Source organism: Astyanax mexicanus, chromosome 12 (genome assembly GCF_023375975.1).
Source record: "Astyanax mexicanus isolate ESR-SI-001 chromosome 12, AstMex3_surface, whole genome shotgun sequence".
Taxonomy (NCBI): Eukaryota; Metazoa; Chordata; class Actinopteri; order Characiformes; family Acestrorhamphidae; genus Astyanax; species Astyanax mexicanus.
Genome location: NC_064419.1, coordinates 40345245 through 40464279, shown reverse-complemented (window position 1 = coordinate 40464279; position 119035 = coordinate 40345245). Strand labels below are relative to the sequence as shown.

At 36.5% G+C, this 119035-nt stretch overlaps 8 protein-coding genes and 4 non-coding genes across 16 annotated transcripts; 2 read left to right on the top strand and 10 right to left on the bottom strand.

Moving 5' to 3' along the window:
• Nucleotides 1-3231: 3231 nt before the first annotated feature.
• rpl10a (ribosomal protein L10a) lies at nucleotides 3232-7675 on the bottom strand. The gene is made up of 6 exons (XM_007231915.4): nucleotides 7575-7675; nucleotides 7030-7101; nucleotides 5152-5232; nucleotides 4588-4736; nucleotides 3724-3896; nucleotides 3232-3448 (listed from the first exon to the last, which is right to left on the bottom strand). Exons 1-6 carry the CDS (start codon nucleotides 7577-7579, stop codon nucleotides 3278-3280), a joined length of 651 nt encoding a protein of 216 aa, XP_007231977.1. The 5' UTR covers nucleotides 7580-7675; the 3' UTR covers nucleotides 3232-3277.
• A 1094-nt stretch (nucleotides 7676-8769) lies between these two features.
• Nucleotides 8770-14621, bottom strand: fance (FA complementation group E). 2 transcript variants are annotated; one of them, XM_015600943.3, is made up of 10 exons: nucleotides 14226-14621; nucleotides 12457-13060; nucleotides 12025-12069; nucleotides 11889-11945; nucleotides 11281-11424; nucleotides 10022-10145; nucleotides 9624-9699; nucleotides 9433-9499; nucleotides 9188-9313; nucleotides 8770-8969 (listed from the first exon to the last, which is right to left on the bottom strand). In XM_015600943.3, the coding sequence occupies exons 1-10, from the start codon at nucleotides 14423-14425 to the stop codon at nucleotides 8868-8870; spliced, it is 1545 nt and encodes a 514-aa protein (XP_015456429.3). In that variant the 5' UTR covers nucleotides 14426-14621; the 3' UTR covers nucleotides 8770-8867. The 2 variants fall into 2 exon arrangements, with proteins under 2 accessions (XP_015456429.3, XP_022526783.2); XM_022671062.2 differs by lacking the exon at nucleotides 11889-11945.
• Nucleotides 14622-16583: 1962 nt separating this feature from the next.
• Nucleotides 16584-21714, bottom strand: mkrn4 (makorin, ring finger protein, 4). 2 transcript variants are annotated; one of them, XM_007231911.4, is made up of 8 exons: nucleotides 21610-21714; nucleotides 19229-19357; nucleotides 18846-19138; nucleotides 18406-18509; nucleotides 18061-18299; nucleotides 17878-17988; nucleotides 17580-17697; nucleotides 16584-17454 (listed from the first exon to the last, which is right to left on the bottom strand). In XM_007231911.4, exons 1-8 carry the CDS (start codon nucleotides 21657-21659, stop codon nucleotides 17338-17340), a joined length of 1161 nt encoding a protein of 386 aa, XP_007231973.3. In that variant the 5' UTR covers nucleotides 21660-21714; the 3' UTR covers nucleotides 16584-17337. The 2 variants fall into 2 exon arrangements, with proteins under 2 accessions (XP_007231973.3, XP_007231972.3); XM_007231910.4 differs by lacking the exon at nucleotides 21610-21714 and adding an exon at nucleotides 20653-20808.
• Nucleotides 21715-23923: 2209 nt separating this feature from the next.
• Nucleotides 23924-37000, bottom strand: ppardb (peroxisome proliferator-activated receptor delta b). The gene is made up of 8 exons (XM_022671063.2): nucleotides 36491-37000; nucleotides 32303-32788; nucleotides 31170-31321; nucleotides 29653-29791; nucleotides 29129-29331; nucleotides 27652-27855; nucleotides 27270-27513; nucleotides 23924-26039 (listed from the first exon to the last, which is right to left on the bottom strand). The coding sequence occupies exons 2-8, from the start codon at nucleotides 32727-32729 to the stop codon at nucleotides 25792-25794; spliced, it is 1617 nt and encodes a 538-aa protein (XP_022526784.2). The 5' UTR covers nucleotides 32730-32788; nucleotides 36491-37000; the 3' UTR covers nucleotides 23924-25791.
• A 5436-nt stretch (nucleotides 37001-42436) lies between these two features.
• Nucleotides 42437-54385, top strand: si:ch73-237c6.1 (uncharacterized protein LOC100149189 homolog). Its single transcript, XM_007231907.4, has 9 exons — nucleotides 42437-42628; nucleotides 42913-43054; nucleotides 44328-44494; nucleotides 45523-45693; nucleotides 46615-46809; nucleotides 48488-48661; nucleotides 49424-49615; nucleotides 52855-52966; nucleotides 53684-54385. The coding sequence occupies exons 1-9, from the start codon at nucleotides 42571-42573 to the stop codon at nucleotides 53784-53786; spliced, it is 1314 nt and encodes a 437-aa protein (XP_007231969.3). The 5' UTR covers nucleotides 42437-42570; the 3' UTR covers nucleotides 53787-54385.
• Nucleotides 54386-55341: 956 nt separating this feature from the next.
• Nucleotides 55342-55414, bottom strand: trnav-cac (transfer RNA valine (anticodon CAC)). Its single transcript has one exon. It is a non-coding gene; the product is annotated as a tRNA-Val (tRNA).
• A 1795-nt stretch (nucleotides 55415-57209) lies between these two features.
• On the bottom strand, nucleotides 57210-57282 carry trnaf-gaa (transfer RNA phenylalanine (anticodon GAA)). The gene has a single exon. It is a non-coding gene; the product is annotated as a tRNA-Phe (tRNA).
• Nucleotides 57283-58129: 847 nt separating this feature from the next.
• trnav-cac (transfer RNA valine (anticodon CAC)) lies at nucleotides 58130-58202 on the top strand. Its single transcript has one exon. It is a non-coding gene; the product is annotated as a tRNA-Val (tRNA).
• A 484-nt stretch (nucleotides 58203-58686) lies between these two features.
• Nucleotides 58687-70002, bottom strand: tbc1d25 (TBC1 domain family, member 25). Of its 2 annotated transcripts, none has more exons than XM_007231905.4 (7): nucleotides 69804-70002; nucleotides 67339-67448; nucleotides 66086-66240; nucleotides 65296-65489; nucleotides 64908-65096; nucleotides 63070-63345; nucleotides 58687-62469 (listed from the first exon to the last, which is right to left on the bottom strand). In XM_007231905.4, exons 1-7 carry the CDS (start codon nucleotides 69846-69848, stop codon nucleotides 60772-60774), a joined length of 2667 nt encoding a protein of 888 aa, XP_007231967.3. In that variant the 5' UTR covers nucleotides 69849-70002; the 3' UTR covers nucleotides 58687-60771. The 2 variants fall into 2 exon arrangements, with proteins under 2 accessions (XP_007231967.3, XP_007231968.3); XM_007231906.4 differs by having other exon boundaries at nucleotides 65365-65489; nucleotides 69804-70001.
• Nucleotides 70003-71531: 1529 nt separating this feature from the next.
• Nucleotides 71532-71603, bottom strand: trnah-gug (transfer RNA histidin (anticodon GUG)). The gene has a single exon. It is a non-coding gene; the product is annotated as a tRNA-His (tRNA).
• A 2973-nt stretch (nucleotides 71604-74576) lies between these two features.
• Nucleotides 74577-90402, bottom strand: nt5dc2 (5'-nucleotidase domain containing 2). The gene is made up of 14 exons (XM_022671065.2): nucleotides 89943-90402; nucleotides 88349-88533; nucleotides 87801-87875; nucleotides 87578-87633; nucleotides 86864-86957; nucleotides 86156-86284; nucleotides 84407-84467; nucleotides 82573-82675; nucleotides 81304-81405; nucleotides 81115-81196; nucleotides 79389-79475; nucleotides 78397-78537; nucleotides 76522-76586; nucleotides 74577-75624 (listed from the first exon to the last, which is right to left on the bottom strand). The coding sequence occupies exons 1-14, from the start codon at nucleotides 90292-90294 to the stop codon at nucleotides 75363-75365; spliced, it is 1794 nt and encodes a 597-aa protein (XP_022526786.1). The 5' UTR covers nucleotides 90295-90402; the 3' UTR covers nucleotides 74577-75362.
• Nucleotides 90403-95398: 4996 nt separating this feature from the next.
• Nucleotides 95399-116874, bottom strand: ccdc22 (coiled-coil domain containing 22). Of its 2 annotated transcripts, none has more exons than XM_007231904.4 (16): nucleotides 116450-116874; nucleotides 115048-115225; nucleotides 113160-113292; nucleotides 112453-112559; nucleotides 111409-111493; nucleotides 111135-111304; nucleotides 106220-106432; nucleotides 105129-105320; nucleotides 103565-103684; nucleotides 103356-103472; nucleotides 102823-102924; nucleotides 102537-102644; nucleotides 101225-101320; nucleotides 101057-101116; nucleotides 100721-100795; nucleotides 95399-96614 (listed from the first exon to the last, which is right to left on the bottom strand). In XM_007231904.4, the coding sequence occupies exons 1-16, from the start codon at nucleotides 116497-116499 to the stop codon at nucleotides 96501-96503; spliced, it is 1920 nt and encodes a 639-aa protein (XP_007231966.3). In that variant the 5' UTR covers nucleotides 116500-116874; the 3' UTR covers nucleotides 95399-96500. The 2 variants fall into 2 exon arrangements, with proteins under 2 accessions (XP_007231966.3, XP_049341806.1); XM_049485849.1 differs by having other exon boundaries at nucleotides 103577-103684.
• Nucleotides 116875-119035: the final 2161 nt, after the last annotated feature.

The following is a 119035-nucleotide window of genomic DNA, read 5'->3' as shown; positions in this document are numbered from 1 at the left end:
AAGTCTCACTAGAATATATCCATGGCCATTTTTTTCACAAGTGGAATGAATAACAATTATTATAGCCCGCATTGTTCATGTGATGCTGATTAACAAGAATATAATGCAATTATAAACAGCTCAGAATAACAAGCTGACTTTTTACAGAATAAACTATGGTTTTCATCTCATTGACCAGCCACCTTGATCACTGGCAGACTGGTTGAAAAAGCATAAATTAAAAGCAAAGTCTGCTATTATCTCCCCTTTAAAAAAACTGATTAAATGCCCACTTGAGTGTGCCTTCTTGCAGTAAATTATGATGTGCCTCTAGGTCAAGAACCTTTGCTAATATGTATAAATAAGTGCCTCTTTATGGGATTAAATACAAAAAAGACAAAGAAAATTGTTGTTAATGTTGGGAGATTAAAAAAAAACATACTCCTATTGTTAAATTAGCTATTCCATCCATATATGCTTTCGGTTTTAGCCAAGTTTTCAGTTTCACCCCTGACCTTAATCATCAAAGACCAGTTTACAGCATCTGAAAACCAGTTACCAGCACCTGACAACTTTTATGGAGATGCAGATTTTACTTTCCAGCAGGACTTGGCACACTGCCCACACTGCCAAAAGTACCTATTGGTCTTACATAATCTTCTAATTGTCTTTTGGGTTTTCATTAGCTGTAAGCAATATATAATATGTGGGTTTCACATTTTGAACTGAATTACTGAAATAAAGTAACTTTTCAATGATATTCAAAATTTTTGACATGTACTAGTAGGTATCTAGTAAGCAATATAGGAAATTGAATACACTTGAACTTGATCAGTTCAGACAGTGTACTTACCTGTAAACTCATTTTCTGGTAAGCAAAAAGAGAAAAAGGAGAACATTCTTAAGACTGTGTTATGCAACATGAATATACAAACTCTCCCTCCACCAGGAAAACTGTCTATTCTTTCTGAAACCATAAATCTGTGGGAAACCCACACACTGCTCTATTAAAAGAGCTTTTTGCTTGTTTTTTCCAAACACAAATGAAGCCTTCACTCAGAGCCAGGAGGCTTTGATTTAGAGCATACCGGGTTAAAAAAATAAAGGGCTGTCATTGCCGGTGAGATTCTTCTGACATTCCTCTGCCAAACCCAGTGAGCAGTTACTATAGGAAACCCACAGAGACCACAACTGAGACTGACTGAACGGCACCAGATTCCACTGACCAAACTCTTAGTTTAGATGCTCATTAAAAAACAATTGAGGTCAGAATGCAAGTATGCATGAAGAGTGTGGGAAATGAAGTATTCTCTTACCGTGTGTGGAGCTCTGAGCTTTCAGCTGCCTCCTCTCGCTCCACACTAACGTTACCAAGTTTATAATCCTGTTATAGGAGATAAAGAAGAGCTGCAGACTGTCCGCTAACACCACTCAGATCCCTGTGATGACTTTCACCTGCAGGGCTATGTATAGATCAGCTATCTTTAGCAGAACAGCAAAAACAATAATCTGAATTATTGGTTGTTGTATTTATTTAGGTAATCTTAGGTAATTTAGGTTATTAGGACACAGTTTGGCATTACAGAGAACAATTTATACAGACACGCCAAAAGTCATGGGATAGCAGTATGTAAAATGCAGGTGAATTGCAGACATTTCAAATTGCTAAAATTAATATATATATATATATATATATATATATATATATATTAATGTTATGTTTTTGATATGTAGTAGACTCCTTCCACTTCCAGGAGACTTGGGAAGTCTGGAATTGATAACATTACATCAGGGGACAGATTAGGAATGCTCACACGTTTAAGTTGAGGTGTTATCTTGTGAAGTTGAGCCAAAGTTGAGTAGGCATGTCATCAGTTTTGAAAGGATAATAAAAAATCCATATCTCAATAATAGTAGCATTTTGTTTTGAGAGATGTATTTTGTAATTATTTAGCTATTTGCTGTGAATCTTTAGGGCAAATACTTGAATAATTATTTATAAAAAACACTCAGCTCTTTAATTTTGTGGTACAATATTTATGATACATTATTTTGCATTGCATTATATTCATATTTTGTCATACTGGCAATATATTTAACACAAAAATACCCTAAAACTGCACATTCAGTGCAGGAGGCACCACATGCACGCATCCTGCAGGATACACATACACTGCACCCAGGGAGCAGTGAGTGTTTTGTCCTTGACCCAATGCTCTAACCACTGAGCCACCACTGCCCCGGAAATTCCTCCCAAAGTTCAGACACTGACTCACACTGAAAAAAAAAACAAGAAATAGTTAAAGAGCACCTATGAAAGCAAGATACCCCAGGAAACCCCACGTAAATGTAATCTCGCCTGAATGGAGTATATATTGTGCTGGAACTCATGGAGTGCTGTCTAATTGCCAAAAATACTGCCATAATACCTTACATCTCCATCACTCCTTAATAATAAGGAGGTTGTGACATCAGCACCACCTTTCGACAGTAATGATAATTGTGTGTTTGCTGAGACCCCCTAGGAACATCATCCTAGTAACAGCACACTTTAATAATGTATTTATACTGGAGATTTTAAACTTTTTAAAGGTTTTAAAATGTTAAACGCAATCCTCCTGAAACAAAAACCATCTGTGTCAAACTTAATCATTCTTAATATCTGTATTTAATTTAATGTAAGTCGCAACTCAAAGTAATTACTTTAGAAAGACAACAGTACTTATTCATATAACCATTAAAACCAGCATTCTTTTTTTTATCTAGTCTTTATTTGTAATGCAAAAGGCTTAGATGGGCTATACTGCTCCTTACAATAGTACATTTAATTTTTTACTATTTACTGATCACCTTAAAGGGTATTTTTGCACAAATGTTTGCAGGTTATAAGCATGTACTTGCTATTCTGCACCATGTTAAACACATTACATTATTTGTTACAGTATTGCTACCTTACAAAAAATGGAATTAAAAAGCAATTGCTTTAAAAAAAAATATTTTTTCTATTTAAAGTTGAAATTGGAATATTTATTGTACTAAATTTATTTTGTTGCAGCTGTACATTCCTGACGTTCATCAAAAATATTAAAACACTTGTCAGACAAGAGTATCACAAAAACAGTGTTCATATTTTAGGGCCTTACTCTCCATCCCTACTATTTAGTGATGATTTCTAAGCTGTTTTAATATGAATGTTTACTTCAAAATGCTAAGAGAAGCAAGGAGGGAAAAAAAAATCTACGACAAGCAAGATTTGGATTAATCCACATTTATTATAGAAAAGCAAAGTACAGAGTCTCTAATAGAGACGCTGAGGCTTTCCCATGGTGCTCTTGATGTACAGAGCTCTAACGTTCTGCCAGTTCTTCTTCAACAGAGACACCAAGAAGTTCACAGCGAGATGGATGTTGTACACCAGCTCATCCTCAGACATCCTCACATGGCCCACAGCCACAGCCAGACACAGCACCTGAGGACATCAAACACCAAAAGATATTAATACATTAATTTCAGCAATCACACATCTTGGCAGTCATAACAAAATTCTCAAACTTTACAAGAGAAGCAGAACATTACGGTTTTAATGGAAGTCAATAAAAAGTTCATCCTGAAACTGTTCCATGAGGCACATATTAAATTGAAGCACTGACATTTATTGAGTCTACATTTAAAACTGACCAAAGCTCAAATCACTATTACAGAAAAAGCAAATCTTTACACCACATTACACAAATAACCTCATACCTTCTTCATCTGGAATTTGATGGTAGACTTGACCTCATCCACCTTGGTGTTCAGGTTCTCGTTGTGGGTGAGCAGAGAGGGGAACTTTCCAGCCTTGTTGAGACCAGGACCCAGGATACGAGGAATCTGCTTAATCAGGGACTCAGAAGCCAGGAAGGCATCGTATTTTTTAGCTGTAAAGAACAGAAGAGACATTTTCAGTTATTTGATTCATTAAAACCCAACAGGGATATATATATATAATATAAAAACATTATGGCTGAAACTACTACTAGATCCAACCTTCAAATTTTGGGAAAAATCACAGGGTTCTTGCTCCATTTTAAAATGTCAAATTTAATGCTTTTTAAGAACTTAAGACCTCAATAATATAATTGAATGGACAAAAATGTAGTCATAACTTCTGAAGTAGAAATCAAAATGTATTGTATTGAAAATTAAAACTTAACGTTTTCCATTTATCAAATTATCTTTTAAAAATTGTTCTGTGATGCAAAACTCTTTAGCATGTTAGCTAGCTCACGCTAATGTTAGCAAGCTCTATGCTAACCTTAGTCATCTCCCCAGTAGTGTTAGCTAGCTCTCCGCTAACCTTAGTTCTCTCATCAGTAACTCGCCGCTAATGTTAGTATATGCTTTCCCACTGGTATTAAACAAATCATCTAAAAATGTAATACCTACAGCAAATTTACAGTAAACTTAAGACAATTTAAGACCTTATCAAGATTTTAATTTAAGACATTAAGACTTAAGGACCCGCAGGAACCCTGAATCAGTTATTCATTATTTGAGTTTATCAATTAATTCATTAATGCACTTAAAATAAATTAAATTAATTTTCTTCAGCCATTAAGCAAAACTCACCCAGTTTCTTGACCAGCTTCTTGTTCTTGTTCAGCTTTTTGAGAGCCTCAATGTCCATGTGGGGGATTTCAGCTGCCTTGGCTTCATCACAATGCTGCTGGTCACCAAGAACACACACTGAGAACTTGGGACGAGGGGTGGTCTTCAGCCTGCAAAGAGCAAAGCAAGAAAAAAAAAAAAAAACATTAATAATAACTAAAGACGACTGGTGCTCTCATACCAGGTGATGCAGAACGGAGGAGTCTTACCCATACCGCGTTGGCTGGCATCAGGAGCCGACAGCACAGTCATACAGTAAAATGGTCGGCTAAGGGACGAGAGCACGTATGCCCCCACCCTTAGCCTCCCCTCATGTTTTAAGACCCAGGGTAGGGGTCCGTCTGCTGTACCAACCTAGACTAGGAGGCAGCAGACTACCCAGAGCTGTTCTCCACTGCCTGTCTCTAGTCAGCCTAAATAGCTCAAGTTCAAGCTCAGACTGGTTTCTTATTTAAATAAAGTTATTATTAGGCAGGGTAGGATACAGGCAGAGAGAAGGTTGGGTGAAACAGTAAAGGTCCGAACCTGACAGTGCCTGAGAAACGCTTGTCCTTCTGGGGATCATAGTTCTTCAAGCTGATCTGCAGCTCAACCGTCTCCAAGAACCTGTGAAGTAACAAGTCAGGTTGGTCAGTATTTAACACACAAGAGGACTCAGACAATTTAATATAACAAAGAGAAGTGTCAGTGTTTGTCATTGATAATACTTTATGAAAAAGGACCTGACCAGAGATGGGTAATATAATATAATATAATAATATAATATATATTGTGTGATGGATTTGGCCATTCCCAGACTGCTAGGCCAGGTCAAAGTTTTTGACACATCTGATTTTTGATCATGTAGACAGCCAGGAATCACAAAAAAATGCCATATTTTGCAAAACCAAACCAAACCACATACTGTGTTGGGTTTAAAAATGTAGTTACAATTACTTTTGTTCAAGTGTCTCTCAGTCTGGACCCTCAAACAGCTAAAATAAGATTTATCACTCACACAACCATCAAATCCAGAGTTATAAAAGTTCTAATTTTAATTGTTACAGAAACAACCTCATTAACACAAAAAACATGAACATGTTTGATGTCCAGAAACAAATCTAATCTAATTACTTGCAAATAACAGTCCAGAGAGCCACATCAACAAGTGGTATGTATGCAGCAACACAAAGGTCAATATTTACAATATACATTTTTGTGTAATGCTTTGGTTGTGTGATGTTCTTTTATTCACCTACAAATATTTGTAATTGAACACTGTGTTCAATCTTAAGTCGATACTGAGATTGAGAATCGCTACAGTATCGCAAGACACTCCACCAAGTGCATCAATATTTTTTTATTTTTACACAGCCTCTTCCACAATACAATACGCTTTCGCAAAATGCAAAAAGGTTTGTTATAAAGTAAGCAAAAAAAATAAATAAAAAAGGCAAAGCACCAAACTAACTAAAAATCTGTCTTTTTTTTTTAGATAGTACTGGTTCCTTTCTCTCTGTTCACACTGAACAGCTAGGTTAGCAGTCAGTTTTAACACATACTGCAGCATACGTAAACAGAGCTGGACAGAATACTGATATTTTACTGCATCTTGATACATTTTCATACTGTTTTAACAAGCATATCAAGTATATCAAAACTTATACAATCAACCCTTCTGTACATTCGATTACAGAAAGAGCATTTGAACAGCAGAAACTACCTCTGCTGATACATTTTATCTGAGTTTATATATGATACTGTGTATTAAATATTAATACTTTCCATACCACCCAGCAGCTCTAGGATTGTTGCTCTTATACTGTTCATATTGAGATCAGAATTATATGGTATTGACCCCAAAAAATAAATGAATAAACAAATACTAGTGCACCTCAAACAAAAAATTAAATCCAATTTTGGACTTGATATAACACACAGTGGACCAACATGAACCGACGTCCAAAGTCAGTGCAGTGTTTTCCCAGAAAATCTTACAGCACTTCATGCTTCCCTCTGCTGACAAATTTTGTAGAGATGCAGATTTAATTTTCCAGCAGGACTTGGCACACTGCCCACACTGCCAAAAGTACTTATAAAATATTCAAAAGTGATAATGAACAGAAAAGAAAATAAAAAAAACATTTAAAATAGACCACTAAGTGGGCAAGACATCTATATAATAAACCACTTACAAATTTTGAACTGAATTACTTAAAAAAAAAAGAACTTTTTTATGATAATACATTTTTTGAGATGCACTAGTTTATGGTGATAGATTTTTGCCATATGGTCCAGACTTGTGAACATGACACACACCACAATGTTATATTTTCGCAATATTGCCCACCTCCACACCGGACACATTACAGATGAACATAAAGTGAAATAAAACGTAGTGAAATAAAAGTACGGAGTTCTTACTTTTTCCTTTTAGCAATGGAGCCAGACTGGACCTCCCGAACCGCCTCGTACAACGTGTCTCTTGAGACCTTGCTGTATTTATAAAAACAGAAAAACACAAAAGTAAATCACAGGTTTATCTATAACGTTACATGCTGCTGGACTGTAGCTGTACTCCCTTCTGACTGACTGTGTGACACCCCACCAGCGTATCTGATCAAGTTAATACCTAAACAACGATCATCCAGTGTAAAATAATGCTCTAGTTCTAATTTACAATAAGTATCGCTCAGTAATAAGCAGTTATATCAGTGTATGAAGTTGAAATGTGAGCGGATTTCTATGGATTATAGCTGGAAGCGCTCCGGCGGCGGCGGTTAGCTGTGCTAGCCGCCGGTGGGTCACTGAGAGCGGGAGATAAGAAGACTAATTTAGGGTCATTATCTCAACATTTCCACCTTCACAAACAGCCAGAACACTGCGTGCGACTTTATTCTTTGTACAAAAGCAAAATTAGTGAAGTAAAACACTTTAATAACGGAGTTATAACGCATTTTTAACCGCACCTCATTTTGGCTTGCCGTCTCCTTCCACACGGAGCTTGAAAAAGGAAGGAGGAAAGGAAGTTACGCTAAATATAAGCGCCTGTCACCTCAGCGCGGGCTTCCGGGGCTTTGTTGTGGCATATTATCCAATAAGAGCCCAAACCCCATTTCTGAATATTAATAACAAGTTAAAATCTGAATCAAATAAATTCAGTGAGCACATAATTGATGCTTTTATCTTATTGTGGGTTAAAACCATGATGTATGAATGGAAAAATACAATTATTCCATGGTAAGTATGGGATCATTTTTTCTAAATATTTTACTTCTGACTATCAAGCCACCCAAAATATTAAATTATTACATTATTATTCTCTATTGAGTTATAACTGGAAAAAGTTTTATTTGGTTTGTGACTTTATTGGATATACAATGCAATACATTTAATTTTAATTTATTTACTTACTTATTATTATTATTATTGTTATTATTATTATTATTATTGTTATTATTGTTATTATTTTTATTATTATTATTATTATTATTATTATTATTATTAATTTATCTATTATTTTTTTCCCAATATATTTTAGCTTATTTGTAATCTGTATGTTCAGGACAGGGTTTTCAATTTGCTGTGTGACTTCTTGTTTTTTTTACACATTATATAACAATTATTCTACATTTTAGATCAATATTAAGGTGATTTAAACTATAAAGAAACATTAAATTATTTAATAAACAAAAAAAGTGTTAAACAAAGCAGACTATGTTTTATATTTTAGATTCTTCAAAGTAGCACCTCTTGCTTTGATTACAGCTTGGCTGTATTTTCTCAGTCAGCTTTATGATTTAGAGTCACCTGGAATTCAGGCTTTCAGTTAACAGCTGTGCTGAACTCATCAAGAGTTAATTACTTGAATTTCTTGCCTCTTAATGTGTTTGAGAGTATCAGTTGTAAAGTTGCGAAGAGGTAGATTTGTAATACAGTCCAATTTGCATGCAATACACAAATGGCACTGCTATGGTTGTTTGCTAAATATAATTATTAAATAAAATATACAAAAATAACAATATATATACCTCTTCAGTTTTTTCGCACATAATCAAATCAAATCATATCTTTATAATATAGTTTGAAGACCTCAAAAGCTAATTCATCATGAAATTAATTAATGATGAAGTGAATCTTCTGTTTCAGAAAATCAGACATGTATACAAGTATTAATTTATTAACACTTACAGCAACAATACATTTGAGCAGATATAGAAAATATCTTTATTTATAACAAATCTATACATCAATAATTAACATTACTGAGTAATACGTTTTAAAGCACCCTGGAGGGACTTCTTTAGGAAGGTCTCGTTGTAAGAGATACAGCAAGACAGTGTGTTATGGCATGCTGCATTCACCTGAAAATACATCAGAGAAACAGAACATCACTTTAATAAGTCAAAATAGTTATTATCATACTAGGCAACAGCAATCATTTACACATTTATTAGTACGTAATAAGAAGAATTATTTATTTTTGGCCAAAGTAAGAACACCTGTAATCTGTGATTCTAGGAGAAGGCCTGAATACACTAGTCTGGATACACTAGTCTGTTATTGTGCTTATTTAACTCACATGACACTGGAACTTTGTCAGCACAGTCAGCATCATCTTAGAGAACTTCATGGATTTGGAAAAGTGTGGTGACTGGCTGCTCAGCTGTTTAGTAAAGAGGGAGAAAAGCCCCTCATTCAGCTCAATCTATAAAAAGAAAATAAAAGCACATAAAAACTCACACTACAACAAAGAAAACTATATACTCCACAAACAACTGATGAATGAATAAAATAATGAAAGAAATGTAATAAAAAAAGACCTACCTTCAATTCCAGTAAGGCATGGATGACTGACAACAAACTCTCATTCCAGGATACCTCGAGGGTCATCCTGAAAAATAAAAATCAATAATGGTTTAATTTAAACCAGTGTTTTTTTTTATTAGCTTAAAATGCATATAGAGATCTATTTATATATCACACACACAAATCTCTATATATAGACTTTGACTCACTCAAATACAAGAAGTCTGTGATGTGGCTCAAGGCAGTCCTTTACCAGCTGACAGAGTAATTCAGCCTGAGCGCTACCTGGAGGGCAAATCAGCAACAATCATTGGGTTTTATAGTCTTTCTAGTTTTTTTCTTTATGTTTTACCACAGTGTGATGGTGCATTTTGTTTCTTTCTTTGGAAAACTCAATATAAAAAAATATAAATAATATAAAAATAGTATAAATATATAAAAATATATACATCAATGCATATGAATATAATGCATATGTTTTACCACTTATAACAAATTGTAAAAATATACAGGTATACACCGACATAGATTGAGGTGGACCATAGATACACAGTAACTTCATAAAGCTTAGAATCATCCTTTATAAGATGACAAATATCCTACACACCTGTCCGTCCCTCCTTTATAACTGGCTCAATAAGAGCTTGGCAGGTTGGTCTTGGGTATTGACTGCAGAGTGACGTTACAGCAGTGACCAGAGAGCGGGATGCTGGTTCAGTGAGGGACAGAACCTGAGATAGTGATAGAAATACAGAGTGATAAAGAAAGCATTCTAAAGATGAATGTCACACCTTATTACAACCTTCAATCTGTGTATAAAATGCAGTGTCATGTTTCCAGCTTTGTAAAGACCAGAGTCCACAGCCACAGTTTATGCATTTGTAACATTGTCTATATTTGGTCTGATTAGCTTTGGTTTCACATTGTAGTTTAGTGAGCAGACTAAGGAACTTTACTATATCCTGTCATCATCAGCTACGTGTGCTGCATTTTTCTATAGTTCATATTAATATGTCTTTATTATGACTTCGCCGAGCTGCTTTGCTAGGTGTTGGAACAAATTCCAGTTCTGTGTAAAAAAACTCCCCGTTGCGTATATGGGCATATATGTGTGAATGTAAAAGATTCTCCTCAGATTCCTTTTATTTCTATTTATAAATAAGGGTTAATCTACTGTTACAATAAATAAATGAATTCCCAGTATAGCGTTTTTGTGCATACAGCTCAGTTGCAAGGGGAGTCAAATTTTTGGCACAACACCAGTTCCTTTTTCCACTGGATTGTTTAAAGACTGAAACAACTTCCTGGTCTGGACCGTAGTTAAGGGCCCATTTTACACCTGCTTCTTTGATTCAGATCAAACTAAAAGGTCTGAAAGTACAAACCAAACAAAGTAGGTGAACGCACCCTTAATCCATGTTCAAACTGCTCAAAATCATATCCATGTTGAAATCATATTTGTTTCTCAAATCAGATCTGTTGAAGATGACTGCCCGTACTGTTACTTACAAATAATCAGCTCAAGATTTGTGTCCAGTCATCACAAATATTTCAGCATGTGTGGCTGTGGTACTGAGGTTGGCATCAGTAACTAACCTTTGGTGCTCTTCCTTGACCCTCACACTTTTGTTTTTTCACTCTGGATTTGATAAGGACATTGTTTGTCATGTGACCCAAAAGACACGCTGTAATCTAATTTAAGTGTCTAGATTGAGACAATTCTTTACAAACCACTAAAGATCTAGCTAAAGATAAAGTTTGGTAGTTTAGCTAAGAAATTAGCTTGAATTAGTAAATTGTTTAAATCAGACTTTTCATAAAAAACTGTTTTTGAATATGAAATTTGTAAACTATGCAAGTGCTCACCTTGCCCAGTAGCAGGTTTTTGATAATGATAGAAGCAGCCCTGTGGCTAAGATCTGGAGTCAGAGCCAGCAGAAATCTACAGAAGTGAGGTAACATCTGCTCAGGCGTTTCAGCTAAACACAGAATTCCACACAGTGTCTCCATCTGAAGAAAGAGATTAAAAATAAATGATCAGCATTATACACAAATACATGGAAACACTCTGAAACACCAATATTCGTTAGTGCGTTTGTTTGCTCTCAAATCAGACTTAAGTTTTATTGGATTCCAAAAGATATTGGTGGAGGCGAAGGAGGTGTAATGGTGTGGGAAGGTTTTTTGGCACACTTTAAGACGGTTAATGACAAGCAATCATCACTGTAATGATACAGTTTAATTTTTTGAGTATTGTTCCTAACCATGTGTATCCCTTTTTGGTCAAACAGCTATTTCCAGCAGGTTAAACAAACCATGTCACAAGACAAAAGTTGTCTCAAACTGGTTAGCACCCTCCTGGATGCACAAGAATCTTTGTGGAATCCAGTCAGGAATAATTAAGGGTTTTTTGAGAGCAAAAGAAGGTCCTACACAGTCTTAGTAAAGTGCACAGTGTGGGTTTAAGTTCCAACCTCTTTGGGATCACATTCATTCAGTATTTTCAGTGTAGCCATACAGCTCTCATTCCACTATAAAACAAGAAAAAAAAGTAAGGAAGTGAATTAAAATTATTTATTTTAGGGAAAAAAAATCAGTAGCTCCTCTTACCTCTGTTTCAGACTCTAATAATTCTTTCAGCAAAGGAACAGCAGCCTGAAACAAACAAACAATTACTGATTTTTATTTATTTATTTATTTATTTATTTATTAATTATTATTATTATTATTATTACTACTACTACTATTATTATATGGGACTTAGTAAGTTACTGTTTACCGTTTAAATGTTTTCTTTGTTTCTACTCAATGTATAAAACTGTAGTATATATACTAAAGAAAAAAGTAAATAATTATGTTTAAGTAGTGTAGTCTCAAAATCAATTAAAAAAATTAAATATTACCAGGAATAGTTATCGCAAACACACCCTGAAATATTGTGATATTATTTTAGGCCACACATCATACTGCTTAAGCCATGCAAATGTGAATCTGCACAAATATAATAAGCCAAATGCTGTAGGTTGTACACTTCCACTTCACCTTTATATTGTCTGGCAAGGCACTTAAAGGACCTTCCTGTGGCTCTTTCTGTTGAGAAGCTCTTTCTGGACCACTGTAAAGCTGCAGTGCTTCCTCATCAACTGCCTCCTCATCCACAGCCACCTTTTCACCCTCAGCCACCTTTTCACCCTCAGCTTTCTCAATGTCTGGCAAATCTGTCTTTAACCTTTTGGTGTGGGGCTCATTCAAATCAGTCTCCATATCCTGATCCAAGACCTCACTTTTTCTCTTCTTCTGCACAGAATCTGCCTCACTATCTGCATGCAGTTCCCTCCTGTGTTCATTCAGGTAGTCTTTCCAGCCTCCTCCTGTTGCTTGAGGGTCTTTAAATCGGTCACACAGGCCTTTCAGACGCTCCACACACTCTGAGCTCAGAAGGCTTTTTTCCTCATGTTCCACATGACCAATGTCTCTGTGAAGCTGATAAATTAGGGTCTGAATCCATGGTTTTCGCTTCTTATCCTGATCCAGACAGTGGAGAAGGGAGAGAACACTATACCGTGGAGCCCAAGAATGGACAAGGTGCAAAAAGCAGAGCAGATCAGTCTTGAAAGCGTCAGAAAACAAGCACACCAGTGGCTTTCTGCAATGTAAGACAAACAAAAAAAGCAAGATCATAATCAGTACAATGATCTGCATGTGTATCTCATATGGAAAGAGATTTCAGCAGTGAAAACATAATTTATTTCTATCAAAATTTAATACAGTTTAGTTCAAATGTTTCCTCCCTTCATTAAGCCTCTCTTACTACATGTTGTTTGTAGAAATGTCTTACTACAAATATCAGAATTCTGTCATGTTACAATAAAAGCCTATTTTTTACAATAAAGCTAACAATAAAAAAGTGGGGATAAAATGAGATAAAATTACCCATACAACACTCATGGATGTCCAAATAAAAAAAAACAAATAGCAGTTTTTGTATTAAAAATATATTTAAGAGACTCAAATATGACAATATTTTATTGTGTACATTGTCACTTCGATGAATGTGATAAATGATCAGTGGATTTGCCAGTTGATTACGGAGTGTGCATTAATCCCAGTTGAAACCGAAACTAAACTACTAAATATGGGGTAGTATTTAGATCCAATTGTATATAAACTGCTACTGGCGCATTTTGTATTCTGATATCTTCTAAACATGCAATAAATATTGTGATCAAATATTTTACCAAACTGCCCAGCCCTACTGAACATAAAATAGTAAAAAATAAAAGCTTTATTTAGGCAGTTCAATTATTAATACATTTACTTTCAGGATTTTTTTTTAAATATTAAGAGGTTTTGTTGGAAGTCTAGCCTTTGTAAATATGGATTCACTTTACCAGCATACATATAACTTAGATGTATATGGATATATATTCTAATAATTTGCTAGCTGCACATTCTATTTGAGTGCACATACTAACTGAAAAAAATAATAAATGTAGGAATGAAATGTCTCTGATGTAGGAAATGGATTAAGAAAACTTTTCTCAGAGCAAGTTATACATTTGCCCTGCTTTTACTGGAAATATTTATGGAAATGCACTATATCGCTAAAAACAAAAAAAAATGTGTGTTTGCTTGTTCAAATTAATGTCTCATCCTCTAAGAAAAAAATTGGGATACATCTTTATTGGTGCAGAATGCCATACATTATGCAAAGAAAAAAAAGCTAATTTCTAGTACAATAATTACTTCACTGGACTGTGTTGGTGCTGATGGTGGGGATGCTCAGTCCTAAAGTTAGTTGGTCTACTCACGTGGTGAGTTCTTGAGTGTCTTCATCCAGCGTCGCTTCGTCTTCACATAAACTCTGTAGAAAAGCTGAGAGGGAGAAGAGCGGATTAACCGCCCGCAGTCTGACCACCACCTTCTGAGCTCCACTCGCTCCTGCGCTCAGTAAAGCCTGAGCGAGCAGCCGGCAGGGAGCGGGGAGCCGCCGCAGCAGCACAGCCGACATATCGCCGCCCTGCAGCTCTCCAGGGTTACACCTGCTTTAACCGGCGTTACACAGCGCTACAGTGCTGCTGCTGTGTTTATTCACAGGCTGAAAAAAAGTTCTGTCAGCACAGCAGAAAGAAGAGAAGAGAAGAAGAGAGACAGACCGCGCTGTTTGTTTGTATTTCCTCTTCTTCAGAGATCAGGCTCTCTGCATATACTATCCCAACAGCTCCATCTAGTGTTTGGTAGACCTGTATACACATAGTGTTTTCAGGAGGATTCACTCATTAACTCATTCACTATTCTTCCAAACTAAACTTTTATTTTATTAAAACTTTTTTTAAATCTTTTTTTAAACTCTTTATTAGAAAACTATAACACACATATTTAACTGATCAAAACATGTACCGGTCAATCTCAGACAGCTTTACTTATTTTTTTACAAGATGGTTACATTTTTCTCAGACCTTTTACCAAAACTCATGTGACATTTAAAAAGTATGTTTAAAAGCAGGTCCACTAATTTCTTTGATTTTCTCTCAATAAAGTTTTTTTTTTAAAGAAATGGTTGAATGCATTTTCAAAAAAAAAAAAAAAAAATCACTGTATATGCATGCACATTATACTTATCTAAAATATTCAAAGCTATTTTAATCTTTTCAAGAAGACCCAAATCTGAAAATGATAAAAGTTTGTATCATGCAATTTATTACACAAATGGATAAATTACAAAAATTAATAATTATTAATAAATCAATAAGCCAGGGGACTCTACTCAGTCTTGAGGACAGTTTAGCATAGAATTGGCAAAAACTTGAAAAATGTGGCTATGGGGACAATAAGCACTTTCTAGTCACAAAGGCCATCATCCTAAAATGATCTCATCAGCTGAGGGTGTAGGTGAATTTACCACATGCAGCCAGGCATAATCATAAAAATTTATGATTTAAAAAAATAAAATAAAATAAAATGTGGTGAAAACAGCCCAACTCATTACAGACACCCGGTTACCCACCATTCAAGATATTTGTAAATTTCTTACCAATTACACCAACTGCCACGGTTACTATTGCACTTTATTTACGATATACAGTATGTTGCACTTCTTGTTAGATGATAATTGCATTTTTAACAGCTTCTGAAAATATTCACTCACCCATCCAAACCATTCAATTTATTTGTTCCAATCACTTCTGAGTGGACTGCTTCTACTAGTTCAGCCATCAGTGGTATAACAAAGTGGGACATGTAAAAAGACAGAGCAGGGTCAGTAGATGCTGAAGAGTCTCAACTTCACATTGCCTTCAGATTAGATTTCATGGCAGAGCACTGCAAAGCATCAGATGTAGTGGGGTAAAGCACACTCTAGAGCAGGGGTCACCAACATGGTGCCCGCGGGCACCAGGTAGCCCGCAAGGACCTTATGAGTAGCCCGCAGACCTGGTCTAAAAATAGCATTTTTGTTGCTATTCTTTTTTTTTTTAAATCACAGTTGCATTGGTGTAATTTTAGATTATATTAGATTAATATTAGCTTAGAGATCCTATAGTTTATATATTATACAATATAATGTAATATATGTAATATTATATTAAAATATAATATAATATAAAATGTAAACAATTGCAGAGATTTATAAAAATAGTGTTGCATATTGATTTGTGTCTTCACATAGATGAATGTCATTAATTATTAATAACATATAATTAAAGGTAAATTGAGAAAAGTTGTAATTTCATGAGTGTGTATCAAACTGGTAGCCCTTCGCATTAATTGGTACCCAAGAAGTAGCTCTCAGGTTCAAAAAGGTTGGTGACCCCTGCTCTAGAGCATTGGGAATGTATTCTCTGGAGTGAGGATCATGCTTCTCTCTGGCAATCTGATGGAAGAGTTTGGGAGAATTGTGCTTGTCTAAGTGGGGTTGTTTCAGAAGTTGGAATAAGACCCTTGGTTTCAATGAAAGGAACACTTAATGCTTCAGCATAAGAATTTGATTGCCTGATTTGAGTTCTGATCAACCTGATTGCGCACCAAAGGAATTTGCCTGTGGTATAGTTACTGAAGTTTCATACAAACACCAATACATTTAAGATTCACTCTGAACTACCATTAACAGAACACTAGTGTTCTGTAAAACACAAATTACTGAATGTAAAATAAATTGCAAGTACAGCAAATTATTGGCAAATAACATTTTATTTTTCACTTTTCTTTAACCAAATACAAAACAAGCAATAAAAAAAAGCTATAGTGATCAAGTCTTTGTTGTACCAGTCAACTGTGCAATATACACAAAATCAAAAGCCTGCCAACAGTTTAAACATTGTAGACTAGATTTACTCAGCCAGACTAAGACTCTTTTGAACTACTACCATCCAGCCAAGTATGAGGCTAAATCTATTTTCTGGCCAGAAGTGTTTAGTTTAACAAGAAAAGAACAGAAGTGGCTTTAGTGGCAGAGTCTAAACACATAAAACTTCACTGAAGACATTGCATTAAAATCTCATTTCAAATGGATACAAAATGGTGCAAAAAGTATGAGGTATACATGGAGTTAGGAAAGATTACACAGACAAATTTACAAAGTTATTAAAGCAGTATCAAGTATTATACAGTGAAATTATGGTCACCTTTTTTCAAGTTAGGGCAAATGCTTTAACCGTGCTTCCTCTGGTCAGATCTGAGGACAGGCATAACCGCATGCATTTAAACGTTAACAGTCCTTTGTAGTATATCTGACATGGCTAAACAAACACTGATAACCAGCCCAAAATAGCACCAGAAACAGCCAACGCAGAAGGAACAAAACCTGCAGCTCAAAAGATTTTGCCCTCCTACACTACCCTTAATGAGTGCAACTAATTGCTTTAGATTATTTTCCCCCAGAACCCAAAATCCAAGACTGCATGAGCCCCTGAACGGCAAGGATGATCATGGCTCATTTTCAGCATCATCAAGGAAGAAGAAGAAGTCAAAGTCTTCGTCATCCAAAAGCGTCAGGGCAATGAAGTAGCTCAAAATCCGAGGGTCCAGCGACTCTGCAACATTCTGCTGGGGCAAAAGAAGACATTGCTAGCGTTACTGAAACTAGGCTTTTGAATTAAGCAACAAGTAACAGTAGTTAAAGGGGATTGGGAAGCGGTGATCAAGGTCACTGAAAAAAATTACATTACCTTGGGTCTTGAGGGTCTACGCTGGGGTCTGTGCCCAGGTGGCAGCTCATGGCTGAAGATGCATTCTGTTGCAAAAGGGCAGCACCCATGGCGCATGAAGAAATTGCACTTTACTTTGCTGGATAAAGAGAAGGGGAAGAAGTTTTAGACAGTACAACAACTTTTTGCAACAAAACCAACCACAGATATTGTGGAAGCCTAAGCAATACTTAAACAGTGCAAGCCCAGACATTTACATCAAGGTAGTTACTGAAAATTATCCTGCGTGACTCATTAGTGTTAAAGATAAACACTTTACCTGCTCTTTTCTTTGAAGGAGGCAATCAGTGCTGCCTTTGGCTCACCCTCACAGACCCAGTACTTGCTGGGAATGTAAAAGGACGACTTCACTCTGCACTGTGGACAGGCCCTGTTTGAAAGCATGTTAACATTAGTCCATATACACTAATCACATAAACTGAACATGTTTTGGCAGGCTTACTTGATCACGTCCTCCTGGAATTCTTTGGTCTTCCGCCACTTCATGATGCAACCGAGGCAGAAGGAATGGCTGCAGTTCGGCAGGATGCCAAAGCGCCTTTCTCCCTCTGTGGCCTTCTCATAAACTTTGTCCATGCAGATGCCGCAGACCACTTCTTTACTTCGATGGTAGGCTTCTGTACGCTCCTGCCCAGCAGAAGCTGTAGCGCCGATCTCCAGTCTATCCTGCAGACTGGTTTCCTGTACACAGAAAACCTCCATAGTGAGTATAGGACAGGAATAATCCATTGCAGTCAGAATGAGAATCACTGCAGACCTGTTTAATAGATTTGGGCACCATACTTACCTGACTTTCAACAGAAGCAGCGTTGGACATGGCTCCTAAGGAGTTACTGCTGTGTGAATGACTGGGACCAGCGCCATCACTTCCTGCAGGCTGCCGCCCCTCATCTGAAGAAGCAGTTCTGTTAGTTTCCCCCAATAAGTCTTTATCAAGTTTATAAGGGACTTGTTGACATAGTTTGATGGAAACAGTCATCCCTGTACAGTATAGAATAATCTGCCTTGTGGTTTACAGTTCAGTTCATAGCTTTAGCAGTTAGTAGCCAACAGGACAAGTTGTGAAGCAACATTTGGGCCAAATACAGTAACCTACAAGTGAACCCGTATAAGTTCCATCTAATAAAACACCCAATTAATATAAGAAACTAATGATTAAGCATTTGTACCAAATAAATTAGCAGTTGCACACAGGCTGCTACACTAAACAGCAGTTTGTTGTAATACCCTGTAGGGGACGCGCAGGTCCCGCTTCAGCAGACGCTGCAGCTTCTTCCTCCTCCTCTGCAATATGTGCAGCTGGGTGTTGAAGATTCTGTTGGTGGCCTAGAAAACTTGTAATCAGTGGCTCTGACCCTCTGCGGAATGAGCTGCGTTCACCATGCGCAGCCAAGACAAAGGGCTCAGACCCCCTACGAGCAGCTGAAGTGTGACCAGAGAACGTAGAGGAATGGAGCGCTGGTGCTGAACCTCGTCTACCACCTGATGCCTCACTTGCTGTATGAGGAATATGAAGATACCTAGAATTGGAAACAAGAAACAGACAAACTTAAGAACACCTGCAACAGAAAGTGAAAGGCATAAAGCACACAAAAACTGATGATACTCACCTGCAGTTATCACCAAACCAGCAACCTCCTTTCTGGAAGTATCTACACACTTGAGCGGAGGGCACTGCTGGCCATTCATGCAGATAGTAACAATGCTGACCGTACCTGCATGACCCGTTCATGAACTGCCTGAGGAATAAAAGCATGCATTGCATAAACATGTTGACAAGTCAAGTCATGTCTTGAATGCCATTTGAACAGGGCAAACAATGACGGCCAACTTTTTAGTCTTGGCACATTCAAACAGTCACACAAACTCTCCAGCATCAGAGAGGAAGCAGATTGCCATCAGCATGCAGTCCTTCTGGTGTCTGTTCCCCAAACTTCAGCACATATGACTGCTACGGCCAAATGCTGCTTTTGTATCTGGCCAACTGCTCAGTAAATATCAATCATGAGCATGATGGGGGGAAAAAAAAAAAAGGATCTCAAAAAATCTGCTACTGCAGATTGGCTCTACTGACATTGGTAGGCACTACAGGTTCCTACCAACAAAATTACTCAGACTCAGTTTTCCCTACTGCTGTACGGTCACTAAACCAGGTCATTAATTGAAATTTCTGTTTTTTAGTTGTCTATTCATTGTGTATATCATTGTTTTGACACAGAAGTGTGAACACGTTACACTGTACCAGAAGTAAATAACACCAACTTGCTGTGCCATTAATAAATTATCTGAAATGAAGAATCAAATTCTTGGAAGGGGGGGTTGGGGGATGGAGGACACAAGTGAAAAATATGGAGAGAGACTGAGACGAGAAGAAGAAACAAGACAGGAGAAAAAGACGAAGGGCGAGAAAAGAGGAGAGGAAAATGACAGGAAGGAGAGAGAAGCAAGGAGAGTGGAGAAAGGAGGAAGGAAGGAGAGAAGAGGAAAAGGAAGCAAAAAAGGAATGAGGGGAGAGAAGAGAAGGATGAGAAAAAAAATAAATAAATAAAAACATACATACCATTACAAATGCCTTCAACAATCAACCTAGACACGTACTAAAATGAAATGTTCTCTAATAAACTGTCCCCTATATTAATCACTGTTTTCTTTGGTCAAGTAACATTGAGTTAAATGTATTAAATATGTAAGGATGTTACCTTATTTAAGAAAATGCAACTTTTTACTAAATAGGAGATTTTAGGGGTTCAGTTGGGGGGGGGGGCAGCTGCAGGAGATCAGTAACCGTTATAAACTCCAGTAACTGCAGGCAGCAGCGCTTTCAAATAAAGTTAATCAGTTAATAATCCAACTACTAATATTAAACACCACCACCGCAGAGCTCCGCTCCCACCAGCAGAAGCTGTGGGGCAGAGCCGGATGTAAACAAGTCTCTGTGCTGGGTTAGGTTAGGGGGGTTAGCTGGAGCTCCAGCGCAGCTTCAGTTTAAACACAAATAAAACCTCCGTCTCTAAACTCTCCACACAAACCATACCTGCAGATCTGCCCGTCTGCATTACATCCGCGCCTGCCCGAAAACGTGCTCGGTAACCGGCAGTCAGCCATCCTGCATTAACTGTCTATTAGATCAGTAACTAAAGTTAAGTTTCAGTTGCTTGGATCCAGCGGAGTTAAGGGCGGAGCATAAAGCAGCCAGAGGGGCTTCCCAACGTCACGCAGGAAGCGCGGATCAGCCAATCAGACGTGAGAGGGCTTTAATAATAATAATAATAATAATAATAATAATAATAATAATAATAATAATAATAATAATAAATCATTTTTCTGAGTACAGTTTGTGTTTGACCTATTAAGTTACAGAATCAGTTGTATGGAATATACATTTATATATGTTTAACTGAAAAAGTTCTGTTTTCTGGTGAACCTTGTGTCTTAAATACATAAAAAAAAGAATACATTATTTTTAATAAACTGAAAAAACCCATAAGTTTGAGTAAAATAATTCTCCAGTTATGTGATTTATTTTATATAAAATAAAATAAAAGTAAAAGAAAAAGGATATGGCTAGAACTGGACAATATGAGCAAAAAGATTAGCAGTTTCTTAAACACCTATTTAAAAAAAATATTTTAGAGTAGTGACATTTTGCTGCACATCATTCAATTCAACAGATTTTTTTTTATCTACACACAAATAAACAGATGGATAACACATTGTTAAAATGTGTTAGATTCATTAAATTATTTTTATAGTTCTGCATGACTTTTATTTCACTTTCTACTAGCAAAGACCTCCAAACTAATAACTGAATTGATGTTCTTCTACTAAAAACTGCTTTACGAAAATCTTCTTAAGGGGAAAAAAACAGTCAAAACGTCTACATGCAAATGTTGCCAGTAAACTGGGCACATATAGCTAAGCTACAAGAACAATAGCAGAACCACTCAAATGAATCTATTCAAAACACGTGCTCCACTTTTCACCTTCTTACCTACAAACATTACGTTCGCTACAGCCTTCAGTCAAACGCCTGTCCTCCATCTGATAGCTTACTCCTTAACCTCTGACCCTGCACCAAATCAAATGCACATATATAGCTGATAGGCCTGACCCTGGCCAATCACAACAGAGCTTAGGCTATTGGCTCGTTTCAATTGGATAGACCCACCCCGGTACACCCACCCCAGGTATGTTAATCAATTGATTAATTGGGTCAGGTGTGTTAAAACATCTTCAACACAAAATTGCTCAGGATAGCAGGGGGGTTAACCCCAACAAAAGTGACTTATGAAAGAAATCCTTATGTGCATGTTCGTCTTTATTGCTCTATTCATTATATTAATTTAAAAAAAATTAAGGAAAAATTATTATTCCAAAATCTTCCTAAAAATGATCTTTATTCTTTACTTTTATCCCAAGTTCTTACTTTTTTATTACGATCACCTCACACTGAATAGGATCTATAAGACTACGGGAGTTAATCCAGCATTTCAAAAGGTTAGCTTTTAAAATAATGAGTTTGAATGGGTGATTTACTAGAGTTTATGTCTAATTTAGTATGATTACAAATTGGGCCTTTTATTGAAAAAACTTTTTTGAGAAGAAATGTCTTGTTGAAGCCCAATTATTAAAAGAAGATAGCTGTGAATAAGTCAAAACTTATAGGTCAAATATTAAGATTATGTGCATGTTTGTCTTTATTGCTTTATTTTATAATACTGAAAATAGTTATTATTCCAAATTCTTCCTGAGAAGTATCTTTATTCTTTATTTTTATCCCAAGCTCCTAATTTGTTTTATATTATGATCACCTTACACTAATTAGGATCTGTATAACTGTACAGGAATTAATCCCCTAAGAGTTCAGAAGGTTGACATTTAAAATAATACATTTAAATGGCTGATTTACTAGAGTTTATGTCTAATTTAATATGATTAAAAATTAGGCCTTATTATTGAAAAAAAAAATGTTGAGACGAAATGTCTTGTTGAAGTCCAATTATTAAAAGATAGCTGTGAATAAATCAAAACTTCTAGGTTAAATATTAAGATTAGATGCATGTTTGTCTTTAGTGTTTTATTTTATAATATTGAAGAAAAATGAAGACAAAATAGGTATTATTCCAAATTCTTCCTGAGAAGTATCTTTACACTGATTAGGGTCTGTATAACTGTACAGAAATTAATCCCCTAGGAGTTCAGAAGGTTAACTTCTAAAATAATAAATGTAAATGGCTAATTTACTAGATTTAATGTTTAATTTAATATGATTACAGATTGGGCCTTATTGAAAAATGTTTCTTAAGAAGACATTTCTTGTTGAAGCCCAATCATTAAAAGAAGATAGCTGCGAAAAACTCAAAATTCTTAAGACAAATCTTTAGAGTATGCACACATTTTTTTATAGGATTGTTATGGCCAATTGTGCTCTCTCAGGCTCCAGCTTTTGATAGTAAAGCAACATGACCCAGGATTCAAGCTTGTGATCCTCAGTCTGCAGTGTTATTGTCTTGGTCCACTTGAAGAACCACTAAAAGCCCACCAATTTGAATGGATATTTTCACTACTAATAGTAATAGCACAAAGGGGTGCTTAGCTTAAACTGAGCGAAAAGAAAATGTGTATGAATTTATGTTTATGAAAATTATCCTGTTCACATCTGGTCACTTCGTGGGACTTGTATCTGTTCCTGATAAGGTTTTAGCCACATGCTTTTACACTTGGTGAAAAAAAAATTGTCTCCAGGGTACTCAGACTGAAATTCGATTGCTGTGTGGGACAGAACATGCAAATTTGATTGTGGTGTGGCAATTGTTACTAGTGTTTTGAAAAGTGCCCTGAAAAGATGTGTACGCTGCTATAACGTGACTGAAAAGCGCATCAGACCAGCTATCGTGCTCATGTGGGGCTCACACAGGTAGAACGTGGGCTAGGAACATTCAGGCTGGCACATGTTGCTTCTAGAACCTAGTTGGGCTTCCAATATGGTGCCCAATCATTATAGACCAGCTTAATTTCATATGAGCTGGCCATGATATAGTATTTGTGTTTTCAATACGAGAGCTTGAGACAGCAGCTCTACACAGATAAGCATTGTTCTGCATTGTTTACATGGGCATGTTACCTAGGAGACCGCATCCTGAAGTGGTTTGAGATCAGATTCTGTCTTGGGTATGCTTACACTTGCATTTTAATGCGGTTTGGCCTTATCCAGATATAATTTTAAAACTCAGGATACATGAAGTGACTAGTGTAAACAGACAAGAACAAGACAAGATACCACTTTAAACAAAATGCACATGCCGTTGATTATACAGATCATTTGTATTGTGCTCTTCAGCTTTACAGCAGCAAAAGTCTAAATTATAGGAATATACTGAAACATCTTAGATGCCTTCATACATACAAAAAAAAAAAAAACGTCAATCGAAACATTTATTAGGTGAAATGATCAACAGATATGAATTTGGTTGTGTCATACAGCCAATCTCATATCTGCAGAGTTAATGTCTAAATAATCTAAACAATCTTTGGGGCAGTACTTGAGACAAACACATGGTTAACGTGGTTAGGGAGAATTCACATACTAGTATTATAGGCCGACTAAAAAAAGAAAAGGCTTTGTTTCAAACAAAGACGTTCTTTTGTAACAATTGCGATCAAAAATAAATGTTTCAAAACCAGAGAGTTTTAAAGCATGTTTGCATTCATAACATCATTAGCATTGGAATAAAAACATCCTGCATAAAAATATAGTGCACTTTCAACCCAAATAATATAATATATGTATTTTCAGAATTTTGACATGCTGCTGCTATTCACTGAGACGCTTAGCTTAATGACTTGGTCTGAAATGGATACTGAGTGCCTTCTAAATATATATATTTATATATATTTTGTAATGATAACACTTCAGGAAAAGCACTATAAAGTGAAAGCTTTTGTGCATACAATCAAAACCCCTTTAAACAGTATCACTTTTTGAGCTTTTGAGTAATTCTTTGTCGCAAGTGAAAAAATATATTTCAAATACACTACATGGACAAACGTATTGGGACACCTGCTATTTCATGTTTTTTTTTTTTTTTTAAATCAAGGGTCAAAATGTTCATTTTTATCTGCTCCAGAGTCATACTCTAAAGACTATACTTGTGTAAATGAAACAGTAGCTGAACGTATTCATTTGAATGGGTGTCCACAAACATTTGGACATATAGTGTAGATAATAGTTTCTTTAATCCACCAAACTCATTAAAATACATTAACTAAAATCTTCAAAATGAAATAAAAAAATGTTTACATCAAAATGGACAGTACTTAGACTTGGAGGCATATATTAGCTCAATAATGTTCTGTGATGTATAGTTTGCATATAGGTTCTACTCGAACCTCAAAATCATGTTACACAGCAAATGAAAAGCAGGTCACTCGATGAGATGATAAATGAAGATGATGGTCTGAAGCTGAATACGGACAATATTCCTGATTTCACACAGGGTAGTAGTACTTTCACTAACCTTAAGTTCACACTACATTACACAATTTTAAGCTCAATTTTCAAGTCGTTTGGAGAGACTCACCGTGGGTTCCTCTATGTGAAAGATCATAAAAATCATGATCTGTGTCGCTGATCAGTGGGAAACCACGCCCACTAAAACATTCCTGGTTACAAGAGTCTATAGTGTGAGAATGAAAACATCCTGACAATTCTAAAAGTCATGTAGACTGATCCTATTATAACTGAACAACAGACAAGTGCCTAGCCATCAACTGAGGAAGTTTAATTCTAGCAATGTTCCCAGCTGTCTAAGAATCCATAACACTCTGGTATTGAATTAAATACTTGTGGCTCATGAGCAGGCCATTACACAAAACTATTTAGGAAAAAAGTGTGTCTACACAACAATTCTCAGACTGAATACTGTCATATTCAGGTGGAAAATTAAATGAAAATGACCTTCCACACAATTAAAGATTTAAGGAACAAAACAAAACAAAAAAATAAACCCCAGAAACCTTCTTCCCAAGAAAAATAGGTCAGTTTTCAAACACAGTATTTGTAAAAGTCCTTAGCAGTCTATATAAAGATTCGATGGTGTATACAGCACCATATAGACCTGTATACATATACATGTCTCTTATTTTATGTGAAAAGTCCACTAAGCCAGAAGACCTAATACATGTCCTTGTAGATTTCTTGTAGCAGTGGATGGAGGGACGTCTCAGATTCAGTCTTTTTAATCATTTGGACCAGCTGTGCGTTCTCGGTAACCAGTTGCCGGAGGTCAGCCATCTTCTGCAGCAGTTTGGGGAAGAGGTGGGGCGAGTCAGGATGGTGTACTTGCAGGTGCTGGTCCAGGGCCTGGAGGATACTGTCCTGGATCTGCTCCACCTGCTTCACGTTCATGAGTCCAGGACGGTCTATATAAGGAGACAGAGCATGGAAATTAGTAGAAAAGGGGGATTAGCCATTACAATACCTCAAACACAAAAACACAGATATTTTTGAAGGACATTGTAATGAGGCCCATAGGTTAGCCGTTTAGGATGTGTATTAGTCCTGAACCACCATGGAATGGACATGATGAAGAAAATATGTGGTGTAAAATGCTATAAGCAATCAAAACATGATGGATGATGAATGTCGTATGGAATCAAATTTCATAAGCATGGGTATCACCTAGAAACAGGTGTAAACTATTAGCATTAATGACAAGTGTAAATACAGTAAGATTTTATATGGATTTAAAATGGACATGGTGTAGTAAAACAAGATAGAGTACTAGCGCACATCTGCTCTCCCGCAGCTTTCCGAGTTCCAGTAATCTTGTGCTTTTTGGCCAGCACTATTTACAACTGACGCTTCAGGGCATCCACTTGCCCCTGCAGATAAATTGTTTTTACACTGTTATTCAGGCTCAAAGTAGTTGAGCTCCTTGATAGAAACCAGAGACCCCTAACATTTAAAATGAGGCATTAATAACTTTAAAAGTGCCCAAGAAGCTTATTAAAATCCACTGTTTACAACCCATAGCGTACCCTAATCTCCGGCCATCTTAAAGTAAAGTCACAATCAGTACAGTGAGGCTACGCTACGGGTTGTAGACATGGGTTTTTAATAAGCTTCTTGGGCACTTTTAAAGTTATTAATGCCTCATTTTAAATGTTAGGGGTCTCTGTTTTCTATCAAGGAGTTGTGGAACTACTTTGAGCCTGGATAACAGTGTAAAAAGCGATTTATCTGCACAGGCACGTGGATGCCCCAAAGCGCCCGTTGTATTACTGGATCTGGGCTATTCAACAAAGGTTAGTATTCTTTATCATGTTTTACTACACCAAAATTCAATTTTACACGGGAGTTCTTCTTTAATGCCAAGTGTTAACAGGCTCTTGAGGAGATGGATACATTTACAGGGCTGTAACATGGCTTAAATATGTTTCAGTACACCTTTTAAAGTCCACTTGTATCTAGGAATGCATCAACCTGAACATTATCTGGCCAAAACTTTTTTCCACCACTAAATAAAACGCAAAACATAAATAAGTTTGTGTGGGCCTACAACATGCTTTCAAATAAATTTGTTAGTGTTTAATTTAAAAATATAAATTACTCAGTCTTGTCACTTATTCGCTTATTCTTTAAAGTCTTACCTCCACACAATATAATGGCTGCCACAAACAAAGCCAAATCACTGTCATCCAGCTCCAGGGCATTAAACTTGACCGCAAATTCAAACTTCGGCTCCATTATTTCACTGAAGGGTTTGCGTAGGCTGCGCAGAAACTCTCTCGTAACAAAGCCTTTCCCATTGGCTACCAGAAGTCCATCTTTATTCATTAGAGATGGCAGCATTGCAAAAATGGACTCATGGACACCATACTTTAACAGGGTTACCTGAAACAGGATAAAGACAGGGAATGCATGGTTACAGTTCACATTCTTACATGAGGACACATATACCAATAACAGGTATGGAAGATAACAACATTTGGCATCAATAACTGAATAATCCTTAATCAAAACCATTCATACCTGATCATTGAGGTAGAGATCAACAAAGCCGGGAATATTTTTGGCAAATTCTGTCAGCTCCCGAACAGTTTCCACTGTAGTACACTGGCAGCGGTAAAACACATGGACTCCAATGTCTTTGTTTAAGGGGGAACCATTCAACTGGTTCCAGACTAAACCATTCTCTGCTTGCCAAAGTGAGTCCATATCATGAATGACAAAGGGCTGCAAGGATAGAAAAATTTAAATTAACAATTTTTGCAAGAAATTTAAAGGAGTAAATCCACAGTGAAACAAAACACATCACCAAAGAATGTCAATGTATGTCTCATGCTCAGACTAACATTTACACTCCTGTGTCGAGTCAACGCACATAATCGCACTGCCCCCCTCCACCTGGTTACATGTGGGCGTTCCAAAGGCGTTCCCTGCGTCGTCCAATTAAATCGTTTTAATAAATATGAAATGCTTTTATACAAGCTATTATTATTTCCTATAAAGTAATACATATGTATGTGTATTTATAGATATAAACGTTTGATTGAGCTTCATTACACTGTCTAGTTAGCAGTATACAAGCTACCAAAAGCAAACTTTTCCAATTAAATTACATATTAATATTTAAAAACCCACCAGAGACCCCAATAATCACAGCAGCCTTTTTCCTCGCTGACAGAGACCCTGTAAATCAGCAGGAAGTTAACAAAGAACCGGAAAGCCTGAAAATTCTTTTCTAGGCTTTTCTGGACACTTGAAACGGAACTTAAATGTTTTTATACACGGCGCGTATCAGGCAATCACCTGGTCTCTGATTGGATAGACGCATCGCGTTGGACGGATTCATTTGCATAAATTTCAGCTCTGCTCAACGTTTCATCGCATCGCATCCCCCGATTTCAACGCATCGAAAATGATGCACCGCGCGACTGCGTCTGACGGAGGCAGCGCTTTCCATTAAAAATGAATGGGATCCATTGCTGTGCATTGACGCGACGGAGCAGTGTAAATGGACCATAAAAAGTAGTGCTATAGTAGTAGATCAAACCACTATAAACATGTTACATTATTTAGGAAAAATAAATGTAAAAAACAATTGAATATGGATTAAGAAGGGATAGTATGAAAGTTTTTTTATTACAAACATCACTGTGCGTGTTTGCATGCAGTTTATCAGTAATCTGATCAATGAGTTTACAATTACTTATTACTTGTATTTGCTTTGCAGACATCCAACGATACAAAGACATCACACAAACAACATCGCTTTTTAGTAACAAAAAGAACATACATCAGTTACAAGATGAAATTTATTTAAATCCTTCAGTTTCAGCATTCTCTGCTCGCTTATTTATGATACCATGGTCTGTTTTTCAGTAATGCATGTAACACACTCACTGGTAGTCCTTAAACGTGTAGCCAAGTTACCAAAATATCTCACAAATGAGCATAACAGTCTTCAATATCCCATATACACAATGTACATAAAAGGTATAATTACCGATGTGCAGCTGGTCTTGCCGGTGAGGATGCTTCGTGCCTTTTTCTTGGTCATAATGAGGTTCTTCAGGTAGGCTTTATTGACGTTCTTGGCTAAAGTCTTGAGGTCAGAGCCTCCTGGGTTTAGCAGACTCTTTTCTCCTTCCAGCAGCCCTGCCACTAGCTTCTTCTTCTCTGCCTCGGGCATACGCCCATACCGAATAGCTGTGGCATTACAAAAACAGGATTTAAATCATTTAAATGCACACTTCAGTTTTTATGATGTTTCTCAACCATACAACTATGTGGCAAAAACCATAAGATAATAACATCATCATCATCACGAGTGAAACTGAGAGGGCCTGTCATCTGTAAACACAGAGCAGAACTTTATTTATAACTGTATTTCAGAACTTACCATGCTCGAAACGTAAAAGTGCCTGAGGAAAACAAAACTAAACAAACAAACTTCTACTAATGCCTGAACTCACATTTTAATTTCTGGATGTTAATTTCACTATCCCAGTGTGACAGATTATTTCTCACCGTCATGGGACATGCCAAGAGCCAGGCACTTCTGGAAGCGGCAATATTGGCACTTATTGCGACTCTTCTTTTGGATTTTGCAGGTGCGCTCGCAACGGTCGTATTCTAACTTCATGCGAATGGTGCGTCTGAAAAATCCCTGAGAAAAAAAAAAGATTTTATTTCAACTGCGAAAGACAAACATTTGTTTAAACATTTTATTTTTTTGCTTTACTAATGAACAATTAAAATATCTGTAAGTCAAATATGAAAAATAAAGCACATTTCATTAGATTTAAACTTTAGAATCCCATTTACTACTAACAAAAATCACACAAGCTGAAAAACACAATACAACTGATTCATATAATCAATGTGCATTTTGTTGACAAAGCTATCTTGCCTCATTTACTTTAACACCATTTACACCTGGTCTTGAGTATCATAAATGTCTGGATAATATCTGGATAAGACCAAATTACGTAAAATTTCATGGGAAAATGGGGATACATATAAAATGGATACAAAGCACTACACTTTAGGCGGTGTCTGACCTCCAATCAGGCCAAGATATAGCAGTATAAACTTTCCCAGAAAAAATGGACAACAAAGTAATATTTGCTTTGTAAAGGGCAGTTGAGCAGATTTCAGCATTTCTGTGTGACTATCCAGTCACTTTTGGCTACCAAGTGTAAATAAGGAATATTATCCTAAAACATTGTCAAGACACAATCTAGATTCTGCTAACCTGACGTGAATAGGTGTAATCATGGTCTTAGATTCTGGGTAGCAACTTAATTTTTAGGCCCTAAAGTTTTTGAGGAAGATGATCCTAAGGTATTAAGTTCTCTACAATAGTCTTTTAATGCCTTAAAACATACAGAAACCTCAGCGCAGAGTATAACAATAGAGGGTGCCAAATAAGTATGGTTCCTATATAAGCTTAGGAGCATTTTCTTCGTGTTTATATATCTAGGTCACTGTTTTATACTGGTTTATAGTTTTACACTGTTTTTTATATTTCCTAGGCAAATCTGTATATTTTACGTGATTCATTTTAGGTTGGACTTTTTAATAAGTGAATATTTATGATTAAATAAACAGAGAAATTACTTTTTCTAACTTAATTTCACAATCGTTTATTTGCAAGAAAAAGAGTTACCCCTTTGTTATTGTATAATACAAGTTAATTTGTGAACAAAGCATTGCAATCTCGAGGATCAGAAATAAATTGTGCAGTTGCCTCACGAGCAGCTGCAAGCTCAAGTTTATTCACAAAAACCTTTAAATCCTTGCAGCTTAACAGGTGCTGCTGTTCACATCACTTTTCCTTGCTTTATTTGCTTTTCAAACTAAAGTTAATCTTACAGGAAAGAAGTGTGATAAGCTATTGAAGCTTCTGTAAGTTCTGTGGAACTGGAAATACAAACACAAACACATTTTCTGGCTGTGCCCAAGCTTTGCCAGTGCTGGGCTTAGTGACCATTATGAAAGACCAGGCTGGCACCACACAAACAACTAAGAGATTAAAAAGGTACCTTGCAACCTTCACAGGCATGAACACCATAGTGGAAACCTGAAGCTTTGTCCCCACATATTCTGCACTCCACATTCAGTCCTGTACCGTCAGTCTCATCACGACCCAACCTCAGCTGGTCAGACAGTGAGAGAGAGGGCATGTGCATCGGGTCTGCAAAAAAGAAAAATGTAAGCGGTGCTGTAAACAACACTGTATCTCAAATATATTTGGCCTGAAAAATGCTAAAAATTACAACCCTATTTTTGAGTTCCTTGCATGACAAAACATTTTCTATCATTACTTACCATTATGAAATTACACTGCATCAACAGTTATTCCTAGAACCATGGTGCAAACTATATATGCATGCAACACAAGATCTCCATTGCATATATGTCAATATGCAAATCCTTTTCACATCATTTTCACATTTATTTAACATTAACTTCCAAAAATAAATGAATAAAAGCGGATTTATGCATTCATTAACTTTAGGCACTTACAGTGTAGGCTCCTTGCACCAGTTACTCTGCAGAGGTGTGCAAAGTTCATTACTGGCAGGATGCTTTCCACGATTATAAATGAGGAGAGTGGTCACTGGTTTAAATATGAATGAACGTTCTTATAATGCTCAACAAGATCCTGCTTACAGGTGACGTCCTGCCTTAAACACCCCCAGCTTTGTGCAAGGCTCACTGTGGTGGCTTCTTGGACACAGGAAGCTGCAGTTTCTTGTTCAACTGCTAGTGGGAACTACAGAACTGACACGTGGCAGCAGTCTTATTAACAATCAGTGTTAAACTACTTGAGGAGGAAGCAGAATAAAGACTTTTAACACAACTAACCGGAAACCCCTCTTCAGAGTGCTTCTTTAAGCCCATTAAATGAGTAGCTATTAGCACAACAACCCAGCAGAGCTATCCAAACAGCAGCAAATGGTGCAAATCACATTTAGCCACGACTATAGTATGTCTGGAAAGATTAATGTGGCATCCAGCCCTGCCCTCGATCAGTATAAGCAATCAGCCAATAGAGCTAAAAGACGACCAGCAAAAACACTGATTGATCTTTACTGTTTACACTGCAATACTCTACTCCACACTAATAATCTGTTTTCTTAAAGCTTCTTTTTTTTCCTGGACACTGGTGTACCTGAAAATGTGCTGCCTGTTACAGAAGGGCTGCTGTTCTTCGGTTGTTTATCTACGTCAGCTTCATCCCCATTCTGAAGACTTGTATCCCACGATCCCTTGCTGGCAGGTGATACTCCGGTCCCGAGTGCGTCCGAGGCCTCACTGCCCTCTCCTTCTCCTTCTTCCCCTGAGGCAGAACCCATCTCCTGAAGGTCTGAGGTAGCTCCACAATCAGAGGAAGTTGACTCACCTTCCTGAACCATTAACCAAGTTATCTCTTCACTACTGTGAAGCTCAATCTTCGGGTTTGAAAGCTCAGTCTTCTCTTCTAGAAGCTCAGTCTTGACTTCCAGAAGCTCAGTAAACACCACAGCCCCCTGCACTATGGCCCCGTCCTGCTGGCTTTCAGTTTTCATTACAGAAACAGCTTGGTCAACCTCTTCCATGGCTGTACTTCTGCCTGCTAAAGGTCATAACCCTCCATCATATGGCTGTTATTGCCACCCTGCAAACAGATTAAACAAAAAAGTAAAAAGAGATTAGCAAAACCCCGTAAGTAATATTTCAAACATGATGCAAATACAATACACTGTAATTTGAACATCCTTAATAGCATCCTCAACAGCAAACTTAAAACTAAACAGTACACAACATCTGTTGTAGCAATTAAAAGAAAAGTAATTAATGTATAATTAATAAAAGGCTATAATTATTATTATTAATATATATATATATATATATATATATATATATATATATATATATATATATATATATATATATATATATATATATATATATATATATAATAATATAAAATATATATAAAAATAACCAACACCGGCAAAATTATGTTGATCAACATTGTAAATGTCACAGTCACACAAAAAACATATATATATATATTTTATTTTTTTTTTTTTTTTTGGCATTTTTCGTTTTTTTTATGTGAACTATAAACTAAAAAGTGCATAATTTCCTTTCTTGTTAATTTGCTTTTCAAAGAAATGCTTCTATTAGAAGTTTAATGGTAATTGTAATCTTTTGAACTTAATGACCCGACTCGAAAAACTGGAAAAATAGTGGAATTCCCTTTTTAGATGCTAAAAAGCCAAAACCTAACCCCACTTCATAATTCACTGCCACAAGGAAGAGGTTACATTCCAGACAGTTCCTGACTGGTAAAAACAAGACTCCCACCAGTGAAACTCCTAAACATATGGAGGATACTTTAGGGCTGTGTATTGGAAAAAAACTTTACTGTTTATATAAGTGCTACCACCACATGGATGGAATCAGACACTCCGATTTAAAGATAATCCATAGATTTGGCCGTAGATATCACCAAGCATTAACGGAAAGAGGAGGGGTTCGGAGGGTGGGATGTTGCACAGCCCAGTGAGGTCATGCTTAGCTCTGTGAATATTAAGTACATCAATAGCAATCCATGTAAACAATGGAAGCTGAATAAGCAGCAAGAGAGCAGTTTTTAATCAGATTTTCTGATAAGAGGATTATCAGGTGGTCACAGAAGGATGTGCCATACATAATACACACACTGGCAATTCCATTTTAATGAACTGTCCCAAGGTTTTCAAACTACAGAAAAAGGAATCCTATAGGACAGTATGGAAAACATACAATGCACGTACAGCATGAGCTCAGAGCCACTGTCTGGACTTGTCAGTAACCAGTCATGCCAGTTCTCAGTAACCGTAACTATACTAAAGCTTCCTGAAGCATACAATCAGCTACCCACAAAGAGAAATTCTATAGCTCTTTGTGGGAATGACAGGAATAAATCTGTGCTTGGTCTTCATTCTTTTGTTCTGCCTCAAAACTACAGACCTTTTGGCTGTGCAACATATTTTTTACCCAAAGAATTCAAGAGTTTTCAGCATGCTGAAGTCATGAGCTTTCTTGATACTGATTAGCCCAAATGCCAGACTGTTTGGACCAAGCTCTAAACTAAGCATTAATAATCTCGAAAATCTGTTAGTGTACCACTTCAGCAAGCTGTGCTGCTCGCTGAATATTGGCATTGAAGTCATTACATTTTTATAAAATATGATTTATACATCGTTGTAGGCATAAAATACATGCTATTATTGAAAAATATAAAAAAATGCTGCATTTTTGTTTTTCTTTCTTTTTTCTGTCCATCTTTTCTTGACAAAAAGTGAATCTAGTAGGTGTTCAAAATATTTGTCAAAATGTTATATTGAGCCAATAGAAATTATCAAAAAATGATTTGGAATCAATCATTTTGACTTCCACATGACACTCTTCTGAGTTAAAAACAGCAACTACACGGTACAGTCATGTTCAGTGTTTAGTCTCACTCACAAGATAACACCTCATGATTTATTCAGGCGTGAGTATTTCCAAGGTGCTCCCTGAGGTGACATGACTTTTGGCATGTATGTATGTATGTATGCATGTATGTATATGTATATTTACACACACACACTGACATGCCAAAAGTCATTTGACAGCAGTATATATATATACTGACCATGAAGTGTCACCTCAGGGGACGGCTTGGAAATGCTTACACCTGTATAAGTTGTGAGGAGTTATCTTGTAAGTAAGACTGAACACTGGCCATCATGCACCAGACAAGGTGAAATAAATTAACAGGGTTGGAGCGAGGCCTGGTAGTGGATGAAAGTCGATGGGACATTCTTTTTCCAAAGTTATCAGTGCATTTAACATTCTTTGATGCAGTGTCATGTATGTATCAGAAATGCACCATATAAGACATTGGCACCCACAGTGGACACTGCAGTGGATGGTACACCAAACTAGCTCTTGCCACATGACTTTTGGCATGTCAGTATATAGTAGCCGTGTCTACACAGTCTGGATTAACACACTCAGCTGTACCCTCATCAAGTTAGAAATCAACCTAGAAACATAAAACATTAAAGGAGATGTCTCCAACTGGCGTAGTGTACACAGAAGGGCAACTTTCAGGTTTGCAGAAATGCCAAGAATTTGTAAAAGAATTTTGTTTACATCAAACACAGTGAGATGTCCTGCTCACACTGATTATCTGTGCACTAAACCATACTGATATCTTACTTTGATTAGAGTTAAAGCTTTTAGACCAGACTGTTCATTTCTATGGTTTCCTGCAATATGAGACAACTGGGTACTTGAGGCCAACCACCCTTTAAAGTTTAAAAAATATTCTACAGCGAGGAAGTCATATAGTGCAGTTTAAGAAGGGTGAAAACAATTCTCTCAAAGTTCTAGTGTTCTCCAGGTATGGAAAGCCATTTTAGCCTAAGTCCTAACTTGTAGGTACGTTTAACTGGTGACAACACAAATTCTAGATTTCTGTAATTGTGCTCCAACCACTGAGCCACCACTGGCATTCTTAATGTAAGTGTGACTAGTCGTGTTTTACCATTGATTTACATGGAATTTCACTATCAGTTATGTAAAATTACATTTTAGTAGTAAATAAAAAAGTTAATTTTATGCAAAAAGGCTTGCCATAAGCAATAACCACAAACATTTAGCTAGCAGATTAGCTGGAATTGTGTTCTTTGGGAACCATATTAGCAGAACCTGGAAAGTCAATGCCAAGTTAAATTTGCTTATTAGCTAGCTAGCAGAGATAATGTTTAAACTTAACCTAGCTAATGTTGCATCTTCCTCTTTTGCCAAAACACAAGCAATGCTGCATGTTTATGTGTGTATTCATATAAAATATATTTTCTTACGTCTACATTATTCTGCCTAATATAGGTGTACGTATATAGCCATCTTAATATTTAGGACCTTCCCATTTCTGTATACTTCTAGCTATATGTTTTTGTCTATTTGTTTAGCTTATATATATATTGTTTGATTTAGCTAGATAGGTAGGTTATATTTTGTTAGCCAATACATATGTTTATATTTAGCTAGCAAAATAGTCCTATTTTCATAGGACTTTCCCGTTTCCAGTTCTGTCTATTGGGTAGTCAGTTAGTTTATATATTGTTTTATTGTAGCTAGATTAACGTTAGCTAGCTAGTTAGCCTAGCCAGTAGCTATAATTACTTTTAATACATGTTAAATCTAGCTAACCAAGATAAACCTAGTGTTGCCCTTCAGTATTTTTTGTTGCCCTGCAGTAAATTCGAAGTATTCAGTTACTGTAATTGCAAATAAACAAATAAATAAACAAAAATAGAACAGTCCCACGTAACGTTACCTGCCGTTCCTTGTGTTTACTGGGCTGGTTTAAAGCTCCCAGGACCAAGAATGGTGAGGGAACACCAACTTTAGACCTCCTGTGTAAAACCCGACTGTTCCCACGCAGTGAACTCCAGCACGTAAGGATCGCATGGCCAGTCTTTTAGCTAATTCGTTAATTCGTTATATTCAGCACATTATTTTGGTACCATTAACTACATGGTAGCCAGCTAGCTAGGTTAGCTAGCCAGGACAGCTAGCGTTAGGTCAGCTAGCTGGCTGGCTAAATTATTAGCTTGCTAAGCTAAGCTACGCTAGCTAATGCGCGTCGCTCTGTCAGACGTTTAAAACGTTTATTATATTTAAAAAATGAAATTTAAAGCGGTTTCTGCCGCTCAGGGCTGAGCTCGCGTTAGGCTGTCGTTACAGGCTGGTGATAAACACTTCGATACTGCGAGCTATCAAACTTTCCTGGGTCTTTTCTGGTCGGATACACAGATCCAGCCTGCTGTGGTTATTATTGCTCCGGACTGACAGCAGGGTTGCCAGGTGCAACCAAAATATCCAGCCCAAAGTCAGTCTAAAACCCGCCCTTCAGAAGCTTAAACCAGCCCAAAATATACATCTCTGGAAAAAAATAAGAGACCACTTCAGTTTGAACATTGTTGTTTTATTCTATAAACCACGGACAGAATTTCTCCCAAATTCCAAATAAAAATATTGTCATTTAGAGCATTTATTTACAGAAAATGAGAAATGGCTGAAATAACAAAAAAAGATGCAGAGCTCTCAGACCTCAAATAATGCAAAGAAAACAAGTTTATATTGAGTTCCAAAATCAATATTTGGTGGAATAGCCCTGGTTTTAAATCACAGTTTTCATACAGCTTGGCATGTTCTCCTCCACCAGTCTTACACACTGCTTTTGAATACCTTTATGCCACTCCTGGTGCAAAGATTCAAAGATTTGGAACTTGGCTTGATGGCTTGTGATCATCCATCCTCCTCTTGATTATATTCCAGAGGTTTTTCAGAGCTGTATGTCTGTCACACGTTTGAATGTTGTTTATAATGGATTTATCATCAGTATTGCTATTTATCTTAAAGTCATTATTAATATTGTAACATTAGTGTTTTATTAGTTCTTTTATAACAGTTTTATATCCCAGCCAAGAACATTTAATAGTAACATAAATAGCAAAAAAAAGAGTTTTACTGAATTCTCTTTTCTCCTCTTTAATATTTTCGTGATTTCTGATTATATTGTGATCTCTCTCTCTCTCTCTCTCTCTCTCTCTCTCTCTCAATTTAATTAAATTCAACAATTGATCAGTTTACATAAATTCATTAACAGTTCAAATATAATATAATAGGTTAATTAGACATCAATTAATCATAGTAATTGACTGTTTGGATATTTGTGTAGATTATATTGAAGCTATATGATCTATGATTATCTCTATTAGAACCTAGTGTCTCTTACTTTTTTCACCCGCGACTGGATTTTTAAACAAGCCCAATTTGGCGGAAAAACCGCAAACCTGGCAACTTTGACTGTCAGCAAAGCCACACACACACACGCACACACACACACTGCGCGTCAGCCATGGCGTGAGAGCTACGTGTTGCGAGTGGGAGTGTTCAGGTTATTTCAACCATAATTTTATGGGAAAATCCTACACGTGTGCGCTGCTGTCGTGAGCAAAAACTGTTTACATAGCTAGTTCCCGAGTAGAGAGAGAGTTTTTTTTTCATCATATCAGTGGATATAAAGCAGGAGATCCTGTATCATAATCAGAATAATGTGCATTTTGGCTTCGCATAGCTCTAAAAAATAGTTTATGTTTTTTTGCAATTATTTTTTATTTATTTAAACATAATAAACATAGTAAACAAGAGCACACACAGTGCATAATGTAACATAAAAAACATAGGAAGGGAATCACTCAAACAAAGCATTTTGATTAAGGCTTATGTATGTAGTCCCTGTCAAAAGGAGTTTGTAGAAAAATTGTACAAAGATCAATCATTTAACAACAATAAAATAAAATAGTAAGAACAAACAAATATATATATATATATATATATATATATATATATATATATATATATATATATATATATATATATATATATATATATGATTGTGAGACTAGAACAAAGATGTATAAATACATCCCCCAAATTCCCAGTTGTACAAATTCCAAGCATGTCTATCTATGCATCTATCTCACCAATTCTCACAGTTAGAACCATGGATTACAGTGTTAATTAAGGTTTATAAATGTATTAAGAGTGTTTAATTAATTATTATTGTAAATAAATTGTAAATTTGTGTTGTTGTGCCTATTTCAGGTTGTACATAAAATATTGGCTGTTGACTCACCATAAAGCTGATGCATAGCAATTTTGACAACTGCAGCATAATAGCAAATGTATTTTTTTTCATTACATATATTTCATTGACTATATTCATACCTAGGAGATCAGGTATATGCCATCTCCTTGTTATGGCTTTTTTTTTTTACTTGCAATTAAAAGAATACTTCAGAAATTTGTATGAAACAAATTTTACAGTGAAGGTAAATATTTGTAACAATGTGTTCATTCACAATAAATCTTAATTTTAAACAATTATACTGCAGACACAAAAAGCATTTTTAATTGTATTAATCCTTCTGATATCCCTTCCCACGATTAGCTGTTAGCACCTGGACTTTTCTTCTTTGAAGTCATGCTGTATGTGATTTAGCATTGTCTTGCTGTAATGTGCAAGGTCTTCTCTGAAAGAGAGAGTGTCTGAATGGGAGCATAGGTTGTTCTAAAACTCTGTAAACTGTTAATGCCATAGGCTCTTATTCAACCCCATATCACCATAGACTGCTGCAACACATCATTGGCCTGCCCAGTTGCAAGATCAGGCAGATGGGCCTATAGGAGAACCTGGGATACCAGATTCAGCAACCAATGAGTGTGTAGGATCTTCAGGCCCAGCTGCAACATTTGTGGGGAAATGTGGCACAGGATGCCATACTGAACCTGTATGCTTCATCATATTCCAACTTGTATGCAGGCTAAAGGTGGCTCACGGGATACTGGAGTCTCCCTTCAGCTGTACCATTTTCCACAAAAAAACTTACTCTTTCACTCTAATATTGTAATCATTTGTATATATCATCATTACGGTCACACACATACAGTTTCTTTCCCTTCCAACAACTCCTTCTTTGTGCATTTTTGGTCAATGAGTGTATGTTTTCCCCTCCACATTCATTATTTACAAAGACATTCTTGTTGCTGCTGTAACCATATAATGCTCATATCTCTTAGACATGCCCTCCAAAATACTTCAGTCTTTTCCATACTTTCGTCTAACAATCAAGTCCTTCATGATGCGTATCAGGAGCAGAAAAATCTGAAAACCCTTATACTTCAGGCCCCTAGGCCTCTAGTTCTGGATTTGAGAAACACTGCTCTCTAAAATTAACTCTTGCTTAGCAGGCTCTCCTCATACCAGGCATGAATAACCACCATTATGAGTGAATTTAGTGTTGGGTTACTGAATTAGTCTGTACGGTATGTGTTCAGTCCATACTCCACACAGTGATTGGTCCAGTCTGGAGCCTCCTTACTCTCAGTGAAGCATTCGCACCAATGTTCAAGGACAGCAGATGGAGTTCTAACCAAGAAAACAGTATTTTATCTTAACTGGAAATTTCAACTGAGTTCATCTGAGTGCAAAATAAGGGCTGAAGCATGTTTTTTAAAATAAATGTTGCAATGCTTTTGCAATTTAGGGTCAAAAAGCCAAACAAGGATTTCCCCGTCAAGCCCTGCATTTCTCCATATTTATTTTTATGTTTTGCTGAATTAGAGATTAAGCAATGCAACTGGCCAGTGCAGAGTATCTGCTTTCTCAAGGTAATCTCTTGAGATGGCAGCATTATAGTGCACTATAGTGTGCTTTCAGAAAAAGCTAAGGCCTCTTGTTGCAAGATCTCATTACTCTAATGTTAGGCTGTCAAATTAACTGACTGTAATGAAGACCAAAGGTGATCTGGCATCGTGAAAAAACTGCACACTATGGCACGAGCTGTGGATCTTGTCACTGACTACGGAACCTCCACACACATATTTGCTGGTTATCTTCGTCTTCATCACTAAAGATGATCCATTTGACAGTCTGGCACGACTACACAAATACTAGTTTTAATTTCTGTTGGTTGATTCCTTCTGGGTGCAATCACTGGCATTCATTTGTGAGGCCAACTTGATCCTGTGGGACTAAGTTCCAGTATATCTTGGTGGTTGGATGTTAAAGTTAATGGAGTTTCAGTTAAACATTCCGATAATAGAATTTTACACAATTTTAAAACATTAACCAAAAAAAGAAAACCGTTAGCGTTTTGTTTTTTTTACTGTTGACAAGTATTTACTGGTATTTTTTTTATTAATTCACACTTTGTCCCAGGTTATTATTGTTAGCATTGTGTCACGTTAGATTTGTTAGTAACTTTAACGTATTTTGCACATCCAAACACCATCTGGCGACAGATAGAAGTTAAACAGTACAGTGCTTGTATGACTGATAGATAGATAAATAAATAGATAGATACATTTTCAAGGATATTTTTCTGTTAGTATGTGCAATTAGACTAAAAGCAGAATTTGAGTCATTGTTTATCCTGATCTTTACCCCAACAGCTTTACACCAACAGCTTTACACCAACAGTTTCATATAACAGATAAACCCTCTATTCAGTAGTCTAGTGGAAACTGAGTCCACAAAGGGTTTAAAAACAATCCTGACAGCTGGTCAAAAACTCAATATTTAAACTGTGTTAAACATACAAAATGCTGGATTCAACTAGAGGTCACAGGACTTATGGGAATCTGAGGAAAAGGAGGAAGAAAATCAATTAACACTTTAGGGCAAAATGAGGAACAGCTGACATTATATATTCGATTATATATATTATTTAACTCCACATTAAAATAATTGGAGAAGAAAAAGCAATCCATATGTTTTAATTGTTTTCAGTTATGATTGTAGTTATTTAATCATTTTTAGTAGGTACTGAGTTTCTGAACAATTTGAAGTACTTTCTAAAGAACTTGTTGAAGTTTCTGAAAAAACTAAATCAGCAGTTTCTGAATAATTTGTAGTAGTTTCTGAATAATTTGTAGCAGTTTCTAAATAATTTGTAGTAGTTTCTGAATAAGTTGTTTCAGTTTCTAAATAATTTGTTGCCGTTTTTAAATAATTTGTAGCAGTTTCTGAATAATTTGTAGCAGTTTCTGATTACTTTGTAGTAGTTTCTGAATAATTTGTTGCAGTTTCTAAATAATTTGTTGCAGTTTCTGAATACTTTGTTGCAGTTTCTAAATAATTTGTTGCAGTTTCTGAATAATTTATAGCAGTTTCTGCATAATCTGAAGTAGATACTAAATAATTTGTTGCAGTTACTGAATTTCTAGTAGTTTCTGAACAATCTATATCAGTTACTACATAATCTGAAGTACTGACAAAATGAATAATTAGTAGCAGTTTCTGAATAATTTGTACCCGTCTGAAATATTTACTGAATAATCTGTAGTAAATCATGAATAATTTATAAGGAGTACTGAATATTTATAGTAGTTACTGAAACATTTATAAAGGGGACTGAATAATTTGCAGTAGTTACCGAATTATTTATAGTGGTTAATAAATCTATCCCCTCAGTTCTTCAGTACAGCTGATCTGATATGGGAAAAAAAAAGTCAATGTAACAATCAAACAAACAGGAAAGTGAAACTGGTGACCATCCAGTGAACTGGTGGATGTTTTTGGGAGCTTTGATGATTTAGCAAAAACACACTCCATATAAGGAATACAGCAGTTAAGACTTGCTCTGTTGACTACTTTTTCTGAACGTTTTGATTGGTCTTTTCAGAGTTTAAAATCAAAGGTCAAACCATTGTTGATTGACTGTATTGACTAACTTCAAACCAGGAGACATTAGAGCAAGTATCAGGGTTAGAGACAAAAAAGAATTCATGAGATGCAACAGAATAAACCAGAAGCTAATCTGATCGTTTTAAGGCTTTAAGACTACAATGAAGTCATTAATATTTTGTAAGATACTGCTCCTTGTGCTTCATGTTCAGCAAGCAGGTTGGTATTTATTACTTACTATTACTCATATCTATGGTCACATGCTCATAATTAACTAATATAATAATAATATAAAAACTGTAAAATAACAAGATGCAATTTTGATACCACATTTTCTGCTCATTTAACTTTATATAAAAACAATAACTTTTATAAAGTTTGTTGAATTGGATCTTTTACATTGTGAGTCATGTATGCCATAGTGCCATAGTGCCATGTGTTATAGTCGACTACTATTCTCTTTTACTGTACTGAGTAATGTGTGTGCGTAACTGTTTCTTCAGTCTCTCAGAGCGTGCAGTGCTTCACTGATTTTTCTCTGACCGATGGAACCTGCAGTGATGTTTTGGGGGACTTGCCACTTGAAGACTGCTGCATGAACCCGCAGTACGGCTTTGTGGAAAGAGGGGCTTGCAAGTCTTGTAGGTACGTTTTAGCTTCGCTTTTTGTACAATGGGCCACAACCTATGAGGAATGAAATGTGAAATGGGTTCATAATGAAATGTTACAAATGTAATGTAGCCATATAAACTCATATACAGCTCTGGAAAAAATTAAGAGACCACTTCAGTTTCTGAATCAGTTTCTCTGATTTTGCTATTAATAGGTGTATGTTTACTATAAACTACAGACAAAATTTCTCCCAAACTCCACATACAAATATTGTCATTTAGAGCATTTATTGGCAGAAAATGAGAAATCACTGAAATAACAAAAAATAATGCAATGAAAACAAGTTCATATTTATTTAGTTTTAAGAGTTCAGAGATCAATATTTGGTGGAATAACCCTGGTTTTTAATCACAGTTTAAATGCATCTTAGCATGTTTTCCTCCACCAGTCTTACACACTGCTTTTGGATAACTTCATGCCACTCCTGATGCAAAAATTTATGCAGTTCAGTTTGGTTTGATGGCTTGTGATCATCCATCTTCCTCTTGATTATATTCCAGAGATTTTTAATTTGGTAAAATCAAAGAAAAACATCATCACTAAATAGTCTCATTTTTTTTCAGAGCTGTATTTACTTGTGTATATTATATTAGTAGTCTTCCTCTTTATGGCTTTAATATCTTACCAATTTGTAGCATACACCTTAAAAATAAATGTAAAATATTGGGATATCATAAAATAATTATTAAAAAGAAAAGAAAATTCTGTCATCCCTGCTGCTAAAAAGATACTGTTTTGTTTAACATGTTCTGCAATTACTGCAGCCATAGAATTATAATTTGTATAGATATTTTATTTTTTATTTTCATTTGAGCATTCTCTTTCAGTTTAAACTACATTTGACAGTAATATACCTCAATAACAAAATATATTATCTAAGTTAATTTTAAAGAGTTTCTATTGGTCCATTCATCAAGAAATGTTGGTACAGTGTACGGGACAGTTTGTGTGTTCAAATTATGTAGTAAACTAAAAAAATCGTTTTTCATTGGACAGCGATGATATATTCTTGTCATCAAAACATTACAAGCAAAATATTGTATTTTATTATTTTTACAGTGGTTTAGTAACACAGTAAAAGCTATAAGTAAATCTTCCATTTGGTGGGGTTTGTTTTAAAATGTTATATAATAGCTAAGCCACTTTAAAATATGCCCCATATTCTCTTATTTAATTTATACTGTGACTGAGAGCATTAACAAGGCATAACATATCATATTTGCTGATATGTTGACTTTGTGTACAGGTTTGCTCAGTGGACTGAGTGGAGTCCGTGGGGCAGGTGCTCAGTAAACTGTTTGCAGGGAGTGAGGCAGAGGCGACGGGCTTGTTATGGAATTGGGAAGTGCCAGGACTTCAATCAGCACGGCAGCATCCAGACTGAGCCGTGTGAGGAAAGCAGCTGCTGCCCAGGTATCCACATGGAGAGGATGATACAATATCCAGCAGAATATTTTTTAACTCTTTTTTTAATAACTATATGCTTTTGTCTATTTCGTCTATTTCTATTTCTCAGAACTACATACCTTACATATTAGTTTCAAAATAATTTCTAAAAATATATAGTTATATAATATTTTCTTACCATATATTGTTGCTGAGTAAGCTATAGCAGGTGCTGAATAATTCGTAAGAATTAGTGGTTACTAAATAATTATTGTAGTTATTTAGTACTGAATAATAATAACATTAATAATAATACATTAACAATAAATAAATAAATAGCAAATAAGAAGTAAATAAGTAGTGTTATTTCACATAGTGATGATAAACAGACTATGATATGCATAGTGAATTGAGTAGAGCACCAGGGCAGCAATAAGAAATAATGTATTGCAAATATTAAAGAATAAACTGCTTTTTGAGAACCATAATAGTTACTGAGCAATGTACAGTAGCAACTGAATAATTTGAAATAGTTATAATAATCTTGGGTAGAATCTAAATAATAATTTTAAGTAAGTATTGAATAACTTACAGGAGTTACTAAATGATTCTCTGTAGTAGTCATTGAATAATGTATAGAATTATAAATTGAATAATATACTCTAGGTACTATAGCAATTACTCAATTACTCATAGTAAGGTATAGTTTTTAACTGAATGATATACTAACCATATTAGTAGTACTTCTTGAATTGTTTATAGTACTTTAAATTAACGTAGTGGCATTAATAGTAATTACTAAATAAGTTATAGAAGGTATTTTATACTTCACAATAGTTGCTAAACAATTCATGCTAGTTAACAAATAATTTATTTAGATATTAAATAGTTTACTGAAAAGTGAAAAATTAGTTACTAAAAATATATCCCATATGTATTGTTTCCTTTATTTAATTTATAATATTTACTAAGTTCCTTATGATATTTAAGACAAAATGGGGAACCAGGTTCTTGTATTAACTTCTGCTTTTCTGTTTAAACTTTTCTTTCCTAAGAAAACGGAGGATGGTCCGAGTGGAGCCCATGGTTACCATGTTCAGTTACTTGTGAAACTGGATTCACATTGAGGAAACGGCTGTGCACTGAACCCCCTCCCAAATGTGGAGGCACTTGCATTGGACCCAGAGAAGAAAGAAGTGGTTGTGATACAGGAGTTGTCTGCCCAAGTACACAAACTTTCACAAAAAGCATATATATTTATTATATATACAGCTCTGGAAAAAAATTAAGAGACCACTTCAGTTTCTGAATCAGTGTCTCGGATTTTGCTCTTTCTAGGTATATGTTTGAGTTAAAAGAACATTGTTGTTTTATTCTATGAACTACGGACAACATTTCTCCCAAATTGCAATCAAAATATCGTCGTTTAGAGCATTTATTTGCAAAAAATGAGAAATGGCCTAAATACCAAAAAAGATGAGCTTTCAGACCTTAAACAAATACTTAAAACAAAGTTTTAAGAGTTCAGAAATCAATATGGTGGAATAACCCTGGTTTTTAATCACAGTTTTCATGCATCTTCTCCACCAGCCTTACACACTGCTTTTGGACAACTTTATGCCTTTACTCCTGGTGCAAAACTTCAAGCAGTTCAGTTTGGTTTAATGGCTTGCGATCATCCATCTTCCTCTTGATTATATTCCAGAGATTTTCTATTTGGTAAAATTAAAGAAATTCATCAATTTTAGGTGATCTCTTATTTTTTCCAGAGCAGTATATATTTTAATCATAGCACTACCCTTACCAACTTAATCACAATCTGAAGTATCTGTAGTGGATGGGCAGTTCCCAGTTATGCTTTCCATGTCCTTAGAAAATGTGTTCAAACTAAATTTAAGTAGCAGTCCTGAAGTTCTTTTAATTTGAACATTTAAGCAGTAGTGATCCTTCTGTGACCATCCCTTTAAACCCAAATATATATTAATTCTAAAAACAGAGTGATCTGGTAGGTTTTCCCATATGTCTTTCTGACCATGTCACATCTTTTCGGCAGCATTTGCTGGCTTTTGCAGTAGGAGCAGATTCTGCAGAACCAGACTGAGTTACTGAGTAACTTTTAACAAATTCTGTGACTTCATCCCCTTTAGCTCATGGAGGGTGGTCTGAATGGGGCAGCTGGGGTCCCTGTGCAGGAATGTGCAAACATGAGGGCAACAGTCCCCCCGAACAGCTTCGCCATAGAACATGCACAAACCCTCCACCATCTGCAGTTCCTCCTGGAAATGACTGCAAAGGTCCCATCACTGACACCCAGCTCTGCCATTCTCTACCCTTCTGTCCAGGTAATACATTTGCTAGAATTCTTTCTAGAATACCTACTGTTACATACATGAACAATTTGTTTGACACAAAGTCAAGCAATTACAAACACACAGTGCACGCTGGGGTATCAGTGAAGGCATTTAAACCTCTATCCATGCATTTTTACATAGACAACCACAGACAGTAGATTGGACCATACTGAAGTGCTCTTCAAGATACTTTTAAACTATAGGCATGGTCGTAGAATGCCACATTTTTTTAACAGCCTAAGTCTGTTTACATGTTTTTGCCCTGCTAAAGGTGCCCCAGTCATCCGTAAATGCTGTACTGTAGTTAGTTACTAATCTGTAGTTAGTAAGTGGAATCTCTTACAGCAGAAGATGAAGGATGTGGAAAGGTAGCATAAATTCTACAAAAATAGTCCTGTAAAAAAATTAGGACACTGCATCAAAGCCTTTGTGTTTTTTATTTATATTCATTTCTATGGACATTTGAGATATTTTTAAATTCCTGTTCCCCCCATCTGTATTTAAGCCTCTGTACTTTCAGTGTTAGTTGGTCGATTCTTCTGTCAGGGTCAGTGTTGGGCACATTACTTTGAAAAAGTAATTAGTTATAGTTACTAGTTACTCCTCCCTAAGTTACTCCACTATAAAAGTAACTAGTTACCAGTAAAAGTAACTATTGCGTTACTAATATCTAAAACAACAGAGTATAATAAACTCTTGCTACCATAACTTTACCCTGAAACAGTGATTTAGGCTTTCCAAATATATGTTTACATTTAAATATACACATAAGAGTAGCACGGTTTGACAGGGTAGCACAACTCAACAGAACACCTGATCACTCGGCTCGCCGTGTGTGTGGGCGTATCCGTGACGTTTTTTTAATTCAAATCAAGCAACAGGTGTAGTCAATCGTAAATTTAAGATTTGTTATCCACCTCACTGTAATCTATAGTTATATAAATAAGTTTTCAGCTTCTCCTCCGTGGTTGAAAGGCATTCGGCCACAAAATATCGCTCTGCGGGCCGTGAGTTTGAGATCCCTGATTTAAAGTCCTCACTACAGACAACTGCCTTCCTCTTTTTTATAATAAATAAAAAAAATAAAACTCTACATAGAAAACTACACACAACCTGAACTGACATTACAATGTACAATAAACGACAAACTAACACTGAAAACACAGAGGCTTAAAAACACATGGAGAGAACAGGACACAGGAAACATCTGAGGACAGGTAATGAGGGGGCGGAGCTACAAAAAATAATCACGAGGAACACAGGACTGGGGTGGAGACACGGAGGTACACACAGGACCACGTGGGGAAATGTAAATGCACAGAGAAACACGGGCAAGAAAGGGAAACGATAGGAAACCGGGCCAGGACTTTTTTAAATTCTTATTTCTAGCCTTGAACTAAGATTAATGTCCTTACACCTGAAAAACATTGTAAAACTAATAAGTCAACATTTTGAAAACTTTTGCTTTCACAATATGCAAATTGTTAACCTTACATAGGTCAGCCTTCCTAGTTTGTGTCACAGATGTGAACAAAGTGCCATGTTTCATTTCTGTTTAACTAATACATTTGGTCTGAGCTTTTCTTTTATCGTAGAAGAAGAACAAAACAGGGTTCTGGTACCTGTGGTTGGACCCCTAAAATGGTTTCTGTGTTTTTTTTTCCCAAAGTAAATGGAAGCTGGGGTGCCTGGTCAGAGCCCTCAGAATGCTCTGTGACGTGTGGAGTGGGAAGGCAGACACAGCGTCGAAACTGTGACAGTCCTGCACCCAAACATGGCGGCCTGTACTGCCAAGGCGATGACACCACTATATCACTCTGTAATACTAATAAACACTGCCCAGGTAATGCACACCCACATATTTGACCATTAGCAACGCTAAAACATACATTCACTATAAGGCTGGATAAGTTGAATTTATTTGAATAATTTGAGGAAAATGGCTGTTTAATGTTAATGTGTGAATAAAATTGTTTTCGATTAAGTTTTATTTTTTATTTCAAATAACTGAAATACTGGTCTAATTTAAAATATTTGTAAAACAGTTTTCTTTTTTTTTATTACACTTCAGAGGTGAAGAACTGATGTTACTGAACAAACCATGACTCTAACCATGAATTCTAAATCTATTCTATTCTAAAGTTTCTGTTGCAATAGAGAAAACGCTATAGAGTGAACATTATAGCACATGACATCCTAAACACATCCTACTACATGGAGGCCGGGCTTTTAACCATTATATATGATTGACAAGTTTACCCAAGGCAGTCTTTGGGAATGACTATACACTGACGTGTTTCTGTGACTGGAGGACGTACCCAGTTAGCAAAAAGATTTCTTTAGCTGCTTATGAAACCAATTATTTAAGTTGATTAAGTTGATTTGACTCAAAGGCTCAACACAAATGGTCACCTCACTCAAAGTAGTTTAGGAATATTTACAGTCTAGTTAGTATGTTAAAGGCCAGAACTAAGATTAGGTCTTTCTGACTGTAATAGTGGCCACATAATCTTTACTAAATTCAGGCTTTCAAAATGTATTATCTTTGTAGATTTCTATATTTTTATTATTTTTTTTAATGTGTATTAATTGTTTCTCTATTTAGCGCATGGTCACTGGAGTGAGTGGGGTGAATGGGGTGAGTGTCAGTCAACCAGCTCTAAAGAAAACAAATGCAAGAAGAAACTGGGACAATGGAGGAGAGTGAAAAACTGTTTGGGCAAGGACCACGGCGGTCAGGCATGTCCAGGAGAGAGAGTGGAATTTGGCAAGTGCTTCAACATTAAGGACTGCCCCAGTAAGTACCTTTATAAATGTGCTTTAGTTATAACGCATAATATGAACTGCAGTGTTGTGCGTGAACGAGTTCATTGAACGCGCTAATTTTTTCGTGAACGTTGAACTGAGCGCAACACATTTTTTAATAAAGAACTTGAACGTGAATTAGTTCAGAGTATGTATCATGAACGGCAGACTTCCCTGTAAATGAACGTTGGCTAGTTAATAACATACGACACGGAAAGCACGGAGAAACGACGTGGAGAGCACGGAGCGCGAGAGCGAGAGAGCACGGAGAAACGACACGGAGAGCACGGAGCGCGAGAGCGAGAGAGCACGGAGAAACGACGCGGAGAGCACGGAGCGCGAGAGCGAGAGAGCACGGAGCGCGAGAGAGAGAGAGAGAGAGAAAGAGAGAGAGAGAGGAGCAACGACGCGGAGAGCGCAGAGCGCGAGGGCGAGAGAGAGATATACACAGAGAGAGAGCGAGAGAGAGAGAGAGAGAGAGAGATACAGAGAGAGAGAGAGAGACCAATGATGGGAGTGAGAGAAAGCGCTGCAATTAGGGGTGGACGATATGGCCCTAAAATAATATCACAATATTTCATGGTATTATCGCGATAACGATACTCTTGGCGATATGACAAAAAACACAAAAAACTTTTTTATTATTGTATACGATATGATATTGCACACCTTTAAGATATTAAAAAAAAACAATAATTTTAGCAGATTTATAACAGAAGTCAATAATTGAGAATTACATGATACTAATAATAATAATGCACTCCAAATATCTCCATATATCCAGTATTAAAGTAAAATAAATGACACTTTACAGATATAATCTGTCTCTAGTAGATATTTAATAGGAAATTAGAAATGTGTGAGTTTTTCTTTTGCTTAAAACAGCAAAAAAATTAGTACCCTGATGTGATAATTAGGGGTGAGTGATGTGGCACGATATTTCAGAGTATAATATCGTGATATATGATATGGCACACCCCTAGTACCTACTACTGTCTACTTAATTTAAGTCTTTGAAACCTCCTTTCACGAAAACATTATAATACTTAAGAAATAAACAATAGTCAAGATAAATCAATGCTCAATTTTATTTGCATATAGCAAAATAAAAACATGACATCCCTATCAAACATAAGCCAATATAACTATTACCAATAAAAAATAACTTAAAATTAGGATAGAAGCAGAGCTTCTTAGTCTTTTGTAAACAAATTTAACAGATCAAAACAAAAGTGTTCCAACTAGGATAAAGAACACAAGAAGCCTTTATATACATAAAAGCAACAAGATTTCCCCGTCAAATAAACAAACCTATAGGCTTTATCAACTATAAATAACTTAGTTACAATATAAGCTACAAAAGTGCTTCAGCCAAAATACAACTCTTTAACATACAACATAAAAGGAACATGATATCCCCGTCAAATAAACAAACCTAAAGGATTCATAAACTTTAAATAACTTAAATAACTTACAACATAAGCTATAAAAGTGCTTCAGCCAGTATAAGGAAAATATTGTATGTAGTGGAACTGATTGAGGTGGTTGAACAGATTAGATGTTTTAACGTTACCGCTGCTGGTCGGCTCCACTCTCCGGCACAATTTGCAGCAAACTGAAGTTTAGCAGACCTTCGAGAGTCGAACCAAATCCTCACCACTGAATTATACCTCCCTCCTTCAATTAATCACTTGTGGAAGCGGCAGGGGCATTCATTTTGCATCAAAAATGTCCCGCGCTGGGAGCCAAGAGGACCCGCGGCTGACAAAGAGGACCCGCAACTGACCGCTGACCGAGCGGACCCGTGGGCGGACCGAGCGAACCGTAGGCGGACCGAGCGGACCAGAGGCTGACCGAGCGGACCCGTAGGCGGACCCGTGGGCGGACCCGAGGCTAGGCTAGGCTCGGTTCCGTTCCGTTCCACTCCAGCGCGGAACATTTCAGATGCAAACCGAGCCTACCTTAACCTTGGATCCGCTCGTGCCGGCTCAGTTTGGCTCCAGCGCGAGGCATTTTAGATGCGTAGCGGACCCGAGCCTAGCCTAGCCTAGCCAAATCTAGCCTAGCCTATCTGGCTACGTGCCTATGTGATTACGTCATCACGCACAGAGATAGTCCAGCTACGGAAGCTGATTGTGTTCAGCTGTGCGGCGAGCTGACGCCAGTAAAACGCCTGTCCGTGACAGATTCTGTAAATAATACATATCGATATACCACAAAAATGATATCACCGTTATTGAAACATTTCTTATCGCGATAAATACCGATATCGAATTATTGTCCAGGCCTAGCTGCAATAAAAAAAAATTGCTAGTGGAAGTGATGGGATGGGATGGATTCTCCTTATGAACATTTTCATCACCTGGCAAGAAACCCACAATTGCAGTGTCATGAGCAAATGTCTACAATGAGCAGTTTCAAAGAACGTACAGTGATTTGTAGCTTGTAGTGTGAAAAAAAGTATTTATTTAAATATCTCATGAAAAAAGTAAAATGAACTGAACTTTGAACTCGTTCAGAATTAAAATTGTGAACTTTGAACGTGAACTGTTCACTTTGAGCATGTATGAACTGAACTTGAACTAGTTCAGAAAAGCTGTGAACTGACACAACACTGATGAACTGTGCAGTAGCACAAGAACATGTGAGCACATTAGAATCAGCGGATCATTATAACCTGGTTATAAATATATTATCTACTTGTAATGGTTCTGGTGTTTGGTTCTCCTATTGTCAAAAGAGTAGTCAGAAAATATAGGTGAACTTCAAGAGAAATGTTCAAGTCAAATTTGTGCTGTATGTCAAGTAAAAAAAAAAAAATTACAAACACTTTTAGACACCTTTAGCTAAGTGGCAGGTGCCAACTATTGGAGGCAGCCATTCAGCCATTGTTGCTGGCAGTAACAAGATGCAACAATTTTTATTTGTTTAAAGAGGAATTCCTGAAGATGATTGTGAGGGCAAGAAATGAAGTGCTAAACAAAAAACGAATAAAAATCCATGTTTTACTATAACAAATAATCCTGCAACAAGTCGCCCAACCTTTTCTAAAAAAAACACTCCAACAATGCTCGTCCACATCATTCTGATATTAAAAAAATGACTTGATCCTGGTAGCCTTTGCTTTTTTCTAAACAGCAGTCTTTCTTCTGTTTTTTATACATGCACGCATGTACATCTATATGCATTTATGTGTGCAAGCCTTACATATGACATATTGTGGTCATGCAGTGACAGGCATCTGGTCAGGATGGAGTGATTGGAGTTTCTGCAAACCTGACTGTGGAGAACATTCCGTACAGAAAAGAGTGAAGACTTGTGTACCAGACATCACAGGCTATAGGTAAGGTTAATAAACTTAAACTCAGAAGACATGCTCTTCTTTTAAGGAATTTCAGCAAGGCAGATTTTTGGAAGTCTTTGTTCATAAAGTGTTTTCAAGTGTTTTAGTCCTGACATTTTAATTGTTTATGTCTAGAGCAGTATGTCTTTAGCAGTATAAATAACAAATGGACCAATGAAGCTTTGTGTCATTCTGTAGTCCATTTTATGCCCAATTAAATGCATCACAAAGTATTTTGGTTTGTTTAACACTTTTAAAGTTCTACATGATTCTTTATGTCTTCCCTCAGTGGCGTGCACAGACATTTTGGGGGGCAAGTGCTCAGGGGGGAAAAGGGCACTTTTTAGCGCACTTTTAATTTTACTGCCCCCCCAAGCAAACCAGTCCAGAACCGGGGCTGTATGTGGTCGTCCTCACGTTATCTATCATTGATTTGGGCTAGAGCGGCTAGTTTATCTGGTGACCAGTTGACTAAAGATGCTTAGTAGTTTCAAACCGGCCTCAGTAAATCTTAATAATAATAATATAAAAAACAAAACAAAAAAAACGAAGTTTCAAAAGGGTACTTTGGTTGATAAAGGGCAGAGTATGTCTGCACGCCTCTGTGTTCTCTCATAGTCTGGATGACTTATTAATAGCTATGATTACTTGTAGCCCATCTTCATTTTGTGTGTTTATGAAATAGCACTAATTTAATGCTTGTTTGCTCTTCTACAGTAATGCCGATCTCAGCATGTTCTCTGGAAAGCCCAAAATCAAATGTCCTCTCACAAATGACACAGAGTCCAGACCATGCTTCAATGTTCCTGAATGTTCCTGAGAGACCATTTCCACACTTTATCAGATGAAGGCTTAAGATCTATGTTTTTATGCCACTCGCTTGCAGCTTTGGTCTTTTTACATTTTATGTCAGGTGTGTTGTTAGTCTGCATTTCTATTTACCTCAGAAGCTTTGTACATTATGTCAATAAAACAGTTGGCTAAAGACTTTGGAGTATACCACAACTGGTTTGATCTGGTTTTATATGGCAATTCCAAATATGTCTCACATTTTTATGTCCCAGGTTAGTATTGCTGACATTGTCCCATGTTAGCATTGTTAGTGATACTAGTTGATAACGCATTGTATGGTATTTTTCACCTCCACACACAATGGTTTACGACTGATTTTATGAGACACAAACAGATGAAGTTGTTTTGTAGGCTGGGTTTGTTATCTAAGAGGTAACACTCAGAGGAGACCTGAATGTGTTCATTACACTGTGTACCTGTACTCAGATGTAACTACAATTAAAGCCTATTTGCTTTTGACTTTGATCTGCTCTTTGCTCTGTAATCGACAACCAGTTCATTAGTTTTGTGAATATTCAGGAAATGTATTGTTTGCACATAAAGAACTAATAAAGCTAGTTCATCCTGGTTTCTTTTCTGTACTGTGGCAAAACACACACACGGCTGCTTGAAGTTTTTTGTTTTGTTTTGCATTGAAGCAGTAAGTATAATGTAGTTAACAACCCTAATGAACAAGCCTAAGCTAGGTTACCTGGTTAAGCATAGGTTTAATTTAGGTGGTCTCCTAGCATGACCACCCTGTCCATGCTAAAACAACCACTATGACCATACTTGAACAAACTAGTTGACCAGCATGAACTGTATGAACAGTCTGGTTGACCAGAAGCACCAGCATGACCAAGCTTACAAGAATGAATGCAACATACACAGATTCAAGAGCAAGAGAACTGCTGAATTACCAGTATAGGGTACATTTTCTCATGGATGGTCTGCTTTCCATCCATCTTGACCAACATAAATTTTCTAAAACCAGGTACTAAAATGCTAAAATGCAGACTAAAACAAACAAAAAATCAACATTCAATATTATAATACATCTTGTATCTTTCCATAGATCTTGACCATCAAAGACCAGCGGAGACCACCTAAAACCAGCTACCAACAAAAGTGCAGACAAAAAAAAAATAAGACTAAAATCTTTTAAGACTAAAAACTGTGAAATATTTATATTCTATAGCCTTTATTAATAAAAAAAAGTAAATTTATACAATGGGTCAATTCATGAGGTGGAAAACTAACTGGCTTACCAGTATATGCTAGACTGTGTTTTCTCCTGAATGGTCAGTTTTCAATCCATCTTGACCATCAAAGACCAGCATAGACCATCTGAAACCAGGTTTTTCAACAATTATTTATTTGTGCTACAATTATTTATTTGTGCTGTTCCCGACATTTTCATGTTACTTAAACACTGTAGTATGTCTAGGTGTTTAGGGGAGGTTAATTAAACTAAAATATGTTTATATTGTATGCTTATTTCGCCTATAATCTGTTTAATTCGGCATAAAACAGAAAAAAAATGATGTTTCCGCCCGGTTTCGAACCGGGGACCTTTCGCGTGTGAGGCGAACGTGATAACCACTACACTACGGAAACGCGCTGAGAACACCAACGCACTGATTGCACCTAAATAGTGATACGCAGTCACTGTAAATATATGTCATTGTGGAGAAAATTATTTCTATTGGCCTATTCATCCTAAAAGTTTAATACAATATATAGATATAAGTTGTTGTTGCCTCTCTGTGGCAATAAAAACGTTGCTCAAGGGTTTAAAAGGATTTATCATCGTCGAGCAGTAGAACCACCCAAAAACCTTAAAAGACAGAAACCATTTGATATTTAAATCAAATTTTAGTTTTAGACATTATATTATTATTTTTCTGACTCAATAATTAGACTAAAAAAATCTTATTACCAGTTATGGACGAACCCTAAACGGTGAAATTTTGTTTAGTGAAGGTAGCCCTGTCTTGGAAATGATTAAAATTGCCCAAAAAGTCATTTTTTTATTTTAACTCAGGCATAATTAATTCGATTAAATTAGATACATTAGATTAAGTCACACAATAAGTAAGTTAGCTGCCATGATACCAAAGAACATTAAATTTTTGTTACATTACTTTTAAGATGGAAAAACAACCTTAAAACAAACTATATTTAACACTTCCTAGCAGGCATTGGTTGATGTTGACATTCTGACATTAAATCAACATTTATTTAAAGGGTTTAAACGGTTGGGCTGAGCTCTTTCACACTCATGATACCTTAAGACTGAATATGCTAACCCATAAATAGTTAATAATGATTATTATAATTATTAATTATATCTTTTTTTAATGTCCCTTTATACTGGTAGAATAAAAACAAGAACATGCATATTTATTTAGTTTACCACAAACAATACATATAAAATCATACCGTTGAATGAATGTTTATTAAGTGGAGGAAGTGCGTCCTCTGCAGGGCGTTCTTCTCAGTCTTTTTCAAATGAATGAATAAGGAATTATGGCTACAAAACAAGACAGTGGGCAGTGTATAAGATGAATATTTATCCATAATATTATGACAAGGCTGACTATATCTTAATTGTCTGAATTAAGGAATGTTAGGTTTCTCATCAACAAGTTGTGAATCCCTGAGCAAGTTTAAGAGCATTTATCAACCAATAAACGTCCAAGAAAATTCCATCTCTTTATAGCAGGACCTGAAATTCTTGTTTTTATATAATTAGTAAATGTAATTTACAGGGTAAACTGCTGGTACATTTTAAAGTGTGTTTGGCTTGGCTTTATGGGTAATAGGAAATAACAAATAAAACCCAAAAGCTTAAATGTCTCCTTAAAGATACCTCCATCTTCGTCTTTTAATAGCAAGAGAACCCATCGTCCTCTGGTTGACTCTGGACAGCACAGCACAAACATAATACAGTAAATACCGCAGAAACAGCCGGACAGTGAGGACCTAAGAAACAACTTTTAATGTTTTGAATTATGAGATTGTGAAGTGTTGGGCAAAAGCACAGTTTCTGAAATGAGTAGTTGTACTTTTAAAACACCTTTAGACAGCCCGTAACTTACCTGTTTTACTTAATCTTATGTATTTTTAACTTTTATTCCTTTTTTAGTTCTTCTCTTAGTTTTTTTTTCCTTTTATATCGTTTTTTATTTTTCCTTTTTATAGTTTTATACTATTGCTTTTTAACTTATTTTGATTATTATTATTGTTTTACGTTGTAAACGTTAATTTAGATTACTTTGAACTGTTTTTGTTGTATTAATCTTATCTTTTTTGATCTTAAGTTATTTTAAATTAAAGTTTCATTATTATTATTATTATTATTATTATTATTATTATCTCATATTAAAATTATAAATGTAGTTGTACAAAATGCCGAAACCCGGGATCGAACCAGGGACCTTTAGATCTTCAGTCTAACGCTCTCCCAACTGAGCTATTTCGGCTGTGGAGCAACATAGCGGAACAGACTGCAGATGAAACTCTCGTATAAACACGTGTGCAGCTACAAGTTGTTCTAATGAAAGAATAATAAGTTGTTGTTTTTGAATGAATTGTCGTTTATTTAATATAGTATTGATCACTATAAATATTATATATGGAAAGTTTTAAAACAAATAATACTATCTTTTAACTAAATACTTAATAAATACATACATATCTTAATAGAAAATGTTTGTACTTTAACGTATGTATACATTTGCAGAGCTTTCTACGACATATCAATCAAAATGTTTTTATTTTTGAGAAAAACAGTGTTTAGAGATCATTATTATTGGAAAAGCTATCAAGTTTACAAGTGTTTTTCCCTCTTTAAGTATAAATGTCCTATAACTATGCACTTTTGTTAAAAAGTAAAAAAAGAAAATTACAGGCTGAATTACCTACTGATTTTTGCTGAACTCTATGGTCCTCCAGTAATTTTAGTCCCGTCCTAATGCACAACTCTGAATTTCGTCTTTTGCGTTTTAATAAAATAGCTATTTGTCCACTGCTACGCACTGTAGTTACACCTTGAGCGCGCATTTTATACGGAGATCCACGTAAAAACAAGCAGCAGCCAGTGGACATGGAGGAGCTATAACTTACTGAAGCACAAGAGACTTTTGTTCCCTCAAAAAACTCACTAGTCCTCCTGTTTTTCAGTTGCAGTTCATATGCAACAAATCTATCGACACATTGGCAACGACAAAGCGTATTTTTTATATTATACAAATACCTTACTAACTACATGAGACAGTATAGGAAGCAAGGCATCAAATGAGCATTTCTTGCTAATCTGCCTTCATCCAAGTTTCCGTAGTGTAGTGGTTATCACGTTCGCCTCACACGCGAAAGGTCCCCGGTTCGAAACCGGGCGGAAACATCTTTTCTTACTTCTACGTTGTTTCTGTTTCACAATGAAAAAAGAATACAAAATAGTAGCTGAAAATTAATGGCTGAAAGCAAGACCCCTTAAGTGAACTAAATAAAATGTTTGGCAGAAGGCAGAATACCAAAGATGTTTTAGCAACACTGCACAAAATAAATGTGATCTTTTTCTTGAAAAACTAAATTTTCAAAATATTTTTTCCCCGATTTGGAAAGTTAATTACCCCACTCACTCAGCCATAAGGACTTTCCTATCACAAGCAATTCCCCTAATTGCAAGGTGATGGAGGGTTGCTGGAGAATGCTTCAGGCAGAGATAATTGCCAAAGGAAAAACTAGGGAGGAGAACACAAGGACAGTGAAGACCAGCACATACCTCCTCCACTACATGCAAAGTATAAATAATTTTTGGTTTCAACTAAATTATGCTGTAGTATATATCACTGTCACCCTGTGTGTACCATCAACACAGCCATTAATTACACAAAACTTTATTTTATTTCAGATTGTTCTGTATTCGTCCATTTGCTTAGTTCATTATCTTTTTTTCCTCTTTACACTGAATCACACTACCATAGGAACAGTGTAATACAACTCAGTTATTGAATTCAGTTGTATAAATATGGGTATTGCAAGCATTCAGTCCAGCAAATATCGTAATGGGAATAATTTAATATTCAAGTAAATAATTGTACATACGAGAAAAAAAAGAAAAAAAAAAAAAAAACAGATAATGAAATTATCAATCATACATTGTGCAGGAGGCCCATACTGATGGCATTTTCAAGGAAAATCCCTTTGGTCCACGTGCAGGACAGAGAAAGCACTTTTAACAAGAAAAGAAATAAAAGTACACTTGGTGTTAAGATGTGAAAAGCTCCAAATGAACAGGAAATAATGATATTCCAGGATGTGACCATTCTGTGATAATTAACAAAAGGCAATTACTGGATGTGTAACATTACTAATCATCAATTTTCTTGATTACATAGAGATGGTACGGCAAAGTAATTCAGAAACCAATACAAACTAACCTTTATATTGATGTATGAGGCCCTAAACTAACACCTTGATAGGATGTTTTGCTTTAAATGGCCTTTTATGACAGAAACCCTGATTATACCTGGTCACTTCAGGCGTCTTGAGTATCAGGATTATTTTTGGATAAGACCAAGTCTAATAAAATGAAAGAGTAAACACACCAACACTGCATTAGAGCTACGGCATATTGTATATTTTCTAGCAGTGTAAACACAACGGTCTTTTGAAGAGAACCAAACCAAAACCCTTTCCAGTACAACCAGTAATAATTGCAGCACAATTATTCACACAGAAATCATATTTCAGTCTGAAAAACTGGGAACACTTTTGATTACCAAATGTAAATATATGTGACCTAAACATCAGGATACAATCCAGATACTAATCAATTTAGGTGACCAGCTGTAAACAAGGTCCAAGAGATTTTATGTAAAGATCAATAACTAAAAACAATTGTTCATGGAAACGAGGCACTTCCACACAAAAAATGGGTAAAGAGCCATCTGGTAATACTTTTTGCACTGGACTTTCAGGACATTAATCATCACCAAACAGTGATCATTTACTGCCTCACCAATGACCAATAATACTAATAAAGTGGCAGTTATCTAGACAATTACTGAGCCTAGCCTTGGATTTCACAGCAATTTGAATGGATATTTTACATTGAAAGGAACATATAGTCTAAAACTAGGCTTAATCTCTGTCTGGAAAACTGTCCCTTTATGTAGCAAGTAATTCAGCTGACATTTTTGACCTGCCATCATTTAAGAACAAAAACAATATAACATCAATAATTCCAGTCCAGTGGAGCAATAAATGTGAATTTAACCATTCCAACAAATCCCGAGTATTGTAAAGTTCTTCAGATACACTCAATATACGGTGTTCAAAATACAGAATTCATGGTAAAACTGAATTCTATGAGACGAGCTAACATATCTGTAATGTAAATCTTAAAAACACACCCTCTGGGGTGTTGAATAAACATCAAGGATGCAAAAGTGAAGATCCAATTAATTGGGTCAATAACTGCATATATACCAATTAATCATAATAAAGGAGCTCGTTTTTGTTGCTTTGTTATGTGTAATATGTCCAGCATTACAACATCCCTGCTGGTAAAAGTTCCCCCATTTGTTCATTTGTTGCACCGTGAGCTATCTGAGCTTTTATTTACATGATATAATAATGTGAAAAAAAAACTGGCCCTGCCCTCTAAAGGGACAAAAGATAAAGTGCAAGATAAAGTAAATTACATACAGTACAATGAATAGCACGCATAAGTGTAGAAAAAAATTCTAAAGGCCATATAAGGTACAGGAAAAAAAAATACTGTCTTACACCAAGAGCAGGGTTTGGGAAAGAAGCGCTTGCTCAACTTTGGTTTGCCACATAAACAGAACCGTTAAAGCATATGAAAAGCACTAAAGGAGGCTACGAGCCTTTGATTTATTTTTTTTGTCACTTCATATGTCTGTTCATGTGGTGGTGATGGCTGCAGGAGATGCAGTTGAAATTAATCACGAGGCTGATGGAGAGACAGCGATGGGGCTTGTGGGGGATGGGATTGTGGTGGCCAAGTTATAGGTCGAGTTTGGGGAGGAGGCCACTGCTGGCTGCAGGTTAGAAAAGGTGGGCCCGTTGGGTGTGTGAGGGGAGGCGGCAGCTGTGGTTGGAGAGTCCAAGCTGACCTCGTCCCCCTCCTCTGAGTCCCACACTTCGCTCTGCAGATAGTCGGCAAACAGGGCCTTGGCGCGCTGAAGGATACGGCCAAGGTTATGCCGGCGGACCAAGCGATCGAAGTGCATGGCCAGTTCGTTGTAATCCAAGCTGTTTTTAATGATGTGGTCACGATGCTCCAACAAGATGGAGAGGCACAGGAACAGCATGAAGGGATTTCCCTTTCCAAACTCTTGAGGAGGTGGCAGGGAACAGGGTTTACCACCACCAGCCTCTGGTTTTCCAGTGTTTGGTGAGTTCATGCCACTACCTTGGGGTTTGCAAGGTGATGGAAGGTTGCTGGAGAATGGTTTAGGCAGAGATGGGGATTTGCCAAAGGACAAAACAGGCGAGGAGAGCAGGGATCGATTGTAGCCAAGCGATGGAGAGGAAACTCCAGACTTGCCTGTTGGGGTTGACGGCGAATGTGCTCCAGTGCCATTAGGCACAGCAGTTGTGGTGGTCAATCTCCCCAGTGCTTTCTCAGGAGAAGACGAACATTTTGATGCTGGAACATCTGGAGATGCAGTTCTCCAACTGCACAATGAAGGAGATGTTGCTGAAGACTGATTGGAGCCATTTTTCCAGTTGGATAGACATGGAGGATGAGAGGAAGCCATTTGACCATTGGGAGAACCTCTCTCCTCCAACTCAGGAGATGAAAGTTTGTCAGTACTGCTTATCAAAGGCTGCCTCTCTCCTGGATCATCCTCACTGTCCTCTGTAGACTGGCGTACCGTGAGAGACAACGTTGAATGTGCTGACTGAAACTCAACAGGTGACAACGTAGGATCAGAGGGTTCATTTTCGTTTATCTCGAAACTGTCCTCATTCCGGGCACTGTAGTATTTGAACTCCCCAAAACTAGACTGCTTCTCAAAAGCACGTGCAACTACAGGAGCATCACTCTTAGCCACAGTAGGGACACTGATCTCTTCTTCACCATCCTTCATAGATCCTTTCTCCTGCTTCCTCTCCACCTCGAAACTGAGACGACGTCCTCCGTCTGCCTCTTCCCGAGACGGCCTCAGCATGTGGCGTCTCCGTTGCCTCTCTGTCTGCTCTTTCTCAAGCTCATAGTTCTCAGAACTTCGGCGGCCATTGTCCAGGCTTGGAGGCTGGTCCGCTTCAAGCGATGGCCCAAGAAGTTCAACTTCAGTCTCAGGTGGGTCTGGAGGCAAAGAGCTCCAAGTCACTTCCAGCATCCTCAAGGCATCGTCAAAGGCAAACTCCCGCTTAAGCTCGAGAAGGAGCCAACGGTAACAAAAGAACAGGTCGTCTGCACCTTTGGACACCAGATATGTGTAAAACTCAGGGTCTGAATACTGCAAAAGTAACTTGAGATGCTGGAACTTTATAGACATGAGCTGGCCATCAGGGCGAAAGTTGCCCTCGAGGCGCTTCATGATGCCACAGAAGCAGATGAAAGCGTGTGCTTCGTTGTCCATGACAGCAAGGATCGGGGAGGCAATATCACTCATACCTTGACAATAAGACACCTATGAAAATTAAACAAGATATTAGTTGTCTTCTGCATATTAATAGATTTAATGCAGCCTTCCAAATAGAGGAACGTAGGTATAGCTACAGTGCATTTTGTAATGTGGTAAAACAACCAGACAACTCTATACCTCGGAGTGTCATTGGACAAGGTTACTAACTGTGCATTCACCCGCCTCTAGATTAGACCATTGGCCAAAAATTTGAATTTAAACATCTTTTAAAGGAAATGACAGAATATAGCATCAAGTGATATATCACTAACATGTTAATGCTGTGATAAGGCTTATTATAATAATACTCAGCGTTAAGTACAAATACTGGTAGAGTCTTCCTCCATACTCTGCATTTATTTTATTCTCTGTTCTCTAAAACTTTGTGGTTTTGTATGAAACAGAATATACAACTTATTGAAGTATATGCACATGGACAAGTATATGGAGAAGTAGACTGTAACTTTTAAAACAGATGTATTCATGTTCTTTTATAAAGGGGGAAAGCATTTGTTTTAATATTTCTTCTGTTTTACACACTTATCGGCATTCCATATTAAAGAACCTAAATCGAAGCTATTTAAGATAGTGGCAAATGTCACATACCTGTGGATGTGTAATAGCAAAGGTGGTTAAAAGGTCAGTCAGGGACGTCAGATGGGGGCTGTCCTCTGAACCAGCATAATATGGGTGGGCTCGGTCAGTTCGGAGAACATCCTTTAGCACATTGCCCCGTATGAACTCCAAATCTTCTGAAGTGGCTCTGGCCATCCATTCATGTTTCAGCTGGTCATACTCTCTAGTCTTTCTCTTCATGTAGTCCATCCTTTCCTGGCCTGTCAGACCATCTGGGTATACATTTAAAAGATATCGCCACACTACCTGCCATGGAAAAGAAGCAGAATTCAAAGATAGACTGATCAATACAAAAAAAATACAAGCAGTTTTTTTGCAATGGAATGAATAAAGATGACTTTAATGGGTTCTTTAAGAATATATTATAATATATATCAATGTTTTCACTATAATTAAATTTATTTCAATATTTTATAACACATAAAAACTTACTAAATCCACAATTTCACATTTATCATCATACAATAAAATACTGACATTTGCAAAACTCTAGTTCAGGGGTGTCCAAACTTTTTTTGTTGGGGTCAGAAGGAGAAATATATTTGAAGTCACGGGCCACACTCTGTAATAAAACAAATAATGAAATATACCAATTTAAATAATACTTTTTTTCCTGATTATTTCATTTACACACCATTTTACTTGACTTACTATCTTTATCTTTGACAGTGTTGTGTAAACTAAGATTTTTCAAATTGATGTTTAATTTCATGATATCTCTTAATATTAAACTCCTTAATTACAGCAACTTTTAGACTCTGATTTTCTGCGCTAGAAATGCGCACTCTCTCTGCTTTTAGACTCTTTGGCCCATTTTTCTGCGCTAGATGCCGAGTGGTCCAGCGATCTAAAGCGCTGCCACTATGAGCGAGAGGTCGCAGGTTCGAACCCCAGCTCATGCAGCTTTGCCATCAAGCTGCCGGCATCAGAGGGAGCAAAATTGGCCCTGCTCCCTCTGGGTGGGTAGATGGCGCTCTCTCCCCACATCACTCCTAGGGTGATGTCTGCAGCACAAGGCGTCTGTGTGCTGATGTACCGGAGCCGAGCCGCTGTGCTTTCCTCCAAGCGCGCTGGCTGCTCGGTAATGCTGCATCAGCAGCAGTTCGAAAAGAAGCGGTGGCTGACTTCACATGTATCGGAGGAGGCATGTGTTAGTCTTCACCCTCCTGGTGTGTTGCGGCATCACTAGTGATAGGGGGAGTCCTAATGAGTGGGTTGGGTAATTGGCCGTGTAAATTGGGGAGAAAATGGGAAAAATTAGAAATAAAATTATATAAAAAAAAAAAAAGAAAAAAGAAATGCGCACCCTCTCCGCTTTTAGACTTTTGGCCCGTTTTTCTGCGCTAGAAATGCGCACTCTCTCCGCTTTTAGACTTTTGGCCCGTTTTTCTGCGCTAGAAATGCGCACTCTCTCCGCTTTTAGACTCTTTGGCCCGTTTTTCTGCGCTAGAAATGCGCACTCTCTCCGCTTTTAGACTCTTTGGCCCGATTTTCTGAGCTACAAATACGCACCCTCTACGCATTTAGACTCTTTTGCCCTGTTTTTCTGCGCTAGAAATGCGCACCCTCTCCGCTCGCTTGGCTCGTTTCTGAGACCTAGCTTTCAATCTTTGAATCTCACATTATTTTCTAAAATACCTCGCGGGCCGTTCCAAAAAAGAAACGGTCCGCAAATGGCCCGCGGGCCATAGTTTGGACACCCCTGCTCTAGTTCTTCCCCATCAGTAAAGAAAAAAATTAAATCAATATAAATTAATACAAATTTATAGCATTTTGTTTTTGTGATACATTAATGATAGTGTTTTTACCTTGCGTAAGGATGGCTCAACTCCGCCATGATAGATGCGTAGTCGTAGGTCCTCTGGACGGGTTAGCTGACCCTGGCTGTTCAGATAGCTGTGGAACTCTGCATCACTCAGAGGAGGTTTAAATGGTTTAACCTCCTCTCCGTAGGACCAGCTAAAAGCTTGTTGTACCCTAGATAGGGTCTTACCCATCTGCAAGTAAAAATAAAAAAAAAAACTGGTTGGATCATAGAAGTAGAATTTGGCCTTTTACTGATTTTATCTTGTGTCATCATGCTGTTTTCCAGAATTACAGTTTCAATCCTTCCTCGTCATAAACTAAGCCTGGCAATTTCACAGTACGTTTACTTGGTTAGTGCTTGTGGTATGATTGCATTAGGAAATGAGGAACCTGACTGAACGCAGCAGAGACTGGCTGGTAAAACAGCTGGCTGACAGGGTGAAGAACGTCATCAGTAACCTGGGACAGCAGTGACTGAGTGAAGGGAAGAGCAGTGGACGCCAGCGACCTCTTCTCCCCCTGTAGTTGATCAGAGCCGATCACATCCTTCGGACTGATAATGTCCCAGTCCTCAAGCACAGGACCTAAAAGCCAATGAAACCAATAAATGTAAAATATTACCTCAAAGAAATTAGATATATGGTGGTTTTATACCATCACAGGTATAGATTGAGGCCATTTCTTTAAACCATGCTGCCTAAACGGTCATTGTTTTTAAGCATAACATTTTTGATGCATAAATGTGTAACAAAATAATATGCTAGTTTTACTATGTTTTATAAAGATTTATTTTAAACTTTAAATGAACTCAAATGGAAAATATCAATTTCAAAATGGTTGAAAAGGTTGCAAAGAAAATGAATTAATCATAACATAAATATAACAAATATCTAAGTCTAAATCTAATATAATCTAAAAGAAATCTAACTTTAATGTTCTGTACTGTCATGTTTTTTATATTGGAGTTAGTTATCATTACATCATCATATTGTCTGGTTTGAAGTCATGGGGTAAAATTAGACTATGGGGCAAGATTAGGCTATGCTATTGACATAGATTATACATCTGCTTAATGTTTGGCTTCTTAATTCCATAAAGCTACTGTAAACCAACTGTTAGGGTTGGGTTCTGATACATTTTTCCTAGCCCATGTGAGTGTATGAAGTAAATATTTACTCACTGTCTTCTGCAGGCTTAATATCCATCTTCAGCTGTAGGTAAGGCTTAGCTGCACTGACAAATGCTGCGTCTAGATCCCAGTCCGACAGTAGAGAGAGATAGACCTCCACACCCCCTCGATCCCGGGAGAGGTAACTAATACCAAAATTCCGCCTCCTGTAAAACAGAAAATAAAGACTCAATAAATGACTGTTTTAACCATTTTCTGTAACATGAGTTGTTCAAGTGAAATAAGTACACCTTTTTGCACACATACAATTTATTTTCAAAGATAATCTTTTTTGATCAGTGCCTCAAAGTTTACTCAGCTGGTAAGTTCAAATTCACACCATTGGCCCAAGTTAATGATTAACTTAAACTTCAGTAGATTCTGCAGTCCTTATTTAACCCATGTGCTCTGCAAAACAAAAACAGCCAGACTGTCAACTGAGGACAACATTTACTACTTTATATTATTAATATCCTAGTATATACACATTGTTCTGCCACTCCCACTTTCGAAAGCTTGATTCTTGCGCCGGTCAGTTCATTTTATATGGTACCTACTGATGTGGAAAGTAGCTATATATGCTTCAGTCTATTTAATATTATTTACAGCATAACCAGCTTTTAAAAAAAAAAAACAACACACAAAAAGATAAGTGCTGTGAGGAGCTGCCACTGTCCTCCAGAAAAAAGAAGCTGCTCCTGCTGCTAAAGGAGCTCAACATAAGTGTCTGTACCTCTGCTCAAACCATTCTGTGGAGGGAAACCCAGTTCTGAAGCTCCAGTAAAGTGGATGTGCTGGTTCTTTGTGGCTGGCGGTTAAACGGCACAGCAAGCCCGACCCACATGCTTTGCCCGTGCTTCAAATCCAAGCTATTTCTCTGGGTTAGGATGTTCTGGTGTTGGCTGGTCCTCTATTTAATGTTAACATCAAATGTTTTTGTGTCTAGATATATGTGTTACATTTAGTCCTGTCAACTACAGACATAGCTCCTCTTCTGTGGAAGATGGTGGATGGACATTAAATCAAAACTCCTATCTTTTTGTGTTGTGTTCAGAACTCTCATGCTGTTCATGTATTTTTTTCCTATTTTCACAGTTACATTCTGTTACTAACTGAGTATATTATACTACTCATGCTCTACATTTACTATCACTGTGGGTGTAACTAATACCAATGGTCTGCTGCTGCACTGGAAATTCCAATACAAATTAAACAACTAATGAGGCTAAAAGTCGACACCTTCACTTCCACCTGCACACACTCACCCATTGAGCTCAAACGCTCGTATAAGGATGTGCTGCAACACCTCCAGGGATGTAATTTGTGGATCAACTGCAAAGGAGCGAAACTCCACTGGCAGGATTCCCTCACATTTCTGTATAAAGACAAAAAGAAAGGAGCAAATCAGCAATCAGCAAAATTGTACTTTGAATTGAAAGATATTTCATAAAAATGTCCATAAATTAGGAATTGAGTAACTGATGTAAACCTGCATTAGGAAACTACAAATCTAGCTGTCAGTCAATTTGATACAATTCCAATATCGTTATGAACAATATAAAGGCCACCACGCTTGTTGTAGGCAATCAAGCACTGACAGGGGTGGGTGATACCGTAAACATATTTTATCACAATATTTAAAGACATTTTCATGATACACAGTATTTATCATATTTTGACACATAGACATAATGCATTAGCAGAGGCAGATTCAGTAGTGATTCTTATTTCATTTTTGCTGCACGTCATCCAAATTAACAGGAAGTTTATTTATACAATCTATGTAATGAAATGGACAGTTAGGTCTGTGTTATTTTAGCACTGATGATCTCCTTAATATGCTCAATAAGTTCTATGTCATAAAATTGAAATAGATCACAATAAAATCAAATATCGATATATTTTCCAGTTCTATGTCATAACATTTAAATTGATCACAATAAAACCAAATATCGATATATTGTCCAGTTCTACATCATGACAATTAAATTTATCACGATATGATAAAATATCTATATCTATATATATTGTCTAGCTCACGTCATGACAATGAAATTGATCAAAATACGATAAAATATCAAGATACTGTCCAGCTCTTTTTCATAATAATGAAACTGATCACAACATATTAAAAAAACAATATACTGTCGAGCTTTACATCATGATAATTAAACTGATTACAGTAAAACTAAATATCAATATATTGTCCAGCCTTATGTCATGATAATGAAATTAATCACAATGTGATAAAATATAGATTATATTGTCCAGCTCAATGTCATTATAATAAAACTGATCACAATATAATAAAATATCAATATATTGTACAGCTCTACCTCATGATAATGACATTGATCAAGATAGAATAAAATAAATAGAGAGTTTAGGTTGTTTTTTGATGATCACACAAAAAAGTGACAAGCTTCTACCCGTGGCTTTGTTTTTCTCCACATTTTAAGCTTATTTATTTAACGAGCTTCCCCTGAAGAGAAAAAGACAAACAGAGAAAAGCACACAACACAAGAATACTAACGTTAACTAATTAAGCTACTATTGAGTGACTAACAGAAGCCAGACAGCGGTTCATGAATAACAAACGGACCAGGTGATAAAAATGACTTGTAATATGATACCTAGGTAGATACCTAGCTAGCTAGGACATCTGACATGTTTTAAACGTAAAATACAGCATTAAAACAGATGGTAGTTAAATATTTGACCGGCTGTAGTAGGCTAGCTTAGCTAGATAGCTAGCTAGGTTACGTTAGTTGGCTAGCAACTAATAAACAGGTTGGAAATACGCTAGCTTTATTATTATTATTTTATTATTTTCTTACGTTAAGAGAGTCTAATCGGGCTAATCTGAGTTTTTTTGTGTGTGTCAGTGTTCGCGGACAGGTGGATAACATAGCTTTAGGTAATATTAGCCCAGCTGCTGCACTTCTCAGCATCTGTTATACAGTAAATACACTAGTGTTAGCGGTTAGCCGTTAGCCGCTGTGTTATTGTCCGCTCCCCGCGCTCCGGTGTTCCGTCGAGTTTTGCTACCCATCAATAGATGCTTATTTAAGGTAAAGCGCATGCGCCGTCCAACATATATATTTTTTGGAATATGTTTTCATGTTTTTCTAGATAATTCCTTAAGTTTTTATTGGGAGCATTAAACAGCCTGTTTGCATGTTACAAAACACTGTAAGTAGAAGTTAAATATAACAATAAACTAGCTGTACATTGTTGTTTTACCATGTTTAACTGCACTACCTCCAGTACACACACGAAAGTAGACTCTACTTTTATACTTTTTTTTTATTGTATTTTTACCTGCATCATTCTATCTTATCATTTTTTTTACCATCTGTGTACTATGTATACCTGCTACGTCCAGAGTTTCCCTCTGGAATCAATAAAGTATAAGTTACATCTAACTTACTTATTTATAAATAAAAAACTGTGGAAAAAACGGTTTCTAATCACGTAAATTACCTTAACTTTTTTAAATTTACCTAATACAGTGATTTAGCCTATCCACATATCCTACCTAGGCCTCTGCTAAGAGTATTTTCTATTACGGGTTCTAATATTTCTGTATTTTTAACTTAAAAAAAAGAAATACTACAAGGGTAGCACGCTTTCACAGGGTAGCACAACTATACAGAACACCGGCTCTCGGCTCTTGGCTCCCGGCTCCTGGCTCCCGGCTCCAGGTCCCCCCGCCGCCCCGGCTCCTCACCTTGACTTTGACACGAACTACCCCCCTCTCCTCCTCGACCGACATGGCGGGTAGTCCACGCTGAAACCCTCGCTCAGGAATCCTCCACCTTCATCCACAATATTAAGCTGAAACGTGGCCAAACGCCGATGTTGACTCCACTGCTCTCCCCTTCTTCTCTCTGCAGCTTTGGCAGAAAGAACGTCAACGAACGAAGCCAAGCGGGCAGATTTCACAATAAAAGCAGGTGTGAGAAAACAAAGCCTTGATTACTTTAATACCCATAATGTATTTAGAAAATAGAAGAAATGAACATAAAACAATACAATAATGAATTACATCCTTAAAAATGCATAATACAAATTATTTGTTAAGGAAAATCTTTATTTAGAAGATAAAATTGACCTCGCACCGCTAGATGGAGCCCGCGATTGAGTCCTCAATGAATGGGGTGAATTGAGAAAAACAGCAAAAAACTTAAATTAAAAATAGTAAATAACTATATTTCAATGATATTCAGTACATTTTAGAAATTATAATAAGGTACTTTAAAACCCACAAAAAACTTTACCGTTTCGTTTCTCTACAGCGAAAGGGTTTTGGGTAGAAGTGTCACTAGCATGACTGCTACTGTGAGCTGAGTGGTTGGTGAGCTGATGCTGATGCAGAAGTTACAATTATGTTAGATCCCAGAGATAAAAAGGTTTAAGCTGCAGTTAAAAAGCTTTAAAATTAATGCCTTCAGTACTGAAACATTTGCTATTGGGATCCACCCTTACATCCAATCAAATCCACCTATCCATCCATTCACCAATTCATTCATACAACCATCTATATATATGGTTGTATAGATATACAGCTCTGAAAAAAAAGAAACCACTTAAAATTGATAAGTTTCTTAGATTTTACAAATTTGAAAACCTCTTTATAATATAATCCAGAGGAAGATGGATGACCACAAGCTACCAAACCAAGCTGAACTGCTTGAATTTTTTAACCAGGAGTGGCATAAAGTGATCCAAAAGCAGTGTGTAAGACTGGTGGAGGAGAACATGTCAAAATGCATGAAAACTGCGATTAAAAGCCAGGGTTATTCCACCAAATATTGATTTCTGAAATCTTAAAACTTTTTTAATATAAGCATGTTTTCTTTGCATTATTGAGGTCTGCATCGCTTTTGTTATTTCATCCATTTCTCTTTTTCCGCAAATAAAAGCTCTAAATGACAATATTTTTATTTTGAATTTGGGAGAAATGGTGTCCGTAGTTTATAGAATAAAATACCAATGTTCATTTTATTCATATACCTATAATAGGTATGTATATTCTAAATATATACTGATAAACCTGGACTGTAAAGTGCGTAAGTGCGTATTCTCCTCTGTAGAGGTTCTCTGGCCTGGCTTGGCGTCAGCAGGCGCCAGAGAGGCACATGACATCATATGTCCATTACTTCATTTTATTTATATCTACAGTCGCAAACGATGATTTAAATAAAGGTTATATTGATTTGGAGGAAGGCTGTAATTAAGTGTTTTATAAATCATCCAGGTTTATCAGTATATATATATATATATATATATATATATATATATATATATATATATATATATATATGTAAATATAAAATAATATATACTGACGAACCTGAATTGTAAAGTGGGTATTCTCTTTTGTATATATCGTATTATGCGTATTATGATAAAACAATATTATTTTTTATGTTCAAAAGTAACGCTTACTCAGGTCTGCCGTGACCCGGATTCGAACCGGGGTTGCTGCGGCCACAACGCAGAGTACTAACCACTATACGATCACGGCGAGCTACCAGAGCACTGGAGGAGCGACCGGTGGGTTCCGCTCTAGAGCGTTTATAAAGGGACTGTCACAGACGGGTTAAACAGGATCCTGATCACTCTGATATTTAAACATTGAATAAACCTTTATTTTTTGGGTTGCATTACATCTTTTAGGGGTAATAATTGAAAAATTACATTTATACAAAGTTTATTTAACATTGATTAATAATTAACGTTATGGGTTGGTGTTAAAATTCTGACACTGAATCAACATTTATTAAAGGTTTTGAATGGTTAATGCTCTTCTGTATCTAACGTTACACTCACTGTGATGCCTCCCACAAATAATCATATTAATAACTATTATTTAAATGTCGCTGCAAGACTACAGGCTAAAATAAAAATATATATCCAGATTTATTAGCATACATATTAATTAATTCTGATTCTAATTCAATATATTAAAGACAAAATACCAATAGTGTGCAGATCTGTCCTCAAAGATAAATGTGCTACTTTGTTTAACACTTTTTGATATACAGAATAATTCTGTAAATGTTCATATATAGCTTTATTATAATCAATATATTATTTACAATGAAAAAATATATATATATATAACGTTATAACGTATATATATAACGTATATATATACACTACCGTTCAAAAGTTTGGGGTCACTCAAACAATTTTGTGTTTTCCATGAAAAGTCACACTTATTCACCACCATACGTTGTGAAATAAATGAAAATAGAGTCAAGACATTGACAAGGTTAGAAATAATGATTTGTATTTGAAATAACATTGTTTTTACATCAAACTTTGCTTTCATCAAAGAATCCTCCATTTGCAGCAATTACAGCATTGCACACCTTTGGCAATCTAGCTGTTAATTTGTTGAGGTAAACTGGAGAAATTGCACCCCACGCTTCTAGAAGCAGCTCCCACAAGTTGGATTGGTTGAATGGGCACTTCTGGCGTACCATACGGTCAAGCTGCTCCCACAACAGCTCAATGGGGTTCAGATCTGGTGACTGCGCTGGCCACTCCATTACCAATAGAATACCAGCTGCCTGCTTCTGCTGTAAATAGTTCTTGCACAATTTGGAGGTGTGTTTAGGGTCATTGTCCTGTTGTAGGACGAAATTGGCTCCGATCAGGCGCTGTCCACTGGGTATGGCATGGCATTGCAAAATGGAGTGATAGCCTTCCTTATTCAGAATTCCTTTTACCCTGTACAAATCTCCCACCTTACCAGCACCAAAGCAACCCCAGACCATCACATTACCTCCACCATGCTTAACAGATGGCGTCAGGCATTCTTCCAGCATCTTTTCATTTGTTCTGCGTCTCACAAACGTTCTTCTTTGTGATCCAAACACCTCAAACTTGGATTCATCCGTCCACAACACTTTTTTCCAGTCTTCCTCTGTCCAATGTCTGTGTTCTTTTGCCCATCTTAATCTTTTTCTTTTATTAGCCAGTCTCAGATATGGCTTTTTCTTTGCCACTCTGCCCTGAAGCCCAAAATCCTGCAGCCGCCTCTTCACTGTAGATGTTGACACTGGTGTTTTGCGGGTACTATTTAATGAAGATGCCAGTTGGGGACCTGTGAGGCGTCTGTTTCTCAAACTAGAGACTCTAATGTACTTATCTTCTTGCTTAGTTGTGCAACGCGGCCTCCCACTTCTTTTTCTACTCTGGTTAGAGCCTGTTTGTGCTGTCCTCTGAACGGAGTAGTACACACCGTTGTAGGAAATCTTCAATTTCTTAGCAATTTCTCGCATGGAATTGCCTTCATTTCTAAGAACAAGAATAGACTGTCGAGTTTCAGATGAAAGTTCTCTTTTTCTGGCCATTTTGAGCGTTTAATTGACCCCACAAATGTGATGCTCCAGAAACTCAATCTGCTCAAAGGAAGGTCAGTTTTGTAGCTTCTGTAATGAGCTAGACTGTTTTCAGGTGTGTGAACATGATTGCACAAGGGTTTTCTAAACATCAATTAGCCTTCTGTGCCAATGAGCAAACACATTGTACCATTAGAACACTGGAGTGATAGTTGCTGGAAATGGGCCTCTATACACCTATGTAGATATTGCACCAAAACCAGACATTTGCAGCTAGAATAGTCATTTACCACATTAGCAATGTACAGAGTGTATTTGTTTAAAGTTAGGACTAGTTTAAAGTTATCTTCATTGAAAAGTACAGTGCTTTTCCTTCAAAAATAAGGACGTTTCAATGTGACCCCAAACTTTTGAACAGTAGTGTATATTATATATATATATATATATATAAATAAAAGGAAAACATTGAATAAGAGAGGTGTGTACAAACTTTTGACTGGTACTATTCCCTTAATTTACTAAAAAAAGAGTTTTGTTTTGTAAAAACATTCAATTACTTGAGTTATTAGCTATCAAAGTACTGGCAGAGGCTGATTTCTGATTTGTTTTTCCATTGATCATGTTTATAAGATATTAGACTTCACAGTAATCAGATTTGCTCAGCTTTTAATCCTATTGGAATTTAGTTAATGAAAACATGGTTAGATGAAATTTAATTTTATAATATTTTATATGTTTAACAATGTGTTTATTCTATTCAATCTTCTTCAATTCAAATCTTCAAAAATATAGTGTTTTTATGGAATTTACCCAACTATCCCACAAACACAAAACACCCTTTATATTGATATTGACCCACGTGTGTGTAGCTAAACTGTTTGTTGTCTTTCAAATTGATAAATTGATAACATCTCCCTTTGAAGATCACAATATTATTTTTATAAGCAAAATTTAGTGCAATAATTCTTTTGAGTAAATATCATAAAACAAATTTGGCAAATTGCATTTTATTAATAGCAATGTTCCCAGGCAGAACTAAGAAAATTCTGAACCATGCATATAAACTATTTTGGAAAGCTTTTAATCTATTTAGCTAATCATTTCAGTTTTAATAGACCACAGTTGGAAGAAGGCAAATAAAATTAGAATTAGTATTTGTTTGTTTATTTATTGAGATTGACAAACCAAAGCACTGCAATGATTATCAAAATGAGAACAGATGTCTGTTCATACCTTTCAGGGCCACATTTATTCCTCACTTTGGAGAAAACACAAAGATCACCACATTTCATATAATGTGAGTGTACAGAATTCCTCACATTCCCTTAAAACAAAAGCTCTGTTCGCTTCCTTCACTTTACTTGACCCACATTATAAATGCTCCACATGCCCTTGTATTACAAAAGGTACCTTACAAAGTAATAAAAAAAGGATAAAAGAGGTAAACAAAACATTAGCCAATGCTACCATCATACTATAGCCATTGTCCACAGCTTTCCAGGTTAGAGAACAATGCGTTTGCAAACACGAGCAAAACACTTGCAGCTTTCTTCAGTTGCAGGTTTCAATTCCTTCAACGAGTTACACCATCCATCCTGTAACCAACGCCTGTAAACACTGAGAATGTAACGTAACAGAAGTTCCAAAAGGTTGGTGCAGTTTTGTCCAGCACACTAAATTAAATTGCAAAAGCCCCATCACCGTCCCCTAACTACATCATCATATACTGTAACACTAACTCTACACAGCAACCTCTACTGAAGGTCAGTCGGCAGTATTCGTTTGTGTGAGATTTTCTTCTGTTCCCAGCACTCGTATTCATGACACAACCCTGATCTCACCAGACGCTCACAGAACTTCTGTCTGTAAGCAGTACAACGTCCATAACTTTGTTCAAACTTGTGCGGTATGCAACAGCGACTCAAGCAGCCAGTTTAGCGAATGTGAGCCATCTCCTCCAGGAACGGCGTCTTCATGCAGCCGGTGCAGAGCTGGTCCATCCAGAGCGGGGCCTCGTGCTGCAGCGGCGTCCGGCGCGGGTAGAACGTGTAGGAGAGGTCGTAGTTTAGCAGGCAGCTGATAGAGGCCATGTAGAGGTCAGAGAAGCGGCACAGACGGCGGGAGAAGTAGGTGGGGTTGTGGCACGTACGAAAGATGCTGCCGAACTGGGGGTTGAACAGGTTTTTGGTGACAGCCCTGAGAACAGGAGAAATGAAGGAAGACAGTAATGGTTACAGATCACTCACACAAAGAGCCTTTATTAAGTGGAGATAAAGAGGGGGGCAAGACTCAATTAACCATGCTTATAATATATATGAAATAATGCCCCTTTATTTCTAAAGCTATCAAAAAGGGAGATGTCATTTTGGAGCATTTCTATTGGTCCATGCTGTACAAAAGCAAATCAGAAAACTCAAAAAACAAGGTTTTTCGGTGGCTGAAATAAGGACTAGGGCTGGGGTGATTTGTCCATGTTATAAGCATTGTTGATTACAGAAAGATGCTTAATAATAAATTCACTACCAAAATTAAATTTTTTTATACGCTGACATAGTGTAAATTTGTGTAGAAAACCACAAAAATGTTGCAGTGTGAAGTTGCTGGGGTAAATTAGAAGGGATGTTAAAAACGGACAAGCAATAAATATTTACTGGCCTAATTTGGTATAAACAAAAAGCTTTTAAATTGAATTCAATTTATGGATAAATGCCCGTTAGAAAGTTACTGGAGAAATCGGAATATGAGAAAGAAAGTAGTTTGCCCCAGTTGACTTTCTTTCCTTCTTACATTTTTTTTTTCTAAAGTCTGACGTGATATAAATTTAAAATGAACAACCTCATTAAATCTAGATTATTCATGAGAATGCAATATGAATCATTTAAACCAGAATAAAAGAAAATCGCATATAAAAGGCCAAACCCAAATGTGTTAATACATAATAAACATAGCTGCACTGTTCTGAAAATCATCATAATGACTGTACACAGTCTGTTTGCTATTTGTTGTCTGAATCATATGCCATCTGGCTGCTTTCTCACTTCATGAACTTTGTCCTGCTTACACACACAGACAGCAAATTTAGAGGCCACTCACCGAAGCTCCTCTCTCTCTTTCAGCCAGTCCTGAAGCACTTTCTTTGACTCGGGATCTCGATACAGCTGAGGAACACGCACATACAAAATATTAAAAAAAAATGGTTCAAAGACCTGTTGCCAGTGCACTAATCACTGGTTATGTGAAAGGAAACATAACTGCAACAGCATGTCTAAAACAGAGAGGCTTTAAACAGCTGTATGAACACACAATTGCCAGACAAGATCAATATAAAAGCATCTGGAGCTCAGCCAGGACTGGATTTCCCAACTGTGTGAAGGCACAAGGGCAGTTTCATGCTGCACTGATGAAACCTCACAAACTGAATACAACAGTATATTTGTTTTTTTCCTTCTTTAAGCTGGAGTTACACTAAACAACTTTTAGCCCAATTTTAACACAGATTTAAAGTTGACTAGCCTGCAGATTTTGGTGCTGTGAGGAGCTTACAGTCAGGGATGAAAGTAATGTAGTGATTGCCAGAGACTTAACATTGGTGTGCATTTTAATTTCTCCAGCTATTTAGGATTAGTAGGCAGTTAGTTTTGTACAGAAAACCATTATTGCAAAAAAGTGTCCTCATATGGGGACAGAAGTTTAATTTCCATTTAAAAATGATTCTTGCCATTTGGGATCAGAAGGATCCAATATTTATTTTATCTTCTTTCAACAGTAAGTAAATAAATTATACATTCAAAACATTAAATTTCTGTCTGGACTGGCAGTAGAAACTTTTGACTGGGATTCCCGCAATCTTGCTCTCAATCAATTGTGAGTATTGTTGTTGTGTGATCTCAATATGAGGCCAAAGGGTCCATATTTTAAATGTAATGTCCCCATATGTGGACACAGTTTTAAGAGGTTAATTTTTAGCCTCGATTTTGTTTTATAACCAATTTTGATGGAATCTGGGAGTTTAAAATCTTCTTCAAACCCAACTTGATTCTGAGCCGATTGCATCAGCAGCAGCCAGTGAAAAAAGACCTTTACTGAAGTAACTGTATCACATAAAAAGCTTTCTTCTTTCTGTTCCATTATATAATGTTAGCACTATTGCAGCCACTACTACTGCATTTTTACCATTTGTGGCCGCAGAGTGTTGGGTTTAGCTCTAGCTGTTGATGTATGTAATGTGTAGAGACCATTCTGACCACCTCTCCCAAACCAATACATATATATTTTTTTCTTTTTTTGCTTCTGCACAATAAGCAGCACAAACAACCACTGTATCAACCTCATGCTCCTCCATGTTGGAATCTGTATCTCCTAGGTAATGCCAGTCGTGTGCATAATGCGGAGTGTGTGGTCACTTACTCTCCTAACACCTCTAACAAACTAACTAATTCTAACCTCATCTCCTTCTTCCTCTTCTCTACTCCTCTATCCCATTATTTCCCTCTGACCTCCTTAAGGCCCTATCTAAAGATGTTTTATTTTTAACTTCTATTATTTTTGTACTTAACCTCTTCTATTATTTGCACTTCAATATTGTAAGTCGCTTTGGACAAAAGCGTCTGCCAAATGTAATGTAATGTAAAATGTAATGGTCAGAATCTGTTCTTGTAGTGCATCATGCTCGGTTGTGTAGTATGTGCTTTATATTGGTTCAGATTCTACAAAAATCTGAAAAAAAACAAAAAACAAAAAAAAAAACAGTTGTGTAGTGTAATAATGTCCAGTCCGTTTATAATCTGACATTAAAAGTTGTGTAGTGCATCCATGCCTTTAGGTGAAATTCCCCCTGACAGAATGTTACTGCTGAGCTAATTATTATTATACAAACTGACAGAGACTAACATTTCTGGTCCCCATCCAATAAGTCGGCGTTAATAAACTGGAAATGGCATGTGTGTGCATGTTAAGTGCAATGAGTACCTGCATGCGCTCCAAAAGACCAGTGAGAGCCTGCAGCCAGGTGAGACTCTGAGCGTACTGCTCTGTGTTCACCACCTTCGTCTCGACCTCCAGCTCAGGGACAATCGCACCAGTCCTCCAGCCATGACGTAGCATCAAGTCCTGCACAAATCAATTACAACAATGAATTCTATAAATACTAACTCTACTTCCAATGAAAGCCTCAACATACTGTGTAAAATTTACTTTTGTTGCATAGCAACTACATAAGAAAATGTTTATCATGATTATCATTATTATTTTGGCATGCCTAACTACACCGCTTATTGTAGAATTAGTCTCTAGCTGCATATCCTAGAGCCAACACATAGTTATATTAGTATAGCACTGATAATTAGCATAATGTTATCCAGTCTAAGAAACAAACAAAATGAACTAGAACTAGAAACTAGAAAGAAGTATTAAAAATATATTGATTCCTTAGTATCACAGTAGAACATATGCAACAGTTTCTTCTTATTTTTCTTCTGTTCTAATTATTATTCAAAAACCCAATACAAACACAGGGTATTTTTTATGTATTTGCTTCTAGCTATCTTATAAAATGTACATGTATGTAAAATGTCTTTCTTTTTTAAATATCTAAAACATGATTATTTACATTATTGATTGATCTAGTGATTTTTTTAATTAATTTGTTAATTATTTGTATTTCTTTTAAGTTTTTTTTTTTAAACAGTTTAAAAACCAAGCAAATTGGGATTTTCTTCACTAACCAAAAATGTGTTAAAAGAATTGCTAGGTCAGTGTGCTCCATTATTAAAAGGAAATCACATGAGAGAGACGTCTGTGGTCAAATATCACCAGATTTACAGAAGCTCAAATCCATGCAGACACAGTTATGACAACGGGAGAAACACTTGGATGCAGTATGAATGTGCGTCACTGGATGAGGGAGAGCGTGCACACTTGCTGACGCTGCACAAAGAAATGGAAAAATGCGGATGACTCACAGCCAAGTCGCTGTAAAGATGGTCCCCGAAATAGAGCACCTTGGATCCTCGCCAGCCTGTGAGCTTCAGAAAATCCACCAGGTTTCCCTGAAATGAAAGAAAAATAAAAAGAACAAATAAGTGCACCATGCTCTGGACTGCTAATACAGGGTCTGACTCCAGCATGGTTCTAAAGCAGTTTTCCAGACCTCGCTTCTGACGACACAGCAGCCAACTGCTCACCCATGACCAAGTGAGCAGTAAAAGCTCACAGTTCAAAGAGTGCTGGGGGCAATTCTCAGGTCAGGCTGGTAACCCCCCACCCGGGAAGGAATTTGGAGCAAGTTCTCAATAAAAGGCTTTAAAGAGCAGGTGACAAATGGGCCCATACTTGTAAAAACAATAAGAAAAGCCCCCTAATGGGCTTCTGATTTATTAGGGCTAGGGCTCTTCAGAGGTCCAGAATTTCCAGTCTCTCAGGTGCTCAAGGAAATGCTGGGTAAAGTGTTGTTGTTATTGTGGAACTGGCAGGACGTAGCTTCCACAATAACAAAGACGATCTCTCCACAGGGAGCAAGGAGTAACCACTCTTACTCTGAAAGACATCAATGGGCTGCAGTGTGACGTCAACCACCCCCCTGGACCAACCCCCTCCCAGGTCATCCACTTCAGGTCAGGGGATTTGTGCACAATGGACTCTACTGAAGTGTGTTAAATGGTCCTTTTCTGTGGCGTTGAAAGTCTCCCTCCAATTCTTCCTTTCTCTTTTTCATAATGGAGAATCCGAATCGGGATCATTAGTCAGTCTGCAGTTCACACAGGATAAATACTGGGGCGGGGGCTCTATATGGAAAACATTTCCCTCCATTGCGCAGCATTAACTTCTTAAGTAAACAGCTTTTTTGTTTCAAAATAATAATTTATTAAAAGTTGACCTCAATTACCTTAAATAAAAATATCATGTCATGTCATGTCAAAGTGTTGCGATACTTTGTTTTGCAATATTGTAAATAATATTGATTTTTAATTATGTTTACAAGACTGGTGTCAGAAGTTGTTCATTTAGACAGACAGACAGACATTCTGATTGGAATAAAAGCATTTCTTTTACTCAGATTTAATAAATATGGTAGTTTGTTTTATACCATTACATTGTTTTAGAGTATCTTATATCTTAGCGTTTTGCTAAATATTGCGATACATTGAGTTGTAACCCCTGTATCGTGGTATGAATCATATCTGCAGGACCTTGCCGATATTACCCCTATTACCCAATGCTAATTCATACGAAATTCCCCCATCACCCACAAAGCTTCCAAGACTAGGAGTCTAAGGATCATTACAAGCCTCCCCTGATAGACGTAAACTCTTTTCTAACTGCTGCCAATACAGCATTACTATGTAGCATGACCATTTATGCTCTCTCAGACTCCAGCAGCTGATGCCAAGCAGCATGATCTAGGCCTCTAATCTGTGATCCTCGGATTATAGTCAAAGCACCTCAGTCAAAGCCCCTGTACCCAGTATGTAACCTGTTTTTAAAACCATGGCTGTGCAGCACTGTGCCTGAACACGTACCAGATCTCGACTACAGGTCACGGATGATTCAGCCTTAATGACGTGGCTACTGGATGAATATCACTGGACTACTGAACAATCTGTCCAAGCCTTGTGATGAACAATAGCCTGAGTCAACAGCTGCCACAAAATGCACAAAACCCTTCCACAGAATACACAGTATAATTACCTGCTTGTAGATCTGCCCCTTGTCCAAACTCTTAATCTTATCCCACTGGAGGTCACCATTACTATCCAATCGTCTGAAAGGCCTTGACAGAAGAGGAGAAAAACACATTCAGTAATGTTACAATTACATTACAGAACACAATGCAACCCATTCTTGTGGAGGAGTCTTGAAACGGACGGAGAGACTTACTTCACACAGTCGTTAAAAAAGTGCGGCTTTTCAGCTTGAACAATGACGACGTCAAAGAAGTCCCTCCAGTCTTTTCCTACCATGTACTTCATGCCTTTGTCCCTAAAAAGGATAATAATACAACATAAACATAAGCACCAAAATAAATAAATTTTCTCTATGTAAAATATAATGGTAAAATTAAGAAAATGCTATATTGTTGTTTTAATGTTGGTAGTATATACAGTATACTTTTATATGGAAGTCAGTGTAAAGAAATTTGAAAAAGTAATTTTAGAGCATTTCTTTTGGTCCATGCATTGAGAATATTTGATACAACATAAAGAACAACTGATATACATTTTAAAGAAATAAATCAATCAAAAAGTTGCAATCAACTATAGGTGTTTATTTTTTGTACACATATAACTAACAATATAGTGGTAACTAACAATTTACGAGAAAACAGAAGGGGGGGAGGGTTAGGAAAAGAAAATAAGGGTCTTGTGTGTGTTCATGTGTGTTGTCACATGAATCCCTACACCCAGTCTATCACATGGTAGCTACACAGAGAACTCATGCACTGAGCCAACTGAGCAACTCCAAAGAAAAAAATAATTTAAAGAAAAAAATGTAATATGTCTTCAATAAATCCTGATACTTATTTGAGGCCATATCAAGCAGCCCTAGCTAAAGGGTTTCTTTGCATACGGGCCAAACCATAAAAAAAATATTTATTTGTTGTTTAGATTAGAGGTAGGCAACATATTTTCTTATTGTACCGTATTGACCATACTTTTTAAAGAATATTGTGAGTATCATCAGCACTTTAAGGACACTGTCCAAATTCAACAAATGTGTTGGCATTTAATATTATGCTGCATTAGATATCATTAACAGAATACTGCACACTGATTTTCATCTAATTTCATTAAAAAGAATATAATTAGTGTATATAATAAGTGTACTATGTTTTACTGGTTAAAGAACAAGATATTGTGAAAAAAAAAATCACTGTAGTCAGTATTGGATAGCATTTGAAAAGCTAGGATAGTTTTTAAGAAGCTGCCTCTACCAAGCATTTTGACTAAGATTATGTTTATTAAAATTAATATATTCTTTATAGTCTTATTAAATGTTATTGTATACTGCAACACAATACTTTCACCACATCCCCCAGCCCTAGTTTTGTATGGGTGTGTGTGGGCCTGACTGTTGGCTCCAGCCTGGCTTAAACATGTCAGCACATGCCTCCACACCCAAGCCTCCCTACAGAAACAGGACACTCACACAAAGCTGAAGGGGCTGTTGGTAATCAGGAAGAGCTTCTTTCCGTGGCTGGCCAGCCGATGCAGCACGGCGTACGTCTCGTCTCCTCTCAGGATATACTTCTCTGTGGGGAGGAAAACACGGAAATTAAACATTTTCAGCCACATTCCTGCTGTATTCCAGACTTAGGCTGTTTGTGTAAGAAAGAAAACTTCCTTGGGGACGTCTTAACTGCGAAACATTTCTGGATGTGCAGAGAGGGAGTGTATGTATTTATAAACGTTACGCAGAAAGATAAGGGAAATTGTGTGTTTGTTAAAAGGAAGGACGTGCTTGGTAGCTCCTCTCAGGAGAGAACACATTGCATAACTCTGGGCTTGAGCAGAAAACCAAAGCTTTTATTTTAGTGCAGACCTCAATGCGGTCAAAATAACCGAAATCTAAGCCTAAATAGAAGTTAGTTTTTTTTTTCACTTCTCAAACTGAACACAAACTTATAATAATACGTTATAAAAGGACATTGCGAAATTGCTTTAGAGGTGTAAAAACTGCACGTAAAAAAAAGTGTTCTAATTCATAATTCTGGGCTCACAGTTTAAATTTCTTAATACTGTATATTTCTAGTATATTTATTAAGTATTTATACTTTAGTATAACTGTAAATAGAAGAAAAATACTGACTGCCATAATCTAATAATTATAACAAGTGGATTATTCAACAGGTAGGTGCTGGAATGTTAGCTTTCAATATTAGGCTGCACTTGATGTATATAACAATACTGCAAACTGATTTAATGGCTTTTTTTTTTTTAAATACATGCCTTTTTTTTAATGCATTCCCCATTTCACAATTCCTAATGCAATTCTTAAAAAAAAAAAGATAAAAATAGTGTAAAAACTTTAATAATAATAAATAATAAGATACAGTTCGATATGTTCACTAATTTTTGCCAAGTTTAGATATTAAAATGAAAAATCTCTTCTTTTGAAGTAAGTGTATGCACCAAAATTAACATCTGGCTAAGGTGTTCATAAATTTAAGTCCATTTTTTCACCAGTGCATAAAATGAATAGCCCAAATTTATTTTGTCTCACTTTAAAAACAAATAAAAACCTACAATTTGAAATAAATAAATAAATAAATAAATAAAATTGCACCAAACGATGGACATTTCATCCCATCAGCCAGCATAAAACCATAGCAAATCAATTTTTTATTTATTTTCTCCCCCCATTTTCAGTCAAATTATTTTGGTTGCCAAATATTTAGTGCATTTCTAGAAAACAACAAAACTCCTCATGGAGTCTTAAATTACTTATAGTTATCAACTTTTCAACACTGGTAAACTATTTGTTCAAGTAAGCTGGAAAATTAATTGACCTGACTCCCAAGATCTCAACTTTTAAAAGAGAAATATTATATGTTAATGTGGTGTAATGGGTTAAAATAGTTTTAATATGTTCTTAAGGGCCAAAACCTTAGCAGAGTTACAGTCCTCCACAGTCCTCTACAGTTTCATATGGTAGGAATGAAGGATACATTAAACATTTTTTCCTCAGGAAATTTGACCCCCCCCCCTCCAGGCTTTTCCACAGGCAATATTTATTTAAGTTACATTTATGTTTATATACACAGGCCAAACGGAAGAACGGTCCATTTCAGCTGATTATAATTACACTGGTTTCAGTGGGAGAAAGCTGCAGGCAGCACAGGGTTCAGTATGTTTCAGTAATACTTCACGTACATTTACACTGCAGTGTAAACAGCCGCAGAACATCAGATCTACATAAATCACCAGCAATCAGTTACACTTTTGAGAATTTGACTACGTAAAAAAAAGCATGCAATTCTTACCTAGGTCTGCCATGATCCACTTGTACATGTATCCCTTGATGTGTACCATTGCAATAGCATCCTGTAAACACATGAAAACAATGATTTTAAACATTTATTTCTAACCACCTCCACCTAACAATTTTACTTTGTAGTCCTTCTTAGCTGTTTTTCTTTTAAAAAAAGTATGTACTTCTTATTTGTTTGTTCATTTGTTTTAAACTATTTACTTCCAGTAGTGATGTTTTTATGTCATCATACATCATACATACCCCCCACCCCAATTATATTCTTGATTTAAAACTTTTCTTAAATGAGCTTATCTTAATTAGTTTCACCTTCCTTTTCATCTTATTTTAAACTAATGAAATTTACATATAAAATAATTTTCTTTTACATATTCCCAATTTTCTTTTCTTATTAAAATGTTTAGCTTACTTATTTATATTATATTATTATATTTATATTATATGTTTTTTTATTTATGGTGATTAAATACTGTTTTTATTATATATATATTTTTTTATCTCTGTTTATGTTAAAGCTCTCCCTCAGTCACCCTCAATGTACCTCTAAATGAAAATAAAGGAAGGCATCAGACCTCAGGCTCGACTGCTGGTTTAAAACCACACTTTCTGAGCCCACACGGCCCTCACGCTTCACACCTCTTCATTTTACTTTAAAAAGTTTCACAACAACAATTCATAAGCAGCAGAGAATAAAATTGAACGCATCACTGAAAACTGAAACAGCGCAAAAACACAAACAACGTTCACCACATTTGCCACACCCCTTTTCTGCACATGCGTCTGAAAATCAGATTTCAGAAGTGAGGTCCACGTCAGAACTGCTTCTGACAGCGTGCCAGTGTTCCTTCCTCACACATGCCTCAGGGCGTGTACAGTACAGACTGTTCTAGGCTGAACCTCATAGCGTCCCTTTCAGAATCAACTAGTCAAGAAATTACAGAAACAGTAGGATGCAAACGTCCAGCGGACGAGACGATTAGCGATTAGATTGCTGTTTGATGACTGGACTTGGCAGCAGCTCTGCACAAACAGGGCAAAACTTTACTCTGCCAGACTGCTTTTCTTTCTACCCAGTGGAAAGCTAATCTGTCAGCAGGGGAAAAAGACTTCATGTTCTAAAACACAGAGAACCCTGAGAATCCCAGGACTGAGAACAGCTTTAAATACAATAAGGTCAGACTGGAAGCCAATTCAGGACTAGGAGACATGAAAAATCACTTGCTCCACTATTCAGTAGAAATAAACGAGATCTGGATAGCGGAGAGTTTTCAGGGAAATTACGACAACAGGGATTTGTAATGCTGGAGACAACTCCAAGAACAAACCTTGTTTTATTCATCTGAACAGGGCAAATGAGCTTTCTAGGTTTTATAGGTTTTAACACAGAGGATTTAACCCAAGCTGTCTTTACGTTTGCACATCATTATATTATATATACACTAAAACACACTACATATATATTAATATATATAATTTGGAGTGGTCTAAATCAGAAAAAAATATATAAAATGTAGAGAATACAGAGCAGCAAGGTGGAGATAGTGATAAGTGATGCTGAATGTTTAATTTATTTGAATATATAATGCAAGTAAGTGCCAAAATATACCTGAACCTGGCATGTATTAGCTCTACCTTGCTGTCTTCTATAAAGCAATAAAATGATAATTTGGAATTAATTCATTTTACACAAATGCCCACTGAAAGAGGACTTCTACTGGACAAGTACTGACTGTGCACTTACAGACACATCTTTGTAGAGATGCACAGGGTCGTATTCAATGTCATTAGAGATGAAGTAGTCATTAGCACAAGCCAACAGAGTCATCTCCGGGATGGAAAACACATCCATGAACTGTTTCATCTTGGGACCCTGAAGGAACAAAACACAAACATACATAAAACAAAAAGATTCCATTACACTGTAGAGACTTCACAGGCAAAGCGTGTTTAACTTCTTTAATAGGAGTGGAAAATAGTGACGACTCTTGATTCCTGTAAATACAGTGGCTTTGATAAGAGCAGACTGAATAAACCTGCTGTGTAAACAGCACAAGGACTGCATTTCATTCTACACAACAGCTTCAATGCATTTCAATTGATTTACCAACACTGACACTGCAAAGCAAAGAGCAAGATCAAATACTGTCTGATCAAACTGATCAATAAACAAAATTCAATACACTATCTGCAGATAATAATTAAACCAATAAGATAAACTAACATGACATGCTATCTAAACTTCTCATGAGAAAAAGGGCATAAAACAAACAATAAAAGGAAACTCGACGTCGGGTGGAGCCTCTTTGTTTCTGGAAACATTTAAAATGAAGGAGGAGCCAGAGATAAAAGTGTAAATAAATCCTTGAAGATCCATTTTTACCTTAAGAAAACAAAACAGTCATGGGAACACAAACTTTTTTCCAGATAAGAGAGCAGAAGGAACAGTAACCTTGCCGTAGAAGCCGCTGACTTGGTGGAGAGGGACGTGGTTGGAACCTCCATACAACTGCATGACCTCCTCATCAGGAACAGGATTCAGACCCCTTTGGAAAAGACGACTCGATTAGGGGTCTGAACCCATCTTTACCCAGTTATGGGTAATTTATTTTCAATATTTAGCATAATTAAAAATTTTATTTATAAGATGTCCTCTTTTGTCATCTTTGATTAGGACAATTTTATACTTCTGCTGCTAGTCAATGCGATTCTATGGCATTAGAATCCATAGAATTGCCTCAGGTGTTTTGAGCATTTTTTTTCTTATGCATTGGTGTGTCTGCATTGCATTTGCAACTACACCATGAAGGCGCCAATGCGATGCTCAGTGGACCAATCAACACAGTTGATTTTGTCTGTGTAATGATTAGTTCAATTTCTAGGGTAGGCTCAGGGTGCCCTTTGGCATAGAATAAATGCAGAAGCATAAACTGTCCTGGTATGTAGTGAAGATGGCGTGAGGATGCGGACATATTAGTTATACTAAAATAGAAGGATGACATTGTTAATGAAATTTCATGCCATTAGAAGGCAGATGCAGTTGAAACATTAGAGATTCCAAACTATGCATCAAAAAATATATATTAAATTACGTCCCTCATTTTATTTATCTCCTATAGGGTTCTTTTTTCTTTTTTCCTGTGGGGACAGTACAAAAAGAACTTACCTATATACTGTGCCCATCTGGATATAATGAAAGGCATCTATTTTCATCAGAAGTCCCTGTCAAAGAAGCAACACTTATCACTACATGCCACACACATGACCTATATTTAAAACATGTTTGAAGCAACGTAGATAACGTTATCATTGTAGAAACGCATCGCCTACAAACAAGCAAACAAACAATAAATGGAAAAAAGTCATATTTAAGCTCTTATTATAGCTACCTTTTGGATATCGTAATGAAGACCACGAGCTGCAAAATTGGGGATGTAGCTGTATTTGTTGATACCTTGTGGATACTGCAAAAGAACCAAGAATTCATATTAGTAAAGAAGGCCATGCACTTAACTAAGAAAAGGCTAAGAATCAATATAACAGTTCAGAGTAGCTTCAGACGTTACATTTTCCTTCAATATTTGATGCATTTATTGCACTCTGAATGAGAAAAATATTTGGACAAATAAAAAAAAATAAAAAAAATCAGTGGAACTTTACTAGACAAACTTTCAAATGGTCTTTACTGTGTGTATATTTTAAATGTTTATGTATATGCCCAGTCACTGACAGCAGCATGTGTACACGGCAGATATCAGGTATCTGCATCAGCCCACAGTTCCCATATTGACGCACAGAAGATTTCAAAACATAATGGTGTTTCCCCTTAGAAAGTCACTTTAGCAGTGTATGAAGAATCTACAGAGTATCTACCACTCAACCACTCAAAGATATGAAATCATCACTTAACCACTAGTATTCATTTATATAACCATACCTTGTAGTGCTCTATGAGAAACTGCCGTGCTTTATTGTAGATCATTTCATTCAGAGAGTTGGAGTACATAGCCAGAGTGTAATCGTAGTCAAAGCCGTAAATGTCCACCTCATCCAGGTTCACCTCGTTGTTGGCATAGATTGTGGAGGGGTTGAGGAGGTTGCAGACTCCAGGAGGGATCAAATCTGAGGAATTAATAAATAGACATATATAAGCATGTATAATCAACAGTGCAACAGGTAGACCACACAATGTATTTGCCAATTCTTAACTACTTATCTCTAAATATGCAAGACATACACTGTAAATTATGTTACTTTGGTGTAGTATTCATATATACTTATATATTTTGTTCATTTCTCTTTTTGTATTGCCAATACGCTTTAATACGCAAGTTGAGGATACCATCTTAATCTTACATTCTTAAAGACCTCTGACCTAACTGTACATTTAATTACAGGGATGTGCAGGATAAATGTAATAAAACTACCGTACTATGCATGAAGATATTATATTACTTAATTAATATAGTATAATGAAAACGGCATTAAATATCATGTGTAGTTCTTAAAATGTATTAATATTTTATACATTTTAAACATAAACGTTTCAAAGCAACTTGTGTTAATTTTTTATTATTTTTTTTTATCCTAGCCTATAATCATTGCTGTGCTCCTTTGACTGAATACTGTCTTAATATTAGACTAATAAATCAATATTTGGTGGAATAACACTGGTTAATAATATCAGTTTTCATGCATCTTTGCATGTTCTCCTGCACCAGTCTTACACACTGCTTTTAGATATTGCCAAATTCTAACTACTTATCTCCAAATGTGCAATACATACACTGTAAATTATGTTACTTCGGTGTAGTATTCATATATACTTGAAAGTCTTCTCTTTTGATCAATTCTCTTGTTGTATTGCCAATACGCTTTAATATTATGCAAGTCGAGGATACCATCTTAATCTTAAATGCTTAAAGACCTCTGACCTAACTGTACACTTAATTACAGGGATGTGCAGAAAAAAATAGCATAAAAGATATTATATTACTTAATTAATATAGTATAATGAAAACGGTCTTAAATATCATGATTCGTTTTTTTTTTATAATCCTAGCCTATAATCATTGCTGTGCTCCTTTGACTGAATACTGTCTTAATATTAGACTAATAAATCAATATTTGGTGGAATAACACTGTTTTTTTTATATCAGTTTTCATGCATCTTGGCATGTTCTCCTCCACCAGTCTTACACACTGCTTTTAGATAACTTTATGCCACAAAAAATCAAGCAGTTAAGCTTGGTTTGATTGCTTGTGATCATCCATCTTCTTCTTGATTATATTCCAGTTATTTTCCATGTGGTTCAATTTTTAAAATGTTGCTTATTTATTTACGACACTTTATGTTTTTTACAGAGCTGCACTATCAGAAGTAGCTTAGCTAATTTAGCTAAATCCCTGTTTATTATGGTAATTCTGCAGGAATTATTTTAAATAGAGAAGAAATTAGCCAGATAATTAATTAAATATAACAAACAGGCTAACCTAGCTAACTTCTTCTCCATTCAGTCCCTCAGACTCACCGTGCACCAGTCGCTTCATCTCGTTATATCTGGCCCACAGGTAAGTTTTGTGGTCGATCTGAGGGGCGGTGGAGGAGAAAGCCCTGCCGGACTTTTTCAGCGACTCCTCTCCTCTCAGCTTCCCGGCGGCGTGGTGCCTGTGCCCCGCAGCCCCGGGCAGGGAGCTCGCGGTGGCTGCCACGTTGTTCGGGGCTCGGCTGTTGTTTTTGCCCTCCTTGCAGCACTTATTCTCCCCAGTCCCTGCAAACCCGCCGCAGGAGAGAGCGGGGATTTTAAAGCCTGCAGACACGGGCTCGCTGCGGCTCTTCCGCCACAGAGCTCGGCCTAAATCACCCAACCTTCTGCGAGACATTTTTCTAACTTACTAACAGTTTAAAGCTGTTTGCGCTACTTCTATCTAACTAACTACCCTCCACTCCCTGCAGCTTGTTTATGAAGGAACCCTCACAGTCCCATCATCATAGTCCCTTCCCCCACAGCCAGACCACGCCACAGCTGCTTTATGGCGAGACTGCCCAATTTCTATATCCATAATATATCAATAAGGACTGCGTACCATTAGGGGGAGCCCGCGAGCGAGTCCTCAATGAATGGGAGTGAATGGAGCTAATCGGTTAAAAACTCAAATTAAAAATAGTTTCCAACTACTTTACTTAAATATTCTTTTAATTTTAGAAAGGATAATAAAGCATTTTTCTAATAAAATAAAGCAAATCTACGTGTATTTTTTTCATTTTTCTACACTAAACGATTCTTAAGCAACACATTCGCTAGCATTACTGCTACTAACATGCTACTAAAGTGCTGAGAATGATTGTTGAACAGTTGATGCTGAAATGAAAACAAGAGCACAGTTAAAAGAGTTTAAAAGCTTTAGAAATATTTAACATTGCTATTTATTAAGAATATAAAATATGACACAAATATAAACTATAATTTTGCTCAAATGCTCCATATAAACACATTCATTTTATACTCAGTGGTCTGACAAACACGAAAGAGATTCTTAACCCAAAATAACACATATATAGACATATTAATCAAAGCCTTTAAAAGCTGTGTATAAGAAGTTCCTTAAAGCACTTTAATTCATTCAGTCATTTTAGCTTATGAAGTTCCTCACATAGTGACACATACTGAACATCCTGAGAGCATCACTACAGGACAGTGTGTGTAAATGTGTGTTAATTTGTAGAATTTGTCATTTATAGAATGTAGGAGTACTTGGTTAGTTCTTGAGATAAACTGGCTCCTTTTAAAAAAGTGTTTTTTTTTTTGCGTCTACAGGTCTGTTTCAACCATTTAGCCATTCAAATGATTTAATTATAATTTAAATTAAAGTTTTATCTTTCAAAGAACTCGTTCAGACCTGATTTGTAGAACAAAAATGTTTAAATTCAAGTTATGAAATTGTGGTTTTATTTGTGTTACATCATTAATTTTTTAACCTTAAAATATTTGCAGTCGTATGCTCACAATATAAAAAAATATTATCTGCTAATTGGATTTATCTTATTAAATTTAACATCTTGGTATAAATATTCAGAAATGGGTCTGGGTTATTATGGGCTAAACTAAAATATTCCTTGTTTAGAGGAACAAATTAAATGAAACATTTAATATATAAACTAGAATTTTGCTCAAGTTCTCCGTATGAACATAATAAACAAAAGACATTCCTACGTGAGCATTCTCCTCTCTATACATTCTCTGGCCAGACCACGCTCTCACACAGGGGCCTCTCCAGAGAATTGAGAGGGGGGGGGCAGCTCTTGCTACCGACGAATCACATCCCAAAGCCAAAAGAGCGCAGAATGATTGCTGTGAGTCTCAGCCAATAGGCATCGAGAACACGTTTTCGATTAGTAAGTTGAGGATGCGCTGAAAAGGATGTTTACGTGCCGGTTCAGCCAATACGTGGCCTGCATGGCAACATGGGTCATATTTCAGATAAGGCGATTGGCTAAGCGTGGGTTTGACTGGCATGTGCGCCTCAGCCTACATGAGCTACGTGACTGCAGCATGCCCGACTTCTGTTTTTGTTCCAGTTTCGTCTGTTTCGGGAACATATGAGGGAGGGTTCAGCTGGGAGACATCTGGAGAATATAGAACATTTTGTTTTAAAATGTAAAAAGTATGAAAACGTGTTGAATGGCTCTGTATATCGGAAACAGCATTTTCCCGTTTTCACACGCGCAGATAAGCAGCGTGCAGGACTGGACGCAGCATGTCCTGCGCTGATTGATAACCTATAGTTTAGTCTTATCTCAGCGCTCAGAGCTTCACTGGTGCAGGTTTGACGTGGCGCGTGGACGGTGGCCTGTCCGGATCCGGGGATAACCCGCTAATGGTCCGTTACCCTGCCTATAATGTCCCCCCCCCCCGCCCGTTTACACACAAACAAACATACACGCACACTAATTAATGAGGGAAAACACACACAGACACTCAACTCAAATAACTAACGGGATATGCCCACTGGTTTTGGAACCACGTGCACACTCAATCCACTATACAGTCATGGCCAAAAGTGTTGGGACCCCAACATTTTTTTCCCTGTATTACTGACAGAAAAAAAAGATTGCAATCACTCATGATTTGTTATGCACATTTACAGTACAGGCCAAAAGTTTTGGACACACCTTACTATTAACATTGTAGATTCTCACTGAAGGCATCAAAACTATGAATGAACACATGTAGAGTTTTATGTACTTAACAAAAATGGCCTGGCCTCCACAGTGACTGGACCTGAACACAATCCAGATGGTTTGGGGTGAGCTGGAGCACAGAGTGAAGAAGGCAAAGGGGGCAACAAGTGCTAATAAACACCTCTGGGAACTCCTTCCTTCAAGACTGTTGGAAAACCATTTCGGGTGGCCACCTCTTGAAGCTCAATGATAGAATGATGCCAAGAGTGTGAAAGCAGTAATCAGAGCAAAGGATGGCTATTAATAATAATAATAATAATAATAATAATAATAATAATAATAATAATAATAATAATAATAATAATAATAATAATTATAATAATAGAATATAAAATTATTATTTTTTAAATTATTTCACCTTTTTTTGTTAAGTACATAAAACTCCATGAATGTGTTCATTCATAGTTTTGATGCCTTCAGTGAGAATCTACAATGTAAATGGTCATGAAAGTCAAGAAAACGCATTAAATCCCACAATTCTTTTCTGTATTTCTGACAAAAAAAATATTGCAATCCCTCATGTTTTGTTCTGCACATTTATTTCCTTTGTGTGTATATAAAAAAGAACAACCTACACTGAGATTTTGGAACCATATGCACAGTCACTCCACTATACAGTCATGGCCAAAAGTGTTGGGACACCAACATTTATTTATTTTTTTTTGCAATCACACGTTTTGTGATGCACGTTTATTTCCTTAGTGTATTTAAAAAAAAAACTACATTGAGATTTTGGAACCAAGCACACTCATTCCACTATACAGTTATACAGTCATGGCCAAAAGTGCGATTTTTTTCCCCTGTATTTCTGACATTAATATAACAAAATATTGCAAACACACATGTTTTGTTCTGCACGTTTATTTCCTTTGTGTGTATAAGAAAAAACCCTACATTGAGATTTTGGAACCACATGCACATGCACACTCAACTCCTGTGGGGTGGCGCGCCCGCCCACAGCAGAGGTTTATTTTATTTTTACAGGTGTTTTTAATAAAGGGATATTCAGGAAAGCAATTAGTCATAAGTCATAAGCTTAAAATGCATAATTCCCAATGTGTCTGTACTGGGGTCTGTACACAAATGGCAAATAAAAAAAAAATAATTCAAACTTAAATTAAATGTGATCATGTGGAGTATGCATAAAATGTAACCTAAACAAATTGAGAACTTAACCCTTTCAGACCTGAATTATGTCCTGTGATAAAAATACATAATGTTTTTTTCTGTCTTCAATACATTTAAATAGAAGATGGATAAATAAATATTTTTGTATTCTTTTGTTCATATATTTGTATTGTATGGTGTGAGGAACTGTGACTCTGACACTTCTGTGTTTTTCTGTATCTGCAGTGCTGACGTGTGTATTAGACATTTATTAAAATGCAAAACAAATTGGGTACCGCATTGGTTCACTAAAGGATGCAACATTTAATTGCCAAGTAAAGGATAATGCTATATTTTACGGACAGGTGGGAATCCTATTGGAAACAACACAAAACAACCAAAAATCCTACATTGAGATTTTCCTTGGTAATCTTCAGATTTTATGCTGCCTTGCACGCAGTCAAGGCATCAAGTGCCAGATGCAGCAAAACAACCCCAAAACATCTTTGAACCACCCTATTTGACAGTGGGTACGGTAGATGTTCGTTTCTCTGTAGGCCTCATTCTGTTTTCAGTAAACACTAGAATGACGTGCTTTACCAAAAAAACTCTATCTTGGTCACATCTCTCCGCAAGACATTTTCCCAGAAGGAATTTGGCTTTCTTACATACAGTTACGCCCATATGTATTTGAACAGTGACACACTCTTCATGATTTGGGCTCTGTATGCCACCAAACCAGATATAAAATTAAACAAACATAATGCAACTAAAGTGTAGACTTTCAGGTTTAATTCATGGAATTTAACCAAAAATATCCTATAAAGCGTTTAAGAATTACAACCATTTTTCTACAGAGCCTCCTCATACATGGGGCTCAAAAGTAATTGGAAAAATGAACCCAAAAGCTTTTGAATAGGCTGTATGAGCAATTTCGTCATTAATCTATCTATTAACAGTTAAGCAGATAAAAGGTCTGTAGATGATTCTAGGTGTGGCATTTGCATTTAGAAGCTGTTGGAGTTTTTTAACCAGTAAACTGCAAGTAAAACATTTGTATTGCTGGTGTCATTTCAAGTTAAAAAGACTTGTCATGTTGGAGCAATTTTGGTTAAAATGGGCAAAACAGCAACAAGGCATTTTTTTTAACTACCTCTTTCAAAAACTACCATATGAAAAGTATGTATTGCTCTAAATGGTGTTGCCAGACATGCTTTAAAATATGCCTCCTTCTAGGACAGGGCATTTTAAAGGTAAATAGTCCCCAAAGTATCTATTTTTTTATTATTGTATAGTTTATTTATTATTTTTATTATTGTTATTACAAACATCACACACACTCAAGTTATGCTTTTCATAATTGTTTTGGACAGTAAATAAAACAGCCATACTTGTGTAGGCTATTAAACATCACAGTACCTGGTCAATTCTGAAAGATTCTGTTCATAAAGCAACAAAATGCCATAATCTTTTACATAAAGTGGAATTCCTCTTCAAGCTTGTGCTGAACGTAGCTGAAGGTAATGTAAAAGTAAGCTAAAGTCACTTAATTATAAACACATTACTTAAGATTGCAACAAATGTAAAGATATGTACAACAACAGAAAAAAAAAAAAATAAAAACACTTTTCTCCCAGATTAGTTTTTTTTTGCATTCTCTTTAATCAAAACGAGAGACAAGCATTTGGCCATGGTATAAAAGAAACTGGCTGAACCATTCTTTTCTGAAAAACTTGCTGCCTCAGGTTCGTTTTATACATTAGACAAAAGCATTTATTTGAACAGTGATGAATCATGTGTTCAACAATTTCTCAATGAATCGTTCTGTGCCATACAAGTTGTGGCACAAATGATGAACAAGATGTTCAGTCAGGTCACATGGACATAAGACATGTGGTGATTAAAAAAATGGCAAATATTGTTTCTTTTTTTTCGTGTGCAATATGTAAAATCAAACAACAGCGATTGGCTTCTACAAAATTAATTTGGAGAGAATACTTAATAGGAAAATTCCATTACATTTCACTCATGGCAATATGATAAGGGGTCAGATGGAAACAAACAGTATTGTTCTTTACTTGATAAAAGTTAAAGACATCAATACAAACTGCTCATTAGATCAATATGACATCTTCGTGAACCCTGTTATCACTGTTATCTGCCGGAACTGCAGCTACTGATTTGGGCTCACTGCTTTCAGATTCCTAGCGCAACACTGTCATGTGCACAAAATTTAAATGTGTTCTCATTTAAAATCTGAAGAATCAATCCATGACTTGGCAAGTTCACCCAGTCCTCCATTCCTCCATGTTTACAGGAACGGACGTGACCGTTACAAAATCAGCAGTCTCAAATAATGGACTTTTATCTACACTATAAAGTTGTCACTGTGTATTGCAAAACTCGCTGTTTGTACAAGGCAAAAGCATAAGTGCAGGTCCTCCTTGAACCACTGCAGTCCAGGCCAAATAAAATAAAAAAAACAGAAACATCTCATTCAGATGACTAGTGTTAGTATCAGTTAACATTCTCCCGACAAACTAAATGTGTCATTTTGATACAAAAAAGTCTCGTGTCCACATCTCCAGCAGTAAAGCGAATGATGTAGATGTGTGGATCAGAACGTTAATAAAGGAGATGACGGAAGGCTTGTGAGCTCGGAGACGGAGTGACACTCTCTTTACCATGACAGCCAATCATAGTATCTGTAGTACCAGCGGACAGTTCCAGGCTCGTCCTCTTAGCCGTCCCTGATCTTGGCAGCTAGGGCGGAGTTTTCCTGACGAATAGCTTTATAGTCTTCCAGAATCTTCTCCAGGTTACTAACAGTCTTCTTACCATTCTCGGTCTCAATCTGCAGGAAAGAACATGATACTGGTTCAGGTCTTTGCATGCTGATATTGATTTTTAGGAAACCATATCATGTACAACTCAATATTTCCATGACCAAAAATGGCGTAGCGGTGGTACTATAGGTGTGCAATATGGCCCAAAAATATCACCACAATATTTCAGAGTACTTTTTTTGAGAAAAATATTCTTGGTGATATTACAAAAACTTAATTTTATTAATAAACTGCTCCAACAAAATAAGGATTAAATGTTTAATTTAGTATAAATAAAACAGTTTTACACATCCAGAAAAAAAAAAAAACAGAAAAACTATAAACGTTTGTCCAGTTTGTAAACAGTGTATGTGTGTGTATGTAAACTCCAAATAATTAAATATAAATACAGAAAATAGCAAAACAAAATAATAAAACAAAAATAATAATAATTCAACCAAATATTAACCAATACTGTTTCACAATATGGACTTCTTGTGGTTAAAATAGTTTGCAATTATATTGTGTACATTACGATATGGCACACACCTACGTAAAACTGTTTTGATGGTATACGGAACCATTAAAGATCCTTATACACCGTAAAGGATAGGATATCATATAATGTCTGGGTATCAGAAATGCTTATTAACCCACAAACTGTGAAATAATGCTGCGTTGCCTTTAACTCGGACGTTGGACACCGGAGTTTACTGTGTCCCAGTTGAACATTAAGATATCAGCTATCTTTGATAGCATTGTCTCAGGTTAGCACTGCTAGTGATACCAGTTGATAACAATGCATAATTTGGCATTTTGAACATCCAAACTGGATGAAAACATCTCCACAGGAAGAAGTTGGATAGTACTGTGTTTAAGACTGATTTAATGAGACCCTAATAGATAGAAGTGATAAACTGTTCAATGCCACTGCTTTTACTACTGTCGATGTACTACTGCTGATGCAGCCCTCTTGAATCCTGAACTACCAGGAATTCCACGTGTAGCAGAGTACCAGTCACAATTTACTATCTAGAACTAGGAAACTCCATCAAGTTTTTTTTGGTGGTTGGGGGGTTTGAAAGCATGATGTTGGGATGGGGCCTGACTGCTTTACATAGCAAACTGCCTGCAGCAAAACTGCAAAGGACAGACACAACACAACACAACACAAGCTGTTTCGGTGGTCATTAAGCACTAGCTAGCAATACTACCTGAGATACTAGATGTTATAAGTGATAAATAATACATAAATAATGTTTCATAACCCCTTTAACAGGCCAGAATTTCTGTAAATTTTCTGCCTGATATTACACCTAAATCTTAAAAGATTTCTATTCAAGCATTAAATAAAAAGGTTTCATGTTTGATAATAAACATTACTATAAATTTTAATTGTAATTGTAATAGAAAATTCCTAAACTTAATTTTAAAATCAGTGTTTTAAAATCATCGTTTCACTATATTTGGGTTGATTCCGGTCACTAATCTGACATTAAGTGGAGAAGAGAGTGAACAGGCAGCTTTTCCAAATGTCCTGTAGGAGATTTCAAAGCACTCAAAGTTTTTCAGAATATAATAAAAAAATATTTTATTGCAAACATCGTCTACCCTTGTGGGCCTTATACAGGACAAGGCATGTAAAGGGGTTAAAATCATTGTGTGCACTAACAACTGTCTGACTGCTTTTCATAGCAAACTGCCTGCAGCAAAACTGCAGAGGACAGAAATGTCCACACTGTTATGGTGGTCAATAAGCACTGGCTAGCATAAATAGCTGAGGTACTAGGTGTTAAAATGATACTCCATAAGTTTGGGGGATTTAGAAAGCTCAAATTAGAATGTATAATTGGACTGAGCATGTGGAAAAGTACTTCTAAAATGTGCATTGTTGTGTGGTCTCCTTCCAGAGCTTGCTTAAAATTGGCCAGCTCTCTTCTTTTCTTCTAATTCTGCATTTCTTTGGTTTAATTCGGTGTAAAGCAGATAAAGACAGAGTTTGCTGTTCTAATATCTCCACGTTTGCAGTAGCTCTTGTATTAGCACCATCAGCAGCATTAGGTAACCAGTAAAGCTGTCATGACCAGAAAACAAAACTCCTAAGGAAACATTTTAGACCACTCTTGTGTTAGGAATTAACATACAGTCCCAACCAATAGTATTGCAACAGTGAGGCCAACGCCTTTAATTTTATTGTAGACTGAAAACATTTGGGTTTGACATTAAAAGATGAACATTAGATAAAAGAACATTTCAGATTTCAACCTTTATTTTCATGTATTTACATCTGAATCTGATATACAGTTCAGAAGATTTCAGCTCATTTTACCTTCTGAACAGTGTATCAGATACATATAAATGCATGGAAATAAAAGCTGAAATGTTAACCTTCTGTCTTAAATTCATCTCTTAATATCAAATGCAAACGGTTTCAGTCTACAGCATAAGATAAAATGAAAGGGACTGACCTCCCTGTCCCAATACTTTTGGAGAGGACTGAATTTAGCTTTGCAGGGATAGCTGCAGAAGCATGTCAAGCTGTAACTTGTGCACACTCTGCAGAATGTAGGAGTGTGTGTGTGTGTAAGTGTGTCACTGATAGACTGAGCGGACCATGTTGCTTCACTTCCATTCACAATGGAATTCCAACCCAAATACATTAACAGTTCAATGGGTTCACAAAAAGGGATTGGGTGCAGCTTATTGCCCCAATACTAAGAATGCTGGATCTGCAGGTCTTGTTAGCAATAGCATTCCCAGCTAAAGCAGGCCAGCCTGATTTGAAGAATACCAACACAGCAAACCAGTTACTACTGTTTACACCAGGGGTGTCCAAACTACGGCCCGCGGGCCATTTGCGGCCAGTTTCCTTTTTTGGAGCGGCCCGCGAGGTATTTTAGAAATAAAATGAAAGTTTGAACGCTAGGTTTCAGAAACGAGAGGGTGCGCATTTCTAGCGCAGAAAAACAGAGCAAAGAGTATAAAAGTGGAGAGGGTGCGCATTTCTAGCGCAGAAAAACAGAGCAAAGAGTATAAAAGCGGAGAGGGTGCGCATTTCTAGTGCAGAAAAACAGAGCAAAGAGTATAAAAGCGGAGAGGGTGCGCATTTCTAGCGCAGAAAAACAGAGTCTAAAAGTTGCCGTTATTAAGGAGTTTAATATTAAGAGACACCATGAAATTAAACATCAATTTGAAAAATCTTAGTTTACACAACACTGTCAAAGATAAAGATACTAAGCCAAGTAAAATGGTGTGTAAATGAAATAATCAGGAAAAAAGTATTATTTAAAGTGGTATATTTCATTATTTGTTTTATTACAGAGTGTGGCCCGTGACTTCAAATATATTTCTCCCTCTGGCCCCCAACAAAAAAAGTTTGGACACCCCTGGTTTACACTATTCTGTTGGTTACGTTTTTTTTTTTTTTTTTTCTGCTGTAATTCTTCAGTCTCATCTTGGGAGGTGAAAAGCTGCCAATCTGAAGAGGGCTGTTTAGACAGTGAGAAAGGGGTGCTGTGTTAGTTGATCCCTGTGGTATTTTAACTGAAGTTTTTCCAAGTATGACTGCTGGGAACTGTTTCAACTTGTAGAAAGTGCTATGCCACCTTAAAACTGACACATTTTCTCCCACCACGCATTCACTGTTGCATTTTTTAATAAGCATCTGCATCGTCACAAGGTTTATTTCAATCCAGTGTTGTTGCATTATTTTTTTTTTACCAAGATCTTGCAGCATTGATTATGGTACAGTCTGACCACTGCACAAAGCCTTCTCCATCCATCACATCCCAAAGATTCTCAATGAGATTAAGGTCTGGACTCTGATGTCATGCTGCCTGAATCACTCTTACACAATTCAAGCCCCATGAATCCTGGCATTGTCATCTTGGAATATGGCCGTGTTCATCAGGGAAGAAAAAATCCACTGATGGAATAACCTGGTCTATATTCAGTATACTCAGGTAGTCAGCTGACCTCATTCTTTCAGCACATACTGTTGCTGAACCTAAACCTGCAGACCAAGTGCAGCATCAACCCCACATCATTCACTTACTTAAATCCAGGAAGAAATATAGATTGTTCTCTGAGTGGTTGGTGACTTTGCTTAGTTGTTAAAACATGTCAAAGTTCTCACCTGTTCCTCAAGGTCTCTGATCTCTCTCATGATAGTTCCTGTATCCTCAATGGTCTGAATAAGCTGGGTGCAGTTCTGATTGGTTGAATAAAGATGAACATAACAGTGAGACATGCACTATAATACCATTAACATATTGTATGTTCCAGAACACCAAATATCACAAATATCAGAGATTTAGATTTTTTTTTCAAACCTCTGTAGACACTACAGATCAAGTATGCACTTTCTATGGTCTTTAGTTATCACAATATATTTTTGTAGTGATTTGTTTTTGCCGTGTTCTGTTCTTCAGCAGAAGATTGTACTAAAATATTGGACAATGAAAGTTCTCACCTCATGTAAGGCAGCCAGGTACTTATAAGATTTACGAACAGACTCATCTTTCTTGGCATCCTGTATGAAAAAAAATAAAGAGGTGGAATGAATAAACCAGACTGAACATGTGAACAATCTGACATCATTTCCCAGCTTTACCTACTGCAGTACTTTCAGTTTGCTTACCTTAAAAACCAGCTCATCTGTTACAGCAAAGGTTCTGTCGAGCTTCCCCGTCAGTCCATTAATCTCTTTCTGCAAATCCTTAGTGTCTGACAAAATCTGCCATCAACAAATAAAAACATTTAAATTGCATTACATTTGGCAGGCAATTTTGTCCAAAGCGACTTTCAATAATGATGTACAGAGTAGAGTAATAGAAGTTTAAGGTAAAAAAACATTTTTATATAGGGCCTAAAGGAGGTCAAAAGAAAATAATGGGATAGAGGAGGAAAGGAGGTAATTTAATTTTTTAAATTTTTTTTTTATTATTTTTGCCAGTAATACATAGCGTGCAAAAAATATTTATACTCTAATGCATTTTTTTTCCATTTTAATTCAATTCCATTAGCATGAATATTTTTATTATATCTATATAATTCAGTGGTTCAAGTAAACTACTGAATTACTAAACAGTGTAGTGTAACTCTAGAAAGAAGCCCAAAGAGTATTATGTTGCGCCACGCTGACTTTTTCTCCTGATCAAATTAGGACACCAATGATATCTGGTGCAGATTTACTGTCTATCATAAAACTTGATGGCAGGAGGTTTCCACACTTTAATAATAAGCCGTGCATTTCAGCTTATAGGCCTTCATTAGGACTGAAGAGAAGAATGACTGCATTTTTGTTTAAATAAATAAAGTATTAAATAAATAAGGATACACAGAAAACCAAATTTAACACACTGAGGGAATGACCATGAACCATTGTATGATTTATTTTATTCTTTCATGTTTTTCTCATCATGCTTATTTTTTGCTGTATTTTTGATTTTGAGACATTTTTAACTTCAGATTTTTTAAATTGATTGTAAGATGCAGGCTTGTAGACAGCTTTTTAAATGGTTGTACAGTTTGTGTGATATTTTTATAGAATTATTCCATTACAAATGAAAAAAATGAAGTGCCAGTGTTTTGGCACCCTTTAAATATCACTATTGCCTTCTTCACATTAAAAACTCAGTCTGCTGAATCAGATTTAGATATTATTCAGAGCTGGCCTTTCACACATGCAACATACAACAGGACATTATCCATGTCAGGTGCATTCTCACTACAGGATATTTTTACATAGCTTAGGCAAATAGTGGCACCTGTAGTTTAAAGGCAGCCATCAACATAGGGTACCAGAGCAACCGTATACCACAATTACGATGGTTTTACTGAAAATCAATATAATCAATAATATATAGCTGGTATAATTAACCACACTCTTCCGTGGTATATTCTGTGAAATTGTCTCCTAGCCAAAGAATGAATTAATACTAAATAAAGACCTTTGTGATTTCCTCCTTCTGTTTCTTAATGTTGCTGACAATCTCCAGGATCCTCATGGTGTAGGCTGAACGAGAGACATCTTTAGGCAAAGTCTCGTACTCTGTTATCTGAGGCAGGAGCACAAGAGTAGGAATTTATAATACAAGATTATTATACAGGATATTATACACATTATACAAGAGCAGTACTACTATTAATTCTGAATATTCTGAGTATGTCCACAAAATATGTATCTAAAAAAAAGGAAGCAGGTAACAGAAAATGTCAAAATGTCCTGGTGCTTACCAGCTGTTTATAAAGGCCCTCCTTCTTTTTAGCCTCCTCTGCAGACTGCCGGATTTTATCATGGAGGTCTTTGATTTCAGATAACTTCCTGGAGGACTCCATCTAGTGAGAGATTTGAGAACTGATCATTTTTACATACAGATACAGGTTTGTTATTATACAATGTCAGAATGTGGGGAAAATACATGTGTAAAATATGTTATGTTTGTGTAACCTTTTGTAGTAGTGATCCAACAAAATAAAATGTACAAAACTGAAACAAAATAAAAAATTTGGCCGAACAATGAATACTGATCATGTTTCTAGAAGCTTTTCATTAATTTTGCCAATTTATTTATTTATTTATTTTTTTAACATTTCTGGATTTATGAAAACCTCCCTATTCCATGCTGATTGCAATCTGACTGCGCCCTATTCTTCTATCCTATCTTCATTGTTAAAAATAAAAAAATATTTTTTTCCCTTATTTGGACAGTTTTTTCTTGCTTATATTTGTTATTAGATAATATGATAACTATAAAACCTGGCTGTACCTCTCTGTTACTGCAGAGCTCTTTGAGTCGACGGTGTTCATCAATTAGTGGTGCTCTGTGTTTCTCCCATTGTGCAGCCAAATGAACCACTCGTTTAGCGCTAGCCTCCACCAGGCTCTGAAACACAGACACACAGGGAACAAAGTGAATCAGATTAATCACAACAGATTTTATATAAACTATTTAGTTTGTGAGGATGATTTTAGTACCTGTAATTTAACCAGGTTGTTCTCAGCATCCGGCAGAAGGTCGATGGTCTGTTTCTTCACTCTGACTGTGTCCTCCTTCTCTGAATTACTCAGCTCTCTCTGTTTCAGCTCATCGGACACCTGACAAACGTTAAAGAGGCATGTAAACTTCACAAACTATACAATTAATAATGTATATTAATGTATACTACTATGATCTATTCTGAGGCATTTATGATAATTACTAATAATCTAGTGTGCAATCCTAAAAAATGGCAGCAACACAACAAATAAAGTACAACAAATGAAAAACCTACAAAAAGAGAATAGGGACATGATTGAATTCGCTGTAACCTTAACATTGTTCCATGATATTATAAAAATCTATTAAATGAAAACTGTGATTAAAAACCAGGGTTATTCCACCAAATATTGATTTCTGAACTCTTATAACTTTATAAATATTAACTTTTTATCTTTACATTATTTACGGTCTAAAAGCTCTGCATCTTTTTTGTTATTTCAGCCATTTCTCATTTTCTGCAAATAAATGCTCAAAATGACAATATTTTATTTGGAATTTGGGAGAAATGTCTGTCGTTAATAGAATAAAACAACAATGTTCATTTTACTTAAACATATACCTATTTTAAATATGGTACTGCATTTTGAAAATAGTTTAAATCTTAAGTTAATTTTGTAGGCTGTTCCAGAGAAAACCAAACTTTAGACACAAGAGAGAATAAAGACTGTGATTTCCAGAATTTACATCTAAAATACTAAGTCAAATAAACAATACACTTAACAAGATGGGCAAGAAGTGTTTATGTGCTCAGTAAAATAGTAATATTAAGATAAATACTTATCATACTCATTAAGAAAAAATGGTGTTCAATCTTCAATGCCTTTTTCTCTGATAGTTTAGTTTAACTTATAATAATGCTGATCATTATTTACCATTATTTAATAATCATGTTGAACAAAGTGAGGTGGTGTATGAATCTGAAACCAATGGTCATGGTCAAAATGATTCAAAATGATCATGGTCAAAATATAAAATACTTTCCACAAAATGAGAAACACTTTTTCTTTAACAAGCAAAAATACTCTTATTGTATAGAGAAATGCTTAGGTGCCAAAATATCTGCACAGTTCTGTATTTTCACTACACTGTATAATCAATGTGTATTTACAGGCACTTGTTACAAGTGAGGTTGTGAAATACAGTTTGTTTACTTCTGTTTTTCTGAGGCTACTGCAAAGCTACTGTATGTTGTTTCAAGTACAAATACAAAAGAATAACAGCACTGTTCTCCTACTACCGCCTCTGCATATTAATCTAATTGTGCAACGCATAAAAAACTACGCATAAAATGTTTGTTTCCTGTTTTATTTACTACTTATGTTCTGTATATTTGTGTAACTGTGCTGTAGAGTAACTACACCACAAGCATTTCTACCCTCATATATCCTGACATTTAAACTTTAATCCTCTACAACAGAGGAATTAAAATGCTTTAAAACACATCTTAGCAGTACATACTAATTCCCAAGAACCTTCTTCACAATGAGCAGGGGTCATTACCTGATGAATGGACACTGTGAGCTGTCTGATGTCTCCTCCCACCTCCTCCATTTGGACAGACAGCTGCTGAAGCTGCTGCTGGAGGCCAGACAGCTCCGCCTCCTGCTGGGCCTTCAGGTCCTCCTCAGATTGGTGCGAGCTGGGAAGTGCACTTGCTGCTGCTGCCATCTGCTGGGCTGCTTTTTCAGGCTCCTGCAAAACAAAGACGTTTAATAAGCTGAACTTGACAGAGATATAGAATATTTCGGAAAATGGAAATGTGCACAATTGTGCATCCAAATATGCATTAAAAAGTCTCTTAGCAAAGGCTGAAGAAGAGGAAACAAGAGCAGGATGGAAAACCCTTACAAGAGATCAATCATTTTTACTTCATTTTTACAAATGAAGGTGCTCTAAATAGTTGTTAAAGCAAAGCCACAGAAGAAGCACTATAATATATACAATATATGATAGTTGGTGCCAGACATCCCATTTCCAAAGCTGTGTTGTTATTTAACATTACTCAATTCATAATGTCACTTGTGTACAGGGTAGTGCTGGGCGATATGAGAAAATCATATATCATGATATAGAATTTTTTATATCACAATAACGATATATATCATGATATACCACATTTAAATATGTTTTCAGTTATTCTTGGAAAAATAATAAAAAATAATATCATTGCTTACTTTTTTCAAACTTTATTTCAAAGTGACATTAACTATTGCACAGCACTAGTACAGGGAATATATTATAGAAGACATTACCACACACAGTGGACAGTGAGTATCGTGATAGTCTGGATCATAGACTTCTTTTACAAATCTGACAAAATATATATATATTTTTTTATAATGTCTCAGTTAGGGGTGTGAAATACTTTATTGTACACAATAATAAAATTTAATTTTCATTTTGTTGCAGTAGTGTATTGTTGAAATGTATTTTTTATTAAGTGTTTGGTCATTTTGTCAAGAGTATCATTATCGCGGAAATATTGTGATATTATTTTAGGGCCATATCGCCCACCCCCTATAGTGTTGGAATGATTTATTACTGAAGTGCCGAGCATTTAGCATTAGTTTTATAGATAGAGAGATAAGTACCTGTGTGAAAGTGAATTTCTCAGCGTGGGTGAAGCGCGTGCCTTTAGTCAGGACATCTCCCCCTGTGGTCGTCCCTCCGAAAGAGTTCAGCAGCTCGGCGAGGTCAGAGGTCGAGCGTGTGGTGCCGTGGGTGTCGGGCCGAGGCTGTGCAGCTGCTCTGAGCTGCTCCTCGATTCTCTTCTGCAACCTCGCTCGTTTCCTAGAGCGGTAGTCCTGCAGCAGAGAGAGAAAAATAGATTCATAAATGCAGTATGTTATATACATATGTTATATGATGTAACAAAATCATAATAAAAAAAATATGGGAAACAAAGCCCCCAGTGCTATTTAAAAAGCCCAGGTGTTTGTTTTTTCGAACATCCATTTTGAAAGGAGTCTCTTGTTTGGCTTGGCATCAGTTTTTTGTGTTTTTAATACATTTTCTTGCCTGTTCCTGTTGTCTTGGATTGCTAATGTTGTATAACACACTCTGCTTTCTCCTCACCCCGTGTCTTGTGCTCCCATTGGCTGTAGATAGTCGCTGCACTTACATCCAATCACAGCACTTTCCACATTAATGAATTTACATAAAGAATCGCCAATAGCTCCAGATGATAAACCTGCTTGATGGTTGTGAAGGCATCAGCGATAACTCTGCAAGCTCCTAGGCTATTTTCACATTATCATTTTCAAATCTGATTTTTTGCTCAATGTAGCTCAAATCTGATTTTGTCATGGCTCTGTGAATATGCAAAATACTTTTTTTTTTTTTTTTTATCCGATTTGAGTCACTTTTATAAGCGGTCCTAAATCAGATACATGTCCTATTCATGGACATGCGACACGAATGTGAATGGTAAAATCAGATTTTGTGTGTCTTTTTTGCATTTACACATGTGCTACATGCTTCTCTCTCGTACCCACACATCTCTTGGTGTAGCTGTGCAGCTATAGCTACAAAAACAGCAAAAGCAACCCCTGACCTTTATTTACTCCAGCAAAAGATGCTCCACATTTGAGCTGCTAACGCATCTATTTCACCTTTATAAAGCTACGAGTCATCTCTCAAATAGGACGTTTTTTTGTTGTTGGTAAGGAGGATATGTTCATACATGTATTAATGTGCGCATGTGAGGTGTTTCAGGGACAGATTTGTTCACATTACACACAGATACACCTCACTTACATTTGTGAATGTGAACCGCCAAGATAGCCAAATCCGATCTGATCAAAAATCGGATTTAAGCAATGTGGCTTGTGATGTGAACATAGTCTTAGATCACTGATTTGCCACCCACCTGAGGCTTTTGTCTGCTTAAATACTGTCTGGCCAAAAAAAGTGTAATGCAAACTAGAGGTGTACACTAGCAGTAGCAAAACGTAACAAAAGGGAACTTTCACACTACTTCAACTTTAATGGCTTGTGGAAGCCTGAATGGCTTAAAACATTCTCATACAAGAATAGCTTCTTATCTACAGGTGTTACTACCTGGTGATATGTCATGTATACAAAAAGTGCTTCAGTGGTTGTATCCAGAGCCTACCATTTTCCATATAATCTATATACAGAAAAGTGATGTTACGAATTGTGCAATCAATCCACGATTTGAATGGAATTCTTGGGTGTGACAGCAAACTACATATAAAGGGCCCCTCCCCCAAAATGAACCCAGAATCAGTCCAGGGTGTGGACTCAAGTATTCAGGATAAGTGTGGAAACACCCATTAACATGCATTTCTTCCTGTAGGGAAGTAGTGTTTGTTTGTTCAGTGTGGTTTGAGCACAGTTTCAGGAACAGCGCTGGAGAAGAATAAAAGGTATTGTTTACCCAAAAAATGTCTATGATAAAAGAATGAGAAGGAAAAAAAAGGCCGGAAACTTTTCTTGGACATGTGATTTGTAGTAAGGTCTAGAAATAACTATTTCCTAAGATCTGTTATTAATATACAACTTCCTACTTGTGCATACATTTCCCTTTACAAGCTCTGAACAGATGTATGAATGTGTTGCATGTTATACATGCATGTCTCAACAAGCTCACTAAGACAGAATTCTTGTATGTGTAACATACTTGGAAAATAAAAAGTGATTCTGATTATATATGGGCCATTCCACCGAATGGCCCATATATAATCAACTCTGAATCTAATAACACATGCACTTCCCTATTCAAAACATACACAGTACTGGTTAAACTCAGGCAGCTTACTTAATTTTTTAGAAGGTTTCTAATCAAAAAATGGCTAAAAAAACTCATGTGACATGAGTTGACTGCATGTTAAAAAAAAAGACTGTTAATAGCACTCATTTCTGTTACTGGCACTCACTTATCTTACTGGCTCTCATTCCTGTTACTTTTTATTTTTTGAGTAATCGGAAAGAGTTTTTGACATTGAATTAGCAAAATCATGAAAAATAGCAAATCTCCCAAAAGTTGTATTTTAAAAATCTAAGAATTTATATACGTAACAGGACAGTTACAATAAAGAGCAAATATACAGAAAAACAAATAATAGAACTTAATTGTGTTTCTTTTATGGTCTTAATAAGAATCAACTGATTTATACATGTAATTTCCAGGGGGCAGAAATGACAGCCTTTCGGTGGAATGGCCCATATATTGTTTTAGTAGTCTTTCTGAGGTAACTCATGTAAAATCAGCACTAGTTCCTGTAACTGGCAGTTTAAGTGAGACGTGCCTTTTTGAGGAGCACTGCAGCTTTTTTCGTTAAATCTTACATACCACACTATGTACTCTGCACACTGCAGGCATTCAGATTACTGCAGGACAGCTTAGGATTAGCGCCTGTTGACTTTGGGGCACAGGAATACCTTCCACGGCTCAGACAACTGACCAGTGTGCGGCCTGAACACCGAGCGAATATCGAGGTGAGGTGTGAAAGGTCAGCATGGCAGGGCAGCAGACTGACCAGTGAAGGCCTACATGCTGAAAGTCACATCAGTGTGCGGGACATCACTGTGTACCTCCTGAACATGCTCATTTCTGTCTTTACCACTCAGCTGTGACTGGGAAGCAGGAACGAGAGTAAACCAAGAGTCAGTCCAAAATGGAAAGAGCCACCACAGATTATTACACTAAAAAACAGCCTGTAAGTAAGTGATTAGCACATCTCTGTCTATTTAGTTTAACCCTGTTTAGCACAACATGCTCATATTGAAGATCCTAGGAGTGTTTGAGCTCCAATTGCTTTTTAATAGGCTACAATACAGGAAAGCCAATCAGAACAGAGCTTCTGTATCTAAGATCAGTCTTAAAGATTCTTTGTGTTTTTCACATGCAACAAAGCTAATCTAGCAAGCTTCAAGCTACCAGCTATTTAGCCACCAACCCCCCCACGTTTTATTTTTCGTTGAATTGCCTCTGTATACTTGCTAAGCCACATTATAAAAAAACAGGAAAGAAAGAAGAATCAGCAGTTATGAGCCTTTCTTCTATATTATGTTCACACTGCTCAGAAAAGGAATGAAATGCTGGTAGGAATCAAACCTTCAGAGAGCAGAAGCTGTGGACATCTAGTCCAAATTTAGTCCAAAGTATTTGCTGGGTTCAAAAGGTTGTTTCACTACATCATAATTAATTTGCAATTAATTTGTAAACTGAGAAAATCTCAACTCGATTTGCTGCTTGGTTAAACGTAGTGTAATGAACAACCAGTTTTGGAATTTATGCTGCACTTCATTGAAAACTCCCCTGTAGCTGTAATAGCAGTAGCATTAAAGCAGCACTACTGCAGGGCTCCATTGAGGTGTAATAGGAGGAATAGCGGTGCTCTCGTGTCTGTGCTGGAGCTCCTCAGAGCTCAAACCAGACTCTGTAAGTTTTCCAAGGCGGCCGCGACCAACGCTCGTGAGAACTGCGACCTGCTTTCCGACCTTTAGTTCTAACAGTTCTACAAGGACTACTGGTTCATTCTTTACACACTAACATACAGACACTCTGGCAGAAGCTGGAAAGAGACTGAGTATGTCTGTAAAAGCCAGAAAACGAGAAAGAGAAACAAATCCGCCTGAAACATTTATTACACTCTACAACTGTAGGGGGAGCCCGCAGGCACAAAATCTCAATTCTACCTAGTGGAGCTTTAAGTCTTTAGCTATTTTTTGAAGTTATAAAGTTATCTGAAATGTTTAATTTGAAAACTGTCAAACCTCTGTCAAACTGTTTACTTCAGTTTAAAGCCATACAAATGTTTTAAGAGGACCTTCAGGAAATACATATAATACAAGAATATTTTTGGATGTTGGTAATTTAATTTAAACTACTTAAAAAAACTCAGATTTAAATACACATTCATAAAAAATGCTTAGGAGATTATAGTTAAAATATATATCTAAAAAAAAAGTAATTAAAGCACTAAGTGGTGGTACAAAAGGAGGAGTATGATGAATAATCATATGTATTATTTTATTATTTTTTCTCTGTACCCACAAATGCAAAGATGAACATTTTAGTTTATTTGACAAATAACCATATTTTGGCAGTTTCTCTCAGATATACTTTCCTTTTCATCACAAGACTTAAAAATCTTCATTCATGAAGGAACTTACAATAAAATAACTAAGTAGATAAATAGTAAAGCTATATGAAAAATGGTGATGCAACAAAAACAACAAGGCTCAAGTAACAAAAACAATTCCCCTCTGATTAGAATCATACTGCAGGTGGTCTCTTTTCATGTTACTCATTGTGAGAAACCACAGAAGGAAGTCCATATGAGCTAATATGAGATGTGTATTTATAGCCTTATATCTTGTGTGTGAGAATTAATAAGTGAGCCCTGGACAGCAAACATGGCTTGTCTGATTTACTACTTGTGGAAATGTGATTTTTCTATTCCTGTTCCCTTAAAGCGAACAGTTTTGTCAGTTCCCCGTAATGCCCTGTTGTGGTGAACGGTTAGAAACTGAACTAACCTCAGGTGTTAGTCTGGACAGAAGGCCTTGACTGTTCCACTCGTTCTCCCACTCCTGAGCGGCGCTGAGTTCAGAAACATGGTTCTCCAACAGTGAAGCAAGAATTGAGGCACGATGGGAAGGCTGGGATGTCACCGGCACCAAATGCTCCCTCCAGTACTCTTTCACCTCTGAGAGAATTTTACACATTTCAGCATTACTGTATCACTTTCTTAGTGCAGGCAATCCTTCACGAAAAGTACAGCAGTGAACATGAACAGTAGATAAGTTATACCTTTAGCTTGTTTCTTGGTAGAAGCTTTCTGCGAGTATGGGAGACTGAGCGGCTGTGCACGAAAACTGTGACAAAGACCTGGACTCTGAAGGCAAATTCACACAAACAAGACGTGAAGAAATGAGGCAAATCAACCGGGAGTTATGCACGTGATTAAATTCTTAACATACATTTGTATCTCACTTGTATACATGCAGCTTACAGCTGTACAACTGACTTAGAAACTGCTACAATTAAAATACATTAATCTATAAATCTCTGTGTACAAATATCTGTTTTCACATTGCATTTATATACTCTGGTCCATAAGTATTTGGAGAGCTATACACTTATGATAATTTTGTTTTTTACATCACCTATATAGATTATAAACAACACAAAGAAGATACGCTTAAAATGCAGAATTTTAGCCTTAATTCAAGGGGATTCTCAGCTTAGGAATTACAGCAACTTCAAAATGCAAACCAGATAAATCTGCTAGAAATCATCTCAAAAAAGCTTGCAAAGATCTAAAACAAGCTTTTTCGTACAAATGAAACCAAGATAAACTTCAGTATGAAGAAGCAAGAAAGTGTTCATAAGCTAAAGCAGTAACACAACATCTGACAAAAACCAAAAAAAAAATAGTTCGTGAAACAGGAAAGATTCTCTAAATTCTAAGCTTTAAAAAATTTTGCATTAATTTTATGCAAAAAAGCTGAACTGTTGACATAAATAGTGTACATATTTAAACCAAATGCTAGTATCCATGCTAAAAAAGTGGAATAGAAACGTGAACTAATTCAACATCGTCTGTTCCATAAAAACAGAATGAAAGTTTTTTTTCTAATTCGGTTAATTAATTTGGAGAACTAGAGAACTTAATTCTAGATAACTTAACCTGCTTGTGTTTTAGCATTATGTCCACAAAGTGACCAGCAACCATCAAGTTGTGCAAGGTGATTCTGTGTAATGTAAATGCAGAATAACTGTGTATTCACATTTGTAGTTTTTTCTGGTTGGTAAATCTTTAATTTATTAAAGATTTAACAGCCAGAATCATACCTGTGTTTTACGGTGGAGGGGCAGTCTGCAGGACGGAGGGAGCCAAGGCAAGGCCAGCTGAGCTTTAATCTGGGCTGCGATGGCTTTCTGCAGAAGAACAGACTTCCCTAAAGGGAGTAGGGATCAGTCAGGAAGTGCAGGGAACGAAGAACTACAAAGCTAGCTGACTGCACACCTGGATGTTTCTATTTAGTCTATTCAGGCATGCAAGAATTCTTCAAATCAAGACACGAGACAACAAAGTGATCAGGCTACCAGGAAACATCATGCAGGTCCCAGTGCAGCTATGAAGCTATAGCTATTAAAAGTTTTGTATAGCTTGTGTTGAGCCGAAGCACAAATAAACTGATTTGGCTAAAAATGTAACTCCCCCTGCTGACTGGAACAATTCAGTATCAGCATCAAAACCACATAAAGAAAGTCACAAAACAAAGCTATCACAATGCTGAATGGAGTTGTTCTTGGCCACTTTCCAAAAGGTAAAACGGTCTTTTAAAAAAACATTCTACAGAGAGGAAAATATATAAAACAAGGAATTTACATAAAAGCGGCATCACATTCTGTTCTGTCTAAACGGGAAGAGGGGAAGGACCCTTATCAGATTGCCCTTGAAGACCCCCTATATGACACAATGAAATGCAGGACCTCTTTTAACCCCATTCACCTCTGTTCAGGACCCTCTTTATGGGAATAGGACAGTGCTTTACCTGCTGGCTGGTCTGAGGCTTCTGCGCTCTCTCTGGGCAGCTTCTCCACCAGGAACATGAGCAGAGAGCGTATCTCCGGCTCATTGCTGTACAGAAACGTCTGGTAGCCAATTTCACCTTTGTAGCCCAAATCCTATAAACACATACATACACACAGGTTCAAGACATTACGGATAAAGACAATGTTTTAATGTTTAAAAAAGGGATTAAGCCTAATTATTAACTATATTTGCCTTTCAATTAAAAATTTAATTTTAAAATGCTGTGTAGTTTAAGACTAGGCTTAACCCCAGTCCTGGTTGGTAATTAGACATACACCTGGTCATCATTTCATGCATCTTGAGTATCATGATTATATCTTAATAAGGCCAAACCACATACAAATGAAAAGACACATTTAAAACCATTACAAATCTGATCATCCCATAAACCATTTCAGGAGGTGAATGAGATGCATTTAAGCCACATTATAAAAGTTTGAACACATTTGTCAACCAAAACCTGTCCCAGTACATTAAAATTATTGCAATAATTGCCAAGCAACAGGGTCACACATACATATTTTTAATAGATGGGAAAAATATATTTCATCAATATTTTGTTGCTTTTACCTGCTTTTTTCATTTACATTAATCAAACTTTTGCTCAGATATGTTTATATAGTTCTGAAAAACAGGAGCACTGTAGCCACTACAGCACCCCAACTTTCCATTGTCTTAAAACCTAACAATGCAGTAAAAACTATAAAAAGCTGAGAAGCTTCACCGGCTTCTGCAACTGAAACCAAATCATCAATCTGGTCTAGCCAGAAGTTTTAAATATAGTATGCAAAAGACACGCACACACAAAATATGCCGAAACTAATTTTGCTCTTAAATCTTGTCAGTGCCTTGCATTATGGTTAGCTTTTTAACAGTTTTACTGTGCTTTACTGATTACACTGAACTAAATGAAGGTCAAGAAGTTAATCATAAAAAACACTAAGTGTAGTGTGAACTAGTTTCTTCAAGCTTAAGCAACAGTAACCAATTGCAACATTCAGTGGCAAACTGTAAGCTGGTGAAAGCTAGTGAAAATGTGAGAACATACAAGAGATACCTGCTGTTTGATTTACTGTAATTCTACATTTACTGCTAAAGAAGCAGCTTAAAAATAAGTGCCTTGTTAAATTAGCATTTAGCATTTAAGTTAGCATTTAATTTGTCCTAATAGAAACTCACTGATTTCTTGTCTGTCATTAGGAGATCATAGTGTTTAACCAAGTACAGTATTTCAGGGTTTAATCTGTGAGGAAATTGTAACGTAACCCAAAGTCAAGGGGAGTTGAAAACCTGAGAGTTGTGACGCAATACCCACCTAAACAGAACATACAAAAAAATACATTTATTGATTTGACTCGACTGTAAAAGAATTAAGGAACATAATTCAGAACCAGGTTTACAAGCAAGAGTTTCATTTCTTGCCCATAGCAAGATAGTTGTGGATTTACGTTGTACTGTTGGGATTTAGTAGATTACAATTATTGCTAATGTCTTAGGCAGGATTCTGAGGCAGGAAGTAACCCAGTCATGTCTGAACTGGAGTTTATTTATCAAGCCTTCTGTTATTTTTAGTGAAAATGCTAATGGATAATGAGAGAATTGCTAAAAGCTCATACCTAGCAGCGAGCTCTTTATACACTTCATACAATGTCAGGAGACATGGTTCCCTTCTGATTCAGATACAGAGACCTTAATCATTACATGGGATTTTTAAGTGAAAAAAGTGTGGGCATTGAAGTCAGATACATCCAGTTTTAGACACAGTTATCACAGCTTTACATCATTTCCCTGTTCCTTTATGCATGAACTGCAAGAAATCAACAGCACAATAAATTAGGTTTTCCTACCTGGCAGGCTTGGGCCAGGCTCATGCCCAGTCTGAAGCGGGCAGACATGCCAGGAGGCAGCGTAGGGGACAGGCCGCTGCCCAGGCCTGGGTCGATCACACGCAGGCATCGCACCACAGCTTCCACTATCAGCTCACTGGAGAACTGCTTAACACTCTGCACATCTTCATCAATGTCTCTGTAAAACAAGCGGACTGGGTTTAAATAACATAGCTACACTCAGACATAACCACAGAAACAGATGGATGTAAAACACTTTGCATATACTCAACCTCATAAAAAGCTAACTGAAAGTTAAACCAAGCATGACATGCTCTCAACTACAAAACATCTAATTTTGAACAAGAACAACTGATTTTTGCACAGAGAAATACAATACAATAAAATACAAAATGTGTAGATGGACAGAAAAAATGTGTTGTAATGTGCCCTGTAAAAATATCAGTCAATGATGAATGAGATATTATTTAGAGATATTATTAAGGGATATAAAATTAACTAGGCTGGAGGTAGAGTGAGGCAGAGCAAGGCAGAGATAGCACTGTTGTTAGCTCCCATTGCTCTTTTAATAGCTGAATCTAGTGATTTTATCTTGAGTTTAGATAGATAGAATTTTTCAGAATATATATTTTACATATATTTTAGTGTTTTTTACAACTGCAAAACAGCTTTATGTGGTAGCAGCTTAGAGAATCAACACAATGTTCAATGGAGTAGGAAGAAGAAATCTTGTGAGAAACAAAGGCTCACATGTACCTTGTATTATCACATTTACTATCACACATACACTGCCTGGCCTAAAAAAATTGCCACCTGAATTTAACTAAGCAAATGATCTGGGGTTGCTGCAGTTGGTCTGCAGGTTTAGGTTCAGCAACAGTATGTGCTGAAAGAATGAGGTCAGCTGATTACCTGAATATACTGAATATTATACTGAATATAGACCAGGTTATTCCATCAATAGATTTTTTCTTCCCTGATGGTATGGGTATATTACAAGATGACAATGCCAGGATTCATGGGGCTGAAATTGTGAAAGAGTTCAGAGTTCAGGGAGCATGAGATCATCATCATTTGCAAGATCTTGGGGACAAATTAATGCAACATTGAATTTAAATAAATCTTGTGACAGTGCAGAAGCTCATGGAAACAATGCCACAGAATTTTTTTAGTCAGGCAGTGTATATGGGGGAGGAGCCATCCTCCTTTGGTCAGACAACTTATGACAGCTAAATGAATGTTAAAAAGCCATTATACATTAACATTAGGAACATTAATCTACGGTTTTCAATTTAAATGGAAAGAAATAAATGAAGGACTGCTGCTTTAAGATTTTTTTTCAAGAGTTTCAGAGGAAATTTCACTCCAGGCAGGACTGAAAGGAAGGTGTCTCAACACTTACGTGCCAGCCTGTCTTAAGGAGTGGATTAAAATCCGATCAACTTCTTCCATCCCTGAAAGATAGCTCTGATTCACAGCTGCAGAAGCTCCTTCTCCTGGGTTACAGGAAGCCCCAGCGCGCACAGCCGGGTGAATCTCATAGGGCTCCCTGTGTTCAGCTACAGCAGCTAACCCAGCATTAGCATCGCCTGCACGGTTGCTAGGTTAGCTTAGCTAACTCAGACGTCAAGCTAAACAACCGACCTGGCCGCGCTACGGGTACAGCCACTGAATTATCATATTCAGCTGTATAAACCCCGCTCTCAGACCCGCTCTGCTGTCTGTAAAACACTGCAGCTCCACTGACAGCGCAGAACACAAGCCTGTAGCGCCCAGGCTGAAATTTCTGGTGAAAAGTGAAAAGGAAGTCATATGCAAGGAGTGTCCACCGAACTGGCCGACGGGAAATGTAGTTTTAACGCTGCCCTGTCACTGTAGACGGCTTTGTACAAGTCCTCCAGAAAAACTCGCTTTCCCAGAAGTCCCGGCTGTTCAAGTCTCATGACCAAAATGACGCTGAGGCACGTGCGCCCTGATCTGATGATCTGATATTATTTATTTATTAATATATTTTCATATTTATGAATATTATTATTACTATTATTATTATAATTATTATTCCATTGATAATTTCTTTCTGGCATGTATGTATAGCTTTTTTTATTATCATTAAAAAAAATAAAAAACAAATTTTCTATCCACTAGAAAAAGAAAAAAATATGTATTTATATTTATATCTATTTATACATTTATTGAACTTTTGTATATATAACAAAGTTATATGTAAGTTACACCAATGTAAATATTACAAGTATTGCAGTCAGGTGAATAGTTGCTTTGGAAATCTCTAATAACCTATCCAAAAAATCCAAATCATGTATATTGTCTTTATATTAAGTGTGAAGTGGGGCACAGTAGCTACTGTAGTTAATGCAGTAAAATATTAAAATATATTTGGTTAACTAGTCTGAACCTTTAAAACCACTAGGGTGATTTTTTCTGCTCTTTGGATGCAGGTGACTGACCTCCTGAAAAAAAAAAACAACTGAAAAAAAAACTGCCAGATTAACATTACATCAAATAAATAAATAAATAAATAAAATGAGAAAAAAATGAGGATATACATTTTTGGTCAGCAATGCCATACTTCAATACATACATAAATACATATTTATGTGCTGAAGTTTTACTTTCAAAATGGTTACTTATCAAGTTATTGCACTACAGCAGACAAATTTCCAAAGTCTGAATAAAATCATGTAAGTTTTGCTAAAGCTGCAGCATGCTTTCAATTGATTTGTTTTAGATTGTCAGGATGTCTGATTACTCAGTATTTATCTAATTTCTTCCAAACAGAAAACCTTGCTCTCTCTGTTCATCTAACCAGGATCACATCAACACATTCTGCTTTCACTTTTGACATTTCCCCCATAAAACAAACTACTGCACATATGAGGATAGCTGTGGCAAAAGCTGCTTCTGTTTGTTTGAAAGTTTCCTTTTTGTAAATGTTCACCTTAAGCAGAAAAAGGAAATAATCTCTATTTGCAGCATTGCAAATAGTGACCCTGCAGATTTGCTAAATCCTATAATAAATCTTACATCCTGTGCAAGGTATGTCTTGATGCTCATTGCTATCTTTCACCCCGTCAACAGTGTATTTTTAAGCCTTCACTCTGCATCTTTTAAAAGCAAAGATGCTTGATGCTTGCTGATGGCGTAGATATATACATTTCTGCCGTGTTGCTATCTTGGAAGCAGAAAACACAGGGGCACCACTGACTGATTAAACTCTGACAACAGTCAACAGTCAGACGTTACAGAGGTTTATTGCTATCTTGGCAACACAGGCACACTGCACATTCTCAACAAACATACACCCCAGCTCCTTACACATATGCAAGGATGCACAGCAGTGCGCCAACCTAACTTTTACATCAACAATGCGCTCCTTCACAGGTCAGTTTCCTCTGCTTTAGTGTGACAACACACTTATAGATCGCTAAAATAGAACCTTCAGTGTCAGATTTTACATTTACATTTCCAGCATTTAGCTGACGCTCTTATCCAAAGTGACTTACAAGGCCAATGTAGTGTTTAAAGTCTTGCTCAAGGATTCTTTTTGGTGTAGCACAGCAAATAGTAGTGGTGTTATCCACTGCACCACACCAACGACACACACATATCCATTGTGATATTTTCCTTTATTTTTTTTTTACTGAAAAACAAGTAAAACCAAACACACAGACCCTATGAACAAATAGCTTGCTATTTAAACTAATACACAATGCCCAAATATATTCACATACACCTGCACACAAACCCAATGCCAAAATCCAGTGGATCCCAAAACTGAACAGTGCTGCTTTTTATAGTTTATTGTTGAATTGTGACAGTTTCAGAGTCAAGCCAACCACACATGCCTCAAAGTGTCAAACAAAGTGCCTTGACTTTTAAACCCTTTAACAGGCCAGGATTTTTGTCTGCCTGACATTACACCACTTAATCTATGCAAGCATTACATAAATAGCTTTTTTTTTAATGTTTG

Bases quoted from the DNA above. Each gene is read 5' to 3' on its own strand.
- rpl10a (XM_007231915.4), bottom strand. The intron at 5,233-7,029 runs GTAAGAACTCCG...GTTACTTCACAG, and splicing joins TCCATTGCTAAAAGGAAAAA to GTTCTTGGAGACGGTTGAGC. The intron at 4,737-5,151 runs GTTCGGACCTTT...TGCTCTTTGCAG, and splicing joins CGTTTCTCAGGCACTGTCAG to GCTGAAGACCACCCCTCGTC.
- fance (XM_015600943.3), bottom strand. From the start codon at position 14,425: ATGTCGGCTGTGCTGCTGCGGCGGCTCCCCGCTCCCTGCCGGCTGCTC. The intron at 11,946-12,024 runs GTAAGAGGAGCT...CTTGTTTTATAG, and splicing joins TATTAGAGTCTGAAACAGAG to TGGAATGAGAGCTGTATGGC. The intron at 11,425-11,888 runs GTTGGAACTTAA...CTCTTTCTTCAG, and splicing joins ATGAATGTGATCCCAAAGAG to ATGGAGACACTGTGTGGAAT.
- mkrn4 (XM_007231910.4), bottom strand. From the start codon at position 20,723: ATGGCTGACTGCCGGTTACCGAGCACGTTTTCGGGCAGGCGCGGATGT. The intron at 19,139-19,228 runs GTGAGTATCATC...TTCCAATTCTAG, and splicing joins TGGTTTGGTGATAACTGCAG to GTATCTTCATATTCCTCATA. The intron at 18,300-18,405 runs GTAAGTATGGTG...TTCTGTGTACAG, and splicing joins CTGCTTCTGTTGAAAGTCAG to GAAACCAGTCTGCAGGATAG.
- ppardb (XM_022671063.2), bottom strand. From the start codon at position 32,729: ATGGAAGAGGTTGACCAAGCTGTTTCTGTAATGAAAACTGAAAGCCAG. The intron at 31,322-32,302 runs GTACACCAGTGT...TCTTTTTTGCAG, and splicing joins AACAGGCAGCACATTTTCAG to ACCCGATGCACATGCCCTCT. The intron at 26,040-27,269 runs GTAAGACTTTAA...CTCCTTATATAG, and splicing joins AGCCATTATATTGTGTGGAG to ACCGTCCTGGACTCATGAAC.
- si:ch73-237c6.1 (XM_007231907.4), top strand. From the start codon at position 42,571: ATGAAGTCATTAATATTTTGTAAGATACTGCTCCTTGTGCTTCATGTT. The intron at 42,629-42,912 runs GTTGGTATTTAT...CTGTTTCTTCAG, and splicing joins GCTTCATGTTCAGCAAGCAG to TCTCTCAGAGCGTGCAGTGC. The intron at 44,495-45,522 runs GTATCCACATGG...TTCTTTCCTAAG, and splicing joins GGAAAGCAGCTGCTGCCCAG to AAAACGGAGGATGGTCCGAG.
- tbc1d25 (XM_007231905.4), bottom strand. From the start codon at position 69,848: ATGTCGGTCGAGGAGGAGAGGGGGGTAGTTCGTGTCAAAGTCAAG. The intron at 67,449-69,803 runs GTGAGGAGCCGG...GTCTTTATACAG, and splicing joins TAGTTCGTGTCAAAGTCAAG to AAATGTGAGGGAATCCTGCC. The intron at 62,470-63,069 runs GTATGTGACATT...TAATTTTCATAG, and splicing joins TTGCTATTACACATCCACAG to GTGTCTTATTGTCAAGGTAT.
- nt5dc2 (XM_022671065.2), bottom strand. From the start codon at position 90,294: ATGTCTCGCAGAAGGTTGGGTGATTTAGGCCGAGCTCTGTGGCGGAAG. The intron at 78,538-79,388 runs GTGAGTCATCCG...TGATTTGTGCAG, and splicing joins ATCTTTACAGCGACTTGGCT to GACTTGATGCTACGTCATGG. The intron at 75,625-76,521 runs GTGAGTGGCCTC...TCCTGTTCTCAG, and splicing joins AAAGAGAGAGAGGAGCTTCG to GGCTGTCACCAAAAACCTGT.
- ccdc22 (XM_007231904.4), bottom strand. From the start codon at position 116,499: ATGGAAGAAGTTGATCGGATTTTAATCCACTCCTTAAGACAGGCTGGC. The intron at 112,560-113,159 runs GTAAAGCACTGT...TACTCCCTTTAG, and splicing joins AGCCTCAGACCAGCCAGCAG to GGAAGTCTGTTCTTCTGCAG. The intron at 100,796-101,056 runs GTGAGAACTTTC...TCAACCAATCAG, and splicing joins ACCTGGCTGCCTTACATGAG to AACTGCACCCAGCTTATTCA.